Here is a 144,179-nt window from a genome sequence, read left to right on the forward strand (position 1 = left end):
TGACAGGTCCCTTAGGTCTATCTTGTATACTATTGGTAGGATGGCCGGTAGCGCGTCCCTTCACGTAGCCAACAGATCCTATGTGCAGCATGCCTTGGAGTGTATCCAACCGAAAATATTCAACTGGTGTGATGCAGTACTTCTTCAGATGAAAAGTCAGTTAACCAAGGTAAAGGACGGGAAGCTGAAGAACTTTGGGTTTGGTTCCATTTTGACCGCCTTTGCTTTGGAGAAGATACCACTGATGCAGCCACAATACATTGCACTCGACTTGCCTTCTCCTACTGAACCACGCATGAAGAGATGGGTTGATCACATGTCTAGGCATGCCGGTCAATCTCAGATTTCTTTCACTGATACCTTCTTCAGGTGGTTCGAGTGTCAGGAGATGGTCTATTCGAGTATCCATATGTTGGCATGGACTTCCGGGGTGATCCGGATTTGGTACTGCCGGATGGCGAGCAGTGGGGCGCTATTGGTAAAATCTTCGACCATATCACTATTTACTGTTTTTATTTATAATGTCCTTGTGCTTTATTCTATCAAGACTTTAATCAAACTCATGTGTGCATGCAGATGTTGGTCTTGTTCGTCCAACAGTTTGCCCGAGAGCGCCAGCCGTTTCCCCAGCAGGGGAGACTGCTGGGAGGGTTATTCTTCGTGACCTTGATGTGGCCGAGACCCTTACAGTTGTGCAGGAGCAGGTTGAGAGCCTTACTCTTGGCATTCCAGATGTGAGGATCGACGAGTTACCTTTATAGTTGCAGCGGCATACTACTGGTGTGCCTAGACGATGGACTCGTCTCTTACGCATGATCGCACAGGTCGTGACGTGCTATCATGAGCATCACTAGACTAGGATGCCCCCTAGCATTTTTGAGTTTTTGGGTCATGTGACCGATTTTGTCTTGGTTACAGAACATTATATGTAAACCATAAACAACTTATATATATATATTTTGATTTTCAGGGTTTTATTCTGGTTGAGTTATGTGATCCATATGTACAACATTGATGATGTGTTTCTTTTTATAAATGTCACAAATGTCTATCTAACACATAGTTTGCTAATGAGTCGGTTAATGTGTTTAAGTTTCTGGAAATATGTTGGTATTGAATTAAATCAAATTGTCTTTCCAAAATCCTAACCCTTAGAAACATGCGATAAATAGCTGGGTTGCGGACGGAATATATACCATTGAGTTGTAGTATTACGAGTTGTGAGTCTAGCCTGACGATTAGTCGGCGTATACCATGGGTGATGGCATCAGAGAGCAATTCTATCAACGCGCTATACTCAGCGATGTTATTCGTTGATTGCCCAATACATACACCTCTGAAACTTACTAACTCGCCGCTTGGATCAAAAATGGCCTAGGCTGCGGAGGACAGGTTCCGCGAACTACGACTCGCTCCGTCGGCATATCCAACACATATCTCTAAGAGGTTTGACATCTGCAATAAATGTAAAAAGGTGGATTACTCAACCAAAACAAACACTTTAGCGAAAACAAAATACAACAAAAGCATACAGGTTACTATTTAAGCATAGTAACGCTTGAGGTACAACCCATTGCGGGGTTGCGCCAGTGGAATTCCGTCATAATCCATTAACTCGTAGGCTCCTTTTGCTAACAATCGTTTAACAATATAGGGGCCCATCCATAAAGAATTAAATTTACCTGCTCCCAATTTATCGGATTCTTGGTCATAAAGCAAGACCAAGTCACCTTCTGAGAAGACATGGGGTTTGACATTTTTGTCAAACTGCGCCTTGACTCGTTTCTTATGGGCTTCGTTAGCCAAAGCGGCATCACAACGGGTTTCATCCAATTGGATTAATTCCAAGAAACAGGCCTCTTCTTCTGAAGTTCTGGGGAGGAGATCAATTGCGAGTTTAAGAGACGAGATTTCACACTGGACTGGCAAGACTGCCTCCAGGCCATACACCAGTTGGAAAGGTGTGAACCTGGTTGCATTCCTTACCGATGTTCGGTAAGCCCACAAGGCTGAGTACAGGATTAGGTGCCACCTTCTTTTGTGAACTCCGATCATCCTTTGCAACATACGCTTCAGGACTTTGTTGATCGCTTCAACCTGTCCGTCGGCTTGCGGATAATACGGGGTACAGCTGTCGTGAGATAGCCCTAGCTTGGCAGCTAATTCAACCATCATGTGATTGCGAAAATGCGACCCATGATCCGTAACTATAGCCTGTGGTACGCCGAATCTGGCGACTACATGATTGAAAAAGAAAAGGGCAGTTGTTTCACCAGTGTTATCTAATGTAGGCATCGCCTCGGCCCATTTGGTAAAATAGTCAATGACGACTATAATATACCCATGCCCCCCGGTCGAGGTGGGGTTACATGTCATGAAATCGATGCCCCATTTGGCGAAAGGCCCAACAGCAACTATTGGCTGTAAAGGTGCGGGTGGTTTTTTGGTTTTTCTATCAAAAATTTGACAAGCATGGCAACTTCTGACTGCGGTTATGTAATCTTTGAACATGGTTGGCCAGAAGTATCCTGCTCGTAAGATTTTTTGTGTTGTAGCATATCCAGATTGATGCCCCCCACACGCGCCTGAATGACACTCATTTAGGGCTTTTTCGGCCTCCTCATGGGTGAGGCACCTTCTCAGAACTGTATCGATATCACGACGGTAAAGCGCATCACCGACGATCATGTAGTCTTTTGCTTGGTATCGTATACATTTTTGTTCTGAGTGAGAGGTGTCAGGCCTGAACTTTTGGGTTTGGAGATAAACGATTATATCTCCATACCACTCATCGCTTGTGGATATCAGAAAAAAACTTTCGTCCACGATTGATTCTTGGGATGTTTCATCGTTGGACGACGATGGGAGATCGCATAATAATTCTGCGAAAACCAAAGCTTTCTTTGATTTGGATTTTACAAATTCTAGATCAAACTCTTGAAGGATCGCTATCCATTTTGAATATTTTCCCCCCAGCAACTGTCGTGACAATATATAAGTCATGGGGTTGCAATCTGATAGAATGGTAGTTTTCCGAAAGAGGACATAATGTCGAAATCTTTGTATCGCTTGAACAACAGCGAGCGCTAGTTTTTCAACATAAGAATATTTACTTTCTGTATCATTTAAGTTTCTACTTAAATAATATATAGGGTGTTCGATTCCATCGACTTCTTGAACTAAAACCATCGCAATGGTCGTATCCGCTGCAGCCAGATAGAGGTTAAAATCTCTTTGATAGTCCGGGGCATACATTAATGATGCTTTTACTAAAGAATCTTTCAGAGTGTCAAAGGAAGCTTGCGCCACTTGATCCCAGACAAAAGGTACATCCTTTTTCAAAAGACGAGTATAACCTTTAGCAAGTTCTGCATAATTTGGAATGAACCTCCTCAGAAAGTTTGCTTTCCCTTGGAGTTTCTGAATCTGAAGCAAATTTGAAGGTGGAGGCAAATTGATGATTGCCTGAACCTTGCAAGGGTCGAGACGAATCCCGTCCTTGGAGACTACAAAGCCAAGTAAACGACCAGAGCTGACGCAAAATACACATTTGTGTGGATTGAGTCGTATCTTTTAGTGTCGGCAACGTAGAAATATCGCTCTTAAATGTTGCGGATGATCAGTCCGCTTTCGCGAATGAGCCGGAAGGTCGTCGAGGTATGGTTGAACGATGTTCTTGATGTCATGGAAGGCATAATTCATTGCCCTCTGAAACGTCGCCCCTGCGTTCTTTAAACCAAAGGGTAATTTTCGATACGCGAATGTGCCCCACGGACAAATGAATGCAGTCTTTGACTGGTCCTGTGGGCGGATATTTATTTGATTATACCCGGAAAATCCATCCATAAATGAAAAGATTTCACATCCGGCGCATTCATCAATTATCTGGTCGATGAAGGGTGTAGGGTAGTTGCCTTTTGGACAAGCTTGATTTACATCCCTATAATCGACGCACACTCTGATTGTTCCTTTTTTTTCATAACAGGGACAATATTCGATACCCACTCGGTTAGAGGAACCGGGTAGATGAAACCAGCATGGAGAAGTTTTTCAACTTCTGCCTTAATTGCAGCGGCTTTCTTGGGGTGCACCTGCCGAAGCCGTTGTCTTACTAGTTTGACATCAGGATACATCTTAATTTCATGTTCAACGATACTCGAGTCGATGCCTGGCATTTCATCATATGACCAAGCAAAGACATCTTTGAACTTGCGAAAAAGAGCATTATATATTTCTAGTTCTGAAGGAGAACAACATTTGCCAACATAAATATTCTCTACAACATCTGCTTTGGTTGAGATATTTATGGCTATAGTCTCTTCAATATTAGATAGGTTCCGCTCGGAATCCACCGTGTTTACAGTATTTGATAGAAATTCAAAAACTGAAGGGTGATAAAGGTCGTCTTGAGTATCTTCTTCATAATCTGGAAGAAGGGAACGATGGTGGCAATCATTCCATGGTGCCCATTCAATCAACATTGATTGTAGAATTCCTTCGTCGGTTCCATGCACTCGCGACCAAGGATCTAATGGGGTACCATATTCTCTAGACCTATCTACCCAAACGCTTGATGAGCGTTGATTTGGGTTCGCCTCCCATGCCAGAAACATTGATTGCTACAAAATTTCTATTGGGCTCGGGGGCAAAACCATTGCATGATCCATGTCGATATCAACTTCTGAGATCTTCGTGGAAGATATCATATTGCAGGCTCCTACCAACGCTACTTCTCCTATATAGATTGGAGGTGGAAGTGCGAAAGTTCCCATTAATGTGGGGCCTTTTAGTAGGCCTACTCCAATATCTTGAAGCGAATGGTTGCTACCATGGATCATAGGAATGCTTCCTGTAACTTGTGAACCATTAGGGAGGAAGTTTTGTTGGTCGACGATTGTAATCCCCCCTTGAAAGGGGAATGAAATCTTTCTAAAATAGGTCGACACAACAGCTGCCATGGCGTAGATCCACGGTCTTCCTAGTAGGATGTTGTAATCAAGATTCCCATCGATGACTTCAACATCTATTTCTATCGTTTTTCCCCCTAGTTCAACCTTCAAGTTATTTAGGGTACCATATGGGGTATATGTCCTTCCGTCGAATGCTTTTAATGTTGTCGAAGATCGCGACAAGGTTGGAGATCCTAAAGTTTTCCAGCAACTCATCGACATAATACATATACATGCCCCCTCATCAATAATTGTTCGGTGAACAGTTTTGTTGAGGGCTTTCACTTGGATAAGGAAAGCTAGTTGAGCTGGTAACTGAGGATCGTATCCTTTGTGGTCAAAAGATACAAGATTGGAATCCTTAGGATCAACCCCACCAATGGCTGATAACAAAGCCTGCCTTTGGGATGGGAAATTTTGTAGTACTTCAAGAGTCGACATAGCGGATGGCGATTGGGCCAAATCTTCCACTATGTTATAATGTTGCGCTGCTCTGGCGCGAGGATTAAATGTCGACTTGTGTACTACTCCCTTTGGCGGTTTTATTGTTAATTCAGGAATGATGGGTGGTACAACTTCTGTCGAAGTTGTTGTCGAACTGCTTGGTTGATCTTTATCCTTGCCGTTCGACAGTTGTAGATTCCCGTAATCTTTGTTCCTTGTCGAAATCAAAGCATCATTTTGTTGCTTGGAAATTGACAACATAAGCACTTGCGACGGGGAAGCATTTCCACTATCAACCAGATTTTGTCTTGGATTTGGAAACGGATCAGTTAACACAGCTGAGGTTTGCGAACTTTTGAAGAACCTTTTAAGCTCAGCTTTGTATGGACATTCGTTTGTCCAATGACGCTCGTCACATATCTGACACCCTGTGGTAGGGGGTTTCCTATTTCCAGGAGGGTTTGAAGAAGTTTTTTCAGGTGATGACTCATCCTGTTTCTTCTTCTTCCCTTTGTTTTGCTTTTTCTTGCTCCCTGGTTGTTTTGTTTCTTTGCCTTTATCTGCCGATACGGCATTTACTTCCGAAGCAAGAATCTCATCTTTTGCATTTTGATCTGAAATCTTACGGGCCTTCTTGGAGTTGGCCTTTTTCGATTTCGCGTTTGTCGTGCCAATCACGCCATCGCCGGCATGAGAGTCATTGTTTGATTTAGGAGGAGGAGGAATTGAGAATTCCGGTCTAGGGGCGTCAGGTATTTTGTCATAGAGCGTGCCAGGCTGAGTATAAACTAAGTCTAGATATTGCGCACGAGTGATAACTTGTTCTTCCGTTACGACTCCACCTTTTGCCACATCTTCCGTTATAGCAGGAAGTAACGACTTGATAAACCATTCAGCTAATAGCTGATCGGGAACATACGTTTTAACCATCCTACGACGATGTCGCCACTCATGTATATGATCAGATATGTGAGTGGCTGTTGTCTGTTTGAAGTTGGTTAAGATTTCCGTTCCCGTTTCATACCTTATCGGTAATTGAAAATGGGTTAAGAATGTCGTGGCTAAGGTGTTGAAATTGTCGAACGAAGCTCTAGGTAATTCAATATACCATTTAGCCGCTGGACCCGTTAACGTCCTCTCAAAAAGGCGAAGCCTTATCGAATCATCGTTTAAGGTGTTTGATGAACACCATAGATGAAATGTCATCACGTGATTCGATGGGTCCTCACCTGGATTTCCATTAAATTTAGGAATGTCTGAAGGAAGTTTGTGAGGAATCGCTGGCCACCAAGGGGCGTAAGCAATTGGATCGTTTGTTAACCGGTGTAAATCGGGTAACTCTAAAGTTGCCACGAATGGTAACTGTTGATTCAGGTTAGGTGAAGCATACCCAGGATATGATGGGATCGCCTGAGCAGTTGGCCTTTGCATACCAGCATAATGTAACTGATGTTGGTATGAGTGATACGGTTGGTGGACATGACCACTGTAAAGTGGTTGATTTTGACCGTTTTGAATGTACAGTTGTCCATTGTTCGCAAAGATCTGCTGCTCAGAACTTTGGTATACTTGTTGGAATTGTGGTTGTTGATATTGCACCAGCCATGGTTGCGAAGCCATGTTCTGTTGCCCTATACTAACCGTTGGACCAAGGTGTGGGGTAATTGTACCCATTTGGACCTGTGTCGCCCCACCAGTAGGCGATTGTGGTTGAGTCACAGGGTCAAGGGGCTGTTGCATTACAACCTGAGAAATCTGAGGTTGACATACAACAGGCAATGTTTGAACTTGCGACACTGTCACAATAGCCGGTGTGGTCGGGATGCTCGACATAGGTACACATTGTTGCATAGAATACACAACCCTTGGTTGTTGAGGTAGCATAGGTACCCAACCACTTGATGTAATTCCAGTATAACCTGAATACTGTTGTGAACTCCCGTATGGATATCCTCCCAGAGGGGATAATGAAAGGGCATACTGCCCCCCATACGGTGGCAATCCGGAACTCAAGGGGATTGTTTGTCCTTGGGGCCTGGATTGCCCAAATTGACCTCCAAATGGATCAATCTGGCGAGTTTCAACATAAGAGTTGCCGGATATTATTCCGGAGGAACAAACTGGAACGGACCACACTATCGAAATAGTCCCTGGGTGGACTTCTTCTAGCGGTTGTGAGCTAGTCGGGACAGATGGTATGCCGAAAAACATTGTCGGAGTGACGGCAGGGAGTTCTGCTGTCGCCGTTTCATTTGACACAGTCCTAGATGTTGACGGTTGTTCAGACATTTTGAGTCTATCCAAGAGATTACCTAGCGATTCTACAGGAACTTCCACTGGTGGTAGACTAACTTCTGATGTCGAAGGAAATAGAGTGACCCCGACTCCAAAATGTGTTGGAGTACTTGCTTGCGGATCTTCTACAATTTCCTCTATCGCAATCAAACCAGGTGGAAGGGGAAGACCGTCAGGTCCGTAAAATATTTCTGGTGCCAAAGAAGGGGTTGAATCAATAGCGACAGATGTTTGAAGAACAAGGCTCTCTGAACCGGTTACAGATGGAACTGGTTCAGTAACACAAGTGTTTGTTCTCAGACTAGGATCAGTACAACTGTCCCTCTGTGGCTGTTGAACTTCTTCTGTAGAGGCAGGGTTCCCAGAAATGTTTGGAGTAACCGGAATCTCAGATGTTGTTGGAACACTTGTTCTAACTTTGATAGGATATTTCAAACCGGTTAAACAAGTTCGCTTTGTCCGTACTGTTTTCGATTCCGGAGACAAAGACGGTTGACTCATAAGTCTCCGCGAACGACGGGGTTTCAATTGACTTTCTTCCACGATTGTGGATTACTCGATCAACCAAAATACAAAAGGGGAAAGTGTGTTTCCGAATTAAATGAATTTTTTAGACGCTTTAGACACGACTTGATTTTTCAATTTTAAAGAGTCGAGAAAAAGCTAAAGATGACTCTAGTCTCCTTCGATGTTTTAACGAGCCCGAAGTGACAAATGCTCGGATGGAATTTTTCCGTTATAGAGTCTGAAAAAGGCCAAAAGGAACTGCTCTGGAGTTCTAGGTAGAGGGTGTGCCAAACTTTTCGCAAAACCACAGAATACGTTTTAAGGTACGGGCGGTCAATCTTCCTGAATGCTGTGTTCAGTGCATTGCGATTAGTAGGGCGGCCGACACGGCTTCCTAAGGATAAAGGTTTTATGCCTATAGGGGTCTCCCAATATATACTCGACGGTACGTGGGAGCACAATCCGTACTGGCGCTATCGTCCCTCAGGAGGAATCACCCACCATCAGCGAGATCGACAGTCACCAGGCTTTACGACGCTGGAACACGTCTCTAGCCTAGACCTCTATGTTGTGCGTTAAGTTACAAAGCGTTGTTAAGTTCATTCAATTTATTTTAGGTTGATCTTTTTAGAAGTTTGCCTTTTGAGGTTCACCACGAGATGTATGATACAATTCCTAAATGCAGTCTAAAGATGATAAGCAAGCTTTTATATCTTTTCAACAATGAAAATCCTAGCTACAAAGGGAAAAGAAAGACACCATCTTTTCTCAAAGAGCAATCAGCACACTCTAATGCACTTTTCCTAAATCAAGCATGCAAACTATCAAGATGCAAATGCACAATGCAGGTGTTTGTTTTCCGCTCTCTTAATATTGATGCCTAAAAAGAAAGCTTTTTTGTACAACTTTGAATTTGCTTTTAAATGACAAATACAAACAAGTTTTCTTTTTCGAAATCCGAAAGGGTGGAAGAGAATACAACACTTTATGACTTTCGAAATGAACACTTGTTTCGACACTTAAAAGAGACAAACTCAAACCAAAAGCAAAAGTAAATGTATAATCAACTGTAAACAGCCAATGAACTCTCTCCTAAGATCACAATCAACAGATCTGAATCAAGGGCTACAGGATGACTATTTCACTCTTGCAAAGGAAAACTGTAAATGACGCCACAAACACATAAAAACACTCAGTCTTTTTGTACAAAAGGAGGCGGAATTTAAGCAGAGAAAAGGAGTTATCAGACAGGTACCTATGTTGGTTACAGGCTGCAAAAAACAGAGATCAAAACAAGGCAAAACAGAGTAGAGAACCCCAACTGCACAAGGCCTAACTGGATCAACGCACCCTCAACACAGAGGTTTTGACATTCAGCGCATGTAGCCTTCACGGGACCTGCGTTGAAATGCAGAACCTCTTCACAGAGTCTGCGCTGAAAGAGAAACGAGAGTTCCTCACTGGGTTCTGGGTCACAGTTTGTTATTTAATCTACAGTTTCAGGCCAAATCAAAGCAACAAGCAAGGTACAATCAAAGGGATGCTTTGAGGGAGGACTAAGATCTATCACAAAGGATCATCAAATCATTTGTGAGTCCATTGTTCAGATCATAGACAAATCCAGTGATTGGATCAAAGCAGCAGCTGTCTACTTTGCATCTAAAAATAGCAGATGCAGTTCGATTGCTGCTCTTGAGTCTATGAAACAAACAATGATAGAGACACAAATAAAATGACTAAACAGATCTCCCCAGTGGAGTCGCCAATTTCTTGTGGGGAAAAATGCCTATGCAAGACGATCCTATCCACCTAAGGTGTGACAGTGCCTTAGCAACAAACAGAAACAGCTATTCTAGTATTCTTCCTTTATGAATTAAGAATGAAGAGAGATGGATGGACTAACCGGTGTCTTCCGTTTGTCCCTCGATCCGGTTTCTCTTCTCTTTGAGAGTTCCCAGCTACTTGCCTTTTCGCTCACCCAGCTTCAACAGGTCCCTGCAAGATCACAATAAGAGAACACTACACAAAGACATAGATTCACATTCATAACTAGTTCAGGATTAGAAATAAACTAAACATACTAATGCAATCATACATCAAAGATACATCAGTATATAGGAGAAACCAAGATAGCTTTATTGATGAATAACAAGGTTCAGGAAGAGATACAACCTAGAAGGCTCCAATCCAGCATCTCCTTCCTAGCAAATGAAATTCCTATCTTCACCTTCCTTCAAAGCATTAAGCACCCAATGATTCCAATCTCAAACCAACAACAATTCTTTTCAATAACAAAATTCCAGCCTCTAGATCTCATGGAGGAGAGATCCATATATAGATGTTTGGAGAGAGGATGAGTCAGCTTGAGATCTAACTAGTGTCCTCTCCCTCTGTCAGTTCTTGCTTCCACTTGGAGACTAAGAGCCTCTTACTCATCACTAGTCGAATTCCTTGAGGCAAGTGTCATTGGAGAAGATTCTGGAAGCTTCCAGGGTCTTTCCACCTCGTTGAATGAACTTTCCATTTGTCACTTCCCGCTCAGCGCACCCTGGTAGTGCTTCTACCTGCGTTGCAGTGCACCTAGCCAGTGCAATCTCTGCATTTCAGCGCAGACAGCTAGTGGAGCCTCTGAATTGATCCTGAATTGACTTGTTTTTGAGCAGTTTCTGGTGGAGAACTTCTGTGAATTGCTGTGGTTTGTTAGCCTTGTTCCTCTAGGGGTAGGAACAACATGTTTAGGGACTTTGGATTCCTTAGATTATGGACATTTCATGCTTATAGCTGTAAGGCACAAAAATGTCTATAACACCCGGTCCAGACCTGGGTTGGCAACTCCTTTTCCGTTTGGAGTAGTGACTACGATTGGGGATAATGGGACTAGTTTCCCAATCTATTTTATGATTGTGCTAATGGGGTGATATGTGATATTTTGGAGTAATGTTTAAGCTAAAAGTAATCTAATCTAAACTAATAATCACATGAACTTTATCCTAATTTAAACACTATCTAATTATAACTATACCCCCGAGTAAATTGATGTATGCGATCTACAATAATGTCTAAAAGAAATTGATAATAAAGATCATTCAATTGCAATGAGAAATGAATTCTTTTAACAATAATCGTTTCATATAAAAAGTTAGCCTAAATGATTGTGAAATATATATCACATAAGAAATTATTCATGTATTCAGCATAAAATATAGGTCATCATCATACAAAAGTGCAATAATGGCAACCAAGATCCAAACTTTCATACATAAACAAATTGAAGAGAAATTATTGCTTGATAAATAAGTAAAAATAATTATGAGATAAAAGTACCATTTATAATACATCCTACTCATGTGCTTCAACAATATTGATATACTTTTAGTCCATTCAACACCATCTAAGGTACAAAAGTGCAATTTCAGTAGAAGATGCTAGATCAGATAAAAATAAATCTTGTTCAATTAATTTCACCAGAACTTCCTCAAAGGGACAGAAGTGCATGTTTTGAAGATTGTTTCTAATAAAATTTATGGACCCCTCTCTAAATGCATGAGAGGGGTTTAAATACTAAAACTATAAAATTAAAAATAGATTATTACAAAAAAAGTTGAGGAGGTTTAAACGAATTTCCTAAAATTATGCAAAATAAAGCCAAAATAGAAATGATCATGATGACTAACTGTTATGAATTTGACCCTTTAGTTCGCAAATGTTCGTCATGGGCTTGAGATGTGTCGGTTGGACGATTTCAGCTTTCAACTATCCAATGAATATGACGTCAGTCAGTGCTGGCACCATTTGCTCTGTAGAAGTCGTTAGGCATCGCAACATCATCCACTAGCTGTGAGGTTTTGCCAAATGACACCAATATGCTTCCTAGTTTAACTTGGTCATTTGCCTAATTGTTTCTGCTTTTTTGTCTGTTGCCTGTCTCCACTGTAGTTCAAGCTATTTTACATTAGGAAGAAAACCTGGAATGGATTTTTCCACAAGGTTGGCGCTAATTAAATTTTCATTAATATTTTCGATGACACTATTTGTTGTTGCTGCCGCATCTGTTGTTTCCTTTTCTGCTTCTTTAAGTCGGGAATCCCAATTCACAAATAAGATTTCTTTATGAAAATCCTCTAGTTTAGGCAAGTCGACTTTTCTCCCATCTTCTGAATTCTTCCAGGTGATGAAGTCGAAGACATTTTTCAAGATTTCATCATATTCAAGTCTCATTTCCACAACTTGGCTTGTCAATTTGTCGCTTGTTTCGCAATAAGAATTACATTGCGAAATCTTCTAGAATAATAGCTCCTTTTGGTGCATTAGCTGGCAGTTAAGGTTGAGTGCTTCAGTAATAAACTAATCAATTTTTGGATCATCTTTATGTAGATCAGTTATTCCTTGTATTTGTGCTTCCTTCTCTACTAAGCTGGTTTGATGTTTTATTTGCATCTGCACGAACTCTTGTTGTAGCTTAGCTAACTGTATCTCTTCCTGCTAGTCAAATTTTGCTTGTTGTAATTGTTGTTCAAGTGACAAAATTTTTATCTTCTTTTTCTTTAAGAAACATTTGCATCTCTGTTGCTTTGTCGATGGTCGTTGTAGCATTGGCACCTGCAAACTTTGGAAATCTAGTAAGGTTGGTGGATGGGTCAATGGGTGAGTCTTTCCAGAGAACATCCATCGATACATTATCAGGGGTAGTAACAGTTTTAAAATCCAACTTCCTTTTCTTCCTTTGTCTTTTAATAATGACCTTGTGATGTGGGATATAAAACACATCTATAGGGGGAATCTCGTCTATTCTCAAAACAATTTCAGAGGTGGGGGTAATAGGGATGTATTCTACCTCTTGAGTATTTATGGTCTCCTCTGCTGTAATTTCCTAAGTTGTTTTCTGTTGTGGAGTTTTCAACTCTGGCGTTTGTTCCTTTGTATTGAGCCTTTTATTAAAGTTGTCCCATTATTCCTCTAAATCAATCACTGGGGGTTTTATTGGTTGTGTGGATGTGGCATGTATTTCAACATGTTTTCTAGCTGAAGTTTGCTCAATTGTGTTATTTGTAGATTGGGCTGTATCATTTTCCAACTCCCTACTTCTGCTTTTCCCATTTTGTGATAACTTCTCTGATTCCTTGATAGATTTCTCTTGTGATTCTGCTCCATAATCAATATTAGAATTTTCTTTGGAGACACCTTCTATACTTACACTGGGAGTAGGCTCCCTTATTGGTTCAATCAATAATTGGTCCAATGGGACCTTTGTTAGCCTCCTTTCTCTATACTCGTAAAAGGTTTCAAGATCTTCACGGTCAAAAAGTAATTGTGCCATATGCTTCACCTCTGTGAAGGTTTTTTCTGTAAAAATATGTCATCAAATGCATCTTCCTCATTACTTAATACTTTTATTTTCACCATGGTGGTAATGTCTTTGATAGTGCTGAACGGGTCATATTTCCTTCCAAGGAATTTAGGTAATTGCAGAGATAACATAATCTATGCTTCTTTAAATGCATGCCCCAGGTCGTGTAATGCAAATTCTCCACACTGCAAAGGGAATGTAGGCCAGATGGCCTTTTTTGCTTCCCTTAATGTTTTGATCATCCCTCCCTCTCTAGTTGTTTGATAGGCTATCTCTCTAGCCATCAATTTATCCGAAACATAGTATGGGAGGACATGGGGGGAGGTAATGCTGCCAAATACCTTGATATATGTAAATGTCTACTCCCCAAACCATTTGGCCACTGGGAGGATATCTACCTCGGCTTCTTGGGAATACCTAGGGGCATCTCGGTTATAAATCTGTTTGTGGATAGGGAGCATAACTCCATGACAAATTTTGAAAAAATGTGGTTGAAAGTTAGATTCCCACATGTCTTTATGGTATATGTGAATGGGAAGTGGATTTTGAATAGCCCACTTCCATCCCATGACAGGAAATTTCAAACCGAAACAAATTGCATCCATTACATAGATGCTCGTAAAAAATGGAGGGTAAACCCTCAAAGCAACACTTCTTTTCCTTCTATACTCCATTATTGTTCTTGCTAAATTTTCAGACAAAATTTGTGCCCAATTCATTACAGTTGCGTTAACGGCTGCATCTATTAATGGCAACCATTCTGGGGAGAATTTAGTATTATCAGGTTTGCCAAATAGTCTACATAGCATGGCCACTACAAAAATATGAGAGGGGGAAATAGACACAGTAGTGTACATACCATTCTTGTCTTTCTTTATTTTTCCCTCATTATTTGACCAGGTCCAGGTGTAGTCCACTGGGTCCTCGTTCTCTTTGGAAAACTTCTTGACAAACTTCCTGTTGTAGATGACTTGTGGCTCTGGTAGGTGGTACATAAGCCGCAGGTTGTCTGGCATGAAAGATCCCATAACCTCTTCGCTTCTTCTCTTGAATTCTCTGTCTGAGATGTCAGCTTCATTAATAACCCATTTAACCATGTCTGTATAATGGATTATCTTCAAGCGTGCCGCTATGTGATGCAAAAATGAGAATGTTGTCTCAAACATAGAAGCGTCTGAGGAATCACGTCCATCAACTGTAACCTTCGTTTCTAGGATCCTTGGTTGCTCTTCCTCCAGTATATTATACATGGCCTCCCATGTAGAGGTTCCTCCCTCTCTATTGCATGTAGTATCCATAAATAAAGGAGTCGTTTCTGACTTCTTAGAGACATCTTCCTTGCCTTTCTTTACCATTTATCCCAACCATTTGCTCTGTAGATTTTCACTAAAATTGAAGAAAAACAACTATCAAATTACATGTAAAGGTGATGAAAGGAGTTTTATTTGAACACACGTAAGAAGATATCATATAACGTTAAATGGATTTTCACACATAAATGCAGTTAACTCTTACTAAATTCCCACTAATGCTTCGTTATCCCTTAGCTTTAATGCTCATAAATGTCTGCATCATATATTGGGAAGAAATATTCTAGGGTGGAGAGCCTTTAAAATGCCATAATGGTGATTCTGCGATTTGTGAAGCAATATCGCAGATCGCAATATTGCATTATACCTTTTCGCTTTTCTTACCTTCTCTTGTGTTTCTACGAGATGAAAGATGCGAGCCGCTCATTTATTGTCTCAAAACATAGCTACTTGTCAGGTTTTTCTATGTAAAGACTTTTTTTAATGAGTGGTGGACCTAAACATTTATTTGTGATGTATTTAAGGAGTGGGTCCAGGCCTTGATCGCGTTTTGAAATATCGACTGATGGTAATTTTGCAGTGTTCTTTTGAATGCTTGGAATGCGATGCAATAAAGGTTATGATGCCATCGCAATTTCTCATCTCGCTTGTTTTGTGATAACCTTTTAAGGCGAGCTCTTCATGAATAGTGATATGCAATGCGAGACTTGGCTTTTGAATAGAAAAGCTTAAGGACCTACTCTATGTCAAAGATATGATAGTTTCGAGGTATAAAGCATAGAGTCCTCTTTTAAAAGTTTTTTAATGGATTTGGTGGGTTAGCAAGGTCTTTTGATGATGCTTAATCATGCGGTATGTGGGAAGGTAAGCATTTAGTAGTCCTTTTGAAAAAAAGGGGGTTTGATTGATATCTTGCTTTTTTCCAAAAATAAAAGAAATGCCTAAATGTTAAGTTTATTTTTTGGATAGATTTTTAAAGGCTCCCCATTTATTAATGTAATATTAACTACTAATATTAATAAATGGGGGGTTTTTGAATAGCACAAAACTTACCTACAAGTGACCAAGGACGATTGATCGCAGGATCCAAGGTAGGCTCTGAAATTTGCATGCAAGCCAAAATTTTGGAGGGTGCTGTAGCCACTACAAAACTATGACAACCCAAACACACAAAGACAAACATTTGAAGTCACCATAACAAGATTGAAAACATGAAAAAGAAATCAACATGCCAAAGATGACAATTGGTTAAACACGCAAAAGGGAACACAACACGTAAAGGAAACACATGGAATGGCTTTCAGTGCTCGCAACCATGCATGTCATTGAAGACATAATGAAATGACAATGATAAGTAATCCTTCATGCTACACTATGAGGTGCATTTCAAAACATATGCTTCGGTTTTCATACCTACCCTCCAAAGGGTTATGCATCGATGGAGTCTTCATGTGGTCTCAATCTTCTATCATACCTTGGGTTCCTTAGTCTTCATATCTTTCTCCTCAACTCCTTGAGAGTCATCTAGAATTTCACCCTTCTTTTTGGTCACTGAGAGATACATCTGCGCAGTTTCAATGGGAATTGACTGCTGCTGGGATGAGACCCTGGGAGGATACATCTGCACAGTTTTAGAATGCAAGGTGAGTTGGGAAGTTGAGGGACAAAACTGCAAAAATTTTGGACACAGTTGGTTCCAACTGAGGGAAGGACACTAGAGGAAACCACTGCACAATTTTGGATTCCAAGGGAGGCTTGGATTTCTACACATTGTGCAGTTATAGCAAGAAAAGGAAAAGCTTGAGGGTTGTAGACACAAAGTGAGCAGTTCAGGAAAGTTGGATGAGGCTAGGTTGCTATGGAAACTACAAAATTTGGCTAATTGTGGGATCATTAGAACTGATGTGAGCATTGATGGAACTTGACTATGATCACATAATTGAACACTTGGTGATACAACATAGACAATCCAAAACATATAAAACATACTTTGCTTGATGCAACAACCTTTGTGACAAAAGTGCATGAAGTGAGTGAGAGACATGTCTATGTGATGAGAACAACCCATTTCATAGAGATTCCCCTTTGAAGCAAAACAAACTTCCCATCACATTACAAACAATAATCTCCATGCCCAAAGATGACACATATTGTATAAATATGAGAGCATGAACAACTCTTAAGATGAAGGAGGGGAGATTGAGATCATCAACTTACCAATAAGTGACTAAGGAACGATTGATCACAAGATCCATGGTAGGCTCCTAAATTTGAGTACAGACCAAAATTTTGGAGGGTATTGCAACCACTACAAAAAAACTTTAGGAAAACATGAATTTCCACTCAAGAAACATAAAATATATCAGAATAACTTTCATGGAAATGGATTTGAAGTTTCAATTTATTTTTTTAAGTTAGAACATGTTTTTAAAATGTTTGGCACTATAAATAAACATTGTTTCCAACTTACATTATATTTTGTAATAGCCTTGGGTACATTCCCAACAAAATGCTTGACAAATTTCCTGCCATCAACAGAAATTGCAAACAAAGTACCAAGTAATAATTTTATTGTTTATAAATAGATAGTGTTAGGGTCCTATAAATTTTATAGGATGAGTTGTTGTTGTACCTTATTATTTAGGTTTGAGAGATGTAAATAATGATTCATTTCTAAAATTGTTTCCATGGAAAGGTTGATCATAACATTTGGGTCCTAAATATCTTGGCTAGTCCTCATTAGTGTTGTCACCTCAAGCTACTAGTACTAAAATCGACACCTAATCACCTGTACTCTACCCTCATCATAGCTTTCCCTCCCCTTTCACTTTACTCATCCTATTCACTCATTCCATATCCCCTCATAATTGTCCATAAATCACCCCTCTAAATACTTTTCCCCCTCATTTCATTTTCCTATTTCACTCCATATCCCTCATTTCCCAAGGAGAAAGTGATAAGTGCCATCACATCAAAGAAACGGGGGAAATTTCAGAGTTTCAAGCTTTCATCATGGCTGACTGCACAAAGACTACACAAACCCTGACTATGCAAAGTGAGTGTGCAAATATTCCCCCTCATCTTGATGTTGCCTCAGCAAGAATTTTTCTGGTTTTTTGAACACACCATCCACAAGTTTGCCTCTGCAAAACCCATGTCTTAGTTTTTCCGAGATTGACCTCCAAGTATGAAATCATTAAAAAAAAATGAAATGACTGTGTAATGACTCCACAAAGACAGAGTATTTAAAAATTTTAATTTTCATTCCGATTTTTGTTTTGATTCAGCCTATGCTTTACCAAACCAACCTGCATGCCTCCTAGATACCTACTGCGACCTCTGTTTTCCATATATTTCTTGCTTAAACCTAAGAAAATTTAGTTTCCCTTACCTTGCCTAAACCTTTTTTGCACAGTCACCTTTGTCCAAAGATCTTCATCCATTGACCAAGAAACCAGTCCCACATTCCCTGCAACATCATCTCATCACCTTGTTTAAAGAAAACTCACACCAAATCTACCCCTATTTTCAATTTGTTGCCTTCATCTTGGTTCATTTTGTTATGTTTACAACCCCCTAGCATATTGATAATTAGATGTTCAAAATTTCTCACATTTATCATCCTTAAGAATAACACAGTGGTAAAACTCATCAACTAAATATCTACATTAGAGGGAAAGAAAAGGATTATAGAAAAACCCTTTAGAGTGGAACCTAGAAGCATATGAATATTGACAAGTGACCCAACGAATTGGACAACATTTGAACAGGTAGGATGTGCAAAATTTTGCAAGAGGTGTTAGATTCAGGGTTTTCATTCCCAAGTTGGAGAACATTTTTCACATAACCTCAAAGGAAACATGGTAAAGGTGGGAAACATAGAGTTTGAAGTATCAAAAGAAACTATTTCTTTGGCCACTGATATCCTTTTGACAGGATACTGTTGGTTTAAAACATGGAGCTTGACCCTGATTTCTACAATACCTTCCTCAAACCTCAATATATGAGTAATTATGGAAAGTATTTCCTGAGGCACTATCTCTTGAACATATATGACAGGATTTTAAAATCAATCCAAAGTTAATTTACATGCGAGGGAAAATTCAGTAGAATTTATCAATACCATATTACACTGCTAAGGCATTTCACTGGGAGAAAGACCCTTAACATGCCTTTCTATTTATTTAAAAGTTTGAGTAAGATTGTAGAAAAAGTGAAAACAAGAGGATGGAAACATGATGCCAACCTATTTTGTTTTTCCCTCATCAAACTTCTGGTCTTGAAGGAGTTATAAAAGAAAGCAACACTTGGGATGATTCCTTAGCATCATCAAATTTTATAAACCAATCTAACATGCCAAAGATTCAAGAGAAAAGCATCGTAGGACGCACCAAAGAAATATGATTCAGTTGAAGAGCCTACAGGGCAAAGGATAACTACAAGATATCAGGAAAAGAAGAGAAAGGAGAGTGAACTCCAAAAGGTAAAGAAAGTTGCTGCTTTTGAGAAAATCGAGATTCCATGAAGATCCAGAAGAAGAGGTACCATCCAACAGGTGGAAGAAGAATACATTCCCAAGAAAGACATTAGTTCTTCTGAAATATTTTTGACACAACATTTTGAAGGCCAAGAGATTGGAGGTGAAGGTCAAGAAGTTCATTTTGAAGAAGGATAGTCTAGCAAGCAAGATAAGAAGGACCTTATGATTGTTGAGTTGCAAGAAAGGCTAGGCAAAGTCCATTACACCATTTCTTTTCTTTAAAAATAGAACATAGAATTACAACACCAAGTCAGTGAGGCACAAAGCCAATGAGAGCATGAAACAGTGCCCAAATCACCATCATTTGCAATTGAAAACAAAGGGAAAAGGGTGCTTGATCTTGAAGAAGCTGATGTCACTGAAACAAAACATAGAAGACCAAGAACCAAGAAAATGACCAGGAAAGAACAAGCCACTCAAGACATGCCTCCACTTGAAGCCCAACCTACCATAGAAGACAATATAAGGGTTGACTTGGAAAAGGACAAATATTATTGGCTGGACAAAGTAAATGAATACTTATAGAAGATGTTGCACAAAGCCAATAGAGACATTAACCTCTAGAGAAACCTAGCAAGGAATTACTATGCTAGAATTCGGAGTCATGGAGAAAAGATCAAAGTGATAAATAAGAAGTTGTAGAAGACCAAAAACCAACTGAGAAAGATCAAGCAAGAAAACACCAGAGGGAGGAGGAGAAACCTTGACATTTTGGTTGAAGTAGCCACTAGTTAGTTTTGTAGCCACATGTACAATTTTGTCTTTTGTGAATTTTTGCATGAAGTATGATAAGGTTTGGTAGTTTTATTTTTGAAATGATATTATAAGGAGGTTAGGGAAGAAAAACCACCAGTTGCAACATCATTTGACAACTAAAGGGAGATTAGGAACATTTTGACCATGACTGCCTTTTGACTGCGCAAAGTCTAAAGGGGTGTTTTGACAAAGAGTATCAGTTTGAGAAAGTGTTTCAGGGCTACATCAGCATGTTACATACTCCTATGCATCCATTCATCTACAAAAATGATCAATAGGCTCCTTAAAAAACAAAATTTGGCACCTAAATGCACTTTGAATGCGCAAAATATCAGAGTTTTTCCTGTTTTAGTCATCTTTTTGAAAATTGTTTTATGATCAACCAGAGATGAATCTTGGGAAACTGGAGGAGGTTTTTGTTCCTAATATGCTAAAGTAAAATAAACTACCAATTTTACACAGGTATTACATCCATTCACATATTCACAACCTATTTTTATGACTATGCAATGTCTTGTTTTATCATCATTTTGCAGAGCAAAATATGAAGAACGGTGGTAGAATGTATATAAAATGAGGGAGGGTTATTTCAAAAACATCTTCATCTACATTAACCTCCTTTAATTTTTACACAGGTCATACATTTTGAAATTTTTGAGGGTAACTTGGATACCCATATTTATAGTTTTATAGGAAAAAATGACATGACAGCCAGCCCAGTCATTGCCAAGGTTTCAAAATTTCGAAAGTTATGATCAGATATGAAGTAGTTGAGAGATGGATACATGTAATATGATGAAGTATAAGGATGTATTAGCATTAATTAGCATCTATCTAGTTGTTTCAAGTCAATTTTGGTTTAGTAAATGAAATCCCTATTTTTATACATTTAGTTTCTAGCTGCATTGAACCTGTTCTTTTGACTTTTTAAAGAGGAATTTAGTAACTTACTGATGAATTTGAATCCCTATTTCGTGTAAAGATGAGAATAAAATGTGGTTAGTTATTAGATGGTTTTGTTTCTCAAGATATTGTGTAAACATTCACCTATTAATACTTCAAACTTTGAAGTATTATAGGTTGGAACTTTTTTGAGAAGGACTCATTGATGTAAAGCAGCTCACAGAGCCTCATTTGGTCAAACTTCAGTAATACAGTTTAGAAATTACAGTATTCTTGTGTCACTTATGTTGGTGAAATGCATCTATCTTTGTATCTATGTTTTCATTGTTTTTCATATGTTATTCATCGATTTCTGGATTATTTTAAGAAGACTTAAATGAATAGAAATTATTGCAAAATTCGCTCTGCTTCCAACTTAATAATAATCTTAATTATTTCTACATGATGATTAATTCCAGAAATCTTAGTTTCTCTGGTATGATCTGATCCCCTCACCTTTTCCTCCAAATCATCTCAACTTTAAGAATTGAGCAAAGGTGCCTATCCTGCCATGTAAGGTTGTCTGTAGAACCTGACTTCATTGAACTCAGCTTAACTCCATTTCCCAATGGCTTATCTTCTTTGTTTCAACCCAACTCAATTCTAAAATCCAAAACATGAACCTAATAGCTAGCATAACATTATTCAAAGAACATAGATAAATTATACATAGATATCCCTCTCTAGGGTTGGAAGGGCTAGATTCCCAACTCCAAAAGTGGTTATGTGGTTACCAATGCAATTATTTCCCAGCCTTGTTAAAGTACAAAGTGATAACAGATAGAATGTACTAATATACATTTTTTTCATATCTTGCAACAATGCAAAAGAAGATAATGAAATCTCCAAAAAAATCTAGTCAATCACCATAAGAAAATTCATAGCATTTGGTCAAAGCATGGTCTGCACATCTCCTTCCCACAAATTCACCTTATTCAAGTAACTCTAGAGCAACACAATGTTACTATCCAATCAATATCTTGTAAGTTGTTCAAGAGAATATTAATGGAATTATGAAACTCATTTTATTTTAATAACAACTTTTACACTCATATTTCTAGTTCAAACTTCAAAGATGAAAAAAAAGAAAGAGAAATAGAGATGGAAACTATTCATATTTTAAAAAAATTGATGGTCTGAAGCTCTTATTCCCTCTCCCCCTCGCCTCCTTCACCATAACCATTTATCTTTTAAAATGTATAGAAAACATTATACAAGCGTTGACATATGGTATGTATAGCTTTCTCTAGATGTAGAGGATAGGTGGAGCAATTAGGATTTGTTTTGTTTTATACCTTACATTTTATTGGCTGGGTGGACTCACATGTAGGGGCACGTGGATATTCCTTCTCTCATCAAGTACATAATTGTTTCCAAGATAAGAAGATTAGGGTTAGGGACACAAACCAATAATGCCCTAATTAATCCAGTATGACCTAGAAATATTTGGGGCATGCCCCACTTCTCCAGTACGTCATCCCTATTTGGGAAGGATACCCAAGGAGTGGGTTTTCATACCCTTGTATCATTGAAAATGTTTTCAAAGTATATAAACAACTTGAGGGAAGCCCTTTTATTGTTTGAATAGATTCTGAGCTCAACAAAGGCTATTTGGAAAGGGAAAAATTAATAGTGAGCCATGATTTTAGGAACAAACAATAGATGTATGGCCATGCGACACATGTATGATGCCAAAAGAATTAGCAACAAAATATTATGTTCTTGTAAACCTGTTTGATTATCAAAAACATGATTTTATCAAGTACTTCAATGAATATGATTTTAGGACATGAGAGGTTGTTTAACAAAAGCTTAGCCTCAAACCTACTAATAACTTTATTATTCAAATGATTGGCAAATTTTTACATGATGATATCTTCCCAAAGTTAGCCATTAAGAATTATGCAAATTGGCTTGCTATTCATTTTTATTTTTCACTTTTTTACTTGTAATAATAAGATCAACCTAACAGAGATAATAAATAGAAGGTTAATATTCTAGGCACTCTATATGTTCAATGGTCTATGATGTTTCCATCTATTTGGAAACCCTCTAGAACCTAAGAAATTTTTTTTGCCTAGACTTTAACCCACCAAGGTCTAGATAGCAGCTATAAACTATGAAAAATGGGTTTCAACACTTCTCACAACTTACTCTTCATAATGAGAAAATAACTTTTTATATGTTCTAATTTTCACTGTTGGAAAAATCAATTCAGACTTGGGTATCTATACTTGCAAATCCCATCATGTATGATCAATTAAACTATCTATACTTGCAAATCCCATCATGTATGATCAATTAAACTGCTCACCATCTATATAAGAGGATACCAATCTTGGTCTCTTACATTTCACTCTAGATGGCAATGTTTAGGGGAAGAAATCCAAGTGATTAGGAAAATTGGGCTATGAACACATAGAGAGATATGGTGGCAAGGTGGGGTACTAAACCACCTAATGTGGAAAATCCCATATCCCCTTTAATGATTGATTGTTATTTACATTATAGCTAGTTACTCTTAAGGGGTTTAAATTTGTTTAATGATCTTGGACCATGGAATTTGAAATTCAGAGTCATTTTTCCATAACTTCTATATTGGGCTTTAATAGGGGTTTTTGTTTTATTTATGTGTTGACCCTGCTAACTGGTGGTTAGGATTTTAAGTTTGCAATATCACCCTAACATTGTCCATGTCATGCATAATAACTATACCCCTCAAAATCTTTTTTTAGGGGGAAACACAAATACTTAAGAGTGTAAACTAATAATATTTCCAAATAATTGAATCATCCATCTCAAGGAATGAAAAACTAGGCAATGGACACTTACTACAAGACCTATACCTATTATTAGTTCATGCATTTTATTTTTGTGTCTTTGATTTAATATAATTTAGATACTAGCATGCACATCTCCTTTGCACAAATTCACCTCATCCAAGCGACTTTGGAGAAACAAACTGCTAATCCATATGGTGTAAGCTATTCCAGAGAACATTAATGGAATTAACAAAGTCATTTTCATTTAATAACAATATGTACACTCAAATGTGTAGTTCAACTTCAAAGATGCAAAAAAAGAGGTAAACACAAATGGAAATGATTTATCTTTAAAAAAATGATGAGATCTAACATTAAGCATAAGCATGTAAGATGGAAGCATGCACCCTCCATGAATATTATCATTATCTATAATTCTCCTTTTTCTGGTGTTACTCATGGCATGGTTAGAATGGACTTTCAAGGTTGGGGCAGTTTGGTCACAAGTGCAGGTTTACTTCATTAGCGAGTCCAGGGGCTTCTGGAGGTGCTTCATAGGGTTTTGACGAGTTTTTATGAGGTTTGATGGCATTAGCTTGCTATATTCCATCATTAGCACAATCTTCCTTTCATTCTATTGCATTCCAACAACTTTAAAAAAACCTAAGTTATTAATGGCCCTTACTCAATTAAATACTCTTAAGGTGTAATTTTTGGAGGAATAGTTGGCAAAACACCTTAGCGTAATAGCTCCTTGGAACTAGAACGAGAAGATGGATGGCTAGAAGTAACAGGATGGGATGGCTAGAAGTAATTTTCCATGGATTGAGGAGGCATACTGGCCAATTTACCATTTTCCCACATTAAAAAAAATATTTTAATTAAGCTAGATGTGCTCAATGATTAAAATAAAATAAAATAAGAGTTTCTAGAGGGGTCCATTAGATCTATAAGGAGGAGGATATCATTAGAGGATAACTTGGATTTGAGCATTGTCTTGTATGAGAGGTTTGAGAACCCGATTCGCTACTTCATTGTAGCCGAGGATGGGAACCCTTTGGTGACTTAGTGAGACTGGGCGAGTACCCATCTCCCCTTGGTGAATTCATCCTAAATTCACAAGATATCTTAACAGTGCAGTTCATGCCATTTTGGTGGAGGGCCCATGCAATAGTGGAGCATATTATCCTGGAGGCCAACTTCTCATGTGAGCTATTTTGGTTGTATATGCATGTAACCCTAGTTTATTTATTATAAATAAAAGCTAAGATCATTTTCTGTTTGTCATGTTATTTTCTGTTTGTCATGTTGTTTTGTTGTTGAACTCTAATGGTTATATTTTACATGGAAATCTTCTATTAATGGAATGAAATTTTATATGGAACATTTGTGAGTTAAAAATTCTGAAAATCTGTCAAATTTTCCAGTTTGGGATATTACAGTGGTATGAGAGCTAGTGTTTCTACCAGCAGGGTTTTACTGCACATCAACTTCAAAAGAAGATCAAAGGTTTTATTTTGCGGGCATTATTGGATCTAGAAAGGGTGCATGCCAAGGGTTTGTGGTGTGGTTGTGGGAGTATATAATCGTGCGCCTTATTCTGTATCAACAAGACCACCATTTCGTTCGAATGGTAGCAGTTTGAGGAGGCTCAGGGTCAGTTTCTTGTCGGAAGAGGGGTCGTTTTGAGGAAGTGGAACGTGCGTCCGTCTTTTGACTGTAGTGCAGATATTTTGATGGGAATCTGAGCCAAAAACAAATCGTGGCATTGTCCATCCTCCAGATTACATTCAACGTTCATGCAGGTTTTGTATCGCAGACAGTTCGGTGGAATCTGAGCCAACAACAAATAGTGGCATTGTCGATACTCCGGATTACATTCAACGTGCATGCAATTTTTGTGTTGGTTCCATATTTTTTGTAATTCCAAATGTGTAACGTGTGTATGGAGGCCGAGAGGTGTTACGACGTTGGATTTTAGAAGACTGTGTTAGAGCTATTGTATGTTTGACCTTCGTTGGAATGGATCGACGGTAGATGCCAAAAAAGGGACGTAGATCAATCCGCCATTGTTAGTAATCTGCGAATTTGGGAGTCAAAACTGCGATTGAGGAAGCCAGGGGGCAATTGAAATCGTGCTCCACTGAGCTGACATATGAGGTGCCATACATGGTGCAACACCAGAGGGAGGGTCACTTAACTTCTGCAAGAGGTTGAGTTCCCTAGTCTATAGATATGATTGATCCACACAGAGTTTATTGTCGGGGGGATGAGAATAAGTGATTTGAGGTGCGGACCACAGGGGGACGACTCTAACATGCATGTCGGCTAAGTGGCGTAAATATTGATGTTGTAACGTAATTTGAAGATCGGGTTAAAATGCGGGATGGCTATTTCCACATATCATTACTGCAACCCACACAAGGAGAATAGACTGGGTGACGAGTCCGCGTTGATTGCAATTCATCCGGTTCATGAAATGATATGTGCATCCTGAAAGATTGTGACGGAGTGAAATTTGTGCAGGTTCGTTGTGATGCAGGTGTGATTTCTGTGATGGTGGTGGAAATAGATTTGGAAATAGATTCAGTCTGTGTAAGACATCTAAAATTTTGAAATTTAATAATTATAATTTGAATTTATAAAAATTCTGGCTAGATTTTCTCTAAATATAACTGGAATTTCCATAACTTTCAAAGCAACTCCTTGACCTCGTTACATGAGGCGAATTAAGTTGCATTACTATCTTGCCGTCGGTCAACCTTGATCGCTACATAGATTTAGTGGAACATTAATACGAGGGGATTTATGCATCGAGCTCATTAAAGAGCCGTAATTATTATCGTAATTTCCAGTTGTCGATCACTGCGAAAACCACTATTTGCCTGGCTCCATTATACAGGCAAAGTCCACCTGTTGAAATCATAGTGCATCGACTTAGTGGCAACGTTGTCCGTAGAGAATTCGATAACTGTGGTGTTGGATTAAAACATCTCTGCCTGTAAGGAAAAAGGGATGTGTTGCAGAGTTCCATTGGTAACTATACAGAACATAGCCTCGGATGTGCGTATTCTGGCACAAGACATCACTGCGTACTCCTTGAGAACAAAGCCATCTCTGCAAGGTCAAGTTATATTGATACGGTGGAGACTGAAATAACGGCCAAATTTGTGAATCATCAGTGCTAGGACTAAAGGAACGAGATTCTAACTCCATCTACTGTATTGGACATTTATATAAGACGACGTCGAGTTCTACATTGGAGAAATCGAATTGGTATATATAAAGGGGTCAAAATACGTCGTTAGTAAATTGTTGGCTACCTACACTTGTGACAACCATATTTTGATTTGATCGTTGTGTTGGAAGCTATCTGCTAGCTTATCCCAAGTTCATATATTCCTTTATACCACTGTTATTTTTCCTCTAGTAAATTAATGCGTGGTTTCTTATTTATGATGAATGCAAGATAGTTTTGTGCTAGTAACTCTCTGCCCATGAAGTATAATTGATAACATTTATGGGTGTATCCCAAATCATTTTTTATATATTTTGGAGTGTTGAAACCCACTGTGTGTGCATTGATAATTGAATCAGCTACAACAACATGATAACAATCTGATTAACAAACATTTGAAGAGAAAATCTTATAAAATGGGGAAGATACCAGATCTCAAGTTCATTTTGGGACCACATTGTACACACTTGTAACTACCTAATCTATTTAGCTCATAATTCTCGAACATCAAGTGCAGAGTTGATCATTCTGGCTTAGACATGGAGGAAAACTTTAAAAATTCCCTCAATAAGCTAGCATTAGAAAATATTTTTCCAAGGGAATACATACCATGCTACAACAAGAGAAACCACAAAAGGAACATAAGTTGAGACACAAACTCTTCACACTTGGGACATATTTACAGTCCATGAGCTCTTTAGTAAAATCTCTTCTCAAACTAGAAGAACTTGCTTCACTCTTTTCCAAGGTGGATCAATCAGATGGGAAGAGCTTGATTTGGCCTCTAAAACTAGCCATGTTTGCCTTAGTACAACCCAAGTATTTAGAGCACCCTTGTATAGGAGTAAAACTTTTAGTTGCCTCTTGTCTCAGTAGTATCATGATGTTGGTCGCACCTATACCCCCTTACAGTAATGGCATTATGAGGAGAGTCTTCAGGTTGATAGTCTAGACCTTTCAGGATTTGGATAACAATGGGGGCCCTACCTTTGGGAAGAGGCTAGAGATTCTAGAATTCATGGCCTTGGTTAGATCTTATTACCTCATGTTTGAGCTGGAGTGTGATGATTTGATCCTATAGATGTTCCAATGTTTCTTCAGCATTAGGAAACATCATCTGACACGTCATAACACACATGAAATCCATTTTGTTCTCATGTTTGGGAGGCCATGATGCCATTTGAAGGAGGTTTAAGTCTAAGTTGTTGGCCATTTGGAGGGAGGGTCAGTTGGTTCCACCTGTTGCTTATGAATTAGCCCAAAGGTTAGTTGAGCAAAAAATTGGATAGGAGACAATTGACCTAGGACCTTGGGGACCTAACCACTAACGCTTGAGCGACACTAAGGAGATGATAGAGGTAGATAAGGTGGATATTCCTTATGACCTTTAGGGTGAGAATTCTTCTTTAGACAAGTCCATGGGCTCTGTTATCACCCTAAAGTTTTTGTTTCTAAGCTTTGGAAAGTTTGCCTTGTTTCTAGTCATAGTCTTATAGGTTTTGAGTCATCTCATCTCAATAAGTGTCATTCTCTTTTCCAAAAAAAAATTTCTGCAAAGGACCTTGGGGACCTAACCACTAACGCTTGAGCGACACTAAGGAGATGATAGAGGTAGATAAGGTGGATATTCCTTATGACCTTTAGGGTGAGAATTCTTCTTTAGACAAGTCCATGGGTTCTGTTATCACCCTAAAGTTTTTGTTTCTAAGCTTTGGAAAGTTTGCCTTGTTTCTAGTCATAGTCTTATAGGTTTTGAGTCATCTCATCTCAATAAGTGTCATTCTCTTTTCCAAAAAAAAGTTTCACAGCCTCATTCCATGTCCTAAATGCCTCACCATGTGTTTTGACATCAGTTTGATCCCAAAGGATTGATGTTAGTCTTGGTCTAGTCTTTCCATGGTTGTTTCTGTATCTAAGATCTAGAAAAGAGTCTTGTTGGTATGGTCAAATAGGGTCAACACTCCATTCTTGCCCATCATTGGTCCCACATCACCTAAAATTCCATGTGTCAAACTTGTGTCAAGGTTTTCATAGTGCAAAACTCACTCTAGGTGTTTTCATAGCGCAAAACCCAAAATTTGCACTAGCTGCGCTACGAAATTGGGGATTCTGAACTAGGAGTTTTCGTAGCATGCTACGAAACCCCTAAAGTAGTCTGTTTCAACATAAAAATCATTGTTTTCGTCTTTTACTAGTCAACTTACAAAAGGTCTCCTGAGCAACTGAGAACTCAATTTCAAAAACTGAAAGAGGTTTTCGTTCCTAACATACTAAAATACAAAAACCTCTTTTAGTTTCTTCAAATTCATTCTGAGGTAGGAGGAATTTATGGTTAAAATTGCGCTATGAAACTGTTGTAGGTGCAGTTTTTCACAAACCAGAATTTGCCAGTTTGCACCTGATATTCAAAGACAGTTTATGGTCATACGAAAAGATATTTTGGGATTTTGAAGGAGGTTTTTCTTCATCAACTCTTCAACTATAATAACCTATCTCACTTTCTTCATAAGTGTTTTCAGTTGGGAGATACTAAGCTTTCTTTGAAACCTTAATTTCAGAGAACAGATTTTTCCTATTTTACACATGTTTTTCAAGGACAGATTCTGGATAGTTGGAGAAGTGTTTTAATAAACGAGGAGAGGTTTTTGTTCTAGAAAACATGGACTACAAAAAATTCCTTTAGTTTCATAAAATGTGTCATGGATGAGGAGATAAAGGCTCTGTCCCACGTGCCAACTTTCAAAGATCCTAAACCTAAAAACAGGAAAACATGTTCCCTAATTTCTAGGGTTTGTCATCAGCAGTCACGTGACAACATGGGAGGCTTCATCAAATTTGACTTCATGAGGTTGTAGTTGTCAAAGAATGCATTTAATGTTTAGTTGAGGTGGTTTAGTCATAATAAGGAGTTACACTCCTAGTTGTATTAGGTCTCTAGGACTACTAGTTAGCTGTCATTTGCATTTAATAGTTAGTTTTAAGTATCAATAGGTGTCATAGTAGGATGAATTTGAATTCCCCTCATGCTAGAGGAGGAATCTAAGTCATGTAATGAACTCTATATATTGGAGAAGATGTAATACACCAAGGGTTGGCAATTTTCAAAGAAACAAGCACATTGTGCTATTGTATGTGACTGTATGTTTTCAGGTTAATACAAAGAGTTGCTTTCACTACTCAGGATTCAGAAAGGGTTTCAATGTTTGATTTTCCTCATGGCTTCCTTCATATACTTACTTGCAGTGGTATAGACACATGTTACTTAGAATTCATTTGATGATGCTCTAACTTCCTTCATGTGTTTGTAGGTTGTGTTCTCTATATTATATCTTTGTTTTGCTTTTATGTTAAAACCATTTATGCCCTGACTTCCATGTGAAATTGATCTTGTTGTTGTACTGAAACACACTTTGAATCCATAGCCCATTGGAAGTTTTTTAATTAGTATTTCAACCATTTATACATTGTTGTTTGAATTTTCCATAGAGTTAGCCATCTAATATTAAAATTAAAATATTTAATCCAGTGAGAGAGCCCTCTCAAGTTGAGGAGGCTAAGCCTCAGCCAAAAGTTGGTTAGAAAGAGTTACACAAGGTCTACCTAATCAACAGCCTATCAGGGGCTGATTTTGTGATAACATTTTGGTGCGTCTGCCGGGAGCCTGAAGACTATTCATTCCCGAAATTAAGAAGCTGAACTTCTGAAGGTAGCAGGAGCTCATAATTTTTTTTTTAAGGTTGCAAACTACCTTGGTGACTCCACACATCAAATTACAAATTGGAAGGTGACTCCACTGCTAGACGATCAGTGGCTTGATGAAGTTTCAAAATGAGTTCCATTGCAAGAATGAATGCTAGGTATGCCCCTATGAATCGGTCTCATATCCCTAGTTTTCCAAATCCTATGCCAAAGGTTGATTGGTTAGATGATCTTCCAATGTTCAAAGATGAAAAGAAAGACAATGTTGCTCTTCATTTGGTTAGGTTTCATATGCATGTATGTAGTCTTAAGGTTCAGTTCCCTGAAGATTGTCTCATGAAGATGTTTATGACCACTTTAGAAGGAAAAGCATGGTCTTGGTATAAAAGCTTGGAAATTGGTTCATTATATTCTCTTGCTAATTTCCATTATGTATTCTATGACATGTATAAAGAGTGTCATCCCTCCTTATTGCTGGTCAAAGATTGTTGTAAATATTCTACGAGTTTTATTCAATATTTTGAGGATTGTTATGATGATGATGAGTTTATGGATGAAGAAATTTTAGAACATCTTCATAACAATACATTTCAACACCAAGAAGAAAGTATAACATCCCATGAAATGCAGCATGAAAATCAGTAGGGGTTTACTTATGAAAATCATATTACATCCTCCGAGATTGATGTAGAGATGCAGTAAACTTGCCAGTATTTTGATCATAAAGAGTATGAAAATGATTACGAACACCAAGAAGAAATGTTGGAAGAAATTTTTTATAACCCTTAGGCAGAGGAAAAGGTTGTTCCTTTTTGTAATTCCTTGCAGTAGCTTACATCAAAGAATGATCATAATAATGAGGAAAATTACATTGTTTGTGGGAATCATTCAGAAAAGCAGTTGGATAGCATATCAAATAAATGTTGTGTAGCTGAGGATCAGTTGTTTGAAGATATAGAATGTTATGAGAATCATCAAACTAACCATGTGTTTTTTGACCCTATAGCTGACTACATGGAAAAGATTTACTGTTCAGGCTTCCAGTTATATTTTCATCTTGAAGAACAGTTACACCTCATGCTACCTTGGTTATTTCAGTATCTGGTTTATTTTTGCTTCAAGCATAGTCAAGAGATTCAAGTGTCAGATCAGATCGATGACTGGCTTCATTGGAAGTTTCATGTTCCTTGAGCTACAAGTGGAGATTGCAGCTGATAGGGTAGGTAGGAATGTGCAAATAAGCTCAGGGTAGGTTGATTGAGCATCTATTTCAATAGGTGCAATATTGAATTCTTCTTTCAGAAATCATTAAAGGTTTGAGGAGAAAATTGGGCAGAAGTTCAGAGTTTTATTCTAGAAGATGGATAGTGGCACCGGAGCTACAAGTTCTTAGTATACCACAAGGGCACATTATCCCTAATGGAGCCACTGTTATCACCCTAAAATTTTTGTTTCTAAGCTTTGGAAAGTTTGCCTTGTTTCTAGTCATAGTCTTATAGGTTTTGAGTCATCTCATCTCAATAAGTGTCATTCTCTTTTCCAAAAAAAAGTTTCACAACCTCATTCCATGTCCTAAAAGACTCACCATGTGTTTTGACATCAGTTTGATCCCAAATGATTGATGTTAGTCTTGGTCTAGTCTTTCCATGGTTGTTTTCATGTCTAAGATCTAGAAAAGAGTCTTGTTGGTATGGTCAAATAGGGTCAACACTCGGTTCTTTCCCATCACTGGTCCCACATCACCTAAAATTCCATGTGTCAAACTTGTGTCAAGGTTTTCATAGTGCAAAACTCACTCTAGGTGTTTTCGTAGTGCAAAACCCAAAATTTGCACTGGCTGCACTACGAAATCGAGGATTCTGAACTAGGAGTTTTCATAGCGCGCTACGAAACCCCTGAAGCAACTTGTTTCGGCATAAAAATCTCTGTTTTCTGCTTTTACTAGTCAACTTCGAGAAGGTCTCCTGAGCAACTGAGAACTCAATTTCAAAACTTGAAAGAGGCTTTTCTTCCTAACATACTAAAATATAAAAACCTCTTTCATTTTCTTTAAATTCGTTCTGAGGTGGGAGGAATTTATGGTTAAAATTGCGTTACAAAATTGCTGTAGGTGCAGTTTTTCACAAACCAGAATTTGCCAGTTTGCACCTGATATTCAAAGACAGTTTGTGGTCACATGAAAAGATATTTTGGAATTTTGAAGGAGTTTTTTCTTTACCAACTCTCCAGCTACAATAACCTATTTCACTTTCTTCGTAAGTGTTTTCAATTGGGAGATACTAAGCTTTCTTTGAAACCTTAATGTCAGAGAACAAATTTTTCATGTTTTACACGTGTTTTTCGAGGACAGATTCTGGACAGCTGGAGACGTTTTTTAAAAAACCAGGAGAGGTTTTCGTTCTAGACAACATGGAATAAAAAAAATCCTTCAGTTTCATAAAATGTTTCATGGATGAGGAGATAAAGGCTTTGTCCCATGTGCCAACTTTCAAGGATCCTAAACCTAAAAACAGGGAAACATGTTCCCTAATTTCTAGGGTTTGTCATCAGCAGTCAGGTGACAACGTGAGAGGCTTCATCAAATTCGACTTCATGAGGTTGCATTTTTCAAAGAATGCATTTTATGTTGAGGTGGTTTATTCCTAATAAGGAGTTACACTCCTAGTTGTATTAGGTCTCTAGGACTGCTAGTTAGCTATCATTTGCATTTAATAGTTAGTTTTAAGAATCAATAGGTGTCATAGTAGGATGAATTCAAATTCCCCTCATGCTGGAGGAGGAATCTAAGTCATATAATGAACTCTATATATTGGAGAAGATGTAATACACCAAGGGTTGGCAATTTTCAAAGAAACAAGCACATTGTGCTATTGTATGTGACTGTATGTTTTCAGGTTAATACAAAGAGTTGCTTTCACTACTCAGGATTCAGAAAGGGTTTCAATGTTTGATTTTCCTCATGGCTTCCTTCATATACTTACTTGCAGTGGTATAGACACATGTTACTTAGAATTCATTTGATGATGCTTTAACTTCCTTCATGTGTTTGTAGGCTGTGTTCTCTATATTATATCTCTGTTTTTCTTTTATGTTAAAACCCTCTATGCCTTGACTTCCATGTGAAATTGATCTTGCTGTTGTACTGAAACATACTTTGACTCGAATTCTCAGAGTCTCCACCAATTTTTGAGCTGCAAACCCTAACCATGGTGGAACCTTAGGGTTTCAGAGGCAGAATTGCGGCTCTTGCAACAACAAACCCGCGATGGACAAAGATGCATGGTTATCATTGTGGGTCTGACCGCGGTGTTTGTCTTGGTACATTTTTTTATGGAACCTTCCCTCTACTATTGGGACTGTCAGTGATTTTTAATAGCGTTATTGTGACTCTTCCACTGGTTCTTCACCACCCCCCATTTCAACTTCTGTCACCACCGTCATCCCTGTTCATCTGCCTGCTCCCTCTGGTTACGTGGAAGTCAGAATATACCAGCCAGAATGGTGCTTGAGGACCTCGTGGATTACGAGGAGGACCCCATGCCAGAGCAGGAAATATGGGTGCGCAAACCCTCATCAGTTGAGGGCCCCTGGCAACATAATCTGGGATGGGTGACAGCTGCCAAACAGATGAAGCAACACACGCCATTTTCTAGAAAATGGCAGCACCCAGCTATTGATGTTGCGGACCTCCCCGGCTTAGAGTGCCCTCCCCTCTCTCCGGCGACTCTGCATATCCTCGGCTCCTGCATTCAGGCTTCCCCATCTTTCGACTCTCCCTCGCCCTATCTCCCATAGCAAGCCCCTCCACCTCCCCCTCAGCACTCCCTGCCTTCGCCCCTCCCATCCATCTCACTCGCACAGGCTGGCTAGTCTTTCAATCTGTGACCTGCACAATCTCTCTTTCACCTAGGCTCGTGCTGCCTCAACCCCCTCTCCCCGATTTGTTCTGGGTGCTTCATCGCACATATTCCTAACCCTAGACCCACTCATTCGGTGCAACACAACTCATCTGAACCGTGCAGGACCCTACTCAAGGATTACCCTACTGGGCGACGCTCGGATAAGATAAAAAAGGGCCAGTGTCTCAGAGCCGTGGACTCTGATATCAACCTGACCTTTGGAGAAGACGTACAAATGGCAGATGCTTTAGACACGGCGAGGAAAGTTCTGGTTGGTCGGGTTCGAGGCAGGAACTATTCGGTGGAGAGATTGCTTCAATGGACCGTGGAGATCTGGGGATCTTTGCTGAAAGAACTCCCTGTTATTCGAGTGCTGGCCAGAGGATGGTTCGCCCTCCGCTTTCACAGGGAGGAGTACACGGATTGGATCCTATCGCGTTACTGGCACATAGAGCTTGCCCCTATTCTGCTGAAGAGATGGGATCCTCTCTTCGATCCCGAACGTGAACAACTAGGAGCTGGACCCATCTAGGTCAGACTACCTGGACTACCTATGCAGTTTTGGACACCACAGGTCTTCAAACGTATCGGAGATGCTCTGGGGACCTACCTGGAACATGACAACTCCTTTGAAAAAACAAGAATTATGACTATGGCTAAGATATTGGTTCACCTTGATACCATGGCAGGGCTAGAGGAAAAAATCACACTTCACAGGAGACACTTCTCGTGGAAACAACTCCTGGACTATGAAGGAGTACCATTCCGCTGCAGGAGGTGCCACAAAGTGGGTCACCTATACAAGGACTGCCCACTGAATTCCTCGGTGACCACTGAAAACTCAAAGGGGACGAAACAACAGAATTTTGTAGAGCAGAACAGGGGTGAACTGGAACAAGGAGGGACACCTACGGAAGCAAAGGTGGATGCGACAAAGAAGACAGGGAACCGGCGAAAAGCTTCGTCATCACCTCCCAGGACTCACTCAAAATCTGCAGCAGAAGCAACCTCTCTACCAGGGAAAGAAATGAAATCGCTGACAGGCTATCAAAGGAAGCGACGCATCGTCCTCTAGGCGAGTGGATGATCGAAGAACATACTCTGGTAGGGATATATCATTATTTTCATAGACCATACATAGAGGAGGATCTGCAGAGAGGCAACAGCCTCTAATTTACATAGCTTTTGATTCTGAACTTTCATAGTTTTTTCACAGTACATTATGAATAGTGTATATGGTTTGTCAACCCCTGCGTGGGTAAATTTTTGGACATATACATAGCGGCTTTAGCAACAAAAAGCACACCCTTGGGGTCTCCTTGTATATATTTATTATGTTTTGTTTTTTGTCTGTGTCCCACTACCACATTTACAGCATATGCCTTCGGGCAGCCACATCATGTAATTTCTCTTTATGAAATTATGAATTTTCTTTCTTCGAAAAAAAAAAAAGAAACACACTTTGACTCCATAGCCCAATGGAAGTTTTTTAATTGGTATCTCAACCATTTATACATTGTTGTTCGAATTTTCCATAGAGTTAGCCATCTAATATTCAAAGTAAAATATTTAATCCAATGAGAGAGCCCTCTCAGGTTGAGGAGGCTAAGCCTCAGCCAAAAGTTGGTTTAAAAGAGTTATACAAGGTCTACCTAATCAGCAGCCTATCAGGGGCTGATTTTGTGATAACAGGTTCATACGAGGACACCTCCGAGGAGCGCGAGTCATGTAGAGTGATTGACAGTAGGCCAGATTCATATGCTGAGTAGTCAGTGGACCCTAAGGGAGACATTCATGATGATGATTCACCAGTGGTGATTCAACATGAGTAACATATGGTGGAGCATGAGTTAGCTAAGGACGATGATGTGCACATTATGCATGATGAGCCTTTTGGGGAGAGCTAGTTGGAGGTTCATATTGAGCCCATGATGATGGGGGATGAGAAGCCACCCTTGGGGTCAGCCATTGATGAGGAGAAGACAATTGTACAGACAACTTGCAGGGTGGTGGTATTTATAAACACTTGTCCTCAGGAGTTGTTGGAGGCTAATATGGTAGTTTTGTGGGAGGCTAGTAGACAGTAGGAGCGTGAAATTCTCGATCAGAGGAGGGAGGAGTTGTTGGAGATGGTGGTGCATCCATCTTTGGGCCTACCCATTGATGTGATGCATATAGGTGCAGTGACAAATGATAGAGCTATAGTATTTCTAGGACGCAACCCTCTCCTAGAGTACATAGACATGGCTTGTAGCACATATTGCCCACTTTTGCCTATTACAGTGAGAGGGGCATGTTTCCTTAAACATATCTAGTTGATTGACCAGTTAGAGCATCGTTAGTTGAGTAGGGACACATATCAACTGAGTAGAATTGTTCCTTCCACAGGTGTCCATGCATTGGATTGACGAGAGATCGTGAGATGGTACCCTATTTATGGAGTATCATTTTTAATCATAAGAATTATACTCCAAGAGCCCTTAGAGGTGAGGGATATTACATGCTTCAATTGGCAACAGGATGTGGGTTGGCCACTCATCAATATTTCAGCACAACATCAACATGATGAGATTGACCTTGTTCTATGTCAAGGGTTGGATTGGAGAGAGGTGATGAGTTGGTACACAGTGGATGGAGCAACATTCATGGTTGGATGTTTAGCACAACAGGAGCCATGTATCCTTGATACTTGTTCTTAGTGGCATTGGAATCTAGGAGGATTTGTTAATAGAAGGTTCAGTCGAAGATTGGTTTGAGATTCGGACATTGAGGTGTTCGTTTATGGTGGGTTGATACAGAGGCATATCATCACCCAGTGGTTTGTATGGGATCTAGCCATTGGATCTCAGTTGCGTTGTTCCACCAGATTGGTCCACAAATTTGGATTTCTTGAGGGCAAGAAATATTGGGGCGGGAGGACTTATAATGTTGCTTTTTCTGGTGTTCCTAATGGCATGGTTAGGATGGACTTTCAGGGTTGGGGCAGACGGGTCACAGGTGCATGTTTACTTCATCAGTGGGCCCATGAGCTTCTAGAGGTACTTCACAGGGTTTTGAGGATTTTTTATGACGTCCGATGTCATTATCTTGGTATATTCCATCATTTCCACAATTTTCCTTTCGTTTTGTTGCATTCTTACAACTTTGAAAAAACTGAGTTATTAATGGGCCCGACTCAATTAATTAAGATTAAGGTGGAATTTCGGGAGGAATACTTAGCAAAGCGTTTTAGTGTAATAGCTTGTTGGAACCAAAATGATAATATCTACAGGATGGGATGGCTAGAAGTGATTTTCAGTGGCTTGAGGAGGCATAGTGGCCAATTTACCATTTTCACACATTAAAAATAATATTTTAATTAAAGGAGATGTGCTTAATGATTAAAATAATAATAAAATATGAGCTTCTAGAGGGGTCCATCAGATACATAAAAGAGGAGGAGGATACCATTAGAGGATATCTTGGATTTGAGCATTTTCTTGTATGAGAGGTTTGAGAACCAGGTTCTTTACTTCATTGTAGCCCCAACAGGGAAACCCCTAGGTGACTTAATGAGATTGGGTGAGTACTCATCTCCTTTTGGTGAATTCATACTGAATTCAAAAGAGATATTAGTAGTGGAATTCATGTAATTTTGGTGGAGGGCCCATGCAAAAATGGAGTAGATTATCTAGGAGGCCAACTTATTATCTCAGCTATTTTGGTTGTATATGCATGTAACCCCAATTTATCTACTATAAATAAAAGTTGAGAACATTTCCTTCTTGTCATGTTGTTTTTTTGTTGAACTCTATTGGTTATATTTTACATGGATATATTCTATAATTGAATGAAATTTGTTCTGGAGCATTTGTGAGTTGAAAATTCTGAAAATCTGTTAAATTTTCCCATTTAGGATATTACATTATCTACCCTATAACTAGAAATAACCCCATCCATGAAGAATAATAGAGTGAAATGTAGGCCAAAATTATTGAAAGTTCCATTGCAACCAAGGAAGAGGACTTATTTGGATACATGAATGGAGATATTTAAAATATTGGAAGATTCTAGTCCATAAATGGATAAAGTTTAACATGCAACTATATCTTTAGCATTAGATGTGGCTAACGAATACTCATGCAATATTTGTGTAGAGGATAGGATGTGCTCACTTTTTATAACTCACTCAATCTTCACCTCCAATGTGAATTTTCACTACACTCACTTAGGGCCTTCACTCTTTTCACTTTTCTTTTCCTTCTATGTAGTTTTCCTCCCCATCTTTTGCCTAACTCCTTCCACAAGGCACTTGTGTTTGAGATTCTTGTAGGAATAATTGTTTGATTGCAAGTTTCTCAAAGCATTAAAGGGATTCAAAACATTGATAAATTTGGAGAAGAATATTGTGGTTAATGCTCTGATAAACCTACAATCAAGGAATTTGTGTGTTTGATTTTGTAATTTTACTTCTACTATATCAGCTCCCGATTTCAAATATTTGGATTGGGAAGAATGTATTGTTTCTTCAATGCCCATTTCAATTAATATTATGATGTTCTTTCAACCCTATTATTATTTTTGAATACTTATAGGAATTAATAATAATATTTCATTTTATATTGCAGTGCACTCAACCAACTATTATAAGGTCAAACAAGGTTTAACATTTACTTACTTGAATGCATGGTATTAATTTGTTGAGGGCCCCGAGGTCGGGTCAACAACAAGGGGGATACCCACCCGGTCCGGAACCTGGTTGGCGGCTCCTTGCCCGTTTGGAGTAGCGGGTCCGACTGGGGGTAATGGGACCAGTTTCCCAATGTGATGGGTGTGTGTGTTTGCGTAGAGTCTGATGGTATTAATCTAAGGAAGGGGGGAAGGATTCTTCTAATCTAGTCTTAATTCTAACTGCTAAATTAACTCTATGCTAATGTAATCTAATGAAGAAAAATACATCTAATCTGCCCTAACCCGGGGTGTTTTTCTTTTGTTATGCGATCTAGAAAGATTTCTAACAGTAGTCGGTAATAAAGATCATTCAACTGATATCAGAATATAAATCAATAAAGATAAACCATTCTGCATAAGAAGTTAGGCAGAGTAGTTGTGAACAACATATCGCATAATCAGTTTTCTATATGTTAAACATAAATAAATGACCCCACCGTACAGAAGTGCCAAATGGTAATACAGACATTCATGCAATAACATACAAAGAACTCAGCCACATATCACTTTAGGAATACTAGCAGAATCTAGCCAAGAGATAAAAGTACCATTTATGACTAATTTCACTAATAAACTTCAAGTAACAATGATTTATTTCTACTTGTTCTAACATCTGCTAAGAGTACAGAAGTGCAACATCAGTAACAGATATTAAAATGCAAACATAAATAAATCTCGATCCATCCATTCATCAAAAACCTCCTCTGAGGGTGCAGAAGTGCATGTTCTGAGGATAAGTTTTTTGACAGATTTCCGGACCCTTCTCCAAAAACCATGAGAAGGGTTAAATACTACTAACTAATCAATATTAATTACATGAAATTAGGGAGTCGGCCTCAAATGACCGCCCTTTTACTAAAAGCAACTTTATTTCTAAACTTAAAATCTAATTTCTGACCGTTTCTGTATATTCTCTTTAGTGCTGTCAACAGTGTAATGCTTTCCTGGGAAGAGTCGGCTAGCCGCCTTCTTGTTTCGCTCGGGAGATAAAAGTGGAAATAGCAGGAGCTGGCACTTCCTTCCAGCAGACCAGAAGATATTTTCGAAAACCTTTCTCTAGCTGGGTGTATTCGCTGCGTGTATACTTAGCGTGTCCCAGTTTCTTCTCGAACTGATTTTGCTGTTGCCATTTTCGGTTTTTGGTCGTGCGGTGGATTGAGTGGGTTAAGAGTCGTGCTGCATGGGCAACTCCCTATTTCGAGAATTTCTTCCGTTCTTTGTTCCAGGTTTTCCTGAAGCATTCTCCTTCTCATGCGCTTCTTTCTCTGCTTCACTAAGTCTTAGCTTCAGGATCTTTTCTGAATACGCTGCTTTTGTGCGCCTTTGACTCTGAGTCCTGGATAGTCTAATTTCATCAGTGCCGGTTGGCTGATAGCCTGGGATCCGCAGTTCTGCTGCATGCGGCATCCATTTTGCGAAAGCATTCCCTCTTTGCTGATTGGCGCTTTCCTCTTTCCTTCAGATGTTTCCTGCATATAAACTTATATCAGTTGCGTGTCTTGCAGTCTACGCAAAGGAGAAGTGAAATGAAAAGACTTGACGTGAAAGCATTAATCTCTAATGAATACATAATTCTGACATCCATCATCACTTGACTCTTCGATAAATGTAACGCAATCATTCCTAGATACTTAAGCATGCGGTCATTAAATTCTTTCAAGGCGCGCGCTTAATGCATGGGTCTATCGTGTGGTAAGTCTTTTCAGATCGCAAATCGCAGATCGCAGATTGCTGCCATCGCAGATCGCAAATCGCAAATATCGCAAGTTCTCGTTTAATGGTTACGTCGTATAGTGTAATGCTTGCGATTTGCGATATCACATATCGACGATCGCATTGCTCGAAGGTTTTTCTTTTAAGGGGCGCGTGTGAAGTATGCGATGCGATAAACTTCGCATCGCAATTTCGCAGTATTTGTTTTTCGCGCTCGAGTTATGCTTTGACCTTTCCTTGCGATGCGATTTGAACCTTAGGGAGAGAAATACAAAAGCTTTAGAAAAAATATTTTTTTGGGATTTTCGTTCAGGGTCCCCTCTTCGCTTGACGTTATTGCTAATGTCAAGTGAAGAAAGGGGGGTTGTTGGTGACCACAACAATGGCGATTCACTGTGAAGAACCAGTTATCTCTGCTTGTTCTATTGCATTTTCACTTCCAAAACAGAAAAGTTTTCTTATGCCTAAATTTTGTTATGGACAGATAGAGTATTACCTTTTATCCTGTCAATGATGCTTCGTCACAACTTCTTATTTGATTCTGATTGTTTGTTTCCCCTGGGTTATTTTTTGTATTCATACCTAGTCATTACTCAGTCTCCTCAAAGACAAAATAAGGTCTTCTCTGCGCACTGGCTTTGTAAAGTATGCTCATTTGTCGCAGGTAGAGCCTCTGCTGCCCGCAAGCGTCCATAGCCTCGACAGGGTTACCATGTTATCCAGCAATGATCCTTTTTCCTGCTTGAGGTTATTTACAACATTCCAGAGAAAAATCCTTTTGACACTTTTTCTTTCTTTTTTGATTTTTTATTCTCTAAAGAACAATGTCTTGGTTTGGTGGCCAAATTATGACACAGTCATTCACTTGATTTATACTTCTTGCTGAACAAGCTGGCTCGTGATGAGACCCCTTGTCTTTCGATTGCACAATCTTGAGTCGTTGCCCTATTTTGGTAGACAGTAGTGGCAAAGTCAGCAAGTTATAATATCTGTGATCATGATAAGCCGGCTCGTGATGAGACCTCTTATTCTTTGAGATATAGTGTTTTCTTGGATTGTCTCTCTGGATGCTGCGATTTTCCTTAGCAGGGAGGAAGTCATTGTTTTTCCTTAAGAAAGCTCTGGACGACAATAATAGAGTTTTAAGAACAACAGTTTTGCAGAGAATGCCTATTTTGCTATCGATGATACCTTTCATAGCATTGGCATAAAACAATTTTTTCCAAAAGTTACTCTCATCCCAGGTTTCTTTGTGAAGTTTGAAACTAACATCATATTCAGGTTAAAGCCGACTCTATTTGTCAATAATAAAAGTCAGATTTTTCGAAAATTTTTGCTATTTATACAAGTGAAATCAAAATCTGATGCAGAAATGGTATGTTTCTTCATGAATACTATTTATGATCATTTACAACCAGCCCTATCTATGAAAAATGAAAACTAACATGAAAATTTAAAACTATCCTACAAAAACAGAAGGATGACCTTCTATGGGAAATACATTTTGAGGATTTGTCCGTTTACAGGCAGAGAATCTCTTCTGCCTATCAAGTCCTGCAACACAAAAGTCGACGGGCCTATGACTTCTACGATTTGAAAATGACCGAGCCATAGCTTCTGTAATTTCGTATGTTTGCCCTTTTCTTCGTTAGCCTTATCCCACTTCAAAACTAGATCACCCATCTGGAAGTTTTTTCTGGTCTTTATGTTCGAGTCAAAAGAGGATTTTATCAACACTTGGTGGTGAGCATGGGTTTGCTTGGCCTGTTCTCGTCGTTCTTCTAACTTGATTATCTCCATTTTCCTTAGTTGTAAGGGAGAAGTAGGTACTTCATCAATGTGTTGTACTAAGGACAAAGAGGGAATGAGTAAGTGGGTAGGAAGAACTGCTTCTCTCTCGTAAACCAAATTAAAGGGAGAAGTCCCGATAGAGGCTTTCTTGGTAATTCTGTCTGCCCATAAGGCGTTTACCAGCGCTTTGTGCCAATTCTTTTGGTTTTGGTCAAATGTCTTTTTGATAATCCTGATTAGGTTCTTGTTTGTTGATTCAGCCAACCCATTACCTTGTGGATAGTAGTTGGCAGAATACTTCAGTTTGAACCCTCTTTTGAGCGCGAACTCAGTCATGGTATTTCCAGAAAAATATGAAGCATTATCAAATATTAAGGCCGTCGGCAATCCAAACCTAGTAATGATAAACTGATCTATGAATTCAACAATGTTTTCAGAATTAGCTGTCTTGAGCGGAACTGCCTCTACCCATTTAGTAAAATAGTCGGTTGCAGTGAGGATATACCTATGCTGTTTAGAGGAGTGAGGAACGATCTCACCTATTATGTCCAGGCCCCATTGGCTGAACGACTGTTCGATGTTAACCGGTTGCAGTGGCATGGATGAATTCTTTTGTTTTCCTGCAGCAGTTTGGCAGACTTGGCATTTTCTCACGTGATTGTACGAGTCTTTGAACAGCGTGGGCCAGTAGTATCCCGCACGTAAGATCTTGTGTGCGGTGGCTTCTCCAGCATAGTGTCCACCTGCTGGTCCATCGTGGAGTTCCTGCAAAACCTTTTCGGCTTCAGTTTTCTCAAGACATCTAAGAAGCACAGAATCATAGTTTCTTTTAAATAAGACATCATTTACGAGTTGGTATTGTTTAGCTTTTAACCTCAGGGCTCTCTTTTTTATGTGATCCAGGTGAAATGGAGCATATCCGTTCTTTAGGAAATAAATGATGTCGGCATAAAATGATTCTGCGTCGTTTAGGCTTACCTCATACGCGTGTACCTCTTCAGGTGACTCTTGGGGGATTTGCGATGCTCCAGCTAACATCTTGCAGAAGCCTTGGCCTCTTACGATGTGTGCCGGCTTGATTTCTAGGTCGTATTCTTGCAAGGCGGTGATCCAATTCGCTCTCTTTTCGCCCACGTCTTTCTGAATCAGGAGGTTTCTTACCGCCGGGAATGGTACTATGACCTTGGTATGGGCCTTTAGCAAGAAGGGTCTGAAATATTTGACTGCTTTAAAGATGGCATATGCCTGTTTTTCTACGTCCGAATATTTCAGCTCAGCACCTTGTAAGTTTGAGCTAAAGAATGCGATTGGGGCTTCTGCCTTTTCTTTGTTTGCCTGGGTCAAGATCGCAGCATAAGAATGCTCTGAGGCAAATGTGTATAAGACAAATGGTTCTGAAAAATTTGGGGTTGCTAGGGATGGAGCGTCGATGATGGCTTGTTTGATTAAGTTAAACGCTTCGTGCTCGTCTAGACCCCATTTAAAGTTTGAATTCTTTTTTATCATTTTTTGTAAAGGAGAAATAATACGTGAAAAATCTGGGACAAATCTTTTCACAAAATTGATCTGTCCTAGGAAAGATTGCATGGTATTTTTGTTATGGGGCATGGATATCTTGGAAATTTCTTTGATTCTGGCAGATTCGATGTGAATGCCCGATTTGGACACTATGAATCCTAGCAATTTTCCTTCACTCAACGCGAAGAAAGATTTCTTCGGGTTAAGCGAGATTCCATACCTTAAACATCTTTGAAAGATTTGCTTCAAATCTCTGAGATGGTTGCTTCGTTTTTTGGAGTACACAGTTATATCATCCAGGTAAATCACTACTGATTTATTGATTAACCCTTTGAACGCAACATCCATAGCTCTTTGAAAAGTAGCGCCGGCGTTGATCAGACCGAACGTCATCTTTCGATACGCGTAGGTACCCCATTTAGTTCGGAAGGTGGTTTTTAGCTGATCGTCTGGGTGTACCAGCACTTGATTATATCCTGAAAATCCATCCAGGAAAGACATCAATTCTGAGCCTGCTACAGCCTGTAATATTTGCTCCATAGGTGGGAGGGGAAAATTGTCCTTCTGACAGGCTTTGTTGAGATTCCGGAACTCAATGCAGATTCTAATATCTCCGTTTTTCTTCCTAACAGGTACCATATTGGATACCCATTTGGAATGTCTAACCGGGAAAATTATTTTGGCTTGCAACAACTTATTTAGCTCAGTTTTTATCTGATTTTCCAGGTTGGGGTGGATTTTTCTGAGCTTTTGTTGGACGGGTTTCTCGTTATCGATCATAGGGATAGTGTGCTGAATGATAGAAGTGTTATAAGTTTTCAGCTCATCGTAGTTCCAGGCAAAGACGTTCTTGTACTATCGTAGAAGACGGATGTATGCTGATTTTTCTTCAGGAGCTAGGCCTTGGCCTAGATTGACATTTTGGGGTTTCTCGTTGGTTCCTAAGTTCATTGATTCGTAGTTCAGAGTTGAACTGTAAAGTTTGGCATTAGCTGACCTTTTGAACCGACTTTTTAAGTCATACAAATCTTCTAATTTGACCACTGATTTGGGTATAGCGTTATCAGTGCTACTTTGTTGTATTTGGTGGTCATGACAGTCCTCGTCAATTATCTGGTTTGAGTAGGATCCTTCGGAGGTAAGGAAACTTACGATGTCTGGGTCGTCGTTGAATACTCTCCAGTTGGTGATGTTGTCAGGAATAGACGGTTTAAAAATTAATTCTATCGAAAACCTATCTGGACTAAAGTCTTCGGAGGGAATGAGTCTGGAGGCTACGTTTGCTAGCAGGTCTGCGCTTGCATTGTGAAGTCTTGGGATTGATGAAATATTAAATGCTGTAAAATGTGCAGTGAGATCTTGCACTAAAGATTGGTAGTGCTTTAAATGACTAGACAGGCAATGTATGGTGTTACGTACCTATTCTACGACGATCTCGGAATCTCCAAAGACTTGAAGATATTTGACGTTGGAGCCGATTGCTTTGTATAGGCCTTGCACCAAGGCTTCGTATTCCGTTGTGTTGTTCGTGCAATCGAAATCCAGTCTGCATGTGAGCATGGTCTTATTTTCGTCTGGGCTAATCAAGACGCATCCTGCTACCGCTCCCTCGTTGGATTTAGAGCCATCAAAATATAATTTCCAAAATAAAGAAGTATTTACAGGGTTATCTAAGAAACTAACACATTTTGAATCATCAGTCTGGGAAAAGTTTTCTACTTGGGACACGACTAAATTTTCTAAATATGGTGATATGTGAGCATTGAAATTTCCAAGGAAAGAGTCTACCGAATAGTTGCCTATGATGCTGCTGTTGTATGCTATGGCTTCGTTTTCTCCCTCCAGGTCCGTCACTATGTACTTTTGGTGCAGTTCTCGTTCAACCTTTATTTGATTTGGCTTCCCGTTGAAGGGTAACCACATGTGCGACCAGTCAGTCGAAAATTATCCGTGGAGCTTCTCGGACCAATCCCTGCTAAGAATTAGACCATAAAATTCAGGGATGTCAGCAACTAGAATATCGATGACCTGTCACACCTTGGGGTTGGACGATAGTCTTATATTCACTTGATTTAGTTCGCCTATCACTTCGACTTGTGATCGATCAAGTTGAACTATGCGTACTGCGGATTTTTGCGGTTGAACATTAAGTTTGGCACATATTGACTTGGGTAGAATATTGGTTGAAGCACCAGAATCAACCAAGCAGTTATGCACGTTTCTGTTAAAGATCTTGTAAGTGAGGAGGAAAGGGGGAGTGTGAGATCTAGACCTCCCTCCAATCAAGGCGATGTCATTTGGATCGATTTTATTGATCGCGTTGATTGGGGGTCTTCCTACATTATGAGAAGCTATAGCTGTAGGTAGAGGCACAGTAGGTACGGCGTGTAAATCTTTCATCATGATCTTCTGTTGGTGTTTCAATTTGCTCAGCTCGTACAGGGTGATATTAGCCCTAGTCTTCTTCATGTCGTCGATGATGTTATACTCCATTTCATCCGACACTATTAGTGTCTTTGATGGAGGCGATTGCTCTGATTGGACTGGGCTAAATGAAGTCGCTTTAGGGGTTGTCTTCTTTGTTGCGACCTTTTCTCTTGCTGGAGGGCTTGCGCCCTTCTGTTTTGGGGTAGCATGGGGAGGATCAAGTTGATTTCTGCTTCTTGTACTAACCGGAAGTGCTTCTTGATCTTCCTCTTATGGGAGGATGAAATCCCACATTCCTTGCAGTTCCACCACTTCTTCATCGTCGATATGCGTTTCAGCGGTGTTCTCTTCTTCTTCTTCTTCTTCAGATTCCATGTTAGAGACCACGCTAGGTGGCTTCGTCTCCATAGGAGGATTTCTCTTAAAACTCCTAAAAGGCTTTCTTGGGGACGATTCTGCTACTTGTTTCCTGATATCAATCATCTCATTTGACATGGCCTTTAATACCTTTTGTAATCCTTCCATGTCGAAAGGATCTTTCGTTTGCTTCTTCTTGGTTTCTTCTTTGAAAGAGATTTTCTTAGATTTACGCTCTTCGATTGTAGATCTCTTTTCTAGGGCTACTACGCGTCTTTCGACTGCTAATGCCTCAGCCAAATTTTCGACTAAGGTTGTCTTGCTTGCCCTATCTACGAAGATGGCCAAGTTTGAAGGTAAGGCGGTGATGTACCATTCGCATCTTACTTCCTCGCTGGGTTGGGAAGCAGCGGGGATTTTATTGAGGATCTTGTTGAATCGTAAGTTAAAATCTTTAATGGGTTCCCGAGCCTCAGCTTTAAGATTGGACAGATCATTGATCAGTGTCGCTGTCGATCTATCATCGCCGAATTTAGTGAGAAATTGATTTTGAAAAATATCCCAGCTGGTGATAGATCCGGAGGGTAATGAGAAGTACCATGACCCAGCCGTCCCTTGCATCGTATAGGGGAAGAGTCGGACCACGGCGTCTTCGTTGGTAACTCCGTTGAGATTAACAGAAATCATGAAATTATTGATATGTTCTTCAGCTAGCATTCCAGTTTCTGGATTGAACTTTGGTAACCACTTCTCGGGATGGACAGGTATTGGACTCAGGGGTGGAGGCATTAGAACCACCCCAGGGTTGTTCCATGGAGATTGCGCCATCGCTGAGTTGCTGGTTAGTAAAAGTGTAGAAGATGATCTTTGAGGTTGAGAAGATAGAGATGTTATGATCTTTGACGATTGTGGAGGAAGAGTTGCTGAAGATGGATGAGTGATTTGAGGTGGAGATGTGGGTGGTCGACTTCGCGGAGAGGGAGTTGAAATGGATGAGGTGGATGAAAGAGTCTCTCTGTCAGACTCTTGAAATGTTTTCCTTGCTCTTTTCCTAGTGGGGAGAGGGATTTCAGTTGGCTGAATGCCAAACTTTTCACTCTTCAATCGGGTCAGGGGATGAGCAGGGTTGTATTGCGAAGTCAAGCTGCTTTTAGATTTATCAGATTTCTGATTAAAAATAGAGAATCCCTGGAGTCTACGGATCAAGGTTTGAACTTCAGGGGGATCGACAATAAGTTGTTCTGATGTATTGAGATGTATAACAGCGGTGGATGTCTGAGCGACTTCCAGTTCCGAGTTTAGTCGTATTGGGGAAGTCGGGGAAGTTGGTGAGGGTGATTTGCTCTTAGAATGGTATTTGGGTTTTGAATTATGTGCCATTCATAGCTGTGGCCCTCCTTCTAGCGCCAGAAATGTTGAGGGCCCCGAGGTCGGGTCAACAACAAGGGGGATACCCACCCGGTCCAGAACCTGGTTGGCGGCTCCTTGCCCGTTTGGAGTAGCGGGTCCGACTGGGGGTAATGGGACCAGTTTCCCAATGTGATGGGTGTGTGTGTGTGTGCGTAGAGTCTGATGGTATTAATCTAAGGAAGGGGGGAAGGATTCTTCTAATCTAGTCTTAATTCTAACTGCTAAATTAACTCTATGCTAATGTAATCTAATGAAGAAAAATACATCTAATCTGCGCTAACCCGGGGTGTTTTTCTTTTGTTATGTGATCTAGAAAGATTTCTAACAGCAGTCGGTAATAAAGATCATTCAACTGATATCAGAATATAAATCAATAAAGATAAACCATTCTGCATAAGAAGTTAGGCAGAGTAGTTGTGAACAGCATATCGCATAATCAGTTTTCTATATGTTAAACATAAATAAATGACCCCACCATACAGAAGTGCCAAATGGTAATACAGACATTCATGCAATAACATACAAAGAACTCAGCCACATATCACTTTAGGAATACTAGTAGAATCTAGCCAAGAGATAAAAGTACCATTTATGACTAAGTTCACTAATAAACTTCAAGTAACAATGATTTATTTCTACTTGTTCTAACATCTGCTAAGAGAACAGAAGTGCAACATCAGTAACAGATATTAAAATGCAAACATAAATAAATTTCGATCCATCCATTCATCAAAAACCTCCTCTGAGGGTGCAGAAGTGCATGTTCTGAGGATAAGTTTTTTGACAGATTTCCGGACCCTTCTCCAAAAACCATGAGAAGGGTTAAATACTACTAACTAATCAATATTAATTACATGAAATTAGGGAGTCGGCCTCAAATGACCGCCCTTTTTGCTAAAAGCAACTTTATTTCTAAACTTAAAATCTAATTTCTGACCGTTTCTGTATATTCTCTTTAGTGCTGTCAACAGTGTAATGCTTTCCTGGGAAGAGTCGGCTAGCCGCCTTCTTGTTTCGCTCGGGAGATAAAAGTGGAAATAGCAGGAGCTGGCACTTCCTTCCGGCAGACCAGAAGATATTTTCGAAAACCTTTCTCTAGCTGGGTGTATTCGCCGCGTGTATACTTAGCATGTCCCAGTTTCTTCTCGAACTGATTTTGCTGTTGCCGTTTTCGGTTTTCGGTCGTGCGGTGGATTGAGTGGGTTAAGAGTCATGCTGCATGGGCAACTCCCTGTTTCGAGAATTTCTTCCGTTCTTTGTTCCAGGTTTTCCTGAAGCGTTCTCCTTCTCATGCGCTTCTTTCTCTGCTTCACTAAGTCTTAGCTTCAGGATCTTTTCTGAATACGCTGCTTTTGTGTGCCTTTGACTCTGAGTCCTGGATAGTCTAATTTCATCAGTGCCGGTTGGCTGATAGCCTGGGATCCGCGGTTCTGCTGCATGCGGCATCCATTTTGCGAAAGCATTCCCTCTTTGCTGATTGGCGCTTTCCTCTTTCCTTCAGATGTTTCCTGCATATAAACTTATATCAGTTGCGTGTCTTGCAGTCTACGCAAAGGAGAAGTGAAATGAAAAGACTTGACGTGAAAGCATTAATCTCTAATGAATGCATAATTCTGACATCCATCATCACTTGACTCTTCGATAAATGTAACGCAATCATTCCTAGATACTTAAGCATGCGGTCATTAAATTCTTTCAAGGCACGCGCTTAATGCATGGGTCTATCGTGTGGTAAGTCTTTTCAGATCGCAAATCGCAGATCGCAGATTGCTGCCATCGCAGATCGCAAATCGCAAATCGCAAATATCGCAAGTTCTCGTTTAATGGTTACGTCGTATAGCGTAATGCTTGTGATTTGCGATATCGCATATCGGCGATCGCATTGCTCGAAGGTTTTTCTTTTAAGGGGCGCGTGTGAAGTATGCGATGCGATAAACTTTGCATCGCAATTTCGCAGTATTTGTTTTTCGCGCTCGAGTTATGCTTTGGCCTTTCCTTGCGATGCGATTTGAACCTTAGGGAGAGAAATACAAAAGCTTTAGAAAAAATATTTTTTTGGGATTTTCGTTCAGGGTCCCCTCTTCGCTTGACGTTATTGCTAATGTCAAGTGAAGAAAGGGGGGTTGTTGGTGACCACAACATAATTCTAGGTCCAAACTCCAAAGATCATATTTACTCATAACAATAGAAGACTTTCAAAGAGAATAAACTTTAAACCTCTACACAATGAGTTACCTCTAAAATAATCCCAAACTTGTCCACAACCAAAAGGAAGAGAAGCCACAATTCTCAAGAATTCTCTAACCACCATTTGTGAGCAATTCCTTCTCACATTTTTTGTTAGTGCTACTAGAAGCCTAAAAAACTTTATTGATGTTGATATTGTATGGTATATTGTTATCCCATACATTTATCTTATGCATTTTACTACTTAATTATAAACAAATAAAAATTCCTAATTTTGTAAAGGTTGATGTAATGAGGGAAGTACATCAGTGGTGGGGAAAATTAAAGCTAGTTAGTTGCAATAAGACATTAGTGACCCATTGCCTCTTAGTGCATACCTTTTCATTTATGTAGTACTTGATATTGCATCATAGTCATACATTATATGATTAAGAAAGGATGGGAGCCCAATGAGGACATTATTTACTGTGTTTGTGTAAAAGCAAGGCAATGGGAGTTGGCTTTTGTACTCTTTCTAGAAAATGGTTTATTTGGTACGAAAACAAATAAATCTATTGCAACGCACTTAATCCTCTTGTCAAAAGACAAAAGGAAGATTTGGGTTTCAAAATTTATGAGCATATTAAAATTGTAGGTCATAAGATTAATGTTTACACAATACGAGCCTTGCTTAATGGTTTGACTAAGAAAAATCAATTTGCAAGGTCCTTGAGCTATTTGGATAGCATGAAAGCATCAATAAACCAAGAAATGGACACTGAGATTCACATGATGGAATCATTGTCCTGACATTAAATTCGGCATTGGGAAAATAATTATCGTGTGTTTGGGAATGGATAAGAATGGAAAACCTGGAAATTTTCTCATAATAATCTCATAACTAACATGTGAGGTTGTTAGGAAACATAAAGTTGCATTGCACTACAATTTTAAAGTTTATTATCTTATACTATGGGTTGATTGTACTTTTAACACTTACCTATTGTTCACTTATTAAAGCTCAAGGAAAATGACTCCTTTTTCATTCTCAAGGTAGTGGGTAGTGGAAAATAATAAGAAACACTTAAAATTTCTTGAAATATAGGATTTTTATATATAATATTGTATGTTACAAGCCTACATTTAAGGTGCCTTTCAGTGATACTTAATGCTCATTGTGAGATGGTTTATTGTGCTTTACAATTTGAGATTTATTGTAACAAAGAGGAAAATTGTCATTACAATATGGATCATGAATGTTATGAAACTAGCTCATAAAAATATAGAAAATATAGATCAAAGACTTAGAAATCAACCCTTTCGAGGGGGAAACCTCCTTTACATTATACAAATGAACAATTCTTGGATGATACAAATGACAAGACCTCCTTTCTATATATAGGAGTCTAAGGGGTCACAATATAATCAGAGCTAACATAAAAATAATAATGTAAGGGAACAACAATAACAATAGTGGGATTTTACGGGGAACAATAATAACAATATAGGGACTACATGGGCACAACAATATAATAAGGGGGTTGCACTAATAATAATAAGGAGTTACGCTAGTAGTATAGGGACCTAACATGCCCCTCTCCTTCAAAAAATTTTGTTTTCAACACTTGAGTAGTTCTGGGATGCTTCTATATAAATTATCATCCTTCCATGTGGAATATTTAGTGGGTAAGTTCTTCCACTTGATGAGATACTCTGAAATTGATCGATTTCGTAGCTGTCGATTTCTCGGTTCTGTGACTGCTTCAGGTTCCAATACGATTTTTCCTTCCTTGTTAAGTTCTGGAAATAATTTTTGAATTGGAATCTTTTGTAACTTTTGAATGAGTTCCCACCATTCTTTTTCATTCTTCCATTCATCCCTTACCTCGTTTATCAAATGCGGTTGGATAATTATACCAAACTCTAGCATTTCTGCAACCACACGTTCAATTTCATTATTTTGGGCATATGGATATTTGTAAGGCCTAATGTTTGGAGGAACACTTCCTGGAATCAAATGAATAGCATGATCATGATCACGAATAGGTGGGAGGCATTTGGGAGTCTCAAATACCTTGGAATGATTGTCCAAGGCTTTTTGGAGATCTAGAGAAATATATGATTTTGATGTGGGAACCTCTAGTGAACATAATTGTGCAATTATGCCTCGTTGTTATTTATTTAGAAGCTTTGTCATTCCATTAGAGCTTATTATGTTTTCTAGTTTCCCTATGATACCCCTTAATTCAACTTCCTTTCCTTCCGAAGAAAATTTCTTGAAAAGTTCTTGAAAATGAAAATCTATTGTACCCAAGGATTGTAGCCATTGGAATCCTAGTACAACATCATCACCACCCATTGGAATGGAAATCATTGGGCTATTCAATACACATTCTCCCATGGATAGCTTGATATTATGACACTTTCCAAAGCAATTTATGGTTCCTCCACTTGCAACCATCACTTGACACTTTGGTGCTAGATATTGGAAGTAATTCAATTCCTTGCCTATCTTACAATGAACAAAATTATGGGTATTGCCCGAATAAATAAACACTATTACGTTTTTCTTCTTGACATGCCCTTCTATCTTGATAGTTTGAGGAGTGATAATTTCGACCAATGCATTACAAGATATGGTCGGATTCATTTCTTATTTCTCTAGGGTTTGTTCCTGGTGTATATCCTTTTCTTTTGACATTTTTTGTTCCTTTTCTTCCTCCTCTTCACAATCTATGTAAAATAATTTCTTCTCAACACAAAGCCCTTTTGCTCTTTTTATTCCAATTTTTGTGGTGTCAAACTTGTAGGTTGTTGAAGGCTAGGGGCAAAAACACTTCCATCTTTATAGTTGTGAGTGGTAGGCTTCCTTGTTGCCATAATTTTGCTTTCCATTTTTCTTGCCAACCTGAATGCCTTCTCCAATGAATCAGGTTCCCAAAGGTGAACCTCCTGTTGGATGTTATCCTTTAAAGTCCCTATGAACACATCAATCCTATGTTCCTCTGGAGTATCTTTTACCCTTATATTCAATTTTTGGAAGTCCTCAATGTGCTCCATCATTGAACCCTCTTGTTTGAGATTTATCAATTGGCTAAAAAAATGTGGTTTTTTTTATCCTCATAATGTGCTATCATTTCTTCCGTAAAAATTATCCAAGTGACAATATTTTTACGAGAGAAAAGCCATCGATACTGTACAAACTGATTTGGTTCCAAATATAAAGTTGCAATGCGTACCTTTTGTGTGTTTTTCACATTATGGAGATCGAAATATTGTTCCATCTATAGTATCCATGTTACAGGACTCTTGCCATCAAAATTCCTCATATTGATATTTGGAACATGGTGGGTTTTCAATCCACCGTTAGAGTCTATGAAATCATGATTAACATTTATTTTTTCTCATCATGAGTTTTCTCTACTACCTTTTCTCTATTAGGAAGCCTTTCTTGTAGCAACTTTTTCAAACCTTCCTTCAAACCTTCCACGGCTTTCTTCAAATCTTCAATGTTTTCATTCTTCAAGCATGATTAACATTTATTTTGTTATCATTCTGAGTTTTCTCTACTACATTTTCACCATTAGGAAGCCTTTCTTGTAGCAACTTTGTCAAACCTTCCTTCCAACCTTCCATGTCCTTCTTCCAATCTTCAATGTTGTCTTTCATACCATCCATCTTAGCTTCCACACCTTTCTTTAAACCCTCCATCTTAGCTTCTGTTACTTTTTGTGAGAGTGAATTTTGTTTCACTTTGTCTCATAATTTTGATAAATCATGTTGCATTTCTTCCTCTTCTTCATGTGTTATGCTAGAGATTTCAGGTTGGTTACTAGGTGTTTCCATTTTTTTTTTTGTTCGGGGCATCAATTAATGATAACTATTTTTCACTATGCCCTCTGAATTCTTTGAAACTAATTTTTCAAACCAAACTTATGCAAAATTATAAAAAAACTACACACCTTTTTTCAATTTGTAGGAGCTCGATATTGAATATGAGGTATCTCTGAAATTTCATATCTCCAATGCCTAAAATTGTGAATTGTAGTAGCCCTATGAGTCTTATTTCCAACACCACCAGTCTTATCGAAATTGGATTCTCTAAGAAAGCATTATGCCCATTCTCCTAAGATGGCTTGATTATACAATTTTTCAGTAGATCTAACTTGTATGAAGTACCACATGTCATTGTTTCAACCTTCGGACCTGAAAACAAGGAACAAAAAGCTGCAGTAAGTCCTCTTTCTGTAACATCTTAATAAATTTCAATCTGGTACTTAGAGAGAAAGTTATGATGATTTTCCCAAGGTCGTCTGTTTGGGATGTAATTCGGGAGCCTTCAAAAACCTTAACTTACTTGGATCAAATCTTCAAACATATAGCGAGACAAGGTCTCAAATTTTTACCCGAGCTTCAACACAATTTTGGCTCAAATGGGTTTTAATTTTAGAGTTTGAACCTTTGTAGAAAACAATTTATAGTGAAATTTCCATGATGACCTGCTTGAGATGGAATTTTGGAACTTGCAAAAACCCTAACTTCCTCAGGTCATATCTCTAAAAATATAGCGAGACAAGATCTGAAATTCAGACTCGAGGTTGAGAACGATTTCAGCTCAAATGGTTTTTTTAGCTTCTGAAACTTCATAGCAAAAATGTTATAGTGAAAATTCCACGATGACGTGTTTGGAGTAGCAGAACCCTAGAATCCAAAGCTCTGATACCAAATGTTATGAAACCAGCTTACAAAAAGATAGAAATGATACATCAACGACTTAGAAATTAGTCTCTTCGAGGGGGAAACCTCCTTTACATTACACAAATGAACAATTCTTGGATGATACAAATGACAAGACCTCCTTTAGGAGTCTAAGGGGTCATAATATAGTCAGAGCCGACATAACAATAATAATTTAAGGGCACAACAATAACAATAATGGGCTTCTATGGGGCACAATCATAACAATATGGGGATTACATGGACACAACAATATAATAAGGGAGTTGCATAATAACAATGAGGGGTTACACTAGTAGTATAGGGACCTAAAAATGAAGTATACTTAAACTATGAGTTACCTGATCAACATATAATTAACATAAAGCCTAATCCTAAAAGCATATGTTTCCCAGTTAATAGTTCCAACACCTAGTGAGTCAATTATTCAAGATGCTAAAAATATTGCAGTATTTAGCTACAACTTATCCAAACCACATAGATTTCAGAGCAAGAACAACATAAAATAATAGTAGTAATAGTACAAAAAGTACTTGAATTAAAGTTCCCATAGTTGTAGATAGAGCTTGCTTTGAGTCAATGCCAAAGCTTCCTATTGCAATCTCCTCCAACACTTGTTATACTAATTCAACCAACACTTAAATAATCAACAAAATAATAAAACCAATTAAATTTTTTTTTTAGGACTAAATAATAATTAAAATGACTTGAGTTCATGAATACCCAAATGAGCTCATCTTGGTTTCGAGACTAATTTATTGGAGTAGTCTAATCTTGAAGCAAACCTCCCTCAATTTGATGGAGTAGTAGCAAAGTCAACATTGACTTTGTTGTTTCTTTGTTGGATTGAGGGAGGTTTTCTCCAAGATTATTCAAATCCTAATTTATTCTCTACTGAACATGGCCAACCGCATGAAGATGAAATCTCTTATACAACCCCCCCCCCCCCCCCCCCCCCACACACACACACATCACTCTCAATTCCGAAGTACCCAATCTATCTACTAGAAAATAGTTGAAAGAAACACATTAAGATTCATGTGCACACTTGCAAAACAAAAAATTCATAAAGAAACATATTTGGTTTTGTACATAAAGAAACACATAGCAATCATTCATTAAAATATAACATTCATTAATTCACTATTAATCATAGACACAAAATACTTTATCTCAACATATTTTATCATCAAAAATGTGTTTTCATAATATGGTACACAATGTTTCTAAAAATGCAACTAATATAATAATTTCTTTTTCATTTTTTTTTTAAATTTACTGAGAAATGAGGACATCATTTCCTTCTTCCCCTTCAATTGTTATGTGATCTGCATGTCCTCTTGACAATCTAGTCATGTAGTCACGACATCGAGGCTGCTAAAATATAGGTGGATCATTAGTTGCAACAAGAAATAAATGTTAAATTGATATTTTTATTTTTATTATTGCAATAATTTCATTAATAAAAAGAGCATTAGAGTGTTCTTTACCTACTTGAGTAGCAGAGGCAAGTGGAGTAGTTTTGAATGTGGCTATATGTTCCTCTTCTCGTCTAGCCTCATCATTTACATGCTCTGGAGTTGAAACGAGAAAGATTATAATTAATACATCATTTGCAATTAAATATTTTTAATTATAATCCTCCTTTTACATGAAGAAAAGGTGAAGCTACCCAATGATTTAAAGAACTCATTCACAGGCAATATCATTGAAATAGTTCATTAATAATAAAAAATACCTTTGCAATGTAATTTTTTACCTGGTGCACTAGTCGACGTTATTGGAATGACTGCACTATGCTCCTCTTATGGTAGAGGATCCTGATGTATGGTTGCATGTTCTACCATTGACACCAAATTTTTTTATAAGTACATAATCATAAATGAATAAGTTAAAAAATTTAGAAGTACAAACTTTATAAGTATGAAATTATTAAGTATATGATTAAAATACAACCATATTATCGTTGTGGGCCTTATATGTAGCAATATCATGGGGCTTAACCCCAATGTCATGGGTTTTCATAGGAGTAACATATTATGGATGCACTCCACTGTCAATGAATTTCTCGTTGATATTCCCCCCTGCTTAAAATAAAGAAACACTTTTTATTTGTATTTTATAAGTAATGAAAGGTTAATGCGGATTGATTTTTATTTACCATGTTCTTCAAACTGAATTTTGGTGTTTATCCCATTTTTATTCCATGATTAATAATAGCTTGAAAGTTTGACTTGAAACTAAGTTGGAGGTATTACTTCATGGCTTGGGTTACGAACACATCCCCTTTCATTTCATAAGATTATTGATTTTTGTTATTTCCTAGCGCAATTGCCAGATATTTGGAAGATGATATAATAAGTAATATTGTTAATATGTTTGGCTACTTACAACTTGTGCCTGTAACTTTGAATAACTACCCTAGCCTAGGTCTTGTTGCCCATGTTTCTCAATACTTTCCTTGGTGGCTTTCGAAGTTTCAGGGAACCTATGAAAAGTTTCAAGTGTTTTATATACCACATTTTTATTTAAAACTAAAGAAAAATAGAAGTATTGAATTAAAAATTTAATTTACCTTGGTGCATGAAGTGGTGATTTACCTTATATTCTCATTTTTATCTTGTTTGTGCCATTGATGAGGGCCTTCCATTCCTTGATAGGAATGATGGGAGGTGTTATCACCCCAAGAAACACTCCTAGGTTGTATCTCAGAGATGCTCGGGAACATTACAAATTCAACAAAAATGTTGTAAAATGGTGGATGAATGAAAGAAATGTTGTATTTTCAAGCCAGATAACCACTTCTACTGTGATTGACCCCAAACATGGGTGAACACCCCCAGACTACAAGGCTTTAGACCACCAATTACTCACAGTTTTGAATAAAATGTGATGATGGAGAAGACTGACCACACCAATAGATGCACAAGACCCTATGATGGCCAGCTGAAACCAGTTAAAAGGTCTGTAAATCTGTCTTCTAATACACAGACAGGATGATAGCTCTCTGGTATTAAAATAACAGAAACCTGCAAACAATTTCAATGATATATGCTAAATCCTAAAACAAAGGTGGGATGACAGCCCCTCTAATGCTAAAAATTAACAACACATGAATAAATGCAAAACATGCACAACCTGGAACAAGAAGAAGAAGTGGAAAGTGAGCAATCAACAACAAAAGAAGCTTGTATTAGCTGGAAATGCAGACCAGAAGTTGCAGGTTACATAGTAGTTACAATCTCCAGAAGTGAAGCTTACAATAGAAAAACACTCATCAACCTGATTACATATTTTTTCTGAGTATATATAGAGTTTGTTTACAAAATTGATTTTCTAGGCTATGCGTGGAAGTGTCTTAATTGGCTACTAACCACATTTACAGTTAGATATGGGTCTTCTGCTACAATCTGAATGTTTTAATGCACAAAATGGCACTTTATGTACTCTGATGTACTCCTTGAATAGGTGAAGTATTATTTGCATGACTTTCAATAACTGATGCAGTCATTTATCTACTCAAGGTGGTACTTTCTCGTCCTTGACCGTGCTGTTCTTTAACTGTGGTAGCTGAGGAATTTATGCACTGAAAACTAGATTATGGCTTTATTTCTCCTTCGGGTGCACTGAACATGCTATGGGCATGGACAATATGGAGTAGGATCCACCATTGGATGGTGTGAATCCACGGCAGGAAGCACTTCAGAATGACTATCGGGAGGAAGCAGGAATAGTAAATATGAGCCGTTGGATGAAACGATTGGACGACTGAGATTTGTTGATAGGGGAGATTAGGCGATAGGCGGATGGAGAAATGAGGGTTGTCGGATTGCGGACGGATAGATCTGACGAAGATCGGGCATGAAAAACACACGGACGATAACAAGCGAATGTGGGCCATTGGATCGCGATCAGGCAACAGAAGAAAATGATGGTTAACGGGCAGGGGAAATGGTACGATGGCGGGAAGTGGTTTCCCCGCACCGCTTTTGTGCTGCGACAGTTTACATACAGGGGAGGCGCGATGCAATAAAAATGCACCATGTGTCTGATGTGATGGATGGAAAACCACTTTCCCTGGGAGCTAACAGGCACACAGGTAATAGGAGAGGGATGAGCGACTGTCATCCGATCGTGAGGGAGGAAGATCAGATGGCTGGGAAGAAAAGCACATGTTTTTGTGGTTGATGTGATGGAGAAAGCCACGAGATAGGGATTTTGCTGAAGAGTATGGTTATATGGGTAAAGACTTAGTGCCAAGGGGCTAGATGGAAGAGGGTTTACAGGTTTTAAGGAGGAACAAACAAAGGTAGTGGGAGTTAAACAAAATAGGTTTATGCCAAATTTTGGTGCAAATAGGGATGATAGGGGTTACGGAGGATAAATGAATATGAAGGGGAATTGAGGAATCAGACTGATACATGCCTCCTTTTAGCACAGAATACACTACCGAGCTGCCCTTTGAACCTCAACAACTGAAAAATATAGCAGAGCTAACACTAGCTCCTTCTGGGGATGATATCCTCCCTGTGAGGTCTCATGAATCTATAGACCAATGCTTTTCTAGCTGAAAGCCAATTAATCAAAATTCCTAGTGTTCCATTGGGCATGGAGTCTACTGCATCTATACTAAAATTGATAAAAACACAATATTTACAACCCTTAAGGCCAAAGACCTTAAACAACATATACTTTCAAAACCCGCCCATTAACTGGGCCATCAAAGACTGTCTTTCCTCCCATACGTTTCAGTATGACGGTGTTGTTCCTTTGAACCTGTGAAATGATGAAAGGCCCTGTCCAAAAAGCATCAAAATTTCCATGATTGCCTTTCTTTTCCTTTAGTGCATCCCATTTCAAAACCAAGTCACCAATCTGAAAATTATTTATTTTTGCCTTTTTGTCAAAGGCTTCCTTGATCCTTCTCAGATGCGCTGTAGCTTTTTCAACCATCTGTTCTCTAATCTGATGTATTTTTGCCAAATTAGTTATCCTATTTTCCATGTCCTCTTCCTCATCCTACTCTGCTTGAAGGAATTTTACCACAGAGATAGTTAGTTGAATTGGAAATACAACCTCAGTGCCATATACCAGCTTGAAAGGAGAATTGCCTGTGGATTTTTTAATGGTCACTCTGTCAGCCCATAGTGCATACTTGAGCTTAGAATCCCAATTCTTTTTATTGTCCTCCAACAGCTTTTTAATTATCCTTATCAGACTTTTGTTAGAGGATTCTGCTAGACCATTTCCTTGAGGATAATATGAGGTGGAATGAACAAGTTTTATACCCATTGAGTCACACATTTCCACCAGCTCTTTTGCCCTAAAGGCTGCTGCATTATCTGTTATTAATTTATGTGGACAACCAAATCTGCTGAAGATATTTTTTGTCAAAAACTTCATGACCACACTATGATCAGCCTTCTTGGTAGGAATTGCTTCAATCCACTTAGTGAAATAATCAGTGGCTACTAATATCCATCTATGTTGGCCACTGGAATGTGGATTGATTTCTCCAATAAAATCCAAACCCCACTACTGAAAAGGTCCTTTTGCAAGTATTGGTTTTAAGGGCAGAGATTTCAACTGCTGTTTTCCTTCAAATCTTTGGCACCTGTCACAAGATTTAACAAAAACAAATACATCAGAAAATAAAGTGGTCCAATAGTACCCAGCTCTGAGAATTTTGTGGGTTGTAGTTTTCCAATAATGATGCTCTCCACACATGCTGTTATGAAACTGTTGCATAACTTCCTTTGACTGTTCTTTGTCCAGACACCTTAAAAATATTCCAGATGGATCCCTCCAGTAGAGCAGATTATTATTGATGCAATATTTTGCTGCCCTAAGCTTTAAAGTTCTAGCTTGACTCTGAGTAAATCCTGAAGGGATTTATAGCTTCAACAAGAAATTAATTATTTCAGCATAACAATTTCAAGAAGCTAGATTCTCGGCCACTGACTGCTTTCCCTTTGTTTCAGCTATTTCTTCTTCTTCATTTGTCTGACCATTTTCTGCATTTGTGCTCAGGAAATCAATATCTAAAGACCTGCAATTTTCTTCAACCAATAATTTGGAAAGACCTTGACCTCTGACCAGCTTAGTGGGCTTCAGTTCTATGTTAAATTCTATCATCTTTGCAATCCATTTTTCCCTTCTTCCATCAACATCAGGTTGTGTCAAGACATTTTTTATTGCAGCAGACGACACATATGCAATTAGTTTTGAATGCAAGATATAAAATCTGAAAGCCTTTAAGGATTTAATAAGATAATATGCCTGTTTTTCTATAATATCATACCTCAATTCAACATCCCTCAAATTCTTGCTGAAAAATGCCACTGGATGCTCTAAACCTTCTTCACCTGCCTGCAATAAAACTGCTGCAATGGTATCTTCAGAGGCAAAGGAAAATATGTGGAACTCCTTGCTGTAATCAGGACTTATTAAAGTGGGAGCCTCCATAATAGCCTTTTTAATAGACTTAAATGATTGTTTTGTTGTTTCAGTCCATCTTACCTCTGACCCTATTTTTAACATGGAGGTCACGTGCTTAACCAATTCTGCAAAATTTGGAATAAACCTCCTGACAAAATTAATTTTTCCCAGAAAAGATTCGATATCCTTCTTTGATCTAGGGACAGACAAAGACTGAATTGCTTTGACTCTTTCTGGGTCAATCTGAACACCTGCAGTAGACACAATATGTCCTAACAGCTTGCCTTCATTCAAAGCGAATTGAGAATTTTGGGGATTGACTGATATTCCAAACCTTCTGCACTCCAGGAACACTCTTTTCAAGTGTTGCAAATGATTTTGATGGCTACTGAAGTAAATTGTTATATCATCAAGGTAGATAAGCACAAATTTTTCCTTCTCTCCTACAAATGCTATATCCATAGCTCTCTAAAAGGTGGCTCCAACATTCCTTAATCCAAATGGCATTTTGTCATACATAAAAGTACCCCAAGGAGTGGTAAATGTAGTCTTTTCTTGATCATCTGGGTGAAAAACGATCTGATTAAAGCCTGAAAATCCATCCAAAAATGACATTACTTTAGCTCTTGAGACCTTTTGTAACAAATGCTCCATTTTTAGCAAAGGATAGTTGTCTTTCTTTGAGAATTTGTTCAAATTTCTGAAATCAACACACAGTCTGATTTCTCCACTCTTCTTCCTTACCACCACTAGATTGGCTACCCATTTCGAATACCTGAGCGGGACTATAATCTTGGCAGCCAGTAATTTTTTAATTTCTTTTTCAATTAGAGGAAGAAGCATAGGATTTAAAGGTATCAGCTTCTATTTGAATGGTATTGTGTCTTTCTCCAGAGGGATTTTATGCTGAATTATTCTCTTATCATATGTCTTCAGGTCACTATATTCCCAGGCAAACACATCAGAAAATAGCCTCATTAAATTACAGTATTCAACACTTTGATCAGCAGAGAAATGAGTGGACAAATTCACATACCTAGGCCGACATGGACTTCCTATATCATGCTTATATACTGTAGATTGGTCTTCTTTTTTGGCATCCTTATAAGGCACATCATTATGGTCAAACAATATTTCTTGAGGAATTAGACCCTTTGGAATATGATTAGTAGGAAGCTGGACTATGTTGTCTTTACCAATTTTATTTCTAAGTTGGGACTGGGAATTTTCTTCCAAGGCATCATTTTCTTGGTCAATTGCATCTCAGAAAACTCATCAATGACTTGTAAGAACCTACTCAACTCATTATCATCTTCAAAAAATTTCCAATGGTGGACATTGCCAGGCAAGGACGGTCTGTATTTCATTTGAACTTCGTACACTAGTCTGGGAGGAATGGGAGGTATAAATAGACTAGCAGAAACAGCAAGGGAATCAACAAGCTGATTTTGGGCTCTAGGAATGTATGAAATATAGAAAAAATAAAAAAGGTCCCTGATTCTCCATACCTCATCTCTATATCCTTTCAGCCTTGGGTGCTTTGTTTGAAATGTTTTATTCACTTGCTGAATGATTAAATCAGCATCTCCAAACACCTTCAGATTCTTGATTCCTCTTTATTTTGCTGCATTAAGGCCCAACAGTAGTGCCTCATATTCTGCTATGTTATTTGTCACTTGAAATACCAGCTTAAAAGACAATTGAATGCTTTCTTGTTGTGGAGATACTAGCACCACCCCTGCTCCTGCAATGTCCTTGGAACATGCCCCATCAAAGAACATCTCCCAAACCTGACTTCCTTGCTCTTCTTCGGCCTGACTTGTTGGTTTCCTGAGCTACATTACGGTCGTTTGAGACTCCTCTATTTGGAGAATGCATGCTCCAAAATTAGTGTCCATTACCTAGATAGGATGATTTGTAGGATTCTTCTCATCACTGATAATATATGCCAACTTTGCCTCTTTATACAATCTTCCGCATTCTCCTCCAAACACTGGGACAGTGGCATAAGATAGATCATTTTGTAATGTCCCACCTAGCCTCTTAATCCACCCTCTGGACAACAACATTCCAAACTTAAGAGGGACATCTGCTACCACAATATCCATCATCATACTCTTCATGGGCAGGTGAGTTAAGGTAATGGCCAGATCCTTAATCAATCCAAGACACTTCACCTTCCTTGAATCAAAAGAAAATAAATCATGATAGGGTCTAGTGATATCAAGGCCTAAATCTTCCATGATAGCTTTAGGCATCAAATTATAGCTGGCCCCTGTGTCTAGCAGGCAATTGTGGAGGATTTTGTCATGAATGGTCAATGAGACATAAAAAGATGGAGAATTATTATCAACAGGTTCAATCATAGGACTAAGCACAATGGCAGGTTTGTCATCTTGCAAATTAACAAAGTCAGTGGAGGTTTGCTTGGTTTCTAGCTCAAGGGCTTCAAGAATAGGCTTCCTAAATACTTCACTCTTAACCAACTCAACCAGAGGCACAAATATTTTCAATTTCTGAACTTTTGACTCAAAGCTGAAAAAAAAGGATGACTTATCATAACTTTTTACCTCTTGAACTGGAGTTTTGAGGATGAGTGGATTAATTGCTGGTCCTCTCTACCTGATATTCTGTGGTTTTGTTAGGACAACAACTTTTTGTGCAGGATTTTCTTTCACATTCTTTGCATTTGACCTCAGGTTATATCTTTGCTACTTTTCACTAGTTTGTAGAACATCTCCCCTGTCCCATTCTTGACTGTCTTGTTCTTGTAGCAATGATTGTTCATACTCAGCTAATGTAAAAAATGTAGCGCTTCCTTTATCTTCCATGCAGTGAATTTCATCCCCATATTCTTAAAATTGTTCCTCCTCCATAACTACATTTTGGAAAGGAACTTTGACTTTCTGATTTTCTTTCAAATCTTCACCCCTCTGCATTATTTGTAACTGCTCATTTGCTCTTCTGAATGGATTGGGATTTCTTGGAGCAAATGTGTTCTGCTGCCTTGTTTTCCCTGAGTTCTATTCCACTTTCAGCTTAGAAATTTCAGCAGCCAATGACTCTATCATCTTAGTCATTTTGTCTAATTTAGGCTCTGAAGATTATGAAGAAGAAGTAGAAGCCTCATTTCTCTGTCTCCTTCTGTCAGCCTAATTTTTTAGCTTTTCTGTAGCCATGATATTAGATTCTACTTCTAGGGCTGCATCCTACATGTCTGCTAGTGTAGCACATCTCCTTTCTCTCAATAACAAGCATAAATTAGAGTCAAAAGCATTGGCATAAGTGAGTTTGGCAGAAGTGGGGGTAGGTTTTACCATAGTTGGTATCTTACTATACATTCGATTAAATATTTTGTTAAAATCAGGTATTGATTCCCCATTTTCCCTCTTCAGATTACCAAACTCTGTGTGGTAATACAAAAAGTCATTTTTATCTCCCCATTGCTTCAAAAATGCATCATCTAATGCTTCAATATCTGTTATAGATCTCTGGGGTAATTCTCTAAACTACTTCCTAGCCTCTCCATCAAGCTCTAGACAAAAACTCTCATCCACACATCATTTTCACTTATATCTAAATTATCAGCGTAGCTGTAAAAAGATTCAAGGTGTTCTTCTACTATCACTCCCTCTGTTCCAGTGAATTTAGGCATATATTTTTGGTATTCTCCCACAGGCATAGGATTTAAAGGCACAGGAAAGACCAATGGTCCATATCTGGCAGCTACAATTCTTTCTATCCTCGTAGGTGCTTTTTGTCCTGCCATGACTGGAATATTTGGAAGAATACTAGCAGATTGAATGGTAGGGAGTGATGTGATGGATGGCAGAGATGAAGGGATGTTTTGGACTGAATGGGATGCTTTCTTTGGATTGAGATTCAAAGGGGAACTAACTGCACAAGGGGCTGAACTAATCTCAGAAGATTTTTCTTTATTAACAGTGTTGATTTCTAAATCTCCTAACTGTAAATCTTCAGCAACAGCTTTATCTTTTAAAGATGAGTAAGATTTCTTAGGCTTACCTGATCCTGATGCCCCTTTCTGTAAATATTTCCTCAATTTAGCAATTCTCTCAGGTTCAGGCACTGGTTCAACTGGTGATTTCTGAGGATTTCTTCGAGTATGTCTCACAAAATGAGCCAGAACTTCGATGTGGAGTCGCCAAATGATGGTCCTCCTCCAATGGAGTCGCCAGACAGATGATTACAACCAGAAATTGTGTTCAAAACTTGTCTATCATCAAAGCTTGAAGCTATGTCATTCTCCCAGGGAAGCTGAGCTTCAATTTTCCTCTCCCCGGCAACGACGCCAATTAATGTTATCACCCCAAGAAACTCTCCTAGGTTGTATCTCAGAGATGCTCGGGAACATTACAAATTCAACAAAAATGTTGTAAAATGGTGGATGAATGAAAGAAATGCTATAGTTTCAAGCCAGATAACCACTTCTACTATGATTGACCCCACACATGGGTGAACACCCCTAGACTACAAGGCTTTAGACCACCAATTACTCACAATTTTGAATAAAATGTGATGATGGAGAATATTGACCACACTAGCAGATGCACAGGACCCTGTGATGGCCAGCTATAACCAGTTAAAAGGTCTGTAAATCTGTCTTCTAATACACAGACAAGATGACAACTCTCTGGTGTTAAAATAACAAAAACTTGCAAACAAATTCAATGATATATGCTAAATCCTAACACAGAGGTGGGATGACAGCCCCTCTAATGCTAAAAGTTAACAGCACATGAATAAATGCAAAATAGGCATAGCCTGGAACAAGAAGAAGAAGTGGAAAGTGAGAAATCAACAGCAAATGAAGCTTTTATTAGTTGGAAATGCAGACCAGAAGCTGCAGGTCACACAGTAGTTATAGTCTCCAGAAGTTGAAGCTTACAACAGAATAACACTCATCAACCTAATTACATCTTTTTTCTGAGTATATATAGAGTTTGTTTACAAAATTTCTCTGCTAGGCTATGCGTGGAGGTGTCTTAATTGACTACCAACCACATTTATAGTTAGATATGGGTGTTTTGCTACAATCTAAATGTTTTAATGCACAAAGTGTCACTTTATGTACTCTGATGTACTCCTTGAACAGGTGAATTGTTATCTGCATGACTTTCAATAACTGCTGCAGTCATTTATCTGCTCAAGTTGGTACTTTCTCGTCCTTAACTGTGTTGTTCTTTAACTGTGGTAGCTGAGGAATTTATGCATTGAAAACTGGATTATGGCTTTATTTCTCCTTTGGGTTCACTGAACATGTTATGGGCACAGAAAATATGGAGGAGGATCCACCGTTGGATGGCATGAATCCACGGTGGGAAGCGCTTCACAATGACTATCGGGAGGAAGCAGGAACAATAAATATGAGCCGTTGGATGAAACGATCGGACGGCTGAGATTTGTTGATAGGGGAGATCGGGAGATAGGCAGATGGAGAAATGAGGGCCATCAGATTGTGAGCAGACAGATCCGATGGCGATCGGGCATGAAAAACACACGGATGATAACAGGCGAATGTGGGCCATCGGATCGCGGTCGGGCAGATCCGACGGTGGTCGGGTGGCAGAATAAAATGATGGTTAATGGGCGGGGGAAATGGTACGATGACAGGAAGTGGTTTCCCCGCACTGCTTTTGTGCTGTGGCAGTTTATGTACAGGGGATGCGCAATGCAATAAAAATGCGTCGTGTGTTTGATGTGATGGATGGGAAACCACTTTCCCTGGGAGCTAACAGGAGCACAGGTAATGGGAGAGGGATGAGCGTCTGTCGTCCGATCGTGAGGGAGGAAGATCGGACGGCTGGGAAGAAAAGCACATGTTTTTGTGGTTGACGTGATAGAGAAAGCCGCGGGACAGGGATTTTGCTGAAGAGTATGGTTATATGGGTAAAGACTTAGTGCCGAGGAGCTAGATGGAAGAGGGTTTACAGGTTTTAAGGAGGAACAAACAGAGGTAGCAGGAGTTAAACAAAATAGGTTTATGCCAAATTTTGGAGCAAACAGGGATGATATGGGTTACGGAGGATAAATGAATATGAAGGGGAATTGAGGAATCAGACTGATACATGCCTCCTTTTACCACAGAATACACTGCCAAGCTGCCCTTTGAACCTCAACAACTGAAAAATATAGCAGAGCTAACAGGAGGATGCTCATACCTAGGGTTCTTTTCCAAGTGAACCCTATATATGTCTCGTACATATTTTAAATAGTTGTTGGAGACATAGGTTACATCACTTTTGCTGAAGGTATATACACGAAATAGACCTTCAAGGTAGTCCATAGGCTCTTTCTTTAGGTTGAAATTTTGGGATTTCTACCTTAAGTGTATGGTGGGCCCAAAAATCAATAAGAAAACCTCATTCATGTGTTTAAAAAAAAATAATTTCCTACATGTAAAAAATACACAATCATTAGTTTGAAAATAATAATCTAGATGATTTATGTTTGAGATGGACAACATGAAACAATTAAAACATTAAAAAATACCTAGTACTTTTGTTGTTTTTATTGGAATTCCTTATACATTCACGAAAAATGTGCACGGAATTGTCCCTATGTTGATAAAACGTGACAATCTAGGAAGTGAACCCATAGTGTCATCAATAGGGTCACCTCTATCGCCACCTCCACGGCCTAGTTGTGTGTTTTCCTGGGGGGAGTGTACTGATGGGTCATGACTAAAGGTGTGGACCTAGTCCCACTATTGGGACTATGACCACTCAAATTTGGAGAATTGAATATCCTCGCAGGTATATGTGGATTGTGATTGTTGGATGTTGCGTTGTCTCTGCCAAAAAATCCTATATAAGAAAGAATTTTTTTTTTATTAGATAATGTAAAATTTTAAAAGCAAACTTTCACAATTGAACTTATGAGCAAGAGATTTCGTTTTTAGATGGCTCCCATTGTGAGGCTTTAGGATTTGTCAAAAAGAGTCAATGTCATACCCTTCTTGGGCATGTTACGAACGTATATGAGTCTATATAGTTGTCAAGAATCCCTCCAAGACAAGCACATGTTACTCCTCTTCAAGTTAGCCTCAAGATAAAGTGAAGAACTCATGTCAACTCACCTAATTTGGAGAAACAACCCTTCATAAGATCATGTCAGCTAATATTCATGGGAAGATTACTATAAATGGGGAGCTCAGCCTATTCCATAGAAGCAAGTTTGGATCTCTTTGAAATGTGGATGACAATTGCAAAGGAAAGTTTGGATAGGATTGCAGAGGAATGTTCGATGAAGGAGCTCCGATAAGGGTACAAAATTACAGAAATAATTTTGTTGCTATCTCACAATCAAGGGAAAAACTTTGTCTTGGTACAACAAGGAGAAATTTGGTGAAATAAAAGTGATCAAAGTTCAGTATTATCACAAATAAGGTCTCTCTATCTTGATGTCATGATAGTTTAAAAATATAGTCTCGGTGCCACCACAGTTCGTTGCTATCAAAGTTTGGTGACCATCTTAGTGTGCTCAGATAGGAGATGGTATTAGTATATCCAAAACTCATTTTTGATGCTATCACTGTAACTTTGTTTCAATGCCTCCATAGTGAGAAAGGCTCAGTACCACCACAATATGAAGGAATCAATAAGGACTCAATACCATCATAGAAATAAGGCCTCAGTGTCATGTCAGTGACAAGGTCTCAGTGCTAACTATGTCTCGGTGCTAAGAAGGTCGAATCGGAAAAGGAGTCAAGAAGAAGAAAAGAGAAAAATACATTTAAGATAACTAGTGTCCTGGTCTCAATATTCGTCAATTGGAATCTCTATAAGAAGAAATTGTGTGGGTTTTCCTCTCAAATAGTGAGAGGTTTTGCGCTTTGCTCATAGCCTGCATTCTGTGCCTCTTGTCTATTTATGTTCATGCATTAGTAATTTTTTTTATGAATAAGAACACTAATAACCTAATTAAATAAGGTCCTCATATAAAGAAGTAAAAAGCACTCACAAGCAGTTACTAATTAGAGAGAAATCACCTAACTACTGATGCCCTAGATTTCTCAACAATTATTACCTCATATTTTTGAAGATCTTGCTTCAATGTGTTGATCCTATCTTTAATCTCAAGAGTTTGATCTCTAATGTGAATTAAAAAAAAATTGTGTGTTCACTTTAACCACGAGATTATTGATTATTACCATTGGGTTGAGAGAATTAAACAACCTCTTCTTATTAATCCAATCATCACCATCATGTCCCTCGAACTACATATTTCAACAAAAGAAAAATTATTTCAATTATTTAAACCAATACTCAATTTCACATTCAATTTAAATAGAAATTGTTAATCGTTTACCTGTTATGATGCTGCTGACGCTTTTCTGCAATCAACTCACCACATTATAATATACTTTTTCCCATAATACATACATAGTAAATTAGATGAAGAGCAAATTTCATCTCTAGTTACTTCGATCATATATACACATTCTTATAAAAAAATTACCAAGAGGTTCATTAATTTGACCCCTAAGAATGACAATAGATATAAATTTTTGATAACTCAATCAGATGATTTTTATTGGCCATGAAATTGTTGAAAACACTAAGAGTGGGGGTGAATCTGTATTCCTTAGCAATTATCACTTTTAAATCTTTTCAAAGCATTAGTTAATCTTCAATTATTATTAATGTTTATGTTGTAATAACATTAAATAAAAGAAACAGTAGGCACAAGAATTTTAGGTGGAAAACCCCTTCCAGGTCAAAAACCACTGAACACTTTCCTAATAAATTCTTTAATCTTCAGCCCCAACTGAAATAAAAGAAAAAACAACCTAGAATTCTAGAAAAGCATTCTTCTCCAACTCCCACTATAAAAACGCCCCAACACCCTAGTGAGCCACAACTCGCCCTAGCACCACCCTACCACCCTAAAGTGTTCATAGGCCCCAACCTGTAGGTGACTTCATACACCTTCCTAGAACCTCCCTACCACCCTATAATGACTGAAATAAGACAAGACCATGGAATCCCGAATCAGGGACAACAATCCATGAGACAAAAAGATGTACAATGATTTTCGTGTACTGGACCAAATACCCAATCACTCTATGACCTAAAACCCAACCATGACATCATCCCAACAATGACTCCAATACCTCCCAATGCTACCTCTTTTACTCTAGGCAGAATGAATCTTTCACGAATGACTCTTTTACAATCTTTACAATGATGACTCTTTTACCATGATTACGATTGGCCTTAACAATATTTCACGATATTTGGATGACTATCATGTCTTCAAGTATGTCCCACTGCAATGCTTCCTTTGATTTGATACTTCTTCTCTTGAATTATTTCCTGATGTTGTACTTGAATCTTCTTCTACCTGCATGCCAAATTTTCCAGGCTAAATCAATCCCAAAACAAAACAAAATACCCTTCAACTTACCTCTGCTTGCAAAGCACATGTAAGTGCATAATAATGAATAAATACAAATTAAAATTACAATGCATACCTGAAGTGTTCTTGTCACTTTTGTTGTTGACCTTTTATAATAGTATACAAAGACTCCCACTTTTGATATATGTCTAGACTCTATACAAGACTATATCCAAAACTGACCTAAAGATATATACAATAAAAATTGATGACATACCCTAGACTTGAGATGGACCAAGTTCTAAGTACAACAACATAGACCATTCTATCAACCATGACAAGACAAGTAACATGAACTTACAATATCATATAGATTTATCAGACTTGGTGTAGCATCAAGAATATGTAGCATCAAATGTGTAGTATCAAGAATAGGACATCCAAAATGTGGTATCAAAACTAACTGTGACATATAGAGACATAGAGAGATAACCGACACCCTGTATATACTTACGTTGCCCTGCAAAAACATATGTCAGAGATGATACTCAAAATTCAAATGTAAACACTAATCATACATACCTTTCTTTGGGAGACTTACCCTTTACAGTTGATGTGTGGTCCTTACTTCAGTGATCCTTGAATGCATGCTCTTTCTTTCCTTCTAGGAGCTCGATATTGAATCTGTTGTATCTTTGTAATTTTGGATCTCCGGGGTCTGAAATTTCGTTCTATGGTATCCCTATGAGTCCTCTTTCCAACCCCATGGGTTTGATAAATATTGGATTCTTCAAGGAAGAGTTATACAAAATCTCCGACAATGACGTGATTATAGACTAGTTTAGTAGAGCGAACTTCTACGAAGTGCCATGTGTCACTGTTGCGAACTTTGGCCCTGAAAACAATACCCAACAAAGTAAATTACATCCTATTTTTTTCACTATTTCCAACATTTGAATTCAATTCTCAAAGAGAAAGTTATGATGATTTTCCCAACGTCACCTGTTTGACATGGAATTTGGGAGCCTGCAAAAACCGTAACTTCCTCAAATCATATATTTGAAAATATAGAGAAATAAGAACCAAAATTTAGTCACTAGGTTCATCAATATTATGGCTCACGTGATTTTTTATTTCTGCTTCTGAATATTCATAGAAAAAACTTTATAGCGAAAATTCCACGATCACTTGTTTGAAACCACAAAATCCATACTAGATGAGGATATGAGGGTCACTATTTATATCAATGTCTTGAGTTGGGAGGCTCCTCAACAAGTTAACGTTGGAGGGATTTTAGGAGGAAAACAAAAACATTATTAATTATTGACTATTCAATGACCACAACCAATTATGAGTGTCATGCCACAACCCCATAGGGTTTTAGCCCACTAATTGGGGTTATTAACTTCAAACATGAATATCTATCAAACCGCGAAGAATTATGTGGCGTGCCATATATCAATGGAAACATATCATTGAGTAGAATCCATATAGAAGATCCTTGACTCATAATAGAGTAAGCTATCAAGTCAAAATTCCCATGCAAGATCAGGGTAGCCCCTGGTGTTGCTTGGGTTGACATCAATGACAAGCACTGATCAACAATGTCCCCCTTTGGAATTGATGGAAAAACAAGTAATTCCCATGCTATCAAGAAACCTCTTCCTACTACATTCTCTCCCATTTTGTCATCAATGGCAAATGGTAACTCCCCCTGACAAACTATCGTCCTGCGGACCTGTACACACCTCCACTCAACCTTTCTACTTAGTTAGATGAGAGAAAGATTTTAATGAGAACTTGGGAGAATCCCAAGCTTTTGGAAAATATACTCAAATTCTTTAGGAGGTAATGATTTGATAAAGATGTCAATAATTTGTTCCTTTGTGCCAACATATTCAAGCTTGATACTCTTTTGGTGACCTTCTCTCTAATGAACTGATATTTGATCGAAATGTGCTTTGTTTTGGAATGCATCACAGGATTTTTAGAGATAATTATGGAACTTGTGTTATCACAGAAGACGGGAATAGGCTCATCAAACTTAACTTGAATATCTTGCGAGTTTTTCCTCATCCAGAGAACTTGAGTACAACAAGTTGTTTCCGCGGTGTATTTAGCTTCCATTGTGGATAATGAGATTGAAGACTGATTTTTACTTATCCATAAGACAATGCAACCACCTGTTATAGACATTTTTGTGCCTTACAGCTATAAGCATGAAATGTCCATAATCTAAGGGATCTAAAGTCCCTAAACATGTTGTTCCTACCCCTAGAGGAACAAGGCTAACAAACCACAGCAAGTCACAGAAGTTCTCCACCAAAAACTGCTCAAAAACAAGTCAATTCAGGATCAATTCAGAGGCTCCACTAGCTGTCTGCGCTGAAATGCAAAGTCTGCACTGGCTACCTGCACTGCAACGTAGGTAGAAGCACTACCAGGTGCGCTGAGTGGGAATTGACAAATGGAAAGTTCATTCAACAAGGTGTCAAGACCCTGGAAGCTTCCAGAATCTTCCTCAATGACACTTGCCTCAGCGAATTCGACTAGTGATGAGTAAGAGGTTCTCAATCTCGAAGTGGAAGCAAGAACCTCCAAGTGGAAGCAAGAACCGACAGAGGGAGAGGACACTAGTCAGATCTCAAGCTGACTCATCCTCTCTCCAAACATCTATATATGGATCTCTCCTCCATGAGATCTAGAGGCTGGAATTTTGTTATTGCAAAGAATTGTTGTTGGTTTGAGATTGGAATCATTGGGTGCTTAATGCTTTGAGGGAAGGTGAAGATAGGAATTTCATTTGCTGGGAAGGAGATGCTGGATTGGAGCCCTCTGGGTTGTATCTCTTCCTGAACCTTGTTATTCATCAATAAAGCTATCTTGGTTTCTCCTATATACTGATGTATCTTTGATGTATGATTGCATTAGTATGTTTAGTTTATTTCTAATCCTAAACTAGTTATGAATATGAATCTATGTCTTTGTGTAGTGTTCTCTTCTTGTGATCCTACAGAAACCTCTTGAAGCTGCGCGAGCGAGAAGGCAAGTAGCTGGGAACTCTCAAAGAGAAGAGAAACCGGATCGAGGGACAAATGGAAGACACCGGTTAGTCCATCCATCTCTCTTAATTCTTAATTCATAAAGGAAAAATACTAGAATAGTTGTCTCTGTTTGTTGCTAAGGCACTGTCACACCTTAGGTGGATAGGATCGTCCTGCATAGGCATTTTTCCCCACAACAAATTGGCGACTCCGCTGGGGAGATCTGTTTAGTCATTTTATTTGTGTTTCCATCATTGTTTGTTTCATAGACTCAACAGCAACAATCGAATTGCATTTGCTATTCTCAGATGCAAAGTAGACAACTGCTGCTTTGATCCAATCACTGAATTTGTCTATGATCTGAAAAATGGACTCACAAATGATTTGATGATCCTTTGTGATAGATCTTAGCCCTTCCTCAAAGCATCCCTTTGATTGTACCTTGCTTGTTGCTTTGATTTGGCCTGAAACTGTAGATTAAATAGCAAACTGTGACCCAGAACCCAGTGAGAAACTCACGTTTCTCCTTCAGCGCAAACCCTATGAAGAGGTTCTGCATTTCAACGCAGGTCCCGTGAAGGCTACCTGCGCTGAATGTCAAAACCCCTGTGTTGAGGGTGCGTTGATCCAGTTAGGCCTTGTGCAGCTGGGGTTCTCTGCTCTGTTTTGCCTTGTTTTGATCTCTGATTTTTGCAACATGTAACCAGCATAGGTACCTGTCTGATAACCCCTTCTTCCTGCGTTGATCTTTAGGTTGAGAAAATGGAGCACACCAACCAAGGAATTCCCCTTGGTGGAAATCCTAGTCCCTTCTCCTCTTGGGGAGATGTTGGTGCGCCCCACATGGCCACATTGTCGCTTCCAGGACTGACAATTGGCTTGCCCGTCTGGCTCTTTTCAACCAATGTCATTCAGAACACCACTATTCCTGAACAGTCGAATCAACAGTTAGACCAGACCAGAGTTACCCACTAGCCTTCTACTTCATCTAATTCTTCCTCTCCCCCTTCTTCTTCGCTTGACGGGACTGGTAAAACAAAAAGCCAAGTTCCTAAGGAGAAGAAGGAAAAGAAGAAGAAAGAGAAGAAGAAGAAGGAGCCAAAAGCGACTGCGGGCAAACAAGTGTCGTCTGACAAAAATCCACACACAACACTGACTAGGCCTAAATCGCCATGTGTCATATGCAAGGGAGACCACTTCCACAGAGATTGTTCCTTGTATCCCTCGGATACTAAGGGACTGGTCTCCCTGTTTGCACAATTCGGTGGCGTCAACCTCTGATAGTCATGTTGACAGAACACCGTCAACTAGTGAAAGTGAAGCCACAGGACAGAGAGGGAAAGCTAGATTTCCCTGCAAACTGTGTGAAGGCGACCATGCCATCCACCATTGTCCCTCCTTAGACGAGGCTAAAAGAGTTTTGGAAGATCGCCCGGTTTTACCAGTGCAACTTCCTCCTGGATATCAAAAACTCCTGCCAAGTCCTTCACCAGTTGAGAACCCGGCTGGCCCGCTCAGGTGGTCAGCCGAAGCACCTATCATTGAGGATGAACCGTCTGAATCCATACCTGACGAAAGTCAAAAGGTTGAGGTGGCAGTTGACCCGGTTTTGCCTTCAGAGGCTCTATCTTCGAATGATACCATCACAGAAGAGAATAAAGACGACACCGTCCAAATTCTCTTCATCAACACAGACTCTGATGAACAAGGGGGCAATTCGCCCATTCCTTTATCGTAGGAAGGAACTTCGTCAGAGTCATACCCGGCCGTCTGTTCGGTCCCACCACCAAGCAACCTAGTTGTCTCGTTCGGCTGGAACCAACTAGGCAGACCTCGTTTGCCAGCGAGCATACCATTCAGAATTATCGTTCAAATATACATAATGGTAATGGCTGGCACCATCATTGATGAGGGGGCATCTGTGAGTATCCTTTCCTCTATTGCTTGGAAAGCGCTTGGTTCGCCAGCGCTTTTGCTTGAAATGAGAAATCTGGCAGGCTTTGATAAAGGAACCAGTCAGCCTTTAGGGATCCTCCCCAATGTGCCTATCACATTGAAAGGGAAGACCGTTCAAATGAACGTGATGGTCGTTCAAGGACCCTTGGATTATAACCTACTCCTTGGACGAGACTATATATATTGCATGGGAGCCATCGTCTCCTCACTCTTTAGAGTAATGTGTTTTCCGCACGAAGGAAGAGTGGTCAAGCTCGTGGAACAGCCTTCATTTCCCAGATCACGCATCGCAAATAGTCATATACCATCCCTAAATGGTCTCTTCACGCAAGAAATGTCTCAACCCACGGTCCATCCTCCTGATGAGCGCGAGTAATCCGGGAGGATATGACTGGAACCCAGGGGGCATGCACCCTGGTCTGCTTCGGCAGGAAAACTTTGGGTATAGGGTAGGTTTCCGCGGGAGAATATGACTAGTCTGTACCCCACCCATGCTGGAAGAGGGTTATTCTAGAATAAGATTCTTTTGTTAAAGTTATGTGAGTTGACAGACGGAGTCTCTCACCTTTGTCTATTTCGGTAGACACCGCCGAAGAAGTGTTTTGTTGAAAGAATAACAGAACAATCTTTGGGTAGCCTGAAAGAGGTAGGCCTCTCCCGGTAAAACAAATGTTTTATTGGACTAAGAAGGGGTAACCTTGAGATCGTACTTTATGCCTGGGGGCATGCAAACCTTTTGGAGTGCAAGCAAGGGGCGGCTATTTATTTTTTAAATTTTTAGGTCCTCCCTTTAAACCTATAGGTCTAACCCTTTAAACTCGTAGGATTAGTCGTTTCCGAACTTGCATAACGAAAGGATTCGGAGCAAAGCTTTGTGAGATGAAGCTCCATAAAAAATAGAATCTTAATGAGACATTCTTATCATATGACTGGATTATTCGAGTAGTTTTAGCACACAGTTCATGCTCGTTAAAAAATAAACGCAAGATCCGAGCAGTTTTAGCGCATAGTTCATGCTCGTTAAAAAATAAACATAAGACCGAGCAAATGTTTCCACCCGTGTTTAAGCTCGTTAAAAAATGAACTATCCCGGTAAATAACCACAGTGAATGTAATATCATCAGCCATTAAAGCCTTGGTCATGTTTGCACTGTCACCTCTACTTTTCCATTGGTCGATCGTTCACCTCCATATGATTGTTTACCCATTTTGAGGAACAGCTGCGAAGAGTGATTTCACTAGCCATCCTTGTGACACTGCCATGATTGGAAAATTCCAACCCGTACCTGGAATCAGCTGCTAACCCGTTTTATCACTCGTTCCTCAAAAGAAGAGTCTTCTTTAAGCTCTTTTCATCTGACTCGTAAAATATGAAAAGATTGCCGAGTTTTGGCCTTCCAGCTCGTTAAAGCGACCGGAAGAGCTATCCCTCCTCTAGATTTTAATCTTTTTGGACATGAGGGATTATTGCACAAAAAGATCGAGCACTTGTTTTGTTCGGCTCGTTAAAACTATCGAAAACTCATCCCTTCTGTATTGTTTTATACTTTTTCGGACTTAAGGGATTAGATGACGAAAAAGGACTTCTGGAGTTGACTTTACGTACCTTTTCAGACTCTCTAAAAATGAAAAGGACCGAGTTGTCCTTGTCGTTAGACTCGTTAAATGCATTAAATAGCAACAAACTTGTCTTTAGACGAGAACGAGTTTCAATATCGCTAGGCTCGTTAAAACATAGCGATGGGCTTGCCCGAAGGGCAAGTTATAGAACAAGCATATGTTATCCTCCTCAAGCTTGACAAAAATAAAGAGGTACTGGTCAGCAATGACTGGGGAAAAATTGGGAGAAACTCAAGAAAACTTTGATGGTAGCAAGTCGCTCTTGAACATGACACTTTTCCTCCGTACCACAGTCGGGTTGGGTTGTTTCATTCACCGGTCACATCACCATGGTCTCGCCATACCATCCATATTTGGGGTAATTCTACTGATCCATCGCATAAGTGTCGCCATATGTTCAAGAGAAGTCGTTCAGAGGAGTCAACCATGTCTCATCCACTGCCATACATTATCCTTCATCCTTTCATGACCGCCACCCTGAATCATATGTCATCAGATCGTTTTCACCTCCATCAAAATCATTTGCTCCGTTCTGTGTCACTGATGTGGGATTCATTAAGGCCCTCCTTTGATGGATCGCTTCTTGTCGACATCAGCTCATTATCCAAGAAGTTGATCTAGGAACAACCCCTTCAGTACTTTGAAGCTTGCATGCCTCAATGGCAAGTTTCTCACTTCCGGCGACAGGTATACATCAATGACCTTCGACTGAAAGATTTTGCGTGGTGTTCGACGCCAAGTCCTTTATTCACACCACATGAATTGTACTGCAGTACCTTGAGGGTCATTATCATTATCGGTGATTCCTCTCACGCTTGTTAACGATTTACCTCATTGACCGATTATCAAGCGATGTCTTTCCATGTTCGACTTCAGAACATTTCTCACATGGATCGACTTGTACTTAGAGTGAAGATCGAACGAGTTTGAAGACCCCAGATCTAGTTTCATCCATCCGGGCTGCGATATATATTCAGGAAAGATAAAGACATTGACATGTACATCATTGCAGCAGATAATCATCCTACCCAAAGGATGATAATTTCATCAAAATTATCAGTCTACCATCAGACGATTGTCTGTTCTATGTACAGAAAAATGAATTTATAAAGTTGAGCATGGGAATGCCCGCCTCAACTAGATCATGAAAGCAGTATGAACTTCGGATCTCCTCCCAGCATTTGATGAACTTCGGATCCTCCTGATAAAGCATTTCACTCGATAAACGGCCTCATACTTTAGGGGGAAACTGTTATAGACATTTTTGTGCCTTACAGCTATAAGAATGAAATGTCCATAATCTAAGGGATTTAAAGTCCCTAAACATGTTGTTCCTACCCCTAGAGGAACAAGGCTAACAAACCACAGCAATTCACAGAAGTTCTCCACCAGAAACTGCTCAAAAACAAGTCAATTCAGGATCAATTCAGAGGCTCCACTAGCTGCCTGCGCTGAAATGCAAAGTCTGCACTGGCTACCTGCACTGCAACGCAGGTAGAAGCACTACCAGGGTGCGCTGAGCGGGAATTGACAAATGGAAAGTTCATTCAACAAGGTGTCAAGACCCTGGAAGCTTCCAGAATCTTCCTCAATGACACTTGCCTCAGTGAATTCGACTAGTGATGAGTAAGAGGTTCTCAATCTCCAAGTGGAAGCAAGAACTGACAGAGGGAGAGGACACTAGTCAGATCTCAAGCTGACTCATCCTCTCTCCAAACATCTATATATGGATCTCTCCTCCATGAGATCTAGAGGCTGGAATTTTGTTATTGCAAAGAATTGTTGTTGGTTTGAGATTGGAATCATTGGGTGCTTAATGCTTTGAGGGAAGGTGAAGATAGGAATTTCATTTGCTGGGAAGGAGATTCTGGATTGGAGCCCTCTGGGTTGTATCTCTTCCTGAACCTTGTTATTCATCAATAAAGCTATCTTGGTTTCTCCTATATACTGATGTATCTTTGATGTATGATTGCATTAGTATTTTAGTTTATTTCTAATCCTGAACTAGTTATGAATATGAATCTATGTCTTTGTGTAGTGTTCTCTTGTTGTGATCCTACAGAAACCTCTTGAAGCTGGGCGAGCGAGAAGGCAAGTAGCTGGGAACTCTCAAAGAGAAGAGAAACCAGATCGAGGGACAAACGGAAGACACCAGTTAGTCCATCCATCTCTCTTCATTCTTAATTCATAAAGGAAAAATACTAGAACAGCTGTCTTTGTTTGTTGCTAAGGCACTGTCACAACTTAGGTGGATAGGATCGTCCTGCATAGGCATTTTTCCCCACAACACCACCTAGGTAGAATGTTGCTCCACTGGCACTCTTACAATCATCAAAACTTCCTGCCCAATCTCCATCTGTATAAGTTTGGATGACCATATCATTTCCTTTGGGATACCAGAGACCATATTCCATTGTACCCTTAAGATATCAAAAAATTATTTTGATGGCAATGATATGAGATTATTTTGGTGCTTCTGGGAATGACTCTACTTGTCCAACTACCTACATCATATTTGTTTTGGAGGCTATAACATATAAGAGACTACTAATCATGGATCTATATAACCTTTGGTCTACATCCTTTGATGAGTCTTCTAAGCTTAACTTGCAACCTGTTACCATGGGGGTAAGGACTCATTTGCAATCTTCCATCTGGAATTTCTTGAACATTTCTTTGATGTACTTGGTTTGATATATGAATATTCCTTTAATCTGTTGAGAAATCTGAAGCACTAAAAAGTATGTTAGTTCACCAAGCATAGACATTTCAAACTCAATTTGAATTTTTGTGGAAAAGTATTTACTTAATATGTCATCACCACTTTCAAATATTATATTGTCCACATATAATTTGATAATTTTTAGGTTATCTCAATCCACTTTCACATAAAGATTGTTCTCAACACTTCCTTTCTTGAATCCCCGTTGATGTAGATATTCATCAAGATGAGCATACCAAACCCTAGGAGCTTGCTTGAGACCATACAGAGCCTTATTTAATCTGCAAATGTTGTCTCCTTTGTCAGATAGAAGAAAACCTTTGGGTTGTTCAATGTAAACTTCTTCCTCCAATTCACCATTTAGAAAAGATGACTTAACATCCATTTGGTAGACCTTGATTTTTCTCAACCAAGCATAAGTGAGAAACATCCTGATAGCTTCCATTATGGCAACAATATCAAATGTTTCTTCAAAATTGATTCCTTCAATCTGTTCATATCCTTTCTTGACCAATCTTACCTTCTTCCTGGTAACATGTAATACTTCAACTGTTTTGCTCCCCCTGAACTTGTAATGAAATTTCCATATTGTTCAAACTACCTTCTTGTCAATCGTAGCCTTCTGCCATACACTATTACATAGACCCCTACTATACAAACATCAAGGAGTCAACAAGCCTAATTGTCCAAAATAGTGAGTCACCTAACGGGCCATCTTGACATGAGTCATTATCTGAAGCAACTGCTCATTTCTCATGGCCTTTTAATTTTACAAATATTGAAAGCATAAATGTTGAAACCTTATTATCTACTTGGTATTCCTATACCTATTTCCTTTTCCAGACCTTCTTATTCCTGCAATATCAAGCCATGTGCCCATAGTTATGACAATTGAAGCATTCAATGTTTTCCATATGTGATTCCATTTGATATCTGCAACTGAGAGTGCTACGGCCATAGTTATGGCATTTTAAACATTCAATGTTTGGCCTATCTAACATGTATTCTCTTCTGACAAAATCATCGTGGAGCTTGTCTCATGATCTTGTAAACTTACTTCTAGGGTTTTGTAGATAATGATTGTACATGCCAACAACTTCACAATCCCTAGCCATATGTCCATAGTTAGCACATAGAAAGGAATAACCATTAAATAAATGAACACACCTAGAAGATTTTTCATTCTTCTTTGGAGGCGGTGTTGTAGTTTGTTGTCGTCCTTTGTTCTTGATCACTTTGGTATTTTTCTTTGGAGTTGCAACATTCTTCTTTGGCTTTTCATTTTGATAAAATTCCTTCTTAGAATCATCTTGCAAAGATGTGGAGCTTGTACCTTGATCCATTGGAGCTTTACCATCTTTAATTGCCTTATTATTTTCTTCTTCATCTATCTTATATTGTAAGTGTTCTTTTTGTGATCCCTTGAGTTTTTTAATCTCATCACAGGTTGCATCAAGTTATTCTTTCTTTTGAGCAAGATCTTCTTGAAACCATATTTTTAAGATCTCCCTTATTTTTTATGCCTCCTCAACCTGTAGCTTGAGAAGAGTGGACTTCTCTACTTCTCTATTGAGAACCCGTATCTATTCCTTTTGATTCTCATTTTCAATCCCGAGCCTGCTTATTTGTACTAAAGATGTTTCTAATTCTTTTTCTTTTGGTCAACTGTGAATATGTATCTTTGATCAGGTTCCTTCCTTTCAATATCTACTTCCTGCATCTATTGTGTGATCCTTCTAATCTCTGCAAACATTGTGTTACATTCTTGTTGCTTCCGTTGGACTTCTATATTGAGGTCTTGTGTCTCTATATTCTTGATTTATTCCAATTGAGTTCTAAGACTGCTAATCATCTTCTTAGACTCTTCATTTTATTTGATGAGTTCTTTTGTTGTCTTCAATTATGATTCCAAAAGTCTTGTCTTTTCCTTTTGACTTTTGAGTTCCTTTATCACCTTGATCACTTGATTTTGCAACTCTAACTCATTTCTCCCATTTCTTCATCATAATCAGAAGGACCCAAAATTTCAAGAATATTTTGACCTGATTTATTTGTTCAATAGAGATTATGAAGCTTTTCCCAAAGAGCTTTAGTTGTTGAACATTAACCAAATTTTGTTTTCACAGAATTTGGCAAAAATTTCAGAATTATACACCTCCACTCCACATTTCTACTTAGTTAGATAGGAGAATGATTCTAATGAGAACTTGGGAGAATCCCAAGATTTTGATGAAGATACTCAAATTCTTCATGAGGTAATGGTTTACTAAAGATGTCAACAAATTTTTCCTTTGTGCCAACATATTTAAGAATGATATCCGTTTGGCGGCCTTCTCTCTAACGAAATGATATTTGATCGGAATGTGAATTGTTTTGGAATGCATCACATGATTTTTGGAGACATAGATGGCACTGGTGTTATCGCAAAAGATGGGAATAGGCTCATAAAACTTAATTTGAAGCTATTGCAAGGTCTTCTTCATCCAGATAACTTGAGTACAAGAAGTTGTTGCCGCGATGTTTTTAGTTTCCGCTGTGGATAATGAGATTGAAGACTGCTTTTTACTTAACCATGAGAAAGGAAACCACCTAGGTAAAACATTGCTCCATTGGTACTCTTACGATCATCAAAACTTCTTGCCCAATCTGCACCTATAAAAGCTTGGATGACCAGGTCATTTCCTTTGGGATATGAGAGAAAATATTCTATTTTTCCCTTAAGATATCAAAGAGTTATTTTGATGACAATGATATGATATTCTTTTGGTGCTTCTTGGAATTGAGCTACTTATCAAACTACCTACATCACATCCAACCGGGAGGCTGTCACATATAAGAGACTACCAATCATGGATATATACAACCTTTTGTCCACATCCTTTGATGAGTCATCTAAGCTTAACTTGCAACTTGTTACCATGGGTGTAAGGATTGGCTTGCAATCTTCCATCCAGAATTTCTTGAGCATATCTTTGATGTACTTGGTTTGATATAAGAATATTCCTTTAACCTAGTGAGAAATTTGAAGCCCTAAAAAGTATGTCAGTTCACCAAGCATAGACATTTCAAAATCACTTTTCATTTTTATGGAAAATTCTTTACTTAATATGTCATCATTGCTTCCAAATATTATCTCATCGAGATATACTTCAATAATTTTTAGGTTATCTTGATCCACTTTCACATAAAGATTGTTCTCAACACTTCCTTTATTGAATCCCTGTTGATGTAGATAATCATCAAGACGAGCATACCAAACCCTAGGAGCTTCCTTGAGACCATATAGAGCGTTCTTTAGTCTGCAAACAATGTCTTCTTTGTCAGAGAGCAGAAAACCTTTGGGTTGTTCAACATAAACTTCTTCCTCCAATTCACCATTTAGAAAAGATGACTTAACATCCATTTGGTAGACCTTGATTTTTCTCGAGCAAACATAAGGGAGAAACATCCTAATAGATTCCATTATGGAAATGGGAGAAATTTTTTCTTCAAAATTGATTCCTTCAACCTGTGCATATCCTTTGTAGACCAATATTTCCTTCTTCTTGGTAACATGTAATCCTTCAACTCTTTTGCTCCCCCTGAACCTATAATGAAACTGCCATCTTGTTAAAACTACCTTCCTTTCAATTGTAGACTTGTGCCATATACTTCTACACATAATCCTCCTCTACAATCATCAAGGTGTCAACAAGCTCAATTGTCCAAAATAGTGAGTCACCTAACAGGCCATCTTGACTTGAGTCATTACTTGAAGCAACTGCTAATTCCTTGTTACCTTTTGCTTTTACAAATATTGAAAGCATAATTGTTGAAGCCTTGTTATCTACTTTGTATTCCTATACCTATTTCCTTTTCCAGACCTTCTTATTCCTACAATCGCGAGCTATGTGCCCATAATTATGACACTTGAAGCATTCAATGTTGTCCATAGGTGATTCCATATGATATCTGCAACTACGAGTGCTATGTCCATAGTTATGGTATTTGAAACATTCAATATTTGGCCCATATAACATGTATTCTCTTCTGAAAAAATCATCGTGGAGCCTGTCTCGTGATCCTATAAAATTTCTTCTAGGGTTTTGTAGATAATGATTGTACCTGTAAAAAAATTCACAATCCCTAGCCATATGTCCATAGTTAGCAAATAAAAAGAAATAACCATTAAATAAACAAACACACCTAGAATAGTTTTCATTCTTCTTTGGAGGAGGTGTTGTAGTTTGCTGTCATCCTTTGTTCTTGATTGTTTTGGTCTTGTTCTTTGGAGTTGCAACATCCTTCTTTGACTTTTCACTTTGATCAACTTCCTTCTTAGAATCATTCTGCGAAGATGTGGAGCTTGTATTTTGATCAACTGTTGCTTTACCATGTTCAATTGCCTTTTTTTCCTTCTTCTTCATCTATTTTATATTGTAAGTGTTCTTTTTGTGATCCCTTGATTGTGTTGATCATGTTATCACTCTGATAATTCTTTTGAAGTAAAAAGAATGAAAAACCAAAGGTAACCACAAACTACTTTTGGAGACCAGGACCTAGCCTTCCTGATGCTCAGAGAGGGCTCTCTCTTTAAAATTTAACTTTGTTTTAGTTAATATGATTTTAGGCTAGCTATGATTTTTCAAGGGGATTTTGATTTGTATTTGAAATTCGGTGGTGGGATTTGCTTAGAAAAATGCATAGAATGATGTGTTTTAGACCATTGGGCTATGGAGTCAAAAAAAAAAGGAAGAAAAACTGGATTAACTCACTAAAGGGAACTTTCAAAGCGCAAGATAGTGAAGTGTTTTTCAGATCTTTGAGACAGAGGGGTGAAAGGGTTTCACCCGGGGTGAGAGAGTAGTTAAGGGTTCTCAGACCCAGATAATGAATTACGAATGAAGGGTAATCAATATCAAAGGGAAATTAAAAATCATTTAACCTAGATTTATGAAATCAATCTAAACCAAAAAGCAATTAAGAATTCTTTAATTTAAATATCAGAAGAAAACATTCAAATGCATAACTGTTAAGACAAAGTGTGATTTAAACAAGTTCTGAAATATTATTCCAATTATAACATTTAGATTGAAACACATATAAGATTATGAATTACTTTGATAAAAATGACAATAACACATGACAATACTTGTCTTAAATTCTCTCAACACATGAATCCTTGGAACAATATGATCTTTATTCATCAATCCATCTTCCTGGCTCATCACCTGATACAATAACCTTCTGGGTCTTCTTGACAAAAAATTCTATAGAAATTACTAATATAATCCACCCCAAATACTTCAAATGAAGAAGTATTTATACAAATTCTAAATTGAAATATCATGAAAAAATATCAAGATTGGTTTTTCAAATATCTCAAACTATTTTACATTAATAGAACTTAAATAAAGGACACTTAAAACTAATGGATCTATTTGACACTATATTTATGGATTGATGGTGAAAAATAAGAGAAATTTGAATTTGATAGCAACTCTTAATTGATCATGAGGCTTCCAAGTCACGAACTACCTCCTTCCTTTGTGCATTCTACCCTAGAAATTTTGCAAAATTAGGGTCCAGTGATATCTTTGTATAAACCTCTTTAAGTTTCCCAAAATTCATCTCTAGCTGTTCACAATATTATTTCAAAAAATATGTCAAAAACAGGATTTTGCACTGTTCAAAAACAAGCTGTGAAGATATGAATTTATCTCCCTTTTTGTAATACCTGTGTAAAAGTGAGATAAATTTTTGTGTATTGGACTCTTACGAATGAAAACCTCCTCCTATTTCTCAAAATGCATCTTGGATTGGACACAACAGTTTCTGCACAATTATGACTTAAATAGGAAATTTCTGGAAAATGTACCATTACTGCTTTGATTTCATATTTTAACCCTAATTTTCTTTTAACTGTTTTTAAATTTACTTTGGATAAACTCCATTGTTTCTAGTGAAAGTGTCTTCATCTCTGTTTAACCCTTACTGCCTCCATGTTTACTTTCACTGTTTACTTTGACTGCTCTGTTTTTTCATCTATCTTCACTTTGATTTTTCAATCTGATACACTTTTACTAATACTCTTTCATCTGCTACACTTTTACTTTGATGATTTGTCAATATCCTTTACTGTGTTTTTACTTTTTCTGTACATTTTAACTTTTTACTGTGTATTTCAACAGTAAATCATTTAGTTTTTTATATGTATCAGCATATGGTAATGGATATTGATCAACTTTCTGTATGTTTGATCTATTTGCCTTTTGACTATATGCTCTATCTGGTTCCTTTGTTTTAACAGTCAATGTATCTGTGTGAATGATTTCTTTTTTTGTTCTGTGTATAACTATTTTCTTCTTCTGAATGAAGGTTTTTAAATAGATTTCCTTTCGAGTCTTGGAGTAAAAAGTTTTGTGACTAGTATCAAAACTGTTTATCCAAGCTTTGATCTTCTACTAATTACCTGCAAAATACAACTATTTGTTAATAAAACACAAATTTGTGAGGAGGTGACCGAAGGCCGTAATGAAACTAGGAAGAACTATGGACAGAGTTCGGAAGGTTTTTGGGAGGGAATCCATGGTGAAATCATGTCTTAGAGGCTCCAAGTGGCGCCGAAAGGGTTTGATAGGTTTCAGTGTGTAACTGAGTAAAAGGCATGAAAATGAGGGTTTTTTGGGTTTTAACACGTAATGGGTAAATTTGCACGGAATTTATATTATGAATAGTGAGTGGTTTTGGGTTTAGTGGGGAGGCGGTAGTAGAGGCCATCATACCACTTTATCGAGGAGGTAATATTTTGGTGAGGTCACTCGATCTACTTTAACGCTTGACATGTAGCAGATGGGGGCCTGGGAAATACCACTTTATCAGGTGTGTAAAGGTCAGATATCGGGTGAACCCGATATGGCTGTGAACCATTGGATTCGGGTGCTGACGATAGGATGACAGTGTGGTGACAGATTAGCACAGCTAAAATGGGCAAAGGTTTTGGGGGGCCTAGGACTTTAATCCATGGTGGTTTGTGATTATTTACGAGTTAAAAATGGGATTAAATGATCAGACGGGGTTAATGAAGGGATTATCTTAACGTTACCGAGAATTGGTGAGTTAATAGGGTTTTGTTGGGGGCATGGGATAAAAATATAGTTTATAGTTAAACTAAGGGTTGGGATATTATATACAAGATTTATTTATGTATGGGAAAAAGTATATTAGGAGCTATATTATTAAGTTAGGAATTAATATGAATTGAAACTAAGCATAATGTAAAATTTTCTCTTTTCCTTTACATACACTTATACTTAGGATAAAAAAAAAATTGTGGGTATTTTGAGTATAATGGAATTTAACATGGGGTTTTTTACTTTTCATAGGCAAATGGAGTTTAACGTTACGAAAAGGTGTTTTATTAGGGTAATGAAGGGAAATGACTTTTATGAAGGGAATTCTAACACTTGATGTCCATAAGTCATTAAGCCGAGGGTCTGGTCCCACCAAAAGTCGGAAAAATGCTCTGAGCCTTTATGAATTGAAGGATTTTTAGTACTAGAACATACATGTGGATGGGGAAATTAGTAAGTATAGGGATGAAATGAATGAGGGGGAGTTAATTAAATCAACTTGTAAACCTTTTTGTTTTCTTAATTGCTCATGCACATTGAAACATATGATTAAGCATGATAAATGTGCTTTTTTCCAATCAAATTTATACTTCAACAATCTTTCTTCTACTTACCCATTACTTACCCTAACATTTTTTTCTTCACTTATTTGGGTGCATTTAAGCTAACGGGATCTTTTCTTTCCTTTTATTTTTATAAAACAAACTATCTACTTCTAACCTTATATCTTCCAAGGGCTCAGATTAAACTGATGGGCTCCTTTTATTTTCTATACCTATCTAATGATCTGCCAAGATTAAGCTGTTTGGTCAGATTTGATTCTCTAACTATAAACATAAAATTCAAAGAATGAAATATTCAAGATTAAGCAGTTTGACTACCATGGGTTGTGACATGCATGATAAGTTTCACACAACCATTATTTGCAGAAGAAGTAAAATAATAGTGGCATTTAGACTTGCACACTTTCATGATCTGTTTTTGTGTTTGCGGTTCATATGTTTTCATTTTTTGATCTTTTCTTATTTTTTTTGTTCTTTGATATTTCTTTTAGGACACACCCTCTTTACATTTTTTATTTTTTAACATGGAAAACATTTGCAAAAAGAAAAGGTATGTACAATATTAAAAGGCTTAACCTTAGCCAATTCAAAATTATGAATTCTATCACTATATGACTCTAACAGATCTCATCACAGATTGCATCAAGCTCTTTTTGATTTTGAAAAATATCTTCTTGAAACCATCTTTTCAATATCTCCCTTCTTTTTTCTTCCTCCTCAACCTGTAGCTTGAGAAGAGTGGCCTTCTCTACTTCTCTGTTGAGAACCTATATCCGTTCCTTCTACTTCTCATTTTCAATCCTGAGCCTACTTATTTCTATAAATATGTTTCTAATTCCTTTTTATTTTGGTCAAATACGGATATGTATCTTTGATTAGATTCCTTCCTTTCAATTTCTCCTTCATGCATCGGTTGTGTTATCGTGCTAATCTTTGCAAACGTTGTGTCAAGTTCTTGTTGCTTTTGTTGGACTTCTCTCTTGAGGTCTCATGTCTCTATCTTCTTGATTTCTTCCAATTGAGTTCTAAGACTGCTAATCATCTTCTTAGACTCTTCATTTTCTTTTATGAGTTCTTTTGTTTTCTTCAATTCTACTTCCAAAAGTCTTGTCTTTTTATTTTTACTTTTGAGTTCCTTTATCACCTCGATCACTTGATTTTGAAACTCTATTTTACCCATTTCTCCCATTTCTTCATCATAATCAGAAGGATCCGAATTTTCAATAAAATCTTGACCTAGTTTCTTTGTTGAATAGAGACTATGAAGCTTTTCCCAAAGAGTTTTAGTTGTTGAACATTGACCAACTTTTGTTTTCATAGAATTTGGCAAAACATTCAAAATTACATTCATGGCCTTTGAATTGTACCTTTTATATTTTTTGGTAGATGTCTCTCTAAAAACAATTGATTCCCATACTCCATGTGCTTGCAAATGCACTTCCATCCATGATTCCCATATCTAGTAATTATCTGCATCAAAATCAGGGGTTGGTACACAATGCTCATGTTCTTCATATTTTTTTGTACGTGTAACTTCCTTTGAAATACTTGGAACCTACTTCTTTTAATTTCCCATCTCTATACTCTAAAAATTGCCTTTCGGCGGTTAAGTTGTTACTGAAGGAACCAAGCTCTGATACCAATATTTGGAAATACTAAGAGTGGGGTTGAATCAGTGAATCAATATTCCTTAGAAATTAGCACTTTTAAATCTTTTCAGAGCTTTATTTAATATTCAATTATTATTAATGTTTATGGAGTAATAACAATAAATAAAAGAACACAGTAGACACAATAATTTTAGGTGGAAAACCCCCTCTGGGTCAAAAACCACTGAATGCTTTTATAATTAATTCTTTAATCTTCATCCCTAATTGAAATAAAAGCAATAACTTCCTATAATTATAGAGAAACATTATTCTCTATCTCCCACTCGAGGACACCCCAATGCCCTGGTTTCTTTAGTAATGAAATGAATGGATGCCCCAACACCCGAGTGAGCCACAACTTGCCCTAGCACCACCCTACCACCCTGAATTTTTCACGGGCCTCAACCTGTAGGCAACTTGATACACTCTGCTAGCACCTCCCTGCCACCCTATAATAACTAAAATAAGACAAGAATGTGGATTCCAAAACTTAGGACAACAATCCATGATACAATAAGATGTAAAATTATTTTTATGTACTTGACCAAATACCCAATCACTCTATGACCTGCAACCCAACCATGGTATCATCCCACTAGTGACTCCTATACCTCCCAACACTACCTCTTCGACTCTAGGTAGAAATTTTCTTTCACTAATGACTCTTTTACAATATTTACAATGATGGCTCTTTTACAACTTTACAATGATGACTCTTGGCCTTAAAAATACTTCACAATATCCAGATGGTATTCATGTCTTCAAGGATGTCCCACTTCAATGCTTCCTTTGATTTGATACTTCTGCTCTTGTATTCTTGCTTGATGTTGTACTTGAATCTTCTTCTACCTAGAACAAACAAAACAAAATACTCTTCAACTTACCTATGCCTGTAAAACAAATGTAACTACATAATAATGAATAAATACAAATTAAAATTACAATGTGTACCTGAAGTGTGCTTGTCACTTTTGTTGTTGACATGTTGTAGCAGTAGACATAGACTCTCACTCTTGATATAGGCATGGACTCTATGCAAGGCTACATCCAAAATTGACCTAAAGATATATACAATAAAAACTGATGACATACCCTAGACTTGTGATGGACAAATTTCTAAGTACAAAAACAGAGACCATTCTATCAACTATGACAAGAAAAGTAACATGAACTTATAAAATCATATAGATTTAGCAGACTTGGTGTAGCATCAAGAATATGTAGCATCAAATGTGTAGTATCAAGAATAGCACATCCGAAAAGTGGTATCAAAACTAACTGTGACATATAGAGACATAGAGATATAACCGAGACATTGTATATACTTACGTTGTCCTGCAAAAACATATGTTAGAAATGATACTTAAAATTCAAATGTAAACACTAATCATAGATACCTTGATGTAGGAGGTTTAACCTTGTCCGTTGATGTGTGGTCCTTACTGTAATGATCCTTGAATGCATCATTTTTTTTCCTTCTAGGAGCTCGATATTGAATCTATTGTATATATGTAATTTCGGATCTCCAGGGTCTCAAATTTAGTTCTATAGTATCCCTTTGAGTTATATTTCTAACCCCATAGGTTTGATCAAGATTGCATTATTCAAGAAATAGTTCATCCCAATCTCGCACGATGACCTAATTATAGACTGGTTCAATAGATCGAACTTGTACGAAGTGCCACATGTCATTGCTGCAACCTTCAGAGCTAAAAAAAATACACAACAAACTAAATTTCGTCCTCTTTCTATCACTATTTACGAAATTTGAATCCAATTCTTAGAGAGAAAGTTATGACGATTTTCCCATCATCACCTGTTTGACATGGAATTCGAGAGCCTGCAAAAACCCTACATTCCTCAGATCATATCTCTGAAAATATAACGAACACAGATCTTAAATTAGGTGACAAGGTTCATGAATAGTTTGGCTAAAATGGGTTTTAATTTTCTCTTTTGAAGATTCGCAGAAAAAAGTTTATAGCGAAACTTCCACGATGACCTGTTTGAAATCACAAAATCCCTACTAGAGGAGGATATGAGGGCCACTATTTATATGAATGTCTTGAGTTGAGAGGTTCCTCCACAAGTGAACATTGGAGGGATTTTAGGAGATTTGTTTTTTATTATTAATTATTGACTATTCAGTGACCACAACCAATTATGAATTCCATGCTACAACCCCATAGGGTTTTAGCCCACTAACTAGGGTTACTAACTTCAAACACGAATATCTCTCAAACCGTGAAGAATTACATGGCATGCCATATATCAATAGAAACATCTCGATGAGTAAAATCCATCTAGAAGATCCTTGACTTAGAATAGAGTAATTTGTCAAGTCAAAATTCCCATGCAAGATTGGGGTAGCCCCTGGTATTTCTTTGGTTGACATCAATGACAACCACTGATCAACAATGTGTGGAGCTCTGGAAAGGTATGTTTTTGACCAACAATTTAGTGACTTTTTGGTAGCAATTGTAACCCTTTCGGCATAATGAATTTAAAAAGATAAAGCATTTTTAGTAGAATATGTGAGAATTAGTATGAAAAGCTTAATCACTAATAATTGCTATTTTTCTATGCAGGAAAGGGTGGAAACGAAGGATTACTGTTTAAGAGAAAAAGAAAAAGGAAGAGTAATTGCTGTCCCTTTGGAAGGAAACCGGATGCGAACAAGATCAAGCGGATCGAAGCAGAATGATCCGGGAAAGAAAGAAAAATTATCGATTCGGCGGAGCAGGGAAAGGAAAATCAAGGAGTAATGGCTTGGAAAATCCCTCAAGATCTTTGATCCTGAGGGATCGCTGTCTTGCTTATTTTTGCTATCTAGATACCTCCGCCAATTCTCTTATAAAAAGGGGCAGCAGTGTTAAGCTCGGGGACCTTTTTCATATATGTAAATTTAAGTCTCAGTTTGAACTTTGATCATCAAGTCTTGTTAATACTTGTTTTGTTGTACCTTTGTTGATGCATTAATACGAAAGACTTGGTGCTTTATTTCATCTCTGCGACTGGAGTAATCTAAGGCAGTGTATCCTTGGAAGCTAAGGGCCCGGCTCCGAAGGACACTTGCTTTTGTATCATTATAATTTGGTTTCTGTGTGGATTGTCTGTATAATTTGGTAATCTGACGTGCTTTTCATATGCTGTTCCATGCTCTGTTATGACTACTTCATTAATGGTTTCATTCAGGAGATTTATGTAAGTAGCTCTATATCGTGTAAATGAATCTCTTCAGAGTTGATTGCATGTTCACTATTTAAGCCAATTGTTTCTGTTACAGAGCTTTCATATTAAATATTGCTATTGGATTCATTTGAACTCTTATTCGTGGGAACGCGAAAGTAATATTATTCCATTTGGAAGCAGAAGTCATGTTCTTTGGAAACATCAGATTGCTATAATAAGTGTGTTGTGTAGATACGATAAATGTTGTTCCATAATTCATTTGTGAATATCTCCTCATAAAGTAAGGTTCATTGGAATTGCTTTTGACGATTGTTGTTTGATTGCGGAATGAGAGTTCAGTTCTAACTCGCGAGATCTAGTTGCTGTTCCATTTATTGTCGTTCCATTTACTGCTGTTCCATTTCAGATTTGTTGTTCCATTTTCCGTTTGCTGTTCCATTTCACTTTTTGCTATTCCATTTTCCTGCATTTACTGTTTTGGTGTGAGAGGAGATCGAAAGCTGTAGTGAGTCAGCAAGTCGCTGCTTAGCTCCCAGATCTTTGGTCCATACTCTATTTTTCCTTCCATCAGTTTCTAGAGGGATGGGTTATTGCTTCCACACCCTTGACTGATAAATTGCCTGGTGTGATTCCTTTCTTTTAAAAGCAAATTAGTTATAGCTTAGCATCCATTTACTCTTGTATTTTCTAGACACTGTACTACGAAGCATTACTCTGATGAATAGCCTCGGATTGAGCTACTCTTTGCAATAACAAAGCGTTCCCGGATTGACTTATTAATGTAGCATAACTAGAGGTGAAAGAGACCCTTGTTACAGCCCTACATTTTGGCGCCGTTGCCGGGGAAAGAGTACAGCCATTTGTCTTTTACAGAGTAGTGTACGAATATGCTAGGGGAGAGTTGGATTTTAAAAACGGAAGGTAAGAACCTGCGTACGGAGCATGTACAATCCCTGCTCCACTGTTATAGACATTTTTGTGCCTTACAGCATAGAGCATGAAATGTCAATAATCTGAGGGATCCAAAGTCCCTAAACATGTTGTTCCTACCCCTAGAGGAACAAGGTCAGCAAACCACAGCACTTCAGATCAGTTCTCCACTGAAAAACACTCAAAAACAGGTCAATTTTGGATCAAAGCAGCTGCTCCACTAAGCATCTGCGCTGAATGTCAAAAGCTCTATGGTGTACCTGCGCTGCATAGCAAGTGCAACAAAGGCTACCTGCGCTGGGCGTACTTTGACATGTGGAGGAATCTTTTATCAATGTGCCAGTGCCCAGGAAGCTTCCAAAATGACACTTGGATCAGAAGATTCGCCTAATAATGAGTTAAGAGCTTCTAAAACTCCAAATGGAAGGTAGAAACTCCGAGTGGACTCAAGGACTGAAGAACAACTGGAGTTGAAGAGGACAACAAGTCACACATCAAGCTGACTTATCTTCACTCCAAAACTCTATATAAGGATCTCATCCCATGGGATCTGGAGGCCGGAATTTTGTGCAAAGAATTGCTGTTGGTTTACAGTTGAGAGTATTGGGTGATTGCTTGAGGGAGGTGAAGAAAAGATTTCTTTCCGTCGGGAAGGTGATGCTGGATTGGACCTCTCACGGTTGTATCACCACCTGAACCTTACTTCCTTATATTAACAAAGCATTTGAGGTTCTTCTATTCGCATGTGTTTCAATGGTGTATTGTCTTACTTGCGTATTTGATTTATGCTAATCCTTGAATCAATTATGAATGCATGCTTCTTGTAGTCTCCTTTTCTTGTCTTGTTCGCAGGATCTCGTGTAGCTGGGCCCGTGAGAAGACTTGGAGCTGGGAGCGAGCGGCAAATAGAGGAGATTGGATCGACCATTTGCGCAAGACATCGGTAAGTGGATCTCTTCCTTTCATCTCTTGCATGTCATAAAGAAGTAACTTTAGATAGCTTTGCTTCAGCTGTTGCTAAGGAACTATCACCCTTAGAGTGGGATAGGGTCATTCCGTGTTGGATACTTTTCCCCACAACAGACTGGCGACTCCACTGGGGATCGTGTCTTGTTGGTAGCTTGTGTTTCTTGCTATTCATTTCTTAAACAAAGGGAGTACCAAATCGAACTGCATTCGAGTCCTTCGAATGCAAAGTAGAGGGCAGCTACTCTAGTCCAGTGCTGGGCATGTTTATGATTTGAAGAGCTGGTCCACAAGGACTCTTTTTAGCTCTTTGTGATAGTGTTCATCTTCCTTTAATCATCCTCTAGTGTATACTTGACTGATAGCCTCTGATTTGGCCAAAAACCATTGATTTTTGAGCAAACTGTGACCCAGAATCTGAGAGAGACGAGAGTTGTCTCTTCAGTGCAGCTGCAGCAAAGGCTACCTGCGCTACAACGCAGGTCCCGAAGGGGCTACCTGCGCTGCATGTCAGATTGACAGTGCAGCACCTGCGCTGATCCAGTTTTGCCTTGTGCAACTGGGATTCCCCACTGTCTGTTGCCCAGTTTTCAATATTGTTTTTGTAGCCTGTTGTCAACCTGTATACCCAGCTGAAACTACCTTTCTTTGCCTTCATTCCGCCTCAGTTGTATGAAGAAACCGTGATTGTTCTTATTGTATTTCTTGCTTTCATTCACAGTTTCCCGTAGCGAAAGTGAACTAGTCTTGCTATGACCTCTTGGATCTAGACCTGTGAGAAAGTGTCGTTGTGATTCTAAGAGCTAGTTTATTGCTGTTCATAGCTGCTTGAGCATTTTCTTTCGTTATATGGTTCGAATTTCAGTATTTCTTGTGTTGAAACGAGTGAATCTTAAGGTGTTCTTTTGATTATTGGACAAAAACTTGTTTGCTTTCGCTTGAAATTGAATTCGAAATTATACAACATCTTTCTTTTTGTAATACATCAACATTAAGGAAGAAGAAAAGAAATACTTGCATTGTGCATGTGCATTTTGACAGTTTGCATGTCGATTTAGGAAAGTGCATCAGTGTGTGCTCTATGATCTGTTTGAAAAGATGATGTCTTTCTTTTCCTTCAATAGTTAAGATTTTCATAAGTTGAAAGAATTGAAAAAGCTTGCTTATCATTCTTAGACTGCATTTAGGAGTTGTATCATACATCACGTGGTGATCCATAAAGGCAAACTGCTAAGCAAGATCAACCTAAAAAGAACTGAATTTATCTAATAACGCTTTGAAACATAACGAAACACAGTAGAGGTCTAGGTAGAGACGTGAACCGGCGTCGTTAAACATAGTGACTGTCGATCTCTACGAAGGTGGGTGATTCCTCCTGAGGGACGATAGCACTAATACGGACTTGTGCCCCCGCGTACCGTCGCGTATATTGGGGTACCCCTATAGGAACAAAGCCTTTATCCATAGGAAGCCGTGTCGGCCGCCCTACTGATCGCGATGCAGTGAACACAGCATTCACGAAGATCGACCACTCGTACCGTAAAACGTATTCTGTGGTTTCGCGAAAGGTTTGGCACACCCTATGCCTAGAACTCCAGAGTAGTTTCTTTTGGCCTTTTTCAAACTCTATAACTGAAAATGTCCATCCGAGCATTTGTCACTTCGGGCTCGTTAATACATCGAAGGAGACTAGAGTCATCTTTAGCTTTTTCTCGACTCTTAAAAAGTGAAAAAGCAAGTTGTGTCTAAAGCGTCGTCATATAAAATTCATTCTAAACGGAACATAATCACCCCTTATTCCTACGTTGATCTTTAGGTTGAGAACATGGGACACACCAACCAAGGGATTCCACATGATGGGACCCCTAGCCCTTTCTCCTCTTGGGGAGAAGTTGGTGCGCCCCACATGGCCACGTTGTCGCTTCCAGGACTGACAATTGGCCTGCCAGTTTGGCTATTCTCAACCACTGTAGTTCAGACCACCACGGTTCCTGAACAGTCGAGTCAACAATTAGACCAGTCTAGAGCTACCCTCCAGCCTTCCACTTCTTATAAGCCTTCCTCCGATCCTTCTTCTTCGAAAGGTCAAGCCGCCGAAAGCGGAGCTCCCATAGAAAAGAAGAAGGAAAAGAAGAAGAAAGAAAAGAAGCAGAAGGAGCCAAAGACGCCTGGGGGCAAGCAAAAGACATCTAACAAAAATCCACACACAGCACGGACCGGGCCCAAATCGCCATGTGTCATATGTAGAGGGGACCACCTCCACCGTGATTGTCCCAGTATTCCCCGGATACTAAGGGACTGGTCCCCTCATTTGCACAGTTCGGAAGCGTCAACCTCTGACAACCAGGTTGAATGCTTACCGTCAACCAACGAAAGTGAAGGTTCTAGACGACGAAGGGGAATGAGATTCCCCTGCGAACTGTGTGAAGGCAATCACACCCTCCGCCGTTGTCCCTTTTTAGACGAAGCCAAGAGAGTTTTGGAAGATCAACCGGTTGCACCGTTGCTACTTCCTCCTGGATACCAAAAACTCGCGCCAAGTCCTTCGTTGGTCGAAAATACAGCTGCCCCGCTCATAGGGCCAGCTGAAGTGTCAGTCACTGAAAGTGAACCTGCTGAATCCGGACCGGACGAAAGTCTGAAGGTCGAAATGGCAGTTGACCCGGTTCTCCCTTCAGAAGTTTCATCTTCAAATACCACAGTCACTGAGGATTCATCTTCAGCTGACAACCCTACCGAAGAGAGTAAGGATGACACCGTCCAGATTCTTTTCATCAACACCGATTCTGATGAGCATCAGGGCAATGCGCCCACTCCTTTACCGCAGGAAGGAGCATCGTCAGGATCATACCCGGCCGTATATTCGGTCCCACCACCAAGCAACCTGGTTGTGTCCTTTGATTGGAACCAACTAGGCAGACCCCGGTTACCAGCCAGTATCCCATTTAGAATTATAGTCCAAATATACAAAATGGTGATGGCTGGAACTATCATTGATGAAGGGGCATCTGTGAGTATCCTGTCCTCTATTGCTTGGAAAGCGCTGGGTTGCCCGGCGCTTTTGCCTGAGATAAGGAATCTCTCAGGTTTTGACAAAGGAACCAGTCGACCATTAGGGATTCTACCTAATGTGCCTATTACCTTGAAAGGGAAGGCTGTCAAGATGAACTTGATAGTCGTCCAAGGACCCTTGGATTATAACCTACTCCTTGGACGAGACTACATATATTGCATGGAAGCAATAGTCTCCTCACTCTTTCGAATAATGTGTTTTCCATACGAAGGAAGAATGGTCAAGCTCGTAGACCAACTTTCATTTCTGGGATCACGCATCGCAAATAGTCACATACCTATCCTGAATGGTCTATTTGATCAAGAAAGGTCTCTACCTCCGGTTCTTCTTCCTGATGAGGGCGAGTGATTCGGGAAAGCAGGGCCGGAACCCAAGGGGCATGCATCCTGGTCTGCTGGGGTCAGAAAAAACCTTGGGTGTAAAGTAGAATTTCCGCAGGAGAATATGACTAGTCCGTACCCCGTCCCCTCCTTCATCTTCGTAAAACAGAAGAGCCGGCAAGAGCTCTCATGCAGAAGAAGGGGCAGTTAGGAATGGGGTTGTTCTGGAAAAGGATTCTTTTGTCAAGGTTACTTGTTTGACAAAGGTCATTCACCTTTGTCTAAATAAGTAGGCTCTGCCAAAGAAGGGGATCCGTTTGCGGCAGCAAGTAGTAACCATCTTTGGGTAAAAGGCAAGCCTCACCCATTAAAACAAATGTTTTAAAGGATAAGTAGGGGCAGCCTCCAAAGAAAGAGATTCTATTGCTGCAACAAATTGTAACCATCTTTGAGTAACCTAATGATAGACATCGCCGAAGAAAGTTTCTGTTTGAAAGGATTAGCAGAACGATCTTTGGGTAACCAGAAAGAGGCAAGCCTCACCCGTTGAAAACAAAGGTTTTTAAACGGAAAAGTAGGGGCGACCTTGAAATTAGACTTTACACCTGGGGGCATGCAAACCTCTTGGAATGCAAGCACGGGTGGCTATTTTGTTTTTTAGTTTTTTAGGTCCTCCCTTTAAACCTGTAGGTCTAACCCATTAAACTCGTAGGATTAGCCGATACCCAGCTTGCATAAAGAGAGGATATGGAGAAAAGCGTAGGGAGATGAAGCTCCTTAAAAAATAACAATCTTCCAGGAGACCTTCCTACTTTATGACTGGTAAAAAAAAAAAAACGAGCAGTTTTGGCAAAGTTCATGCTCGTTAAAAAATAAACGCAAGATCCGAGCAGTTTTAACGCGGACTTCATGCTCGTTAAAAAATAAACATAAGCATGTGAGCAGGCTTCCCCCCAGAGTTCAAGCTCATCCAGAAAAAATGAACTGGTAAATAACCATTTGAGACCGTAAATTCATCAGCCATAAAAGCCTTGGTCGTGTTTGTGCACCGTCACCTCCACTTTTCAGTTGGCCGATCATTCACATCCACTTGATTGTTTACCTATTTTGAGGAACAGCTGCGAAGAGTGATTTCACTTAGCCATCCTTGTAATACTGCCGTGATTGGAAAATTCCAACCTGTACCTGGAATCTGCTGCTATCCCTGTTTATCACTCGTTCCTCAAAATATGAGTCTTCTTTGAGCTCTTTTCACTGACTCGTAAAAAATGAAAAGTTTGCCGAGTTTTGGCCTTCCAACTCGTTAAAAGGATCGGAAGAGCTATCCCTCCTCTAGATTTTAATCTTTTTGGACCTGTGGGATTATTACACAAAAAGATCGAGCGCTTGTCTAGTTCGGCTCGATAAAGATATCGAACATTCATCCCTTTTGTATTGTTTTATACTTTTTCGGACTTAAGGGATTAGATGACGAAAAAGGACCTTTGGAGTCCACTTTATGTATGCTTTTCAGAATCTCTAAAAATGAAAAGGACCGAGTTGTCTTTGTCGCTAGACTCGTTAAATACATTAAATAGCGACAAACTTGTCTTTAGACGAGAACAAGTTTCCCTATCGCTAGGCTCGTTAAAACATAGCGATGGGCTTGCCCGAAGGGCAGGTTATAGAACAAGCATATGTTATCCTCCTCAAGCTTGACAAAAATAAAGAGGTACTGGTCAGAAATGACTGGGGAAAAATTGGGAGAACCTCAAAGCTTAATGGTAGCAAGTCGCTCTTGAACATGACACTTTTGCCTCCGTAAATATCGGGTTGGGTTATTATCATTCACCGGTCCCTTCACCATGGTCTCGCCATACCATCCATACATGGGGTAATGCTACCGATCCATCACATCAGTGTCGTTATATGTTCAAGAGATGTCATTCAGAAAGTGTCAACCGGGTCCCATCCACTACCATACATCATCTTTCATCCTTCCATGACCGCCACCCTGAATCATATTTCACAGATCGTTTTCACCATCATCACTAGCTCCGTTCCGTGTCACTGATGTGGGATTCATTAAGGCCCTCCTTTGACAGATCACTTCTTGTCGACATCAGCTCATTATCCAAGAAGTTGATCTAGGAACACCCCCTCAGTACTTTGAAGCTTGCATGCCTCAATGGAAAGTTTCTCACTTCCGGCGATAGGTATACATTAGTGACCTTCGACCGGGAGACTTTGCGTGGTGTTCGACGTCAGATCCTATATTCACGCCACGTGAATTGTGCTGCAGTACCTTGAGGGTCATCATCATTATCGGTGATTCCTCTCGCGTTTGTTAACAGTTTACATTATTGACTGGTAATCAAGCGATGTCTTTCCATGTTCGACTTCAAGAAATTCTCACATGGATCGACTTGTACTAGAGTGAAGATCGAACAAGTTTGAAGACCCCGGATCTAGTTTCATCCATCCGGGCTGCGATATATATTCAGGAGATAAAAACATAGACATGTGCAGCAGATGATCATCCTACTAAAAGGATGATAATTAAAAGCAGAGAATTATCAGTCTATTATCAGATGATCGTCTGTTTATGTACAACAAATGTATTTATAAAGCTGAGCATGGGAAATGCCCGCATCAGCTAGATCATGAAAAGAAAGTATGAAAAGATAATGTATTGTATTGTATTTTGTTACAGGTCACCTCCCGACGATCGAATGAACTTTGGATCCTCCTAATAAAGCATTTCACCCGATAAACGACCTCATACTTTAGGGGGAAATTGTTATAGACATTTTTGTGCCTTACAGCATAGAGCATGAAAGGTCAATAATCTGAGGGATCCAAAGTCCCTAAACATGTTGTTCCTACCCCTAGAGGAACAAGGTCAGCAAACCACAACACTTCAGATCAGTTCTCCATTGAAAAACACTCAAAAACAGGTCAATTTTGGATCAAAGCAGCTGCTCCACTAAGCATCTGCGCTGAATGTCAAAAGCTCTATGGTGTACCTGCGCTGCATAGCAAGTGCAACAAAGGCTACCTGCGCTGGGCGTACTTTGACATGTGGAGGAATCTTTTCTCAATGTGCCAGTGCCCAGGAAGCTTCCAAAATGACACTTGGATCAGAAGATTCGCCTAATGATGAGTTAAGAGCTTCTAAAACTCCAAATGGAAGGTAGAAACTCCAAGTGGACTCAAGGACTGAAGAACAACTGGAGTTGAAGAGGACAACAAGTCACACATCAAGCTGACTTATCTTCACTCCAAAAATCTATATAAGGATCTCATCCCATGGGATCTGGAGGCCGGAATTTTGTGCAAAGAATTTCTGTTGGTTTACAGTTGAGAGTATTGGGTGATTGCTTGAGGGAGGTGAAGAGGAGATTTCTTTCTGTCGGGAAGGTGATGCTGGATTGGACCTCTCACGGTTGTATCACCGCCTGAACCTTACTTCCTTATATTAATAAAGCATTTGAGGTTCTTCTATTCGCATGTGTTTCAATGGTGTATTGTCTTACTTGCGTATTTGATTTATGCTAATCCTTGAATCAATTATGAATGCATGCTTCTTGTAGTCTCCTTTTCTTGTCTTGTTCGCAGGATCTCGTGTAGCTGGGCCCGTGAGAAGACTTGGAGCTGGGAGCGAGCGGCAAATAGAGGAGATTGGATCGACCATTTGCGCAAGACATCGGTAAGTGGATCTCTTCCTTTCATCTCTTGCATGTCATAAAGAAGTAACTTTAGATAGCTTTGCTTCAGCTGTTGCTAAGGAACTATCACCCTTAGAGTGGGATAGGGTCATTCCGTGTTGGATACTTTTCCCCACAACATCCACCGTCCGCTTTCCTGGCAGAATTGTGGGTTGAATAGAATTTGGTAGTTTATAGAACGAATGACTAAGCAGAAAAAGCCAGAAAAAATTATCAAACCTCCATTCAAACCCGAAAAAGCCAAAGGGCCAGTAACCCTTGGCCGAACGACCTTCATAGACGAAATCTATAAGAAAACTGAATCTCAGCCATCAGTAGGTTTCAGAAAAACCAACTCCAAGCAGCCTACTAGTTCCCTTCATGCCACAGGGTCACCATCTGTAGCCTTCGCTGAGGTGCATAGTTAGACTGATGAACAGGACTTTCAAGAAATTGAAAATTCTATTCCAGAACGACTGTAGGAAGGGAATCTAAGCAATATTTGTGAAGGAGAAGGGGAAACAGGAGAAGTTGAAGAACCAAGATCTCCTAGGATAATCCATCCATTAGAAAGTCCAGATAAAGGGAGCGCTGTAAAAATCATTGAAGGGATTCAATCTCCTCAAATAGCAGGAGCTTCTACTATTCCGGACAAAGGAAGTGCTATTAAGACAACCAAAACTGTACCTTCTCAGCCTAAGAATACCCTTTTAGAAATCCCTGAAGGTTATTGGCACATATTCGATCCGATGGCGCAGAATCAGCCCAATACTCGAACTTCTACATTACAATATCCTATAGTGGATTCCGCAGCAAAAGCTCCTATGAAAGCAATTCCCCTCCAACACATTCCTACATTTCATGGACTGACATCAGAAGACCCGGATGCATTCTTATTCGAATTTGATGTCTTATGCAGGGGATATGATTACACCACTGACCCCCAGAAATTAAAATTGTTCCCCTCTACTTTGAAAGGAGCAGCTTTAAGATGGTTTATGGGTTTAGGTGGTGGGGTTATAAATAACTGGGAGCAGATGAAGGAATCTTTTCTAAAGAAATATCAAGACTATTGTAGGTCTAGGGAATTGAAAGACGAAATATTCCAAATGATAGCTAGACCGAACGAAACATTAGAAGAATATGTAGAACGTTTTCAGTATAATTTACAAAGGTCGCCTTATGCATCATTACCACTGCCTGATAATGTGTTAAAAACTGCATTAATCAGAGGCATGAAAGAGCAGTGGATCGAAACATTAAATATCATGGGAAAAGGGGACATTTATCAAGAAAATTTTGCTGACATCATTGATCTATGTATCAGAAGTTCGAGAGGCAGCACAAGGATAAAACCAGCATATGATCGGTTTGTCAGAGATAACAAAGCACCAACAGAAGGAGTAACACGTGTAGAACTTGGCAATTTATTAGAAAACTTTAAAACTGATATTCTGGGGACGTTAACTACACAACTTGATATTGTGCAGGCTAAACAGAAGCAGATTGAGGCAGAACAGAATTTGGCGATCTTCTGCCCCCGATGTAGAAAGAAGCATAGCCACAAGGAATGTCCGCTGGATACAGTTCAAACATGTGCCATCTATACAAAAGATCACCTGACCGAAAATTGCCCCTCACTTCCTGGATTGAAAGCAGTATATAAGGAAGCAGAAGAAGAACCAGAATCAGCATACTTTGTTAACTAGCGTCGCCAATGGAAACCAAGGCAATCAGGTATGTTTTCTGACCCGACCTCTTCTTTTCAGCCTCCACAATATAGTATGTGGCAAAATCAATCTCAACCCCCATTTCCGAACTGGTTATCACAACCATTTCCTTCCCCAAATCCATGGATGAATCAGCTAAGCCAATTTGGTTGGCCAAATTTTCCTTATACTCCACCATATTGGCAAAATAACTCATACCCTCCGCAATGGACCCCCCCTACTTCACAAAGTTCACCCTGGCAGACAAATTGGCCAAGATCGACATATCAGCCAACAAGAACTATTCCACTCCCTCAACAGACTCTGCCAGCTTTGCAACAAAATCCCCAGTCTAATCTGAGACCGCAACTCCCAGCCCAACCTAATCCTAATCCCAATAATAGGCCAGTCCAGTCTCTCCAAATCATAGAATCAACATAAATCGAACCTGAACTGAGGGAGTGCAATGATCTTCAGTTAAGATCTGGACGAATAATAGAAACAGAGGGAGATAAAACAATGCACATTGAAGATCAGTTACCAATAGAACAACCGTTACAACAAGAGAGCGTAAATAAGGAGCAGACTCCTCATCAAATAAATGAACCCGCTCCTCCCTTCCCAGAACGATTAGTCTTACCACGACCTGTACAGCAACCAGACTTCGACATTCTGGGGGAGTTACAAAATCTGTACATAAGAATTCCATTCCTCCAAGCCATTCAAGATATCCCTATTACGCAAAAACTATAAAAGAATTGTGCATAAAGAAATCAAGGAGGAATCCAACCACTAACCCAAGAGTCCAAGTAGTCGGTACTTTATCTGACTTGTTATCAGGAATACCCATTAAATATGAAGATCCGGGAAACCTAATAGTAAATGTTCAAATCTATGGACAGACTCTGACTAATGCTTTAGTTGATTTAAGAGCTGCAATTAATATTTTGACGACTTCTACGCGCCAAAAGCTTGGGATTACATCGATAGAACCCACTTCTACTTTGTTAGAATTGGTTGACCGATCTGTAGTACGACCAGAAGGAACTCTATACGATGTCATGGTCTCTGTAGATTCTTGGGAATATCCGACTGACTTCCTGGTAATTAATCCAAAAACCCGACTGGATGGACACCCTCTAATTTTAGGTAGACCCTCGCTGGCCACTGCCGATGCATACATTGGTTTTCGGCAGGGGAATATGACAATAACCAGAGGACCAAATATCAAAAATCTAGTCCTATATCCTCCAGCACAGCCAAGTCTTACAGCAATAAAAACCAACCAACACCCGGTATCATACCTTACTGACAATATCAGATCACCATTGACTATACAGAAGGCTCTAGACTTTAAAGATATAACAGAAGATGATGCCATCAATAACTTCGTTAGTCAAATGGAATTTAGACCTCATGCACAGTGTTTTATGATAGAAGCTGCATTCGAGAATGAACTGGAAGAAGACCCCTTAAAAGATACACATGACCAAACAATACCTGTGACTTCTGTTGCTAATAGTAAAGTAGTGGAAATTGAACCGGGAAAAACACTAAACATTAATGCCAACCTTACACCAGAACAAGAAATCAAACTCATCCATTTGTTACGAAAATATCAAGAAGCATTTGCATGGGACTATCCTGATATGAAAGGGATTGATCCCCAATTGTGCATCCACCATATTTACATAGAAAAAGATGCAAGACCTGTCCGTCAACCGCAAAGAAGACTCAACCCCCATCTAAAAGATGTTGTGAAAGCAGAACTTCAGAAGCTTTTAGATGTTAATTTTATTTATCCTATTTCTGATAGTAAGTGGGTCTCTCCACTTGTGGTTGTGCCCAAGAAGAATGGGAAATGGAGGATTTGTGTGGATTATAGGGAGCTGAACAAAGCCACACAAAAAGACCATTTTCCCCTCCCATTCATAGACCAAGTACTGGACACGTTAGCAGGAAAGAAATTCTTTTCTTTCCTAGATGGCTTCAGTGGATACAATCAGATTCAGATTGCCCCTGAAGACCAGGACAAAACTACCTTTACTTGTCCTTGGGGAACGTACGCTTATAGAGTTCTACCCTTTGGCCTATGTAATGCCCTTGCCACATTCCAAAGGGCCATTCTTACCATCTTTGCAGACTTAATAAATGATGGGCTTGAAGTCTATATGGATGACTTTACACCGTATGAAGATGATTTTGATCCAGCTCTAGACACTCTAGAAAAAGTCCTACAGCGCTGCATTGCTACCAGGCTTTGCTTAAGCCATGAAAAGTGTTATATGATGATGACAGAAGGGCTTATTCTAGGGCACTACGTCTCAGCAGCCGGCATTCAGGTAGATCCGACTAAAATTCAAATTCTTTTGCTTATTCCCACCCCCACTACTCAGACGGAGGTACGCAACTTTCTTGGATTTTCTGGGTATTACAGACGATTTATAGAACATTATTCACACATTGTTACACCTTTATATGCACTAACAGGTAATGTTGATTTCATGTGGACAGAAAAATGTGACCGCGCTTTCCAGGATTTAAAGAAACTCGTATCAACAGCTCCAGTCCTTCGAGGACCAAACTGGAATTTACCATTTCAAATTTCATCTGATGCCTCAGAAACAGCAATCGGTGCAGTCCTTGGACAGGAGGAGGATAAAAAACCTTATTCTATTTATTACATCAGCAAAAATTTAACCCCTGCTGAATTAAATTACACTATCACCGAAAAAGAATTCCTTGATGTAATACATGCTGTTAATAAATTTAGACATTATATCACAGGCTATCCCGTTGTTTTATATACAGATCATTCTGCTATTAAATATTCAGCAAATAAGCCTGTTACAAATGCTAGAGTAACAAGATGGTTGATCTTATTGCAGGAATTTGATATCACAATCAAAGATAGACCCAGCAAGGAGAACCCTGTAGCTGATTTTCTCTCACGGATACCAAAACCAATTGAAACAGCAGCAGTAGAAGACCAATTTCCAGACGAACACCTGTTTGTTGTTGCTGCCCAAACACCCTGGTATGCTGATGTTTCCAATTACCTTGTAGCAGGTAAACTACCAAAGCACTTAACCCCTAATGAACGTAAGCAGATTGTTCAGAAGAGCACTCGATTTTCGTGGATTGGGGGCTATCTGTTCCACATAGGGGCAGACATGCAAATCAGGAGATGTATTCGAGAAGATGAAATTTTTGACATCTTAAAAGCCTGTCATGACGGACCTTGTGGGGGACACTTTGCAGAAAAAAGAACAGTACATAAAGTGCTGCAGACAGGATACTACTGGCCTACAATTTTTAAAGATGCGAAGAAATTCGTTCAAGCCTGTGACAGTTGCCAGCGAGCAGGTCGACTTGGTCAAGCCGACGAGATGCCTCTGAGGCCACAATTGGTTATTGAACCATTTGAACGGTGGACTCTTGACTTCGTTGGACCCATCAACCCATCATCAAATCAGAGAACATATATCTTGGTAGCCACATAATATGTTACTAAATGGGTTGAAGCGAAGCGTTACCTAGAGCTACAGAAGATTCGGTAGTTCAGTTCCTATTCCATTTGTTTGTACGATATGGCCTTCCGAGAGAAATAATTACAGATGGAGGACCACAATTCGCCGGAAACAAATTAGCTGCAACACTTAACAACTATCACGTCTAGCACAAAATTACTACCCCATATCACCCGCAGGCGAATGGGCAAGTAGAGAGCAGCAATAAGGTAATAGAATCAATTTTAACAAAAACCATTGCTTCAGATAGGCGTGATTGGGCTGCCCGACTACCTGAAGCACTCTGGGCCTATAGAACCACCTGGAGAAGTCCCACTGGTTATTCACCCTATCAATTAGTGTTTGGGAAACAACCTATTTTCCCCATAGAATTCGAAATCCAAACCCTACGAACTGCACAGGAAGTTGGCCTAGATTTAAGTGAGGCACAAATCAATCGACTACAACAGATTAATGAATTGGACGAAATAAGGCTCTCCGCATTACAGAATACAACACTTATTCAACAGCAGCGAGCTAAATGGCATGATGCACTTATCAAGAACAAAGTCTTTCACGAAGGGGACTGGGCTCTGTTATATGACTCTCGGTTTCAGGATTTCCTAGGGAAACTGCAGACTCGATGGCTGGGGCCATATGAAATTCAGAAAGTACATGATAATGGGACCCTTACTCTTATTACAATCGATGGTTCTGGATATACATTCAAGGTAAATGGCCATCGAGTTCATCTCTATCGTAGGCCACTCACTCGGGAATCCTTCTGTGATCAGCTACGTCAAGATACTGACATGAAAATTTTAGGAGAGGAAGTAAAATCTTCCTCACCTACAATTTAGTGAGGAACTCATTCTTTTGACCTGTACATAAGTTCTTGTATATACGTTTTTTAATATTTCTTTGATCTCTCTTTCTTAAGAGTGTTTTTTTACAGTTAGTCTGTTTTTGCTGTTCCTTTTCCGGAAGGAACAGCAGTGGTTTGTTTTTGTGTTCTTGCTGTTCTTTTTTTCCAAAAAGAGCAGCAGATGTGAATTTTTGCTGTTCCTTTTCAAAAGGAACAACTTTTTTGAATTTTTGCTGTTCCTTTTCAAAAGGAACAACATTTTTGAATTTTTGCTGTTCCTTTTCAAAAGGAACAGCTTTTTTGAATTTTTGCTGTTCCTTTTCAAAAGGAACAACATTTTTGAATTTTTGCTGTTCCTTTTCAAAAGGAACAGCATTTTTGGATTTTTGCTGTTCCTTTTCAAAAGGAACAGCAGTTGCTTGTTTTCGTGTTTTTTGCATTTTTGTGTTTTGTTTTTCCTTTTTCAAAAGGAACAGCACTTCGTGTTTTTGCTGTTCCTTTTTCAAAAGGAACAGCACTTCGTGTTTTTGCTGTTCCTTTTTCAAAAGGAACAGAACTTCGTGTTTTTGCTGTTCCTTTTTCAAAAGGAACAGCACTTGGTGTTTTTGCTGTTCCTTTTTCAAAAGGAACAGCACTTCGTGTTTTTGCTGTTCCTTTTTCAAAAGGAACAGCACTTCGTGTTTTTGCTGTTCCTTTTTCAAAAGGAACAGCACTTCGTGTTTTTGCTGTTCCTTTTTCAAAAGGAACAACACTTCGTGTTTTTACTGTTCCTTTTTCAAAAGGAACAACACTTCGTGTTTTTGCTATTCCTTTTTCAAAAGGAACATCACTTCGTGTTTTTGCTGTTCCTTTTTCAAAAGGAATAGCACTTCGTGTTTTCGCTGTTCCTTTTTCAAAAGGAACAACACTTCGTGTTTTCGCTGTTCCTTTTTCAAAAGGAACAACACTTCGTGTTTTCGCTGTTCCGTTTTCAAAAGGAACAACACTTTGTGTTCTTGCTGTTCCTTTTTCAAAAGGAACAACATTTTGGGTTTGCTGTTTTGAGTTTTTGCTGTTCCTTTTTAAAGGAACATCGTTTTGAGTTTTTGTTGTTCCTTTTTAAAGGAACAACGTTTTGAGTTTTGCTGTTCCTTTTCAAAGGAACAGCAGTGTGGTTTTTGCTGTTCCTTTTCAAAAAGGGACAACATTTGCGAGTTTTTGCTGTTCCTTTCCAAAAGGAACAGCAGTTGACAATTTTTTTAGATAGCGCTCATGATCTTAGGAGAACGACATCCCAACTATTTGCTTGCATGGATCCTTCTCTTTCAAAAGGAACACCATAGTCATATCTTCGTCTCAGTCATGATTCATACTGAGGATGCTTTCTCACCCATCATCTTTCCAGTCTCTAAGATTCAGCTATACACTCATGCAATGAACATGAATTACAACACACCGAAGTCAGGATATCATAAAATCGCTATCTTTAAAGAGCCTAGTATTGATAAGAGGACAAGAGGGGGGACATATTTACTTCTCATCCTCGTTGTCATTGACCTATTCCCATTGCCCTGGTTGGTTATCTTTATCATGGCGATTTCCTTTAAAGAAATTTTTTCTGATTATTACATAAGAACAAGAACAGAGGATTTATATTTTCCTGTTGGGATGATAAGACTTCTTCTGCCATTCCCACTCTTAAGGAGTGTTGAACCACCCTTATGTGTAAATATATAAGAAAAAGTACCGGAAAAACAAAAGAAAAAAAGAAAAAATGATGATGAATGTGATTTATTGTCAAATGCAAGATAGGGGGTCTCAGCAAGAGCCAGCCTACCATGATCATCAGGTTGGAAGCGAAGTGGCATTCCCAGCATGGCCACCATACCAGGGATATGGTCCAAAGGTATATTAACTAAGCAGACCTTGGAACAGGGGGTCTCATCACGAGCCGACCTGCCCATGTTTCGCTCCTTCCTGGTGAATGGCATTATGGTTACCTGGTTACCAAGCCAGCATAGTGGTTTGTATTTTGACAAAATGTTTTTATACACATACATGATCATGGTTCCGGGGGCGAAAATAAACATCTCTGCCAAGGTTATGGACACTTGTTGGCAGCAGATCTCTGTTAATGGTATCGAAGTCATAAATGGTTACACCAACAGGGATAATATTAATACCTCTTTATTTCTTCTATCTTATGAATAATTCATATTTTATTCCCTGATTAACATATCGCATGAATACTCATTACTACCAATCATGGCAAAGGAACTGACAATGACCCCTCGGGACTTCGTACGAGTGACAGACGTCCCATCCCCCGGCCTCGCATCATATTACGAAAGCTCTTATGTAAAACGCGATCCACCTTTTTGTCCCGATTTCGGTATTTAGTTGTCTATCTAAAACATGGCGTAATTTTATATGCTGTTCTTAATGACTGGTAACACGATGGCTGCTGCTCCTCTATTTGACGGCTGGGGCAGCCTATCACATCGTGGGGGGGGAAGGTAATCTCATTACATCACGGGGTACGTGTCACCACACCATTCGGGGTAGATAGTGTACGAAGGAATGGCATGGTTTAACGGTATGATAGTTCTATTTTACGCAAAGTTTCCTTCCGTAATCCATTTTTGCTGCATGCTCTGTTTTTTCGCGACGATCATCTTCTCTACATCCCAAAACAGCTCAGACAGTTGCTGTTCCATTAAAATTTTTAGTAGAACCATGGGAGGTAAGGCAGTCCGAAGCGAGCCCCATGAATTGACAGCTTCTGCTGCTGCTCGGGAGATCCTGGAAAAGGCTGGATGGCTGAATTATTTCAATCGCTTACAAGAACCAAACGAGACAGTGGCGTTGGAATTTCTGCAAAACTTGCAGGAAGACTACTCCACAGTAAGAGAAAGACGGATACTGGTCACTGACGATGTAATTGCAGAAGTTTCAGGCCTACCAGCCACCGAACCTGTATGGACACTGAAGAAAGAAAGACTGCAGAAGATTATAGAGATTTTTCAGGATGAAGGCCAAAGCCTGACAGTGAAAGGGAAAGGAGTTCTGCCAGCTACGTTAGGAGAACCTTGGACCAAACTAGCAAAGATAGTATAGAGCTACATTACTTGCGAAGGAAGGAAGGACGTGGTAAGACCTCGCCATCTTAAACTGTTAGCTGTTTTAAAAGAAAAATGTTCTGTAAATATGCCTGCACTTTTAAATTCGCTATTGCATGACGTGGCCCGAAGCCTGAAAATGGCCCAGCACGAAGATGCAGTTGTTAGCCACCATGGACTGATTCGATTGATAGTGAGCCATAGTCTCACTCAACAGCAGAGCAGCTGGGAGGAGCTCATTGCAGTGATTAAGGGAGGATTGGTTGCACCACCTCCAAAACCTGAAACCTCCTCCAGCACGCCAGAACAATCAGAGAAACGTAGAGAAGTGGCAGCTAGAAAACGTGTCGCTTCGAAACGAAAGCATTCTTCAGATACACCGGAGTGACCAGAAAAACGCAGAGAAGTGATAGCAGAGAAACTTGTTGCCTATACACCTGAACAGCCAGAAAAACCAAGGAAATCAGTTCGCCTAGCTCGAATACGGGGGAGGCTGGAAAAGATTCGGAACACCAGCCAACCAATTGAGATCACAGACGAACCTCCAGAACCAGAAGAAATACCTTCTGATGAAAATGCTGGACAATCTAAGGATAAGGCTGAATAAGCCGGAGGAGGAGGAAAGGAAGGAGAAATGCACTCTGAAGCTGAACACCCCAAGGCAGTCACTGAGCAAGACAATCGGGAGGGGGAAGTAAGACAGCCAGAAAGCAGTCCGCTGCGAGACCCTGTGGGCGAAGAAGAATTGGCCGCAATCCTGGCCAGCTTGGGGGAATATGGCCAACCCTCCAGCCCAGCAGGCCCTCCTGATGGACCGCCAGAGGAAGAGATACCCAAGAATTCACATGCAGAGAACCAAGGAGAAGAAAATCCACCCGTTCATGAGGAAGAAATAAGGGATACTAGCCGGGAACAATCTGTTCCCAAAGCACCAGAAGAAATGCTGGACATAGGGGTAGATTTAAGGGCCAGGTCCAAACCCTCTGCCGAGACAAGGGAAATCAGGAAATTGAAGACTAAACAGCAGAGGCTACTAAGCACTATAGCCCGACTCCAACAGAAAATTCACATTCTGAAAGTGAGTCTGAGGATACAAAGGACCACACAGAAGAGGAAGAGGACCGCTACAGCAGAATCCTGTCGAACAAGAAGCCGAGGGACTTACACTCGCACTGTTGGTCGAAACCCGATTAGAAGACCTGCAGCTGTTCCAAATGACGCTGAGGAACAAACTGCTGTTCCAATGGCCACTGAGGGACAGACTGCTGTTCCAATTGATAATGAGGAAAAAACTGTTGTTCCAATTGCTACTGAAGAACAGACTGTCGTTCCATTAGCAGAGGAACCACAACAACCTTTTGTTCATGTAAAGAAAGAAAAGGAGAACAAGGAAATCCATACAGAGGCACCGCCCTCAGGGGTGATCCGGGTTCGGATCTCTAAGTAGCATAACAAAAAGGTTCAGGTAAAACTCCCGGCCTCTACGGCCTTATGGAAAAAGGATCCAAAAACAAGGACCTTGCATAAAATGATGAAGGAAGCTCAACAGGAAACTGAAATATTGAAGGAACAAACAGTCCCCTGGGAGAGATATGAAGAGTTGCAGCAGCAACTTCAGAATATTAGTCAGTCCGAGAGCCAAACCTTCGAAGGCTGGCAAAAAGAGCAGGAAAAGGTTGCAAAGGTAACTCGTCGATTAGATATTGTTGTTAGACAGATGGACACTGTGTGTTCCTTGTATAATGACATTCTAGCCTGTAGGGCCCCTGTTAAAAACTATGCTTTATTTTTGCTTGAACGATATTTACGATTAAAGATAAAAGCTGTCAGGGCAGGTGCCCCTAGACAAATCAATACCCTTAATGATTTCATAGATTGTTGCAAGCATTATGGAAGTAAGGTCCAAAGATTATTATGTGAATTTTACTTGCATAACCTCGTGCTAGACCAGGAAACTGATTTAAATCCTGGCCCTTTTGTTGGGGACATACAATTGCAAGCCTTTGTTTCCTTCGGGGTTAATAAGCTAAAATGGCTCAGGGCTAATACCACTTTCCAGAGACAGGAAAATAGCCTAGATTTGTGGGTGAGGGCCAAGCCTAGAGACCCAGTACGGTTATGGAGAGCACATAGGAACCTTATGAGAACCTCGGGTGTTATGGAGACATTAGGACCCATGCATGAGGATTTAATCAGGAAAAATTTGGAATATTTTCTGACTATTAAAGACCTTGCTACCGATGCTGCAAAATTCCGATATCAGATTTCGAACCCAAACATCCAGCTCAGGGAACCATTCAGATATGAAAATTTTGAGCTGGCAGCCAGCCGTTCGAACCTTTATGGCGAGTGAATCTTGCAAGCAGGGCCATCCTGGTTAGGGTATCGATTTCGTAGTCCAATCATTTGGCACCCTGCACCTGGATACCAGTCCTTGTATGAAATGCCTGAAGGTCAAACAAATCAGTTTTTTGATGATTTGGTTGCTCATCACGGTTGTAGGTCTCCACACGAGATTCCCTCTCCAGCCTACTCTCTTACTGCTCTGCATATCAACTATAATGTTTTCATGAGGGCATGAAATAGGGTAAGTAGGGGGGTGTGTAGAGCTCTGGAAAGGTATGTTTTTGACCAACAATTTAGTGACTTTTTGGTAGCAATTGTAACCCTTTCGGCATAATGAATTTAAAGAGATAAAGCATTTTTAGTAGAATATGTGAGAATTAGTATGAAAAGCTTAATCACTAATAATTGCTATTTTTCTATGCAGGAAAGGGTGGAAACGAAGGATTACTGTTTAAGAGGAAAAGACAAAGGAAGAGTAACTGCTGTCCCTTTGGAAGGAAACCGGATGCGAACAAGATCAAGCAGATCGAAGCAGAACGATCCGGGAAAGAAAGAAAAATTATCGATTTGGCGAAGCAGGGAAAGGAAAATCAAGGAGTAACGGCTTGGCGAATCCCTCGGGATCTTTGATCCTGAGGGATCGTTGTCTTGCTTATTTTTGCTATCTAGATACCTCTTCCAATTCTCTTATAAAAAGGGGCAGCAGTGTTAAGCTCGGGGACCTTTTTCATATATGTAAATTTAAGTCTCAGTTTGAACTTTGATCATCGAGTCTCGTTAAGACTTGTTTTGCTGTACCTTTGTTGATGCATTAATACGAAAGACTTGGTGCTTTATTTCATCTCTGCGACTGGAGTAATCTAAGGCAGTGTATCCTTGGAAGCTAAGGGCCCGGCTCCGAAGGACACTTGCTTTTGTATCATTATAATTTGGTTTCTGTGTGGATTGTCTGTATAATTTGGTAATCTGACGTGCTTGTCATATGCTGTTCCATGCTCTGTTATGACTACTTCATTAATGGTTTCATTCAGGAGATTTATGTAAGTAACTCTGTATCGTGTAAATGAATCTCTTCAGAGTTGATTGCATGTTCACTATTTAAGCCAATTGTTTCTGTTACAGAGCTTTCATATTAAATATTGCTATTGGATTCATTTGAACTCTTATTCGTGGGAACCCGAAAGTAATATTATTCCATTTGGAAGCAGAAGTCATGTTCTTTGGAAACATCAGATTGCTATAATAAGTGTGTTGTGTAGATAAGATAAATGCTGTTCCATAATTCATTTGTGAATATCTCCTCATAAAGTAAGGTTCATTGGAATTGCTTTTGATGATTGTTGTTTGATTGTGGAATGAGAGTTCAGTTCTAACTCGCGAGATCTAGTTGTTGTTCCATTTATTTCCGTTCCATTTACTGCTGTTCCATTTCAGATTTGCTGTTCCATTTTCCGTTTGCTGTTCCATTTCACTTTCTGCTGTTCCATTTTCCTGCATTTACTGTTTTGGTGTGAGAGGAGGTCGAAAGCTGTAGTGAGTCAGCAAGTCGCTGCTTAGCTCCCAGATCTTTGGTCCATACTCTATTTTTCCTTCCATCAGTTTCTAGAGGGATGGGTTATTGCTTCCGCACCCTTGACTGATAAATTGCCTGGTGTGATTCCTTTCTTTTAAAAGCAAATTAGTTATAGCTTAGCATCCATTTACTCTTGTATTTTCTAGACACTGTACTACGAAGCATTACTCTGACGAATAGCCTCGGATTATGCTACTCTTTGCAATAACAAAGCATTCCCGGATTGACTTATTAATGTAGCATAACTAGAGGTGAAAAAGACCCTTGTTACAGCCCTACACAATGTCCCCCTTTGGAATTTATGGAAACACAAGTACTCCCCCTGCAATCAATACACCTCTTCTACCACCTTCTCTCCCCCTTTTTCATCAATTACAAATGGTAACTCCCTAACAAACTGTCATCATGTGGACCTATACACTCCTCCACTCCACCTTTCTACATAGTTAGATAAGATAAATATTCTAATGAGAACTTGAGAGAATCCCAATCTTTTGGTGAAGATACTCAAATTCTTCACGAGGTAATGGTTTGGTAAATATGTCATCAATTTTTTCCTTTGTTCCAACATATTCAAGCTTGATATTCTTTTGGAAACCTGCTCTCTAACAAAAAGATATTGGATCAGAATGTGCTTTGTTTTGGAATGCATCTTAGGATTTTTGGAGATGTTGATGGCACTAGTGTTATCTTAGAATATGGGAATAGACTCATCAAACTTAACTTGAAGATCTTGCAAGGTTTGCTTCATCCCGAGAAATTGAGTACAACAAGCTGCTGCCGCGATGTATTCAGCTTTCGATGTGGATAACGAGATTGAAGACTAATTTTTACTTAACCATGAGACAAGGAAACCACCTAGGTAGAATATTACTCCACTAGTACTCTTACGATCATCAACACTTCCTTCCCAATCTACATCTATATAAGCTTGGATGACCAGATCATTTCCTTTGGGATACCAATGACCATATTCTGTTGTGCCCTTAAGACATCGAATAATTCTATTCACGACAATGAAATGGGATTCTTTTGGTGCTGCTTCAAGTCATGCTACTTGTCCAACTTATTGCATCACATCTAGCTAGGAGGTTATCACATATATGAGACTACCATTCATGGATCTATACAACCTTTAGTCAACGTCCTTTGATGAGTCTTCTAAGATTAACTTGCAACCTGTTACCATGGGGGCAAGGAATGGCTTGCAATCTTCCATCTAGAATTTCTTGAGCATTTATTTGATGTACTTGGTTTGATATATGAATATTCCTTAACCTATTGAGAAATCTGAAGCCCCAAAAAGTATGACAGTTCGCCAAGCATAGAAATTTCAAACTCACTTTGGATTTTTGTGGAAAGGTATTTACTTAATCTGTCATCACCTATTCCAAAGATTATATCATCCACATATACTTTGATAATTTTCAAGTTATCTCGATCTGCTTTCACATACAGATTTTTCTTAGCACTTCCTTTCTTGAATCCCTATTGATGTAGATATTCATCAAGACGAGCATACCAAACCATAGGAGCTTGCTTGAGACCATATAGAGCCTTATTTAATTTGTAAATGTTGTCTTCTTTGTTAGACAGTAGAAAACCTTTATGTTTTTTAATGTAAACATAAAATATGACTTGACATCCATTTGGTAGACCTTGATATTTCTCGAGAAAGCATAAGCGAGAAACATCCTGATAGCTTCCATTTTGGAAACTGGAGCAAATGTTTCTTCAAAATTGATTCCTTCAACCTATGCATATCCTTTGTAAACTAATATTTCCTTCTTCCAAGTAACATGAAATCCTTCAACTGTTTTTCTACCCCTCAACCTGTAATGAAACTTCCATCTTTTTCAAACTACCTTCCTATCAATCGTAGACTTGTGCCATATACTAATGCATAAACTCCTACTCTACAAACATTGAGGAGTCAACAAGCCTGATTGTCCAAAATAGTGAGTCGCCTAACAGGCCATATTGACTTGAGTCATTATCTGAAGCAAATGTTAATTCCTCATGATATTTTTATTTTACAAATCTTGAAAGCATAACGGTTGAAACCTTGTTATCTGCTTGGTCTTATTATACCTGTTTCCTTTTGTAGGCATTCCTATTGATGCAATATCGATCCATGTGCCCATAGTTATGACACTTAAAGCATTCAATGTTGTCCATAGGTGATTCCATCTGATATCTGAAAACGCGAGCGATGTGGCCATAGTTATGGCATTTGAAACATTTAATGTTTGGCCCATCTAGCATGTATTCTCTTCTGACAAAATCATAGTGGATCCTGTCTCGTGATCCTGTAAACTTGCTTCTAGGGTTTTATAGATAATTATTGTACCTTTCAAAAAATTCACAATCCCTAGACATATGTCCATAGTTAGCACATAAAAATCAATAACCATTAAATAAATGAACATACCTAGAAGATTTTTCGTTTTTCTTTGGAGGCAGTGTTGTATTTTGTTATCTTCCTTTGTTCTTGATTGCTTTGGTCTTGTTCTTTGGAGTTGCAACATTCTTCTTTGGCTTTTCATTTTGATCAACTTCCTTCTTAGAATCATCCTGCGATGATTTGGAGCTTGTACCTTGATCAACTGGAGCTTTACCATCTTTAATTTCTTTATTTTTTGCTTCTTCATCTATCTTATATTGTAAGTGTTCTTTTTGCGATCCCTTGAATTTGTTGATCTCATCATGGGTTGCATCGATTTCTTCTTTCTTTTGAGAAAGATCTTCTTGAAACCTTATTTTCAAGATCTCCCTTATTTTTTCTTCCTCCTCAACTTGTAGTTTGAAAATAGTGGCATTCTCTACTTCTCTGTTGAGAACCTGTATCTGTTCCTTCTGCTTCTCATTTTCAATCCCAAGCCTACTTATTTCTACTAAATGTGTTTCTAATTCCTTTTTCTTTTGGTCAGCTGCGGATATGTATCTTTGATCAGATTCCTTCCTTTCAATTTATGCTTCCTACATCTATTGTGTGATCCTGCTAATCTCTATAAACATTGTGTCGAGTTCTTGTTGCTTATGTTGGACTTCTCTCTTGTGGTCTCGTGTCTCTATATTCTTGATTTCTTCCAATTGAGTTCTAATGTTGCTAATCATCTTCTCAGACTCTTCATTTACGTTGATGACTTCTTTTTCTATATTCAATTCTTCTTTCGAAATTCTTGTCTTTTCCTTTTGACTTTTTAGTTCCTTTATCACCTTGATCACTTGATTTGAAACTCTATTTTACTCATTTCTCCCATTCTTCATCATAATCAGAAGGATCCAAATTTTCAATAACATCTTGACTTGATTGGTTTGTTGAATAGAGATTATGAAGCTTTTCCTAAGGAGCTTTAGCTATGGAACATTAACCAACTTTTGTTTTCATATAATTTGGAAAAGCATTCAAAATTACATTCATGGCCTTTGAATTGTACCATTTAGATTTGTTGGTAGATGTGTCTCTAGAAAAAATTGATTTGCATACTCCATGTGCTTCCAAATGTACTTCCATCCATGATTCCCATATCCAGTAATTATCTACATCAAAATCAGGGATTGGTACACAATTCTCACGTTATTCATATTTTGTTGTACCTGTACCTTCCTTTGAAATCCTTGCAACCTGCTTCTTTAAATTTCCCATCTCTATGCTCTGAAAATTGCCTTCTAGCGGTTAAGTTGTTACTGAAGGAACCAAGCTCTGATACCAATTGTTGGAAATACTAAGAGGGGGGATGAATCAGTATTCCTTAGCAATTAACACTTTTAAATCTTTTCAGATCTTTAGTTAATCTTCAATTATTATTAATGTTTATGCAATAATAACAATAAATAAAAGAACATAGTAGGCACAAGAAATTTAGGTGGAAAACCCCCTCTGGGTCAAAACCACTGAATGATTTTCTAATCATTTTTTATTTTATTTTTATCTTCAGCCCTAATTGAAATCAAAGAAAAAACTTTCTAGAATTCTAGAAAAGAATTCTTCTCTAGATCCCACTGAAAGGATGCCCAAACACCCTCGTTTCTTCGATAATCAATTGAATGGATTCCCCAACTCCCTAGCGAGCCACAACTCACCCTAGCACCACCATACCACCCTAAAGTGTTCATAGGCACCAACCTGGAGGCGACTTCATACACCTGCCTAGCACCTCCTTGCCACCATATAATGACTAAAATAAGACAAGATTGTGGATTCCCAAACCATGGACAAAAATCCATGATACAATAATATGTACAATGATTTTCTTGTACTTGACAAAATACCCAATCACTCTATGACCTACAACCCAACCATGGCATCATCCCAACAATGACTCCTATACCTCCCAACACTACCTCTTCGACTCTAGGCAGAATGACTCTTTAACAAATGACTCTTTTACAATGTTTACAATGATGACTCTTTTATAAATGACTATTTTACAACTTTACAGTGATGACTCTTGGCCTTAACAATACTTCATGATATCTGGATGGTTATCATGTCTTCAAGGATGTCTCATTGCAATGATTCCTTTGATTTTATACTTCTGCTCTTGAATTCTTGCTTGATGTTGTACTTGAATCTTCTTCTACTTGCATGCAAAATTTTCTTGGCAAAACCAATCCCAAAAGAAAACAAAATACCCTTCAACTTACCTATGCCTGCAAAACACATGTAAGCACATAATAATGAATAAATTAAAATTAAAATTACAATGCATACATGAAATGTGCTTCTCCTTTTTGTTGTTGACTTGTTGTAGCAGTAGACAAAGACTCCCACTCTTGATATAGGCATTGACTCTATGAAAGACTATATCCAAAATTGACCTAGAGATATATACAATAAAAACTAATGACTACCCTAGACTTGTGATGGACCAAGTTCTAAGTACAAAAGGAGAGACCATTCTATCAACTATGGCATGACAAGTAACATGAACTTACAACATCATATAGATTTAGGAGACTTGGTGTAGCATCAATAATATGTAGCATCAAATGTGTAGTATCAAGAATAGCAGATCTGAAATGTGGTATCAAAACTAATAGTGACATATAGAGACATAGAGATATAACCGAGACCATGTATATACTTATATTGTCCTGAAAAAAAATATGTCAAAGATGATACTCAAAATTCAAATGTAAACACTAATCATACATACCTTGATGTAGGATACTTAACCTTGACTATTGATGTGTGGTCCTTACTTCAGTGATCCTTGAATGCATGATTTTTCTTTCCTTCTAGGAGCTCGATATTGAATCTATTGTATATATGTAATTTTGGATCTCCAAGGCCTGCAATTTAGTTTTGGTGTAGCCCTCCAAATCCTATTTCTAACCCCATAGGTTTGATCACGATTCGATTTTTCAAGAAATAGTTCTTCCAAATCTATGATGATGACCTGATTATAGACTGGTTCAGTAGAGTGAACTTGTACGAAGTGCCATGTGTCACTGTTGCAACCTTCGGCTCTACAAATAATACCCAACAAACTAAATTTTGTCCTATTTCTGTCACTATTTATGAAATTTGAAGCCAATGCTCAAAGAGAAATTTATGACACTTTTCCCATCATCACCTATTTGACATGGAATTTTGGCACCTTGAAAAACCCTAACTTCCTCAGATCATATCACTGAAAATATAGCTAACAAAGATCTGAAATTAGGTCGTGAGGTTCATGAAGAGGTTGGACAAAATGGGTTTTAATTTCCACTTTGAAGCTTCGGATAAAAGAAGTTATAGCTAAACATCCATGATGACTTGTTTCAAATCACAAAATACCTACTAGAGGAGGATATGATGGTCATTATTTATATGAATGTCTTCAGTTAAGAGAGTCCTCAACAAGTGAATGTTGGAGGGATTTTTGGAGTAATTTTATTATTATTAATTATTGACTATTCAATGACCACAACTAGTTATGAGTGCCATGCCACAACCCCATAGGGTTTTAGCCCACTAACTGGGGTTACTAACTTCAAACACGAATATCTCTCAAGATGTGAAGAATTACATGGCATGTCATATATCAATGGAAACATCTCGACGAGTCAAATCCATCTAGAAGATCCTTGACTCATAATAGAGTAATTTTGCAATTCAAAATGCCCATGCAAGATTGGCGTAGCCAATGGTGCTGCTTGGGTTGACATCAATGACAATCACTGATCAACAAAAAAATTGATAGAAGGTAGTTGAAAATCACATCCAGACACCCTTCAGACTTCAAAATCAAATTAATTTGTTTTATCTCCAAAAAGGAATCCTAGAATATAAAGAGGTAATTCAAGGATAGACCATGGAACTATTTATTTCATAATCAAAATACCACCATATTATTCTTAGTAACAAAAGAAACATAATAAGTATGTGTCATTCATGATACTTATTTTAGTCTATTTATATTTTTTCAGGCTAATTATTTTTGTAATTGTAATATTCAATGATTGTGATGAGCCTCATAATTAACTATATGGACCTTAATACAGCTCCTAGCTTATTTAAATCAACTCTTCTCATAATTTCTTACATATTTTGATTATATTTTGCTTAATGAGATGACTAAAAGTGAGATATTATGCCTAGTGGACTATTGTGAATTGATTGCAGGTTTTTGAGAGAAAATCATGGAAATATTGGCTAATTAAGGGTTGAAACTCAAATGAGACAAGGAGGAGAGGTTTTAGGAGATATATCCTCCTCATTTACTCCTCACTCATTCGAATATTCCTCTATCAAATCACGCTATCTCAGAGTTGTAAGCAGCCAAGTCATGAAGAGCAAAAGGCATTCGAGCTAGTGACAGTTAAAGAGCCAGTTCATCTTGAGTTTAGGAGCCGAGCCTCCATAGATTTAAGGAAGTCGTTGGAGACTTCAGTTGTATAAATAATAAGGCCTAGAGCCTCATTAGGATTAGATTTTTTTATGTAAAAACACTAGGCATTTTCTAGTTCAAGACTCGTGGAAGACATTGTTATGTAATTTTCAGATTTGATAATGAGAATGAGCATTTCCTTGATCCAGCACTGAGTTGACTCAAAGGGCTAAATCTCTTGGGTTAGGGCCAAACCCTAGCACAAAATTCTCCTCTTCTTGTATTTGTATGCTTAGTTGATTTCATATATTGATGGCTGAATTGTCTTCAACATTATTTCATTGCAAGTAGTTGTGGATTTGACTAGTTTTCTTCCATTTGTGCATTGCTTTAGCATTATCTTAGGAATATAAAGGAATATCAAAAAAAAATTAGTAGGTGGATTTGGCCTCACTCCTCCCTTTAGGGATCATCGTTTGAGGAAAGAACTCCTAGGCAGCCCAAAAAAGACATAATTCTGATTTCTCATGGAATTTAGGGTTTTTAGTTACTTAGGCCAGCATTTTACTAGTTTTCAAGGATAGGATTTAATTTCCATTTATGCTATCTTTAGTTTTACATTATTTCTCATCAAGGTTTCAGATTATTCTGCAAGTTTTCCCATGCATGAAATAGGTAGCTAGCTCATGAAACTTTGTTTTCCTTAGTTAATTGAAAATACTCTTGTTTACATGGTTTATGGATAAATGTCAATGATTGATGCAGTGCAAGAGTTTCAGCAGTACAAAGAGATTTCATGATCAGCAACCCCATCCTCACCTCATCCATCCATGGTTATCACTTTCTTTCACTAAATCCCTCACCAAATTCATCATTCCACAAGAATACTCCTCCAAGCTTGTTGAGGAAATCCAACCATCTCACAACTCTATTTTGAGCTATGAAGGAGTCCTAAGAACTCCATTACCTCATTTCACCCACCACTCACCTTCCCTAAGCCTTACATCACCTTCCAAATCAATCCTCTTGCTCTCAGCTATATCTTGTAGGAATACAGGAGATCCTATAGGAGCATTAGGACATCCTCTACGTTGACTTGTAGTGGCTTGTTTTAAGGCCAAATTGTGGAAAAATACCCTAAGAAGATATGAGAAGACCCCTACTTGCATCCCAAGCCTTTTGACAATTCACCATCATCCCTAATCCACCTTCCACATCACCAAAAGAAATTAGCATTCACATTTTCACACAAAAAGAGACAAAAAGGAAAAAGAGGTATTTTGTTCATTTACATGCACAATAGTAGAACGTTTGATGTTTCAATTTGCAAGCCTAGGACAGTAGGATTTCACATGTGTTAACTTAGAATTATTTTGAAGCAAATCCTCTTAGCATCTAGTTAGATGGATGGTGTGTTTAAGAATTTGATTTCAGTCTTTTCCTTACTATAGTAGACAAGATTTCCTTTAGTGCAATATCCCTTCTCCTCATTGGTAATCAAGCTTCTTCTAGTCAATAGAAGTCTTGTTTGAAAAGCCATAGTGATCTATCACCAACTTAGTAGTGACAAAGATCAAACTCGTCACATTTACTCGTGTATACATCACTGTCACCTCGAAGTTTGTATGAACGCCAGGTTGATAAAGTAAAGTTGGTAGCCCCAGGAGTTGCATCATTCTTGTTGCAATACTGGTGCTCGTCACTTTTTAGCGTCGTTGTCGGGGAGGCATCTGACTAATATGTGATTTATTCTTTCTTTCTTCCATTTCTTATCTCTGACATTCTGCCATTAGCTTCATTTCTACAAAATTAATTGTAAGTTAGTTTTATTTCTTTTCCATTCTACAAGTGAGATTTCATTCAAGCAGGTAGTTTTCCATTCAGTCAGTTAGTTTCCATTCAGTTTATGATTTCAATTTTGCAATTTTTCTCAAAGCTTGAAAAAAAACATAAACAAAACAAAAACACTTATTTCATGCCTCGTAGGAATAGGGATAACTTAGGAAAATTTCTACCAAATTCCCCCACTACTTCAAACATCAAACCTTCCCTATTCTTCGGTGGTTGTGAGTAGGGGAGCCCTTAGGTGAAAAACTAGAGATATTTGAAAAACCTGCAGGGGGAGAAGAAGAAGGAGAACCCATTCCAACTGACCTAATGGCTGAAGATAGAAATGACAGAGGAGATAGAGAAAGAGTTGAGGGTTCCTTTCCCACCAGAGAAACTAATGGGGATACCAAGATGAAGAACATAACCCCCTCTGCTCTTCCTCATTTCTGTGGCCTGACCTCAAAATATCCAGACACTTTATTGTTTTATTTTGTTGTCATATGTAAAACTTGTGATTACACCAATGATGATCATAAGTTGAAACTATTCCCATCCACTCTCAAGGATGCATCTTTGCGCTGGTTCATGGGTTTACCTGGGAATAAAATCCCAATATGGGCTTAGATGTAGCAAGCCTTCAAAAACAAGTATCGAGACTATTGTAGGTCCAAAGACACTAAAGAGGAAATTTTTAGGATGACCTTAAGGCATAATGAATCCCTAGAGGACTATGAAGAAAGATTCCAACTTCACTACAAAAGGGCTAGGTGCACCCTTGATCCCAAGTCACTAAAGCTAGGCCTACTGAATGGGGTAAAGGAAGATCTTTTGGATACCATAAGCCTGCTAGAAGGAGGGGACATCTACTAGCTACCCTATGAAGATATCAAAAAAAGAGACACCCCTACCATTAATGTCATTGGACAGTTGTCCAACTTAATGCGGGGGTAGGTAATTTGCCCAAAGTATTTGGACCCTAGAAGCCCTATAGTAGATGTGCACATCAATGGCACCATTGTCCCACACACTTTGATTGATCTTGGGGCTGCCATTAATGTAATTACTAATGACACCATACTCAAACTCAATCTCCAGGGTTCATTAAGAAAGACCACAATAGTCTTGCAACTTGTAAACCATTCCATAGTGACCCATGAGGGGATTATGGAGGATGTTATGGTCTCCATTGAATCTTTGGAGTACCCTATAGACTTCCTAGTTCTCCAGCCTAAGGCCAAGCGTTCTCGTTATCCTCTCATCCTTGGGAGACCATGGCCAGCCATTGTTGATGCCTACATCGGCTGCAGGGCTGGAAATATGACTATAAAAAATGGACATATGTCAAAGCAGTTAGTCTTGTAACCTCCTACTCAGCCATGTCTAGGACATGACTTACCTTTATGGCTAGAAGAGGAGGAAGAAGATGAAGTCTACTCAACTCAACTCTATACCTTAAAAACAACCATGGGAGGAGGATAACCACATGAAGATGATTTGATTGGACACATACTCCAAAGTCCAACTCCTAACACCTTTTCCTTAGAGGAAGTGGTAAAAGAAACACAAAAAAACCATTAGATTGGTCTATTCTTATCCAATTCAAACCCTACCCATGTCAAAACCATAGAATTTAGCCTTGAGAAAACTTTGAAAATCAACCCATCTCTTTCTGTACACCAAGAAGAAAAGTTGTGCAACATGCTAAAGGAACGTCTGGATGCATTTGCTTGGAGTTACAAGGAAATGAAGGGAGCACACCCATCAATGTGTACTCACCACATTTATATCAAAGAAGGTTGCAAACCAGTTCGACAACCCCAAAGGAGAATGAATCCATCTCTCAAGGATATAGTCAAAGAAGAACTGCAAAAGTTGCTAGATGTAGGATTCATTTACCCTATCTTAGGAAGTGAGTGGGTCTCTCCTTTGGTCTTGGCTCAAAAGAAAAATGGGAAGTGGAGGATTTGCATCGATTAAAAAGAGTTAAACAAAGCAACAAAGAAGGACCATTTCCCTCTACCTTTAATTGACCAAGTGCTAGATGGCTTGGCAGGGAAAAAGTTTTTCTCTTTCCTAGATGGGTTTAGCTGGTATAATCAAATCTAGATCGGCCCGATGACCAGGATAAAATCACCTTCACTTGTCCTTGGGGTACTTTTGACTATAGGGTCCTTCCTTTTGGCCTATGAAATGTCCCTGCCACTTTCCAGAAATAAGTCCTAAGTATCTTTGCTGAGCTAGTACATGATGCAGTAGAAATTTATATGGATGATTTTACACCCTATGGGTGTGATTTCTAGGAGGCTCTGTCCAACTTAAGTAAGGTGCTAAACAAATGAATTGCAATGAACCTATCCCTTTGTCCTGAAAAATGTGAGTTCTTGATGATTCCAGGAACTGTTCTAGATCATTCAATATCCCAGAAAGGACTATAGGTGGACACAAATAAGAAAACCATCATCGAAAGGGTCCCAACTCTGCAAAAACAGAGAGATGTCAGGACTTTTCTAGGTTTAGCTAGATACTATTGGAGATTCATAAAAGACTTCAGCAAGTTAGCCTCTCCTTTATTTGGGTTATTGGCCAAAGACTCTGAATTTTTATGGTAAAAACGTTGTCAAGAGACCCTAGACACCCTGAAGAACAATTTGACCACTACACCTATTCTCCAAGGCCCAAATTGGGCCCTTATTTTCCATATACATGCTGATGCCTCTCATAAATCCATAGGAGAAACTCTAGGCCAGATAGATGACAAATTACCTTATGCTATTTACTTCATCAGCAAGAGTCTATCCAAGGTCGAACTGAACTATGCAGTAACTAAGAAGGAGCTCCTAGTTGTTGTGCATTCATTGAACAAATTTAGGCATTACATTACAGGTTACCAAACATTTCTACATACTGACTGTGTTGCAATGAAATACTTGATGAATAAACTTGATGTGAATGCTCGGATTATAATATGGTTACTTTTATTACAACAGTTTGATCTAACTATTATTGATAAGCCTGGCAAGGAGAATGTTATTATAGATTTTATATCGAGATTAACTTTGCCTACAGGGGAGGAAGGAATGTTGATGATCAATTACACAATGAACACTTTTTCACCATATTAGTTCTCTCTCCACGATTTTTTGACATAGAAAACGATTTGGTGTCTACACAGTTTCCACCAAATATGTCGTCCAAAGAGAAAAGCAAGATTGTGAGGAAGAGTGCCCCATTCACTTGGATTGGGGGCAACCTCTTCAAACTAGGCCCAGATCAAATTCTGAGAACATGTGTCAAGGAGGAGAAAGTCTTTGACATCCTTCTAACTTGTCATGATGGGCCTTGTGGAGGTCACTTTGCACCCAAGAGGACAACACTCAAGGTGTTACAAGCTAGTTATTATTGGCCCACTCTTCACCAGGATGTGAGGAGGCATACTAGTCCATGTGATCAGTTCCAAAGGATGGGGAAACCTACTCCAAGGGATGAAATGCCTCTGCAACCTCAAGTGACTTTCGAGCCATTTGAAAAGTGGGTCATGGATTTCATTGGACCCATTGACCCTCCATCTAGGAAGAATAAGTACATCATTGTGTGCACTGACTATTTGACCAAGTGGGCTGAAAACAAGTAAATCAAGGCAACAAAAGAGGAGAAAGTGGCTAAGTTCTTAAGGGAAAATGTATTTTATAAGTTTGGGTACCCTAGAGAACTGGTCACTGATCAAGGTGGCCAGTTTACATCTCACATGATTGAAATTTTGTTAAGCCAACACAAGATCAAGCATAGAACATCCACTCCTTATCACCCACAAGCTAATGGGCAAGTGGATGTGAAAAAAGCGCTAGAGGGTATTCTGACCAAAGTGATTAGCAGCAACAAAAAAGTTTCGGCAGATAGATTAGTTGAGGCCACTTGGGCCTACAATACCACCTGGAAGACCACCACTGGATTCACTCCCTATGAGTTGTTCTATGGGAAGAAGGCCTTGCTTTCCATTGAATTTGAGTACAATACATTAAGAATGGCAGCACAACTAGATCTAGATCTTTCCAGTGCACAATAAGGGAGATTGCTCTAGCTGAATGGGTTAGATGAGTTTAGAATGCATGCCCTCTTGCACACAGAGGTGACTTAATTTCAAAGGAAGATCTGGCATGACAAGAACATAAAGGACAAACAATTTCAAGAAGGTGATTGGGCTTTGTTGTATGATTCCAAATACAAATATTTTAAAGGCAAGTTAAGGACTACATGGTTAGGGCCTTATGTCATAGAGAGTCATGATAATGGTTTAGAGCAGATAAGAACCATTGATGTAGAGGCTATTCCTTTACTTGTCAATGTGCACAGATTAAAGGTCTACAATAACCCCTTGTCAAAGCAAGAATTCATTGATGGCATCAGAAAGACAGTTATGGTAGTGGAGCAAGTCTCAACTTCCACCCCATCAAGTCATTGAGAAAGAAAAAAATAAGGAGATTCAAGTGAAAACCTCCATGAGGCACTTGAGTCCCATTGTTGGGTTGAAAACCTCTTGAGGCAGCCCAGTGATGTCAAAACAAAAAATAAGATAAAAAGATATCTAGGAGAAAACCTCTTTTGAGGCACCTACGACAAGTAGCTAGTATGAAAACCTTTTGGAGGCAGACTAGTTATTTTCAAAAAAAAAAGAAAAAAAAAGAGAAAAAAGAGAGAAAAGAAAACTTTGAAAATGTTGTTTGCATGTCAGCAGGAGGAGGATTAGAGCAATAATAGAGGATCAAAAGGACCTATACAGTTCATGTTTTCATTCCTCCATTCCATATCCTTGATCATCCCATCATCCCCTCCATTTATGGACTCATTTAGCTCAGTTTGCAGTGGTTCTGTGTTTTCTACAGGATTCCCTGAAAACCTACAGGATGATCTTGTAGGAATTACAGTGGCTTGGGAATCCAAAGGGAAGTAACCCTGGAGTAAGGGGATGACCTGCTTATGTCAAAAAAATACATCTCTACTTCACCATCTCATCAGCATGCCTCTATCCGCCATGATTACCCCTGCATTCATCCAATAAAGTCAGTTTCAAGAAATTACAATTTTCAAAAGAAAAAAAAAAGATAAATAAATAAATAAATAAAATAAAAAGAGGACAGAGACCAAGAACAGAGGGGACAACACATGAAGGCTATACCTCTCATTCATCAATCCATAGACCCCTTCTCTATCCATGAAAACCATGCTCATGCTCCAGAAGTAGAGGAATGAATAAAAATTTGGGGGAGAGGCAACTACAAGACATCTTGTAGCAGCCTATCCCACAAAACAAAAAAAATAATAGGTTCCAGTCAACTTCAACATGGAGATCTAAATGTCAAAGAAACTCCTCCAGATCTTAGTAGCATCAGCGGGATCATCATCATCCCCATCCAGTACCTACACATCAAAGAAAACATCAAAGGAAACATCAAAGGAGTAGAATTAAAAAAAATAGAAAAACACATGCAGCAAATACATAGAAAGGACTTAACTCTCCAAAAAGTAGCATCAAGGCATCTTATGACATGTATGTTAGCTCACTTCAACTCTCTCGATAGCATAATATGATCAAACATGTAGATTTGTGAAAGGGTTGGTTTTATAAGTGAAAGGTGGCCAATTAACTCAACCACCTTCCGTTAGTCATCGAGGAGAATACAATTAGTTCGTTTACACACGTGGCAACAGTCAAATTAGGAGAAAAAAGAGATGAGATCGAAAGTGGTTAAGTTACGGATGCCCGAAGTGGGAGTTGATTAAGAGGTGAGGAGAATGATGATGTAGTAGTGGAACCAATGGTCCAAAAACGGGTACTCGTACTTTCGTTTCCAGCACACCATCCCACTCAAATCTCCCATATGAGGAAATAAAACGTTGATTCGCATGAAATGGAGGCATTTGCAATCTCAAGGCTACATCAAAGAAAAGTTGCTCTCAGCCCCTAAAGCAGTCTATAGGAAAGATAGTGAGCAGCTTTTCCAGTGCAGGAGCACCTACAGGATCCTACAGGAAAACCTACAAGATCCTACAGGAGATCCTATAGGATACATAACAGTCACCTACAGGATTGGCAGAGAGAATTTTAGAAGGGAAACCAAAGGTTGGCTTCATCAGGCAGCGACAAGGAGGTAGGAGCTATACCTTCCCACATTTTCCAAGTAAAAAAATATAGAGAAGCCTTCTATTTTGTTAAATAGATTGCATTCTAGGGGAATTGTACACAAAATTTTCATTTTAAATCTCTCACCCATTAGAATTTGGAGTTATACCTATACAACCCTCCACATCCATCAGAGAAAAATGAGAGGGGGATTTAACAAGAGGGAACCCACCAACACAGTGAGAATTCACCAGAACCCTCCTGTAGTAGAGATATTCACAAGGCACAATTGGATGGGTTTCTTTGAAAAAATGAGGGGATACGATGATGAAGTGGCGAGAGACTTTTCTCTCTCCCTCATACCACTAGGACCCATGCTACTATAGTGGTAAAAGGCCTCTCTGTATAACTCACCCCTAAAATCATAGGCAGAATCACCACACTTCCTTTACGGTTGCCTTGGAGAAAGGAGGATAAGGGTAATAGCTAAATTGGAAAGAATAAATTATTTTTGGAAGGAGAGGAGGCAATGAAAGACAAAAATGGGGTCAAAAGAGAATGCCTGCCACATCCTTGGAATGAATTTAGATACCACCTCAATAAGTATATATCATGTGAAGGTAGGTACAGTGTGAATATGGATACAATTTTAGGCTTCTCCAAGAGCTAAGGTTTGGAGCAAACACACCTCCACAAAACAGACTAAGAATACCCTACTTTATTCTTCAATTAGTGATAGATATGAGCATTAAGGTGTAGGGAGGAAACCATCAACAACTAGCCCATCATGGGTTAATTAGACTTATCCTAGAAGATTCCCTCCAAAACCTAAGACTCCCTATCACATGGACAAGTTTAAAAGACATGCAGATAGAGGAAGACATAAAATCCCTTGAATATGACAAAAACCCCACTTGCAGTGAAAGGGATGAAGAAGAAATAGAGAGGGATGAAGAGGAAATATAGGAGGAAGAAGAGGAAGAAAAGGAGATGGAAAGTGGTGAAGAGACAGAAGAAGATGAAAAGGAAGAAACTAATGAACAGAGTGAGGAACTAGAGGGAGAAGAAGAGGAGAAAGACAAGAGTGAGAAGGAAAATGGAAAAGAGGAAAAAAAATACAAGGAAGAACAAAGGTCTACAGTGCAAGGAAAATAAGAGGAGTCACCAAGTGGATCTCCAAAACCCACTCAGAAAGAGGCAACAACTGTCCTTGCTGCCCTAAGTACCCCTGTCAAGCAAAAATGGAAGAGACAGAGACAAACTTCACTATACTTTAGGACAAGAAAAAGTACAAGTATCAGGCAAGGAAAACCTAAAAAATCCACCAAATTTCCTATTATCATTGAAGACTCACCAAAAAAGTAGGAAAAGATAGCTCCTCTTGTGAGAAATCAAGGAGAAGTATCATCAGGACAAGCCTACCCTAAGTCTCCTATCACTTATGTTAGGAGGACTGTCACTAGATATGCCTCATCCAAAGGAAAGGGTCTCCTACAGGAGACACAAAAGGACCTACAGGAAGCAGAGGTCATCCTACAGGAAACTCGGAAATTAGACAAAGAAGGGATCATGTAGCAATAAACAAATAAGAAGGATACATAATTGAGGGAACCTAGTCCTCAACCCAACCTTGACTCTTACTATAGGTTCATTGAAGCGGATAGGGTCATTCCATAGAAATTCTCCATTCCCTTATTCTTTGAGCTTGAGAAAGAAAGGGCAAGAACACATAGGTGGAGTCAAATTTCCAAATCTAAAGGAGTGGAGGATATAGGCCACATGGAGGAGGAAGTAAAGGAGATGGGTAGAGAACTGAGCAGCTAGTGGGACAAAGAGGTAATGATGAAAGCTTAGTTGGAGGAAGATAATGCATGGCTAAGGGGATAACTACAAGAGAGAGAGAGAGAGAGAGAGTCAATTGGCATCCATGGCCAGTTTATCCTTAGAGGCAATCCAATGCAGGATTCCAGCAAAGTCCTACGCATTGTATCTTAAGGAATGGTGATTGCAGTTCCAAATGAAGACTTTAGCACATAGAGGCACTATGCCCTTCCAAGACTACATACAATTCATTTATCTCTGTGATCAAAGCACCTTGGAGGATAGAGCTAAAATTTCTGAGTTTTACCTACATAACTTGGCCTTGATAGATATGAATGTGTGGGACGCTAATTCAAAACTAGGGGACTTGCAATTGATGGCCTTGACCTCATGGATGAATCATGAGAAGGCAAGGATTGCAGAAATGAAGAAACTAATCGCAAGAGAAGAAATAGAACCCATCATGATAAGAGTTGAGCAATCAAATCCAATGGATGTCATCAGCACCCAAAACCCGATTGCAAATTATCATCAACTTGCACCTACGTACCTTGCTGCCCAAGAGCAAGTAATCACACACTTTGAGGACATCTTCAGGTTGTTAAGGGATGATAGCATGCAATATTTCCAAAGGAGATAGAATACTTTTCCCTACAACTTTAAAATCAGAGAGCACCATTCTCCTCAAAAAATGAGAGAGGCACTAAATAGAACACCCATGTAGAAGCAAGCTCTCCAAAGACTCAAAGTCAATTGGAATGGCTTGAGACTCATTCCACCACTGCTTTTAGGAATGTTGGAAGGAAGGAAGGAAGAGGAAGAAAGAAAGCAATGGGAAGAGATAGAGAGGAAGGAAGGATTCTATGCATAGGAAGAGGAAACTACAGCAGAAGAATGGGATGCCAGGGAGGCCACTAGAGCAATGAAAGACATGGACATAGATTGAGTTGCTTAGAGGATGAGCAACACTTTCAATAGGGGGTGATGATGAGCCTCATAATTGGGTAACTATATGGACCCTAATACACCTCCTATATTATTTAAATAAAATATTCTCATAATTTCTTACATAATTTGATTATATTTTGTTTAATGAGATGATTAAAAGTGAGATATTATGCCTAGTGGACTAATGTGCATTGATTGCAGGTTTTTGAGAGAAAATCTTGGAAATTTTGGCTAATTAAGGGCTAAAACTTGAATGAGACAAGGAGGAGAGAATGTAGGAGATAGATCCTCCTCATTTACTTCTCACTCATTTGAATATTGCTCCATCAAATCACACTATCTCGAAGTTGCAAGCAGCCAAGTCATAAAGATCAAAAGGTAGTCAAGCTAGTGACAGTTAAAGAGCCAGTTCATCTTGAGTTTGGGAGTCTAGCCTCCCTAGATTTAAGGAAATCATTGGAGACTTAAGTTTTATAAATAAGAAGCCCTAGAGCCTCATTAGGATTTGAATTTTTGATGTAAAAATACTAGGCATTTTCGAGTTCAAGACTTGTGGAAGACATTGTTATGTAATTTTCAGATTTGATAATGAGAATGAGATTTCCTTGATCCAGTTCTGAGTTGACTCAGAGAGCTGAAGCTCTTGGGATAGGGCCCAACCCTAGCAGCAAAGGCTCCTCTTCTTGTATTTGTATTCTTAGTTGATTTCATAGATTAATGGTTGAATTGTCTTCAACACTATTTCATTGCAAGTAGTTGTCGATTTGATTAGTTTGCTTCCATTTGTGCATTGCTTCAGCATTAGCTTATGAATATAAAGGAATATAAAAAAAAAAAACTAGTAGGCGGATTTGACCTCACTTCTCCCTTTAGGGATCATGGTTTGAGGAAAGAACTGTTATGCAGCCCGAAAAAGATAGAATTTTGATTTCTCGTGGAATTTAAGGTTTTGTGTTACTTAGGCCAACATTTTACTAGTTTTCAATGATAGGATTTAATTTCCATTTCTACTATCTTCAGTCTTGCATTAGATCTCATCAAGGTTACACATTATTCTGCAAGTTTTCCCATGCATGAAATAGGTAGCTAGCTCATGAAACTCTCTTTTCCTTAGTTAATTGAAAAGCTTCGTGTTTACATGGTTTATGGATAAATGTCAATGATTGATGTAGTGCAGGAGTTTCAAAATTACATAGATATTTCATGATCAGAAACCCCATCCTAACCTCATCCATCCATAGTTATCACTTTCTTTCACTAAACCCCTCACCAAATTCATCATTACACAAGAATACTCCTCCAAGATTCTTGAGCAAGTCCAACCATCTCAAAACTATGATTTGAGCTCTGAAGGAGTGTTAGGCGCTGCCTTGCCTCATTTCACCAACCATTCACCTTCCCTAAGCCTTACATCACCTTCCAAATCACTCCTCTTTCTCTCGGTTGTATCCTATAGGAATACAGGGGATCTTGTAGGAGCATTAGGACATCCTGTAGGTTGACCTGTAGTGGTCTATTTTGAGGCCGAATTGTGGAAAAATCCCCTAGGAAGTAGGAGAAGACCTCTACTTGCCTCCCAAGCCTTCTGACCATTCACCATCATCCCTAATCCACCTTCCACATCACCAAAAGAAGTTAGCATTCACATTTTCACACAAAAAAAGACAAAATGGAAAATGAGCTATTTTATTCATTTACATGCACAACAATAGAATGTTTGATGTTTCAATTTACATGCCTAGGACAGTAGGATGCACATGTGCTAACTTAGCATTCATTTGAAGCAAAGCCTCTTAGCAACTAGTTAGATGGATGGTGTTTTTAATCATTTGATTTCAGTCTTTTCCTTACTACAGTAGACAAGATTTCCTTTTAGTGAAAATATCCCTTCTCCTCATTGGTAATCAAGCTTCTTCTGAATCAATATAAGTTTGGCTTGAAAAACCATAGTGCTCTATCGCCAGCTTAGTAGTGAAAAAGAGCAGACCCATCACATTTACATGTGTATACAACACTATCACCTCCAAGTTTGTATGAACCCCGGGTTGATAAAGTAAAGTTGATAGCCCCAACAGTTGCAACATTCTTGTTGCAATACTGGTGGTCATCAGGTTAGTTCTTCCTCTTCTTCTTCCTAGGCTCTTGGCTACTAGTAGTTGTACTTTCGCTAAATGAGGAAGAAGGAGGAGGAGAAGGTGAGAAATTTCACGTCTAATTGAAAATATGTTAACAAATTTAATAAGATTATTATTCTTATGAATGATAAACATAAAGTATAAGAATCATTGACGAGAGGTTAAGTACCACCCCCATAATAAAAATGTATGTATCTATTCGATTCAAGTTGTAATTGATCAATAAATCTTCTCCTGCAACTATTGATCTTATTGCACATACAAATACATGATTTCCTTCACAACCCTCAAACATGTAATTATGTTTCTTATTTGTTGTCTCAGGTTGTGTACTATTTATAAACCCTACAATATTCCTTGATGCCTTTGGCCTTCCATAAATATACATAGTTTCTCCTTTATTTTTATCGTTGTTGCTTAGTTGTATATAATTTGCAACCACTCCTTATCTCCCCATACCTCATGTATATTGAATCAAGCACATCCAATATTTTAATTTTAATAGGGTTTGACATACGCCATCAATTTATTTAATCTATCATAAAAAAACTTTATTCCATCCATGAAAAATAACCCGAAACCATGTAACGATGATGGAGCAATGTGATATATCCTCTCATTGAGACAAAAATTAATGTTTACTTGAGGAAGGTCCTTGGGTATCCATTGTTTCACTAGATTTTTGTATCTCAAAGGCACCTCAATGGCATCTATCCTCTCAACACCATAAGAACATGATACCCCTTCAACAAAAAAAAATCATGCATCTACACTATTTTCTTTTGATATTCTCACCTCGAGTTGATCTCTGTCTTTTAAATGTAATAGATCTCTAACTTTACTCCACTTTACCTGAACTTCCTTTGCTCGATGAAGTGACAAGTACCTATTTGGTTGTACATATAGTTCATTGAATGAGAGAAGTAATTAGTGAATTCATGGCTTGTAATATGTAGATTATTTATATCCAAAGAAATCTGAAGATACTTCAAGGTGTTTATATTAGATATTTTGAGCCAAAATATCACATATTCTTACTTTTAAGATTAAAATTACTATCTTGAAAAATGTGTTCTTTTATGTTGAGGTATCAATGCATACAATGAGTGGACACTTGATAGCACATTGACTCACAATATGGTTCATCGTAGATTTGGTCACTAATTGGTTCATGTATTAGGCACACGGAAAAAAAATCCCCCATTTTTAGGTACGAATATTTTCATCCCCCCAATGTATGGCACAAATACTAGGATCCTCCCAATGTTAGGTGAAAGCATGGGGAATTATGGTTAATCTAGCAAGCTCATCTATGTTTAGAAACACTAGTTCAATTTGCTTACAACTAGGAAAGGTCATTGTCACTTCATAATTGGGAAGGATTAAAAAGGGTGGGCATGGATATGGATGGAAATCCCATCTTCTAAACACTATTCATTTCCTATATTGAGACATATTTCATAATGTTAATTAGTTTCTAAATCTCCTTATATTTATCGTGAGAATTTAGAATACCCTAAGAGAAGTTAAAACTCAAAAAAGAAACTCTTTGATAACAAAATGAGAAAGAGTAAGAGGAATAAATAATTCAAAATAAAATTCATATAAAATCTAATAAAGAAACCAGAGAAGTGGAATCAAATAAGGGCAAGTTTCTAGAGTCCAAGATAATGTTTCAAACAACATATAGTTATGGAGCTAAACACTGGAAATTAAAAATAAAAATGTTATCCTATGATTATAGGGAAATGAGAATTGAGACAAATCAAGAAAGAATAAGATATATGATTCACTCAAAATGTCCAAATGAAATTCTCTTACTAGAAACAAAATTATAAGAAATCTTCATGCTGAATCTAAAAAACAAAGCCTAGAAATGTCACAATAGAAAATAGACAATGCAAAAGGGTATTGTGCAGAAATTTACACACTTGGGACAAAATTTATATTTGGTCCCTCCAAAAACATGTATATCAACCTTGTTTCTATATATTAGTGACCTTCAAATCAGCCAAATAATGATATCCATGTATTTAATATCTATTTGCTCAACCAAAATGGATTTAGGTCTATTTTTGTGGCATCTATTTACTATCTTTATATGTATATACACAACCTATTTCCTACATAACAATTTCATATCTGATTATGTGTCTTGAAAGTGATGGGAAAAACTCTTAATTTTATTTTTCATTTGTTGATGTGAAATGTTGTATATTGATGGTCATATTAGATAAATCAAATCTGGTCCAACTTAGCTTTATTCTGACAGCTCTAAAAAATTTGTTTTACTTATGTATATCATATTAATTGATTGTCTCATTGGTTAAATTGGACTTCATTTGATTCTTCTCTTACTATGACAATTCTTAGCACCAGGCCAACCTAGTTATATTAAAGCTATGCACATGGGGTGCATCTACAAAATATAATTTTGAATCTTTTGTAAATAATAGAAATTATGATTTTTTCCCTGTGGAATGTGTATGCCTCTATGTGTGTTGATTTATATAAAAGAAATAGGAATGTTGTACCTCTATGATATCTCATGGAAACTTGTTTGACAATTTAATTGACCTTAAATTGTTTACGTACATTATCGACCAGGGTTAGTAAGCCAATGAAGTGTAAGTGCATTGTATGTGCTAGAAACCTTTTATTCTAAATTAAATTCAGTTATTGAAATGCACATGTCTTCTATGAGTAAATTAGTTTTTTCTATAAAATAATAATAAACCTAAAATGATGATCAGACTCTCTTGCTTAAAACTACTCTTTCTTATAAAAATATCACACTCTACTTTGAAATAAAGAAAATCTCACTCATGTAAATGAAAATTAATTCCACACTTTGCATAAATAAAAATTATACATATACACACTCAATTGCAGAAGCAAAAAATTCTATTTGATCTCAGTACACATCTATATAAACAAACAATCATATTTATCTGAAAACAAAATGAAACAAAATCGTGCTTAAAATACATTCCACTTGCTTGAATTATAGATCACACATGCTTGAAAATTAACATCCTATTCTCCAAATAAATCCTATATCTATAAGAAAGATAAAATTATGTCTAATTGATTAAAGTATAACAGTATGTCATTGTTGCTAAACTCTATCCATGTGCATCCAAAATCTATGAATAAACAAAATGATTAGTAGAACAAACTTAATTCAAAACTGGAAGAAATTAGAATGCAATTACTTGATCAAACAAACAGGAAGCTATGAGAATATAAAGACAATTTATATCTACAAAAAATGAAGCAGAAATCCTTACTTCTCGAGGGGGCCTTCCATGAGAAGCAAGAAGCCATGCTATTGATCAAATAATTAACCACACATAAAAAAATGAAATGATTCTCTTATAAACAGAGCTTTAAAAATAGAGTTCAAATCTCACTTCCGCGTCCTTACTTAACAACTTATTTATTTCTGCTGGGAGGAATTTTATAGAGCTCATAGAAATAAATTGTTGAGAGCTATAAACCTAATATCTATCAACTGAAACCATAATTAACTTGAAAATATATCATAAAATAATTCGTTCATGATTTTCTATTAGCAAAGAAAATCATGAGGCATAAATCTCATTCTTGCCCGCCTGTTTCCAACTATAGAGATTGACTTCATCTTTGACTACATCACCAAGTCCTTCTTCCATCAAATTGGTTCATGAGAGTAGGAGGAAATCATTGAGTGCATCAATTTCCACCTACCTGTTACTGGGAATAGTGTCTATGTAGAGCTACTAATCCCACTAAGGCTGGTAGCTACCTTAGAAACAAACAAACTTAAAACTACTTTCGTTTTCCTTTATGAGAGATAGATGAGAGAAGAAGAAAGGAGACCAACCTCTGTCTTGCGCTTGGTTCCTTGTTCGATTCCTCTCTCTTCTGATAGTCCTTCGCTACTTGTTTTTGTACCCAGCTTCACAGAATACCTGTAGACTCAAAGCAACATAACACTATACGAGAACATGGATCTATTATCATAAGCAATATAGGATCAGATGTATATTAACCACACAAATGCATAAAACATCAATCACAAAAGTGTATGGAGGAAAAATTTAATAGTTTTATTGATAATCAAGAAAGAGCCAAGAGAATTACAACCAATTGTTCTGATCCAGCATCATCCTCTCAGCAAGTAAGCCCTTCTTCACCTCATGAAAAGCTTAGATCACCCAACACTATGATGTTGTCTCAAGAAACCAATAGTAATTCCTTACAAGATGCAAAATTCCAGCCTCTGGATCTCTGGGATGAGGGATCCATATTTAGATGTCTGCAAGGGAGGTGAGTCAGCTTGAGATTTGATTAGTGTCTTCCCTCTGATAGTTCTTGATTCCACTTGGAGATTGATGATCTCTTACTCATCCTTGGTCGAATTCAGAGAGGCAAGTGTCACAGGAGAAGTTTCTGGAAGATTCCATGCTTCTCCACCTTGCAGATTGACCCTGCCATTTGTCCTTTTTCACCCATCGCACCCCATAGAAGGGCTTTTTGAATGCAATTCACCTACTGTGTGTATTTAGGTGGGATGCAACGCACTTTGCCTATGGAGCAGGTGAAATGGTCCAGTTCTGAGTAGTTTTTCATGGAGAACTTCTGGGAGAAGATGTAATCAGTTGACCTTGTTCTTTTAGGGGTTGTAACAACACTTTTAGGGACTTAGGAGCCCTTGGTTTGTGGAAATTTATGCTTGGGGTTGCAGTGCCCAAAAATGTCTATAACATTTGCCCCCTAAAGCATGAGGTCGTTAATCTTTTTGATGTCGGGTGAAATGCTTTATCATGAGGATCCAAAGTTCTTTCAAGCTGGAAGGAGACCTGTAACAAGATACAATACAATACATTATCTTCATAATATTTTCATGATCTAGCTGAGGTGGGCATTCCCATGCTCAACTTTATAAATTCATTTTTCATGTACATGAGACAGACAATCGTCTCAGTGTAGACTGATTATTTTGGTAGAGCCATCATCCCATAGATTGGCTGATTATCTGTGCAGCAATGATGTACATTTGATGTCTTTATTTTCTTGAATATATATCGCAGCCCGGATGGATGAAACTAGATCCGGGGTCTTCAATCTCATTCGATCTTCACTCAAAGTACAAGTCGATCCATGTGAGAGATGTTCTGGAGTCGAACATGGAAAGACGTCGCCTGATTACCAGCCAATGATGTAAGTCATTAACAGGCGCGAGAGGAATCACCGATAATGATGATGACCCTCAAGGTACTACAGTACAATTTATGTGGTGTGAATAAAGGACTTGGTGTCAAACACCACGCAAAATCTTTCAGTCGAAGTCCATTTATGTAAACCTATCGCCGGAAGTGAGAAACTTGCCATTGAGGCATGCAAGCTTCAAAGTACTGAAAGGGTTGTTCCTAGATCGACTTCTTGGATAATGAGCTAATGTCGACAAGAAGCGATCCGTCATAGGAGGGCCTTAATGAATCCCACATCAATGACATGGAACAGAGAAAATGATTTTAATGGAGGTGAAAATGATCTGGTGATATAAGGTTCAGGGTGGCAGTCATGAAAGAATGGAGCGTAAATGTATTGCAGTGGGTGAGACACAGGTGAATTCTCTGAGCGACTTCTCTTAAACATATCAGTGACACTGACATGATGGATTGATAGCATTAACCCCAAATGTGGATGGTGTGATGGAACCATGGTGATGTGACCAGTGAATGGAACAACCCAACCCGACTTGGATGCGAAGTGAAAGTGTCATGTTCAAGAGTGACTTGCTACCAACAAAGTTTCTTCAAGTTTTCTTCCCAATTTTTCCCCAGTCATTGCTAACCAATACCTCTTTATTTTTGTCAAGATTGAGGAGGATAACATATGCTTGTTCTATAATTTTCCCTTCGGGTAAACCCATCGCTATGTTTTAACGAGCCTAGCGATAGTGAAACTCGTTCTTGTCTGTTATGGACAAGTTTGTCGCTATTAGGTTTTAACGAGTTTAACGACAAAGATAACTCGGTCCTTTTCAATTTTAGAGAGTCTGAAAAGGGACGTAAAGGAAACTCCAAAAGTCTTTTTCGTCATCTAATCCCTTAAGTCCAAAAAAGTATAAAATAATACGAAAGGGATGAATTTTTGGTAATTTTAACGAGCCGAACAAGACAAGCGCTCGATCTTTTTGTGTAATAATCCCTCAGGTCCAAAAAGATTAAAATTTAAAGGAGGGATAGCACTTCCGATCACTTTAACGAGCTGGAGAGGCCAATGGCTCGACAATCTTTTCATATTTTACGAGTCAGTTGAAAAGAGCTTAAAGGAGACTCGTCTTTGAGGAACGAGTGATAAATTCGGGTAGCAGCTGATTCCAGGAAGGTATGGAATTTTCCAATCACGGCAGTGTTACAAGGATGGCTAACAGGATCACTCTTCGCAGTTGTTCCTCAAAAGGGGTAAACAATCAAGTGGAGGTGAATGATCGGCCAATACAGAGTGGAGGTGATGATGAGAACATGACCAAGGCTTCAAAGGCTGAAGTACTACATTCAAGATGGTTATTTACCAGAAATTGGTTCATTTTTTATTTTAAAATGAGCTTAAACGCTGGGGGAAACACTTGCTCATTGCTTATGTTTATTTTTTAACGAGCTTGAAGTCCACGTTAAAACTGCTCGATCCAGTCGTATAATAAGGATGTCTCATCTAAGATGCCATTTTGTGGAGCTTGCACCTTACAAAGCTTTGATACGGATCCTTTCTTTATGCAAGTCAGGAATCGACCAATCCAAAAAAAAAAAAGATAAATGGTCGCTCTTTGCTTGCATGCCAAAATGTTTGCATGCCCCCAGGTATAGTGAAATAGAGTTTCGAGGTTACCCCTCAATTTACAGAAAAAACATTTGTTTTATCGGGAAAGGCCTACCTTTTCAGGTTACCCCTCAATTTGCAGACAAAACATTTCTTTTATCGGGAAAGGCCTACCTTTTTCAGGTTACCAAAGATTGTTCTATTTGCGCCACAAACAAAACACTTCTTCGGCGATGTCTACCGAAATAGACAAAGGTGAGTGGCGCAGATGCCTCCACTCACATAACAAGGGAATCTTATTCCAGACTAATCCCATTTTCCTAAATGGACAGGTGTGTTAGACTAGTCATATATCCCTCGTGGAAAACTACCCTATACCTGAAGTTCTCCTGCCGAAGCAGACCAAGGTGCATGCCCCCTGGGTTTTAGTCATATCCTCCGAATCACTCGTGCTCATCAGGAGGACGAACTGGGGATTGATGAGACATTCCTTGCATGAAAAGACCATTCAGGGATGGTATATGACTATTTTCTATGCATGAACCAAGGAATGAAAGCTGGTCTACAAGCTTGAGCACTCTTCCTTTGTGCGGAAAACACATTACTCTAAAGAGTGATGAGACAATGGCTCCCATGCAATAAATATAGTCTCGTCCAAGGAGTAGATTATAATCCAGGGGTCCTTGGACTACCATTACGTTCATGTGAACGGTTTTCCCTCTCAATGTTATGGGTACATCGGGAAGGATCCCTAATGGTCGACTAGTTCCTTTGTCAAAGCCTGTTAGATTTCTCATTTCAGGCAAAAGTGATGGCGAACCAAGTGCTTTCCAAGAAGTTTAGGAAAGGATACTCACAGAAGCCCCTTCATCTATGATGGTACTGGCCATGAACATTCTATATATTTGAGCAATGATTCGAAATGGTACACTAGTCGGTAAACGGGGTCTGCCTAGTAGATTCCAGTCAAAGGAAATAACTAGGTTTCTTGGAGGTGGGACTAGATAGACAGCCGGATATGACTCTGAAGAACTTCCTTCCTGCAGTAAAGGAACGGGTAGACTTCCCCCATGTTCATCAGAGTCTGTGTTTAAGAAGAGAATTTGAACGATGTCGTTCTTGTTCTCTTCAGTGACTGTATCATCTGAAGATTGATCCTCTGAAGGCACGACCGGGTCAACTGTCGTCTCGACCCTTTGACTTTCATTGGGTATGGATTCAAATGGTTTATCTTCAATGATAGATGCTTCGGCTGACCACAAGGGCGTGTCAGCCGGATTTTCAACTAGTGGCGGACTCGACAAAAGTTTCTTATATCCAGGAGGGAGCCGTAAAGGTGAAACCGGACGGTCGTCCAAAAAATTTTTAGCCTCGTCTAAGAAGGGACAACGGTGGACGACATGATCGCCTTCACACAATTTACAAGGAAATTTACATTTTCCTTTTTGTCCAGGGGCTTTACTTTCACTAGTTGTCGGTGTACTTTCAACATGATCGTTAGAGGTTGACGACACCAAGTTGTGCAAACGAGGAGACCAGTCCCTTAAGATCTGAGGGATGCAAGAAAAATCTCGATGATAGTGGTCTCCTTTACAAATGACACATGGCGATTTAGGCCTGGTCGGTGCAGTGTGTGGATTTTCACTAGACGACGCTTGGTTGCCCCTTTTCGCCTTTGGCTCCTTCTTCTTCTTCTCTTTCTTCTTATTTTCCTTCTTCTTCTCAGGTACTTGATTTTTGGCTTTACCAGCTTCATCAAGTGGAGAGGAAGGAGGAGAGGAAGAATTGGATGAAGTAGAGGGTTGGGGGGTAACTCTGGTATCGTTTAGTTACTGACTCGATTGTTCAGGAATCACGGTGTTCTGAACGACGGAGGTTGAGAAGAGCCATACGGGCAAGCCAATTTTCAATCCTAGAAGCGACAATGTGGCCATATGGGGTGCACCAACATCTCCCCAAGAAGAGAAGGGACTAGGATTTCCTCCAAGGGGAACTCCTTGGTTGGTGGACTCCATTTTCCTCAAACTAAGACCAACGTAGGAAAGGTGATAATTATTCCATTTAAAATAAATTTTTAGACGCTTTGACACAACTTGTTTTTTCAATTTTTAAGAGTCGAGAAAAAACAAAAGATGACTCTAGTGGCCTTCGATTTTTAATGAGCCTGAAGTGACAAGTGCTCAGATGGACCTTTTCCGTTAAGGAGTCTGAAAAGGAATGAAAGGGACTGCTATGGAAATCTAGGCAGAGGGATTACCAAACCAATCGCAAAACTGCAGAATACTTTTTACGGTACGGCATTCAATCTTCCCGAATGCTGTGTTCAGTGCATTACGATTGATAAGGCGGCAGACACGACTTCCTATTGATAAAGGATAAAGCCTATTGTGGTCTCCCAAAATATACTCGATGGTACGTGGGAGCACAAGTCCGTACTGGCACTTATCG

The sequence above is a fragment of the Pinus tabuliformis genome, chromosome Q, assembly GCF_031772625.1.
Source record: "Pinus tabuliformis cultivar Carrire ecotype Pingquan chromosome Q, CPIR1, whole genome shotgun sequence".
NCBI lineage: Eukaryota > Viridiplantae > Streptophyta > Pinopsida > Pinales > Pinaceae > Pinus > Pinus tabuliformis.